This window comes from Podarcis melisellensis, assembly GCF_964234715.1.
Source record: "Podarcis melisellensis genome assembly, chromosome: 8".
Lineage (NCBI taxonomy): Eukaryota > Metazoa > Chordata > Lepidosauria > Squamata > Lacertidae > Podarcis > Podarcis melisellensis.
Window position 1 is genome coordinate 4,145,697 of NC_138540.1, and position 117,717 is coordinate 4,263,413.

General features: G+C 47.2%; 1 protein-coding gene across 2 annotated transcripts; it reads left to right on the plus strand.

Annotated features, from left to right (window-relative positions):
* The first annotated feature begins 19,087 nt into the window (after positions 1–19,087).
* On the plus strand, positions 19,088–76,453 carry LOC309375513 (hexokinase-2). Of its 2 annotated transcripts, none has more exons than XM_081921285.1 (18): positions 19,088–19,236; positions 52,828–52,990; positions 57,036–57,184; positions 57,893–58,012; positions 59,324–59,419; positions 61,685–61,784; positions 62,880–63,063; positions 64,053–64,208; positions 64,569–64,802; positions 65,368–65,672; positions 67,091–67,239; positions 68,279–68,398; positions 68,848–68,943; positions 69,451–69,550; positions 69,690–69,873; positions 70,764–70,919; positions 74,023–74,256; positions 76,153–76,453. In XM_081921285.1, exons 1-18 carry the CDS (start codon positions 19,189–19,191, stop codon positions 76,295–76,297), a joined length of 2,739 nt encoding a protein of 912 aa, XP_081777411.1. In that variant the 5' UTR covers positions 19,088–19,188; the 3' UTR covers positions 76,298–76,453. The 2 variants fall into 2 exon arrangements, with proteins under 2 accessions (XP_081777411.1, XP_081777410.1); XM_081921284.1 differs by lacking the exon at positions 19,088–19,236 and adding an exon at positions 41,998–42,205.
* The last annotated feature ends 41,264 nt before the right edge of the window (positions 76,454–117,717 follow it).

Consider the following 117,717-nt stretch of genomic DNA (forward strand, 5'->3'; position numbering starts at 1 on the left):
ACCAGGACAGGCTAGAAATGCTTCAAGTACTGATCTAGATGGACCCAATGATTTGACTCAGTATAAGACAGCTTCCTCAAACTTCCTAAAGAGTAAGAAGTTTTGTGTGGTGAGGTTCTTATGGTGCTGCAGCCTCGAACCTGGCTTCTGTGTGGAGCTGCAGGATTGTGAAATCATCCACTGACCAAGGGGCAGAACCCTCATTGAGTCTGCAGATGTTACAAAACTAGGAGGGTAGAACAGAAACTGACCAAAACTAACAAAATGTGATTCAACATCAGACCAACAGGACAATCAGGCCAAACAAAATAAACCCAAAGCCCAGGATGGGCTTAGCAGTACATGCAAAAAGGGGCAGCCGGCCATAAGACATCCATGGGGCTGGTCAGAGATGCTTTGGTTTCTCAAATTTCAGCCGTGTCTCCCTGTGTGACACTAAAATTCCATCTCCAGTGTTTTCTGTGGTCCACGTACTCGGCTGCTGATGTTCAAGTGAAGAGCTCATACATGTGCGATCTGGGCTGGTATAACATGTGAGTAGGTGTCCTTGGAAAGGATTGTGTTCAGTGGGTTGTGAGGTGACATGAAGGCACCTTCTGTGAGCTACCGTGGCTCCTTCACACAGGCAAGTCTCCCTTGATGCTGCCGTCCTCTTGTGCCCCACAAGGTGTCCTTGGAAAAGCAGAGTATTAAAAACAACAACTGGATCTTGCACATGGAACATAGGACTTACACAAAGTCAAGCCATTGATCCATCTAGCTCAGCATTGTCTGCAGTGATTGGCTGCAGGATTTCAGGTAGGGTTCTCTCCCAGCCCAAAAGGAGATGCCAGGGAATGAACCTGGGAGCTTCTGCAGGCAAAACAGATGCTCTACCACTAAGCTGCGGCCCTTCCCCACGGTGGGAACAACAGGCTGACAACAAATATAATCCCCAGGGTCCCTTCCAACTCTACAATTCTATGAGATATGCTCATGAAGTCTGAACTGGCCATGACAGATCTGGAATGAGACCTTGAGGTCGTAGTGGATAGCTCAATGAAGATGTCAACCCAGTGTGCAGCGGCCATGAAGAATGAGAACAGGATGCTGGACTAGATGGGCCATTGGCCTGATCCACAAGAGCTCTTCTGATGTTCTTAGGCTGCCTGTGCATTATCAGTGCAACCAGGGCAAGGAGAAGACCTGGGCAGGGATTCCAGCTGGCAACTCCAGGCTGAATGGTCCTCCCCACCAGCCCACCATCTCCCCTTCTCTGGCTTTTTGCTGATGCATGTCATGGACTAGCTGGATGCAGAGGACTGGTGGGAGGCACCAGCCAAGGAACCCCCAAGGGAACCCCCTGGGGAAGAAGGCTCAGAGCCAGGAGACTGGTGGTGGGATGACGATGAGTGGTCAGAGGGAGAAGCGCTGTCAAAATTTGAAGAGGCAACTGGGTGTAGTGAGCAGGAAGAGGCTGCGGCAGAGAGCAGTCCAGAATCAGAGGCAGGAGGCAGAGATAATGCAGGCTGTCTCCCCCTCCTGTTGTGACCAGCTTTTCTCTCCCCTGTTCTCTCAGAACCAGACGAGGTATGAAGAGGGAGGAGCAAAAACAGACAAGCCAACGGAGCCTCAGATTGCTTGGGAAGGGCGAAACCTAAGAGAACTGTGGGAAGGAGGAGACCTTCAGTTCTCACTGCTTCCTTATTGGGGCAAGATCTACTGGAAAGAGTGGCTGTGATCACTAAGCCTGCAATGTTTTGGTTTCTTTGAATAAAGAGTTAACTTCACTGACACCGCTGACTCCAGCTTCTGACAATGCATCCCAGCACAAACAGCACTTGGGGATCTTCTGCATCAGATGATGATGGGGAACTCTTCACACCACCAGCCCTGGCTCCTGGATCATCTCCTTCCTTTCACTCTTTTTGCAGAGTGATCAGTTAATTTCCTTTCCCTTTCTTTGCTGGATGCATGTTTTTCTTGCCCTTGAGACGTGTGTCTAAGCGGAAGATTCTAATTGGGGCAAAGTCAAACTACAGCCATGATGTGCCAGCAGGAAAGGGAGCCGCTCTGGCCTTTGTTTTCAGCATGCAGCTCCTCGTGCTGCCTGGAGCACCCTGAGGTCATCAGCTGGGGCACGTGTCCTGGCGTCCCCCGTCAGGCAGTGAGCTGATTCACCCAGCTGGCAGAGCCAGGCTTGCAAGAAACTTGACTGCTTGCATTAGGCTCATTCACACAAGGCTGCCTTTGGTTTTTATTAACCACAGAGTTTCTGTAAGATTTGGTTGTCAAAATGGGCATTCTCCTTAAAATGTGAACCAGGTCTGTGTCAGGTGTCTTTTGCTGTTATTCTAAAGGTGGGGAGTGGAAACTGCACAGCATGATCTTGACTGAGTCAGTTGGTCCATGAATGAGCTAGAATTTGATTCCATCTTTGGGTATCTGGGACAGCGAAGTAGTTAATACACAAAACTCACATCACTCGCAGTGAAATTGCTGCTTCATGAGTTGAGCAGATCAAGCCAGGCGTTCTCTCCCTCCCCACCCCCAGAGTGCTTGCAATCGGATTGACTTCCTGGATCATCATTATGTAAGATTGTAGAGTGTAATTTGCTAGATTATTCAATTCATTTTTATCTTGCTCAGTGAGAAAGGGGAGGGGAAATGTTACTTTGACCAGCTAGTCAGAACAGATTGCCCAATAGGGATGTGATAGAGTTAGATGTGAGTCAGGGGCCGGCTGCAAATGGTTTGCAAATTGGTGGCTTCTTCCCATTTAGACCTTGTGTGACCTGTCTCCACTGGAGAAAGTGCTGTGAAACTGAAAACTCCTGCATTGCAGGGGTTTGGACTAGATGACATTTTGGGCCCTTCCAACTCTCTAGTTCTATGAATCCAACTAAACATCAGGAGGAACTTTTCTGACAGCAAGAGCTGTTTGACAGTGGAACAGTCTCCCTTGGGAGGTAGCGGACTCTCCTTCCTTGGAGGTTTTTAAGTAGGGGTTGGACAGCCGTCTGCCAATCAATCACCTGCAGACATATGACATCATATTAATGACAGGTGGGTGGCCCCGCCCACCTGCCCAAGGTAGAGGAGGGAGTGATAAGGATCTGGCTCATTAGCCACAAAGGTTCCACATGTTGGCCTTTGGCTTTTGCATCAACTGGGATCTGATAAGAGAGAATCCATTTGTAACAGCTCTTTCCAGCAGCTAGAATGTCACACCCTTCGAATTTTCAGGAAGAGCTACCTACAAGTTGTCCGAAGGAGCAGGGAGAGGTTGTAGTTTTAAACTGAGTTGTAACCTTAGTGGGGGAAATGGGGAAGGAAAAAGGGCTGCAATTGTTTCTCAGCCTAAGTGACAGAGAGGCATGGGCAGGGGGTAGGACTGGGTCAGAGGAAGAGTGGCAGAGTGAGACCAAAGGAGAGGGAGGGAGAGAATAGAGGAAAGGGAGCAAGAAAAAGGGTGTCTCACCTATGTTTTGACTCTGGCCTAACCCACAACTAGAACATGACCCCAAACAGGGAATGAACACAAAGGAATGTAACCCATGACAGAAAAAGGTTGCCCATCCCTGTTATTATGAATGGACACATAATATAATGATCTAAAGGTGTCATAATCCTCCAGTTCTTGCTTGGAAGGACCAACCCTGGGAAAAAGGCTCTCTGGGAATATCCTACCATTCTGGAGATTGCAACACGTCACCTATTGTGTGACAGTATCGAGCACGGAGTCCAGCACCCCTAATGTCCTGGTTGGGTTTTCTAAACCACAGAAGTTCCTTCCTATTATTACTATGCAAGAAAATTTGCAGTGTTGTGAAATCTCGGAAGCCAGGAAGATTTGGAGCCGGAGTCATGAGATCTGAATCTTGCACAGCTCCCATTCATTTCAGTGGCTTCTACTCATGAGAACTTACTTCTGGAAAGCACGTAGAGTCTTTTCTGTGGGCCTGGAGGAATTATACCCTGACACAAAGGAACTTCTACACTTTGAAAAAGTCAGCTGTCAAAAGTGTATCAAAACTGATTTTTTTTTTAAAAAAATAAAGAGCCCACACGCAATGCGATATTTTCACTTCCTTATCCATAATCTTCATTTCCCCCCACACCTTCTCTTTAGAATGATTTCCCCACTTTAAAATGGGCACTCATCCAGTACTGGAGGTGCATTAATGACTGCTCAGATCCATGATCAGAATAAAGGCACAGGAAGGCCTCTTGCAACTGTTATAAGAATTCTAAGACGTCATAAAGAAAATGAATGTTCATAAGTGCAGAAGGTAAACACACATCCATAAGTCTGAAATAGTACAGGAGAGCAATCCTGAAGCCATCTTGACTCTGAACGTCCCCAAATATTTCCTATGCATAAATAAATATATTGGAAAAACCTCTCCCAATAGTTCTTTTCACTTAAAAATCCTTCAAATCCAGTCAAAAGAGCCTATTTTGTGTATGAATAGGGGATGTCTGTGACAATGGTTTCGAAAACTACGGAATTTACCATTTCAAAAAATGGCCCAGACTGGCCAGGATAACGCAGTCAGCTAGCAGTATCTAGTATTTTGACAAACAGGAGACAAACTGCACTCTCAAATTTCCGCGTAGACCACCTCTTTCTGTGATGCTTTTTGGGTGGTCTTTGGCTAAGGGGTTGGGCTGTCACACACCTTTGCTCTGGGCCCTCACCTCCTTGCAAGGTGGGAGACGGGACTTTGTTGTAACAGAGTGCAGTTGACCTCAGAGTGCAGGCAGGACAAAGCAGGATATGATGCTCCTTTAGGTAGATGGGTTCAAGGTGAAAGCTTTGAACCGAGCCCAGTGACAAACTGGCAACCATTGCAAGTGTTTAAGGACTGCTGTTCTAGTGTTGTTTGGCCCGTCAATATATTTATTTTATTTTATTTTATTTTATTTTATTTTATTTTATTTTATTTTATTTTATTTTATTTTATTTTATTTTATTCATTGCAATTATATCCCACCATTTTCCCCAAGGAGCTCAAGGAGGCACATTTAATTCTCACAACAACCCTGTGAGGTAGGCTGGGCCGAGAAGCAGCAACTGGCCCTAGGTCGCCCAGTGAGCTTTATCCTGAGTGGGGATTTGAAGTCTCCCAGGCCCTCTTCCGACACTCTAACCACTACACCACACTGGCTCTGATTGACACATTTTGCACCATTCATATTTCTCGACTGTCTTCAAGGACAGCCCCACCACACAAAGTTGTTTCTTAAAGGCACCACAAAACTATTTGACAGAACTTTGTGATACACCACAGATAACATTGTCCTATTTCAGAAAGCAGGTCAGTGTTGCAATGCGCAGATTTCCTTGTGAGCTTGACTGATTTGTACAAAACATTCAGTTGCTGAAGTGTCTTGACTGGAGGTGGAGAAAGAGCACAGGGAAGTCCATTGTTACCGCACCACAGAATTCCCAAATTGCCCAGTCGAAGCTTGAGGTGAGAAGCAGGAATAGGATATGATTAGATTCAGCAAGAAGCTCCTCCTGGCCTTCCGTCATCATCCAGTGATTGACACCCCATGGCAAGGCTGGGCAACAGTTCAGAACACAGGTGCTGCTGCAGCATTGCTAGCAAGCTGAGGGCAAGTTTGCTCTTGCATTGCATGATTAGCACACCCCTTCCTGTTATGAAATCATTTCCAAGAAGTATGTGCCACCTTTCTAGAGCGTTTACGATTTGCATCGAGCAGGCTGAAAAAAAGAGAATGGAAATAACTGCCTTGACATCTTTTATGTAGAGGGTTGCCTAATGGTGGTTGCCCAAATCCCGAGAGCCTAATTTGCTCCTGCCCACCTAGCAGTTTGAAAGCACGTCAAAGTGCAAGTAGATAAATAGGTACCACTCTGGTGGGAAGGTAAACGGTGTTTTCGTGCGCTGCTCTGGTTCGCCAGAAGCGGCTTAGTTATGCTGGCCACATGACCTGGAAACTGTTCTCCGGCTCCCTCGGCCAATAAAGCAAGATGAGCACCGCAACCCCAGAGTCGGCCACGACTGGACCTAATGGTCAGGGGTCCCTTTACCTTAACCTTTTTAAAGGGTCATTTAGCCCCTCCCCCATGACCTCTCAGGTTACACTTCGTCTACCCATGAAACACAATTTGGAGGATCTTTAATTTGGATTTTGCTGTGTGCCACAGGGGGTTCTTTCTTGCAGTTTAGGCAATAATGCCAATACCATCTTGCTTATTTGCCAAAACCGCAACAGCCAATAAATGTTAAGAGAAATGCAAATAAAATAGGTATTTATTTAGAGTAAATGGTGTCGCTGCTTGAGGCAGCAATTGCAAAGACGCAGGAAATGAGATGGCGAGTGAGTATGACACAACACAGGGGAAACCCAAGCCCACATTGCCTGGACCAATAGTTTAGACTTCAACTCTCCCTATTACACAGAGAGAATCACAGAATCATAGAATTGTCACGTTGGATGGGATTTCAAGTGTCATCTAGACCAATCCCTTGCAAAAATTCTCACTTCAGCAGAGGTATTAAAAGCACTGGAGCTAACTCCTCCTTCTTGTCTGATCACATTTACACAGGGGCTGTTAGGGGGTGGGCACTTTTCCCTTTCTTCCTAAAAAGAACTCTTACTCACCAGGTGCAAAGCACAGTGCTGTTGAAGCCTCATCCACCCACCACCATAATTTGCCCAGAGGTAGATCAACATATGCAAATTTGCACCATAGGCAACCTCCTCAGCCTGATGGCAGCTGGCCCGGTGACACAAATGCTGCCTGTCTCTGACCTCTTGTGAATAACTTAGCAGAGCAGGGGTGCCCTTCCTCCTGGGACTGGGAGAAGAACCAGCAGGAATGTCAGTCGACCCAGAGATCTTTGAGGTCCCTTCCGGACAACTTTGATTGCCTTTGTTGAGCTTGGCCTGCACTCAGGGAAGAGGCACTCTGCAGCGATGAGCCATCTGACCCTCCCAGCTTGGCAGGGGGCAAAGGGAGCTCTGATACAACCAAGGACTGAGCTGAAGGTTGCCTATGGGCCCCGAGTGCCAGGACCAGCCCAATAGATTTTGCTGCCTGTGGCAAAGGACAAGAGATTCCCAATCTCCCCATTCAGTGTGCAAAAGCCAACCAGGTTGCACCTCACATCAACACCATACAGGGGGCAACATCCTCTGCTACACCCAAGAGATGCTGTCTGTGTGACATATGCTCAAATGCCTCCCCATTGCTGGCCACTCTGCAGCATCTGCCGCCTGAGGCGACTACTGCAGTCTGCCTAACGGTAGGGCCAGCACTGCCAGGTGCATCATGTTTGTGGGGCATAAGCAGCAAACAGAAGCAAGCAAGGGACTCTCGTGACACAGGTGACAAAAACCAAAATTTTCCCAGAGGGTGGTGTGTGTGTGTGCTTGGCACCTGCATCTCTTTTTCCTGTTCTTCCCAAACATTGCAGAAGCAGGCCTTCTTCTTTGGCTGCTCCCCACCCACCCAGGGTGCTGTGCTTGGACTCTCCACTTCCATCTGGATCTGGACCATAAATGAATCAAAAATAAACCTGCTGGTCTCATGCTGGTCTCATGATGCCTTTATACAACTCCATGGCTCAACTGCATCTGGAATACTGTGCAGAATTACAGTCACCTCACCCCAAAAATGATATTGCAGAGTCAGAAAAGGTTCAGGAAAAGGCAACCAGAATAATCTGGAGGGTGGAGCAACACCCCTGTGAGGAACAGTTGCAGCATTTGGGACTTTTTAATTTAGAGAAAAGGCAAGCAAGTGGCGACATGATAGAAGTTGGCAAAATAATGCATGGCAGGGAGATAGCAGATAGAGGAAAGGTTTTCTCCATCATAGCGTTAGAACTCTTGGATATCCAAAAAAGCTGAATGGTGGAAGATTCGGGACAGATAAAAAAAAGGATTTCTTCCTGCAGCACATTGTTAAACTATGGAACTCCCTTCCACAGGAGGCGGGGGGGGGCACCAACCTGGATGGCTATAAAAGAAGATTTTTAAAAAAGGTTTTATGTATACTTTTCAAATTCATACATTTCATTAGTTTTACAATCATTTTAACATTACAAAGTTTGACTTCCTTCTCCCTCTTTCTGCAGTTCCTTAAGTTTATTAATATCTTCTGCATATCCAAATTCATTTAATTTGCTCATTTAATTATCTTCTTTAAATATACACTCTTGTGAAACTGCAGGTTATTACAATAATCCTGCCAATGTTTTTATCTGTTTGCAATGCATCTGTAAATATTCAATAAACCATTTCCATTCTTTTATAAAGCGTTTGATTTCTTATTCTTCCATTAAGTTTCTGTACATTCCGTAAGTTTTTGTATCCATTCTTCCTTTACTGGGACTTCTGTTTTCCCCCATTTTGGGCGAGTAACATTCTTGCTGCTGTAGCCACATACATTGAAAAAAATTCTATACAATTTAGGTAGTTCTGTCCCTATAATTCCCCAAAGAAAAGCTTCTGGTATTTTGTACAATGGTTATTTTAAACATCCTTTTCAATTCATTGTATATCATTTCCCAAAAGAAGATTAGACAAATTCATGGAGGACAGGGCTGTCAATGGCTCCTTGCCAGGATGGCTCTGCTCTGCCTCCACAGCTGGAAGGAGCAGTGCTTCTGAATTCTTCTGAATACCAGTTGCTGGAAACTGCTGAAGGAAGGGAGGCTGCTCTTGTGCTTGGGTCCTGTTTGCAGACTTCCCACAGGCATATGGATGGCCACTATGAGAACAGGACACTGGACTGGATGGGCCATTGGCCAGGCATAATAATAATAATAATAATAATAATAATAATAATAATAATATTGTACCGCACCCATCTGACTAGGTTGCCCCAGCCACTCTGGGTGGCTTCCAACATATATTTTGTTGTTGTTTAGTCGTGTCTGACTCTTCGTGACCCCCTGGACCAGAGCACGCCGGGCACTCCTGTCTTCCACTGCCTCCCACAGTTTGGTCAGACTCATGTTTGTAGCTTCGAGAACACTATCCAACCATCTCGTCCTCTGTCATTCGCTTCTCCTTGTGCCCTCCATCTTTCCCAACATCAGGGTTTTTTTCCAGGGAGCCTTCTCTTCTCATGAGGTGGCCAAAGTATTGGAGCCTCAGCTTCAGGATCTGTCCTTCCAGTGAGCACTCAGGGCTGATTTCCCTAAGAATGGATAGGTTTGATCTTCTTGAAGTCCATGGGACTCTGGGACTCCAACAAAACCATAATAAAACATTAAACATTAAAAAGCTTCCCTAGACAGGGCTTCCTTCGGATGTCTTCTAAAGGTGATATAGAAGAGCTTGATCCAGCAGGAGCTGCTTATGTTCTTCAAGTAGGTCCATTGTAACGTCTTTTCCAGTTGCTCTGAGACAGCATCATGTGCCTTGTATAACTCACATTTCCCTGACATGATCTAAATGAAGCCATGCCGGGAGGCAGACTGTGGAGCAGGCAGTGGCCAGGCAGGCACGGGGCTTAGCTGGCTTCCCGCTGCTCTTTCCCTCTCTCATCTGCTTGACAAAACTTGCCTTGCCAGAGGCCACCCTTCCCTGGAATTGCTTGATCTTGGTGGCCATCTTTTCTTTTTCTTGGAGAGCTGGTTTAAGTTAAGGTTACCAGATTGTCAATGAATCCGGGGACACTTTTCAACTTCAATGGATTTTGTATGGGGACTGGTTTGCAAATCCGGGGACTGTCCTTGGGAAATGGGGACGTCTGGTAACCTTAGTTTATGTACAACAGAGGAGAAACAGCAGAAGCTTTGGTTCCCAGTCTGCATGCCACTAATCCTCAAGTTGGGGCAGATGATGCTATTCTGCTTCTTTCCAAGGGTACCCAAAACCGTCCTAATCTCCCCCCCCCCATTTCAAATGCTCATCTCTCATCTCACCTCAGCTAAGAATGCACGAGCTTGCCATGAGGAGCCAATGTTACCTCAATTCCTCTATGTACAGCCTGGAAAATGGGGAGCATTTTAGGCATGTCCCGTTTGGGGAGATGATGCACAGAGGCCCTTGTGTCCTGGAACTGCTCTAAGCCGTCCCTCCAGGGAGACACCACCTGGCCCACCCAGGCTTAAGGGAGCCCCTGTTGCTTCTCTTGAACTTGCACAAGCTTCCTTTCCTTGACTTCTAAACATTTTTCTTCTGAAATGGAAAATCAAAGCTTATCCTAAGCTCAGGTTATTATTTTATTAGTAATATTTATTGCATTTATTACAGGTTGCCATAATTTTTCCCATTTGCTGATTAGATTAGGACTTCCACTCACCCGTAAAGTGATTATGATAAACTGGCTGATATACTACCACAAAGTGATTAAATTGCAATAAAAAGTTTAGTTAAGAGGTTGCCAGGTCCAAATGTTCTGTTTAAAATGCCCATAAACAATCATGTTGTTTTAGAGTTCTGGTCCAGCAGCCTGCAGGTGGTCAGTTTGGGACCTGCACTCCTCAGGCATCCAAGTTTAAAATTGGCCAAGGATGCCATTTGGGAAGGACAATTCCATGGCATGGAAAACGTAGATAAAAACTTTTCTCCCTGTCTCTTAACACTAGAACTCATGGACATCTAATGAAGCTGGATGTTGGAAGATTTAGGAAGGGTAAAATGAAGTACAGTCGTACCTTGGAAGTCAAGTAGCTGAGTTCCCGAACATTTTGGCTCCCGAATGTCGCAACCCTGAAAGTGACAGTTCCGGTTTGCGAACTATTTTTGGAAGTCAAACGTCCGATGGGGCTTCCACGGCTTCTGATTGTGTCCTGGAACACAAAAAGAAGCTGTGCTTTGGTTTTCGAACATTTTGGAAGTCGAACAGACTTCTGGAACAGATTGCATTTGACTTCCAAGGAACGACTGTACTTCTTCACACAGAGCATACAGGGAAGTAGCGCTGTCTGCAGGTGCCTGGGGCGGGCGCATGCATGCGCTCCCTCAGGCGGAGCCGGAGCATGTTACCCCAGGCCATGCTGCTGCTGCCACTAGGTGGGGGCAGGGCGCAGAGGGTGCTCTTCAGGCAGGCAGGAGTGGAGAGAGCATGGAGGGTGAAGAGCACCCTCTGCGCTCTTTGGGTGGTTGCATGTCAGGCACATGTGGGGGGTGCCTGGTTCGTGGCTCCCCAAGATTCTGCACCCAGGTCTACAGCCCCCCCTGGGGCCCCTGCTATGCCACTGAGTGTATAGTTTAACTTCCCTGCTTGCCTCTTCTGCCCTTTGGGGGGTGACTGTGCCGTTGGGGTGGTGATGAGATCACACTGGCCTATCCATTCTGAATGTATTCTGAATGTTGTTATGTGATGCCAATAGAGGTTACTTGACGTGACTTGACTTCCCTGCCCTACTCTAGTCCATAAGAACATAGAAGATCCTGCTGGATCAGCCAATGGCCCATCTAGTCCAGCATCTTGTTCTCACCATGGCCAGCTTCGTGCATGTAGGAAACACAGAAGCAGGATTTGTGCACCAGATCACTCTCCTCTCCTGCCGTTTCTAACAACTGATGCTTAGAAGCCTTGTGGAGGCGGAACAGAGCCATTGGGGCTAGGAGCCATCAAGAGCCCTCCATCCTCCGTGAATTTGTCCAACCCTCTTTGAAAGGCACCCTTAAAAGTGGCTGTCACTGCCTCCTGTAGAAGTGAGTTCCATAGGTTAATTCTGCACTACAGGAAGAAGTCCTTCCTTTTATCCATCCTGAGTCTTGCAGGATTTTGCATCATTGGATTACCACCAGTTCTAATGTTATGATACAGGGAGCAACACTTTTCTCTATCCGCTTTCTCCAGGCCATGCAGAATTTTATACGCCTCTATTATGTTACCACTTAGCCTTTTTTGTCTAAACGAAAAAGTCCCGAACACTGTTCCATATAACCGCTGCATCCTTCTCCAGGGGCCTCTCTGGTCCTTGCAGGCCCCTATAGCCACAGAGGTTCAGCGGCGTCACTTCAGCAGCTGAGACCCACAGGCTACCCAGCTGGTCTGATGCTTGTGCCCTCTATGGGAGGTCGTTTTGGGACAAAGCCCTATTTTCTGTGTTGCTGTTCCTGCTGCTTGCAGTGGTGGCAGTCTATAGATCCTCCGTCTGGCTGAATTAACAGTGCATCATCACCGCTGCTTTAAACCTCTTTTCTTTTCGCTGCCCATTCCATTGCAACACAAGGAGGAAGCCGCCAGGCTTGTGTGTGTGTGTGCCTGGGATCACGTACTTAGCAGAGTGAATGAAAGGCAAATGGACTCAGCTGGGGTGTTGCCAAGAAACCCAGGCAGCATCGCTGCTGCTGCTGCTTGCTCTCTTTCTTCTGTTGGCATTGCTCCCCACCCCCGTCTGCTTCTGCTGATGGTTAAGCCAGGAGAGAGAGAGAGAGAGAGAGAGAGAGAGACTCTGCATAAGCTGTCATGTGAGATCCAGAGCTGATGATCTGCTTTAGAGGGCACCCAGTTAGGGAACCAGCCACATGCCCACACACGTGGGTCAGGCACACACACCCTTCCTACTCCCCCCTGCCACATGCCCACGAGATGGCAAGAGAATCGGAATGGCAGATCAAGGCTTGGCCAAGGGTGCGTATGCGACACAGCTGTGCATGTGTGTGCATGCATGTTAGGTACCGATGGGAAGAGCATGCAGCCAACAAAGGTCCTTAGCCAGCACACTGTAGTGGTGAGATGGGAGTTGTAGTTCAAACGTCTGGAGAGTCCCAGGCTGGGCAAGGCTGGTCTGACACATCTGCAAAAGAAGAGCCATCTATAGAATTACATAAGTGAATATAGGGGCACAGTTAAAAAGCAACAGCAACACATTCATAGCCTTCATTGTTGCCAAAATTCTAGTTATGTCTATTTCAGAGCCCAGTCAGCTGGCTTATCTATTAAAATGTGCCTTATTCAAGGTGGATTCTGATCCTGAAAGAGCCAAGAGCAGACATACAGCATCATACAACATAATTAAAAACATTAACAAAATGCAAAACAAACAAAAACTCATACATATATACACACACATCAGTTTCCAAACTTCTAAAAATACCCCACCCGGCAAGGACTGGACACAGGGGTCAACAGGGAAGCTTTCAGGCTACATCTAAGTGCTAGTGACATAGTGAACAGATGCACTTCATGGGGGGGTGTCCCAAAATTGGAGTGCTGCTGCAGAGAAGCCCTGCTGAAGGTCTCCACTACAGCCCCACCCCCAGATCATTCCCCTCGGTACAACCACGGCAAGGAGAAAGGTGGTGAACACTCCTTCGCTGGAGGTTTTTAAACAGAATTTGGGTGGCCTCATCTCAGGGATTCTTTAGCTGTGGTTCCTGCACTGAAGGGGGTTGGACTAGATGACTCTTGGGGTCCCTTCCAACTCGAAAACACCATGACTCTATGCTTCTTAAGGGCTGGTTAGTAATGGGAGAGACCATCTTTTAAGTACTTGGGCCCCAAATTCTTCAGGGTTTTATGCACTAGTGCCAGCGCCTTAAAGGTCACAGGCCCTGCAGTGCTTTCGGGAGCAGGGACACATGGCCTCACCTTGCTGCCCCCTTTAAGAGCCTGGCAGGCGGCTGCAGCTTCCAGAAAGTATTCAAGGGCAGCCCCAGATAACGAGCATCTCTATTACTGCCTTAAGCTTAGTCGGATCATTAGTCCAGTCCCAGGCAGAGATAGGTTCCTTCCCAGGTCTGCTAGGTGAGACCGTTTTAACTGGAGACACCAGAGATTGAGCCTGAAAACGTCAGCATGCAAGGCAGGTGCTGCAGCAGTGAGCTGTGGACTCAAAACTATCTACTCCTTTTAGTAAGACAGAGATAATAGTATTGGCCTTCCTTATTGCCTAGATGTTGTAAAATGACAGAGATAAGGTTTGTGAAGCCTTCTGATATGCTTATCAAAAGATGGGCAGTTGGAAGGGACAGTCAGCAACTTACTCAAGACTGCCTTTTGTTAGTGAGTAGCATATAAACTTTGGAATTGGACAGATTTTTTAAATTGGGTTTCCACCTTCTGCTGGCAGAAGAGGCAAAGCAAAAGTGTTCTCCTTCCTCCTCTCTTAAACTCTGGAAGCAGTTGCAGATATATAAGCCAATTCCTAGGCCTTCTCTGTGGAATGAGAACTGTTGTGAACAGACACTTATACGCACAGAGAATGGGCATCCACAACACCACTGCTGTGTGCTTTATTTGGGGCTATTTGCACTTAAGAACATCTAGTTCAGCAGTGATTCCTGCACTGGACTAGATGAGCCTCGGGGTCCCTTCCAGCTATAATTCTATGATCTTGTTACCAACTCTGCTGGTCAGTAATGAGGAGCTGCTACCAAGGAAAAAACTAGCAGGCTTCCTCTGTTCTTTGCTACCAGCATCTGCTACTCAGAGGTAAACTGCTTCCTGCAGGGAAGTTCCATCTAGTAACTGACTAATAGCCACTAGAGCAAATCCAGTTCTTCAGAACATAAGACAAGCCTGCTGGCTCCGGCCAATGGACCATCTAGTCCAGGATTCTGATCTCACAGTGCCTGTGGGAAGCCTGCAAGCAGGACAGGAGGACAACAGCACCCTACTCACTGGAGATTACCACCAACTGGTATTCAAAGGCATGCACCTGCTACTAGCCCATGTTGCCAGTAGCCATCGATAGCCCTTTCCTCCATGAATTTGTCTAATCCTCTTTTAAAGCCACCCATGTTGGTGCCTCCTGTCTCAGTGAGTTCCATAGTTTAACTCTGTGCTGTGTGAAGAAGCTTCCAACCTTCAGTTTCACTGGGTGTCCACAAGTTCGAGTGTTAGGAGAGAGAGGGAAGAAAACCTTTCTCTGTCCACTTCCTCCATGCCATGCCTGCATGCGTCATCTTGGAAACTTCCATCATGTACTCACCTTTTCCCTAGGCTAAAAAGTCATAAATGCTGCAACCTCTCTTCATACGTGAACCACTCCATCCCCTTGATCCCAGCTCTTTCTCAACCTTTTCCAACTCTACAATATCCTTTCAGAGCTGAGGCGACCAGACCTTGTACCCAGCATTCAAACTGCAGTTGCACCATAGACTTGTATAACAGAATTTTTGCATTGCATTCATTGCATTTATATCCCAGCTTTTCTCCAACAAGCTCAAGGTGGGGTACATGATTCTCCTCTTCCTCATTTAATCTCCACAACAAGGTTGTCAGGCACTACCTCACTCTATAAGACACACTTTTTCACTCTATAAGACACACTTTTTCCCTCCTAAAAAGTAAGGGGAAATTTGTGTGCGTCTTATGGAGCGAATGCAGGCTGTGCAGCTATCCCAGAAGTCAGAACAGCGAGAGGGATCGCTGCACAGCAATCCCTCTTGCTGTTCTGGCTTCTGGGATTCAGAATATTTTTTTTCTTGTTTTCCTCCTCCAAAAACTAGGTGCGTCTTATGGTCTGGTGCATCTTATATAGTGAAAAAATGGTAGTTTAGGCTGGGAGGCAGTGACTGGCCCAAGGTCACCCAGTGACCTTCATGGCTGAGTAGGGATTTGAACCCTGGTCTCCCAGGTGCTGGTCTGACACTCTAACCACTACACCACACTGATTATGGTACTGGCAAATTCATGTTGCACTGTTATAGTTGATTTGGCTTCCTTGCCCTGTCTACCACCCTGTTCCCCAAAAGACTAGAACTTTTGCAAAATTTGCAAATGCCTTGGGAAGTCTGGGGAAAGCCTTGTTTTGACATGTCATCCACGCTCCCTGCAGACAAATAAAGAGAAATGCTCAGCGTATACTTGGTCTGGAAGCAACTTGACTTTGTTTAACACTGCCCCGAAAAGCTCTTTAGTGCTTCAGCGTGTTTAATTGTAACTATTGAGTCCTTATCTGATAGCACAATGAGGAAAGCCTTCTGGTTTCAGGTCAACTGAGCTTGTTCCGGCTTGGCTCCTGCTCAGGTCAGCCAAGGGGAAATGTAAATGCCAGTCACACTAATTTGTATATTTGCATAGGCAAGGAGTGGTTCATATGACTACAACAATCATCCTTTTCAGGCACTCTATCCTCTCCTGCAGTGAGGGTTCCCTCAGAAGTTGGTAGATTCTCCTTCATTCGTTGTTTTTTTTTAAAGAGAGGTTGGATGGCCATCTGTCAGTGATTCTTAAGCTGTGATTGAAAAGGGGGCTGGACTAGATGACCCTTGGAGATCCCTTCCAGTTCTGCACAGCTCCCCTTCACATGAGGGGAAGGGGAGCATTCTCTTTGCTTGCTTCAAACCCTTAGCCATGCTCTGATCATCCAACCCCACCCTTTCCACCCATGGGGTCCCCTGGGCGCTTCCACAGGGCTCCCGGTGCCATTTAGAACCCAGATTGTGCAGGGTTCCCAATTGTGGGGTGACCCTAATTGTCCAGAGTTGGCTCCCTGCTCCAGACCTTCCACACCTGTGGATGGTGGAGGGCTGACATGACAGCAGGGGTCATTAATGAAATTCTATTTTACGGTGGGTAGCCAGTTACTAGAAACTGTGTTGAAAATCTTTGCCAGTAAAGTGGTCTCCCAGATGCTTCATGGAGTAGCAATATGGGCATGGATCCAAATGCTAAGAAAGCCTTAGAAATAGTGCAGAACAAATTCCTCAGGAAAGTGAAGCGGACGTGACAACAATACGGGCTAGAACTGACTATCTGTGTCTAAACTATGTGAAAAGACTTCAATCTCTCTTGGAGGAGAGATTCCCCACTTATGGCCCACACAGAAGGGGAACAGACCAAATGTTGGAAGGATGGCATCCAACACCTCTTGACCCAATATCAATCACAAGATCTCCAGGTGATCATGAAGATGGATAAGAGGCACTTAAGAGATTGTCTCTTTAGGTCCAGTGCAGAAAGGGATTTAACCATGATTGCCTCTAGCAAATGTTCACCATGGTTCCCACTTATCAAAACAAGAGCACATCCAAGCTAGTTATTTGACAAAACTCCACTTGCCGTACTAAGAATCGCTTTTACAGAATTACGATTCCAATTGATGTCCTCAGCGGTGGTGGATGGTCGGTATGGCAAAGTACAGTACAAGGAGAGACCTTGTCTGTGTGGGCAACCTTGCGTAGAGGACCTGTACCACTATTTATTGCAATGCCCGCTATACATAGAACCAAGAGACCAATATATAAAACCCCTGCTCATGAATGGAACACACTTGAAGAAGGTGGAAAGGAGGAAATGGCTGCTGAGTGATACTGATGACTTTGTAACTGATAAAGGAGCACTATATGTGTTGACAGCTAAGAAGATCAGGAGAAAAGAAATAGATAAAATAGTGGTCAATTGCAAAGGTGATTTAAGCTGGCACATTCTACCTGAGAACCCCTTGCTATTCTATCGTATGCAACAAATAATTTTTGGGAGAAGTGATTGTGGTTCATTGTATCTGCAGTGCCTGATGTTTTTATTTTTTATGATTATGGTTGCTTCTCTCTTTGTTCCCTTTGTGAATGAAGTCATGGCCTTTGGCTAGTGCAATAAAGTTGTTGTTGTTGTTGATGATGACAGCAGGGGTGGGACCAGTGAGCATGGCCTGCTCTTCCAATCACTTGTTCTTATCTAACAGGATGACTCATCATGCCTGAAAAGGGATCTTGTCTCCCAGGCTCATCCACACAATTCATCACACTGCTTTAAACAACCATAAAGTAAAGGTAAAGGGACCCCTGACCATTAGGTTCAGTTGTGACCGACTCTGGGGTTGCGGCGCTCATCTCGCTTTATTGGCTGAGGGAGCCGGTGTACAGCTTCCGGGTCATGTGGCCAGCATGACTAAGCCGCTTCTGGCGAACCAGAGCAGTGCACGGAAACACCATTTGCCTTCCCGCCGGAGTGCTACCTATTTATCAACTTGCACTTTGATGTGCTTTCAAACTGCTAGGTTGGCAGGAGCAGGGACCGAGCAACGGAAGCTCACTCCGTCGCGGGGATTCAAACCGCCGACCTTCTGATCGGCAAGCCCTAGACTCTTTGGTTTAACCCACAGTGCCACCCGCATCCCTAAACAACCATGGCTTTGCCCAAAGAATCCTGGGCTGTAGTTTGTTAAGGGTGCTGAGAACTGTTAGGAGACTCCTCTTCCCCTCCCAGAACTACTATTCCCAGAGTGGCTTAGCGGTCAATTCCTCTTCCCAGGGAACTCCAGGAATTGCAGCCCTGGGAGAACAACTCTCAGCACCTGTAGCAAACTACAGTTCCCAGGATTCTGTGCTGGGAAGCCATGGCTGTTTACAGTGGTTTCATGCTGTGTACAGGGGCCACAGTCTTAATACCAGATAATTTTCTAGTATTCAAACTAGTAATGTTTAAAGGCACCTAAATGGATGAATAAGCAAGCCTCCCTCCCCATCCCCAGTCTGATGTCCTCCAGATGTTTTGAATTATGACCTCCATCAGCACAGCTGTGTCATGCCAGCACTGGTGGGAGCCCAGCTGCTCTGGCTGAGACTGATGGGAGTTGTAGTCAAAACCATCCTGAAGGGACATCGCGGAATGGCAGAAACTCTCCAGGGTCTCAGAGACAGACGCACGCGCGCGCGCGCGCACACACACACACACACACACAGAGAGAGAGAGAGAGAGAGAGAGAGAGAGAGAGAGAGAGACCTTTTCTAACAGAATGAGTTCTTGAGAGAACCTTAAGAAAATCTGGAGGTGTCAGAGATTGAACTTGGCTGGGACCCCCCCACCTCTGCACACAAAAAGGGGGTTCAGTGACTGAGCTGCTGCCCCCACCTGCCCCCATGTTTTCAGCGCAGTTGCAGAAATGTCCCTCAGCTGCTTTGTGAAATCAAAATGAATAAGTTGCATTGAACCTCCGGCGTTACTCCCTCCTGCCGGCCACGTGCCAGTTTTACCCTGGAGCAGAGCAGGGCTGCAAGCAAAACTCCCAGCGCCCCAAAGATTCTGGCTTTTTACATCCACAGACAAGCCTTTTGACAGCAGAGGGGTGAATTATTTATTTATTTGGCTGCTCATCATCGCTCAGCTCTGGGATTAAACTGCTTCCTGCTACAATCCCGTATTTCTCTGCCTCAAGCCCAGGCAGTGACCTCCCTCCGTGAGTCTCGTAGATGCTAGCGCTCTCTCTTTCTCTCTCTCTCCACCCACTCAGTCCGTGTTGAGCAAGTCTTTAAAGAGGGAACTCCAGAGCAGGCACCACATTATTCTAAGTTGCTTCCACACAACTGAGAGAGAGGATGGCTGGCAGGGACCTTGATGCCATGGACCAGGAAATCTTCAACCAGGTAAGAGCACTCTCTTTTCACCTCTAAGCACCTCTCCTTATCTGTTTTGGTGAGAGGCAGAAGCAAGCCAGGCTTCAGTTTTTACAGCCCACTTCAAAAGAAGGTATCTTTAATAGGAATACACCTTAGGCAGGTGTGTGATTTTCAGCTTCCTCGAGCAAACAGGTAGCTCATCCTTCAGATGAACTTGGTGCAACCCTTTTCACTACAGGTTTAAATACTAGCATTCCAGTCTAGTGTTTCCTAGTCACTTGCAGTGTTTATAATGCTGAAAAGTTCAGGATGAACACAGCTTGCCTTGCTCCGTGGTGAATTTTCAGCTGGTGTGTTTTTCTCTGTGTGTCTTCTCTGTCTCTGATTCCTCCAAAGCCTGATAGGAAGGAAACACTGTATGGAAAACATAGTGATCAGGGAAAGGAGATGTTCAGCAACAGGAAAGATAAAATCTAGATGGACAATGCAAATATCTTGCATTGTCCGGGATGTATGTTGACACCCCGTATGTTGAAACTAGTTTCTTGTTCTGCATGATTCTGTTGACTTTACAGGGCAACATAAACTGATAAACTAGAGTTGTGCAGATAATTGAGACTGGAAGCAGAGAATGGTTTTTAAAGAAAGCAGTGTGATTGGACTATGTGCAAGGATGGGGAAGCTGTCGACCTCCAGAAACTGGAGGTCCATTGACCATGGTGGTCATGACTGATGGGAGTTCATGACTGATGTAAGGTCATGACTGATGGGAGTCCAATGACACCTGCAGGACATCTGGAACTGTATTCCTGGAGTAAATACCGTATATTAAGTGGGCATAAGGCCTCTAGGAAGAAGACTTAGAGAAGCATCTTCTGTTAACAGAACCCAGTGTCAAACTCATTATGTTTTCTGGTTGGATTTTGCTTCCAGTGTAACTGAACTGGCTTGGTTCTGGTTGAAGTTTGCTGCCCTTAGTTTAATTCTACAGAAAGGTGTTTTCCCGAAAATCTTGCTGCTGGTAGTAAGTGATGCAAGGTTCAGAATAGCATTTCCCCCACATATGCTGAGGTTTAAAATAAGCATGTAGCTCTGTCTGGGAAAAGAGAGCACTCAAACAACAGACAAGATTTTATTAAATAAGACCATGGCACACATTTACTGGTTGCTGGTAAAGGAATAACATGTTCCCCCTTTTTTGGGAAAAAAAATGCTTGCAAAAGAAACGGTAAGCAGAAAGATGTATTCGTAATAATTAGCTTTGATTGCAAGATTGATTGGTTAATTGACTAATATGCATGTTAACGGTGGACTTTTAAATTGGAGCTGCCCCCATGAAAGAGGGATCAGGGCTAATTGCATTGTTCTGTTACAAGTCATTCTGCTTCAACTCTTGATTCTAGCCAAGTATTGAAGAGGGTTTGCCAAAGAATGCATTAATTGTCTCTGTGTTAATTAACTAAATCTACATGAAACAGTTTCAGAATCTTTTCTTTACTGAGATACAACAATATTTGTTTTAACTGTGTAATTGAGCATTTAAATAAAAATGAGAAGAGTCAGTCAAGCAAACACATCCGACCTGATGGGCAAATGGAGCTTTCTCTCTGCTCAGTGCAGACTGCTTGGGTTCAGCCAGAGAGTAAATGCCTACAGTTCAACATTGTCCCTCCTATCTGGATGTGTTCAGGTTCAGGCTCAGCCCTGGCATTTGCCTGAGCAAGGCCCCCCGCCCCCAATTCCCCCCCATGAGTCCTGTAACCTGCCCCGCTGCCCTCAGGAATGGGGGTGAATGTTGCTCCATTGCTGCAATTGCAATAGGATTCACCTGCCAAGCTGGTTGGATTCTGTCTGATGGGAGCATCACCTTTTACTTTGCCTTCATTGATTTATTTCATAAAATTTATATACTGCTGGTTTGTAGAAACCCTCAAAGTGGACCAAGTGCCTTGGTCCAGCCGTGTGTGTGTGTGTGTGTGTGTGTGTGTTTCAATTTCAAAGTACATCCAATGTACACTTAAAGCACATGACTTCTGCCAAAGAATCCTGGGAACTGTAGTTTTCCTATAACAGAGTTACAACTCCAAGCATCCTTAGCATACCACAGTTCTCAGATGGACGAAGGGCTTTCCTACTAGGGCTGATGTAGTGACAGCCCAGTCAAGCACAAGCTTTTTCTGCTTAGAGACCTCTTTGCCATAGCTAGTCTTTTGGAATGGCTGAGTTGTGCAGAGATTGACAGAAATGCCTCTGTAGGTTCAAGGAAGGATAATGTGTGAGAGAGCCGGGAGAGAGAGTGTGGTTTTGAAATTTTGAGCAGGTAATGTTAATGGGGCTTGTGGCTGGTGACTTGTTCTGAGGAGGGAGATCCCCAGCTGGGGTGCCACCAGTGAAAAGGCCCTGTCTACAGCCTCCATGCTCATTACCTCCACGAGTGGAGCATTCAGAACAGAGCCTCCATAGGCACATGACAATCAGGCAGATTCCTAAGGGATCAGACCATACCAGGGTGAGTCTAGCACTTTGAGCTAGGCTTGGAAACAAACCTGTACAGGTATTTTAGCATTGGTGAAAATGCTCAATCCTGGCACTTCCGGAGGCGGCGCGAACGGCAATGGCTGCCAGCTCCTGAACGGGAGAGGGTAGCTCCGTTGAAACGGGTCGCCCGCTACGGCGAAGCGGGGACCCATCCAGAAAAACCACAGGCAGCAGAAGCCTGTGGTCCTGAGACCCGGCGGGCGCCAAAAGCAGCCCCTAAAACGACGAAGGGACCCCGTAAGGGGCTCCGGACCGCGGAGGGGGTAGCGGCGCTGTGGGTCGTTGCGCGATCAACGGAGCGAAGCCGCGTCGCTGTTGCCGGTGAGCGCTGACCTTTCTTCTTGAAACTGCTAACTTTGGAAAGCAACAACCCGTGAGTAATTTGGACACTATACTTCTAAAGCCTCTAAAAATTGTGAATTTGGCTGAAAGCGGAGTGACGAAAAACAGGAAGTCCGTCTTCCGCTGACACTGAACTTGAAAGTAAAGAGCAGGAGGAGTGGAGACAAAGAGTAATTTTTTGCATTGACTGATCTGGCATCTATTTAAACTGTTGTTTCTGGCTGATTTAAAGACTTTAAGTGGCTGTTTTTTGGACCTTCATTGAGACAAGGGTACCTGTCTTCTGTTGATCTATTGGATTACAAATAAGAGTAAGAAACCCAGGTACTGGAGCTGCCTGAGTAACTGAGCAGTCAGCCTGCAAGCTTTGGATACTTTGAATCTGAACTTTGGAACATACTGAGTTTGAATTTGTTACTTTGAAACACTTGTGGTCTAAGCACTTTTGGAAACAATGTTTGGCTTTAAGTTTTAACTCTGCTAAAACTTATCTTTGTGAAGATCTTTGGAGATCAATTCAGACTTACTAACTTCAATTGGATTGGACTTCCTCCCCAAAGACATTCTAAGCTCCACCTAGAGGATTTTTGGATTTACAGCAGTGACTTTGTTTTACTTTCTCTTTCCCGGCCTCCTGTTTGAGTGTTACCATCTGGGCTCTTACTTTCTCATGGGAACAATTCAGTTTGACCTTGGCTTTTAGATAACTTTGGAATGAGTGGAACAAGAAAAAGGGGAAGAACCAGACAAACAACGTTAACTTTACCGACAGTCTCACAGCGTAGATCATCTGTGCCTGCCTTGCCTACTACTTTGCCTCCTGAGGCAGAAGCGGCCTCCCTGCTACAATCAGGGGAGGGAGAAACTGAGGAATTACAACTGGAAGATATGGCCTCAGGAGCAAGTGGCACTATTTTGGAGAAAATTTTTGAAAAATTGGAGGCTCTGGACAGAAAGGCTGACCAGCAATCAGCTAAAATTGACTTAAACACAGAAAGTTTAAATAGACTAACTGGACAAGTTGCACAGAATGTTCAATCTATTGGAGAATTGAAGGAGGCTGTAGGTGAAAATCGGAAACTGGCGGAAGACACTAGCCAAAGATTGGGACAGCTTGAAAAAGAAGTAAGACCACTCAGCAAACAAGTAGGAGAACACCAGATCTATTTTTCCATGACAGAACTTCGGAACAGGGAGGCCAATTTAAGGATACGCTCAATTCCAGAAGTGGAAGAAGGTAACTTAACTGAGTTCCTTACCAAGGAATTTTCCAAGTTTTGGAACTTAGAAGAAAAAGACTTTAAAATACTATCTGCTTTTAGGCTTGGAAGACTTATAAAGAAGGAGAAGCCCAGAGACTGTTTGATAATATTGAGATCAAAGGAGGAAAGGGACAAGATTCTAGGCCTGCACTACGGAAAGTCACTGGATATTTTGGACAAAAGAATTGAAATTTATAAGGATATTCCTAAACAGCTGTTGGATCTTCGAGCAGACTACTCGGAATTAGTAAAACTGCTAAGGAGCAACTCAATCATCTTCAGGTGGGAGTTTCCCCAAGGGTTGTCGTTTACTTTCAGAGGGAGGAAGATTAAAATTAGAACGCCGGAGGATAGAGACAAGTTTTTGGTGGCACACGGAGAAGATCTTCATAAGGGACTTGGATTACCCCCAGGGCCTGAACCTCCGGGGGTTCCTGCACCCTCGGACCCCCAAAAATCTGACAATAAGGTACCCCCACAGCAAGAATAACCAGATATATTCAGGATGTCTCTGCAACTTTTGAGCTGGAACATAAATGGCTGTAACATTCCAGGAAAAAGGAGAAAAATCTTTCACATTTTAAAAAAGGAACATTTGGACATTATTTGCTTACAGGAAACACATGTGACCAGGCTCCACAGAAAAGTGTTAATAAATAAAAGACTTGGTCAGGAATTTATATCTTCGGATACAGTTAAAAAGAGAGGTGTGGTAATTTATGCAAAAGAGAGCCTTTCACCTAAATTTCTGTTTAAAGATGAGCATGGAAGAATTTTGGCGATAGAAATACAACATCAAGGGGAAAAAATACTGATATTAGGAATTTATGCTCCAAATGAAGGAAAATCGGAATTCTATAAGAAGTTGCATGAGACCATGCTGGACTATCTGGACTACAACAACATCATTATGATGGGAGATATGAATGGAGTTGTATCAACCAATATGGATAAGTCACAGAGCCAAAAAATTTCTAAAGATGGGAGACTACCAAAGACCTTCTTTGAAATGACAGACAATATGGACTGGATTGACATTTGGAGAGTGAGAAACCCCTTGGGAAGGGAAGGAACATTTTTCTCTGAAGCCCAACTGACTTGGACAAGAATCGACCAGATATGGATAACTAGAGGTCTGGCACCTAAGATCAGAAAGGTGGAAATCTGCCCAAAGACATGCTCCGACCATAACGCACTGAGAATGGACATGACATTGATTCCAACCGGTTCCTTCAGATGGAAGATGAATGATGGCCTGTTTAGAGATCAGGAGATCACTAAGAAGGCCCAAAAAGCCCTAAAGGATTATTTTGAGATCAATATGAACACCACAGTGGAAAAAAGAACTATCTGGGACGCAAGTAAGGCCGTGATGAGGGGGTTCCTGATACAACAGAACACAGTAAAGAAAAGGAAACAAAACGAAAGGAAAGATAAAATTTTGGAAAAAATCAAGGAGTTGGAGAAGAAGTTAAGACTTAATCCGAAGTCCCAGCCGATTCTGAGAGAAATCAAACTTTACCAAGCACAGTATTGTAAACTGATAAATCAGGAAATAGAATGGAAAATCAAACTAATGAAACAAAAAACTTTTGAGTCGGCTAATAAATGTGGAAAACTGCTAGCTTGGCAGTTGAAGAGGAGACAAAAGTTAAACACAGTGACAAACTTAGAGATTGAAGGAAGATGTATCCAGAACCCCGGAGAGATTAGAAAGTGTTTCCAGAGATATTTCAAAAAATTATACACTCAAGGGCCACAAGATGAAGCAGCGATTAAACAATTTCTAAAGACAAATGGACTGGCAAAGTTGTCAGAAGAAAATAGATCAATTCTGAATGGCAAAATAACACGACAAGAGATTGAGCAGGCCATCCAAAATATGAAACAGGGCAAATCACCAGGACCAGATGGGCTGACCTCCAAGTATTATAAGACATTGAAAGACTATTTGATACAACCACTGATGGAGGTCAGCAATGAAATTTTAGAGGGGAAGAAGGCGCCAGAATCGTGGAAAGAAGCTTTCATCACATTGATACCAAAATCGGAAACTGAAAAGACACAGCTTAAGAACTACCGTCCCATCTCCCTTTTAAATGTGGATTACAAAATATTCGCAGACGTTTTGGCAAGTAGATTCAAGAGGGTTTTAAACAAAGTAATCCATAAAGACCAGGCAGGCTTTCTCCCAGGTAGACACATGTCTGCCAATACAAGGAACATTATAGATATATTGGAGCTTTTACAAACAGACATAAATACTAAAGCTGTTTTAATTTTTATAGACGCGGAGAAGGCCTTTGATAACATATCCTGGAAGTTTATGAAAGGGAATCTAAAAGAAATGGGAGTGGGCCGGGGGTTTGAGAATGGGATTGATGCAATATATTCAGAACAAAAGGCTAAACTGATAGTTAACAATGTGGTTACAGAAGAGTTTAAAATTGAAAAAGGAACACGACAAGGCTGTCCGATTTCCCCGTTACTATTTATCTCGGTCCTGGAGGTGCTCTTGAACACGATTAGAGGGGACAGGTTGGTGGAAGGGATACAGGTCGGAGCGAAACAATACAAACTTAAAGCGTTTGCAGATGACTTAGTTCTGACATTACAGGAGCCAGAATCTAGTACGAAAAGAGTACTACAACTAATCCAGGATTTTGGTCGGGTGGCGGGATTTAAACTAAATAAGCAAAAAACCAAGGTGTTGGGAAAAAACTTGACAGATATTGAGTCGGAACGGTTTCAGAGAGAGACAGAGTTAACTGTGGTTAAGAAAGTTAAATACCTAGGGGTAAACATAACAGCAAAGAATTTGAGTCTGTTTAAAGATAATTATGAAAAATGTTGGTCTGAAATTAAGAGAGACTTGGATAGCTGGTCAAAACTGAAACTTTCATTGTTAGGTCGAATAGCTGCTATTAAGATGAATGTATTGCCAAAAATGTTATTTTTGTTTCAGACATTGCAGATTGTAGATAAAACGGAGTGCTTCCGGAAGTGGCAGAAAGATATCTCCAAATTTGTCTGGCAGGGCAAAAAGCCCAGAATTAAGTTTAAGATATTAACGGACGCAAAAGAAAGAGGGGGCTTTGCCCTGCCAGACTTAAAGTTGTACTATGAAGCCGCAGCTTTCTGCTGGCTAAAAGACTGGCTACTTCTGGAGGACACGGATGTGCTGGATTTGGAAGGTTTTAACAATGCATTTGGATGGCATGCATATTTATGGTATGACAAGGTTAAGATCAACAAGGTCTTTAAGAACCATATTGTCAGAAAAGCAATATTTAATGTCTGGACAAGATACAAAGACTTATTAGAAAACAAAACACCGAGGTGGCTGTCACCTTTGGAGGCCAAGGCCCGAAAAAGACCCAATATGGAGGCCAATTGGCCAAAATATTGGGAAATACTAGAAAGGGATGGAGACAATTGGAAACTGCAGAGTTTAGAGAAAATGAAAGATAAAGTGCGAGACTGGTTACACTATGCTCAGATTAAGGAAGTGTTTAAGATTGATAAAAAGTTAGGATTCCAGGTGGAGAAATCGAAACTGGAGACAGAACTGCTAGAACCTAAGACCAAGGTACTTTCAAAAATGTATAACTTGCTGCTGAAATGGAACACACAAGACGAATTGGTTAAATCGGCTATGATAAAGTGGGCCCAGGATATTGGGCACAACATTATGTTTGAGGACTGGGAAAGGTTATGGACTACCGGGCTGAACTTCACAGCATGTAATGCTCTGAAGGAAAATGTAATGAAAATGATATATAGATGGTACATGACCCCAGTGAAATTGGCTAAAATACACCATTCGTCTGATAACAAATGTTGGAAATGTAAGGAAAATGAAGGAACATTCTTTCACCTCTGGTGGACCTGCCCTAAAGTGAAGGCCTTTTGGGAAATGATATATAATGAGTTAAAAAAGGTATTTAAGTATACCTTCACCAAGAAACCAGAGGCCTTCCTTCTGGGCATGGTCGGCCAGAACGTGTTAAAGAAGGATAGAACATTTTTTATGTACGCTACAACGGCGGCAAGGATACTTATTGCTAAGAGCTGGAAAACCCAAGATCTACCAACACTGGAAGAATGGCAGATGCAGCTGATGGACTATATGCAACTGGCCGAGATGACTGGCAGAATCCGCGACCTGGGAGAGGAGAGGGTTGAAGAAGACTGGAAGAAATTTAAGATTTATTTACAAAAGTATTGTAATTTGGTTGAATCCTAACAAGGAAGCCAGAGCAGAAATAACTGTCTACCATTAAAATTATAATTTTTTATTTGAGTTTAACCTAAACATTGCACTTAAGAGTATAAACAAGATGATAATTTGCTTGGAAAAATTCGTTTTTAATGATGAGAGTGGAAGCGGGAGACGTGAGGGAGTCCGCAATAGAATGAAAAGATGTTATGAAACCTATTTTGTTTGTTAAATATGTATCTGTAAAAAATCTTAATAAAAATTTTTATAAAAAAAGAAAAAAGAAAATGCTCAATCCTGCTTGTTTAATGTTTCTCTAGGAAGGGGAGCTGCTGGTGCAACATCTGTCATTGATTCAGGGGGGTATGAACCAGGTGGACATTTATTCAAGGCTGCATTTAGAAATACTCCCAAGCTACAAATCTAGGGTTAAAGAATGGGAAGGTGGCCTTGTAGGCCATTTCATCAAACCTGTTGCTCAGTGCAGGGGATCCAGATCTAACAGCATCCCAAGCAGAGGGCTGCCTAAAGACCTCCATTGAGGGAGGGCCCACCGCTCACCTCCTGCAGCCCCACCAAGAAGCCTCCATCCTGACATGCCAGCTTTTTCTGAACAGCTTTGAACACGGTTTGTCATTAGCACGGAACTCGCTTCCTGATGGTGATGTTGTGTGACGATAACAGACGTGTACATAATTGAAACAACTACCCCAAAATGAAAACGCATTTACTGTGTCGAAGAGAACTATAAATAACTGAGATCTAGTGATTCAGCTAGACCCCACAAAAGTGGGACGTGCTTTTCCCACCTGCTGGGGGAAAACATAGCGCAGATTGCAGAGCACCTGCCTTGCATGCAGAAGTCTCAGGTTCAGCCCCTGCTAACATCTCCAGGTATTGCTGGGAGAGGTACAGCTAGGAGCCACTGCCAGTCAGAGCAAACAATACTGAGCTTGGTGGGTTCATGATCTGACTCAATATGTCACCATTTCCTGCAGTGCACCATTAATATGGCAAGAGAGGAGGAGGAGATAGATATGCTACGTTGACAGCATAGGAAGCTGCCTTATATTGAATCAGACCTTGAATCCAACTAGCTCAGTGTTGTCTGTTCTGACTGGCAGTCGCTCTCCAGCACTTCTTGCAGGAGCTTTTCCCAGTCCTACCTGCAAGCTTTGAGGGTATTGAACCTGGAAACTTCTGCAAGCAAAGCAGGTGCATCAAGGCCATTCCCTGACCTATTCTCCTAAGTGGGGTATGTGGAATGCACATGTGTGGCAGTCTGGGGTCCAGGTTTTGACAGAGCCTTGGGCAAAACACCCTCCCTAGCCCCACACTCAGTGTGCCTACCTCCTCATTGCAGCAGAACCAGGGGACTCTTATCTGACTCCCCCCAGCAGGAGCCCCACCAGGCATCTAGGTGACACAAGACCTGGTGTGCTCTGTTATGTGTGCAACCCAGATTTGCCACCTGACTGTCTTGGGTCCTTTCTCAACATATTTTCATTTTCAAAGAACTGACACAATTTAGCTTCCCTTCTTGCATAGTGTCGGTTTCAACATGCTGCAACAAATCATTTAGAAAGCACCACATATTGCACTAGCCACTGTTCAGGTTGCATCCATTATGCTCTACAGAGGACAGTCCTCTATTTAAAGTGCTTTTCCAGTCCAAGTTTGTTTTGAAGAGGAAGAACCATAAAGGCGAAGATCAGTGGGCCTTGAAGTTGCCCATCAGCAGTGAACAGCTGAGGTCACCTGGTCATTATGATGAGATGCATTTCATTTAAAAATTATAGCAATTATTTCTAAATTTGCACCTGTGCCTATAAACTGCTAGCACATGCAAAGTTTGTCTCTTTTGCCCACTTCCCTTTTGGAGCAATGCATCTCCTCGGTTTCGATAAGGCATAAGTGGTCATTCTGTGGAGCTCTCAGTGTTCAAATGGTACTTCAGAAAGTGTGCATTGGGATGTAAGAGCAGAGGGATAAGGAGAAGGCAGTCATGAATGTTTCTGGAGAGACAGGAGGGGCTGCATCTGGCTACTGACAGGAAGCCTGTACGTCTATGTAGCTCAGGAGAGGCATTGCATGATCAGAGGGATGAGAGAGTTGCAGCAGAGTTCTGGACAGAGACGATGGGGGCTGACATAAGGCTCTGGAAATGGACATTGCATTATCTTTATTTGCTGTTTTCTATTGATCATTTGACATTTGTTTTTGTTTTGCTTTGGTTCTTGTCTTTTTTTTGTAAGTTTTGGCGGGTTTAAATTTGGAGGTTCAAGTACATTATGGTGGTGTGACGGGCCAATGGCCGTAATAAAGATCAATCAATCATTTGACATATGGCTTTGTGGGCTGCTGTTCTGACACTATTGCACTATGCTGTGTGGGGAATATGTGGGTTGCAAATATTAAATGAAATCAAACAAAAACAAGGCAACAACAGGGCACAGAATTGTATGCCGAGGGGGCAGAGAGGAAGGGAGATGTTTTTGCCATGCTGGAATGAGAGATGTAACATGACTCTTGAGGAGGAAGATGATAATTTTGGTCTTGGACCCATTGAGTTTAGATTCCCTAGCCTTCCCTAGCTTGGTGCTCTCCAGATGTTTTGGGCTAACAACTCTAATCAGTCCTAGCCAGTACAGCAATAGACTTGGGAGTCCAGGGTTTGAATTCTGCCACTCAGCCATGAAGCTCACTGGGACACCTTGGGCTAGTCAATGCCTCTCAGTCTAACCTAGCTCACAGGGTTGTTGTGGGGATTAAATTGAGGAGGGGGAGTACCATGTATGCTACCTTGAGCTTCCTGGAGAAAAAGATGGGCTAGAAATGCATAAACAAACAAGTAAGAGGGTTGCTCAGCCTCACAACACTTCAGGCAAAACTCATCATCGGCAACAACAACATTCCAAATCAGAGAGGTTTGTATAGTAAATATGAGCCAAGTACATTTTCCATCCAGGATCCCTTGTAAATCACTGCTATGAATTGCTGGACTGTCACCTTAATCTCCTGGATTCTTCTTGGCAGAAACACAGCTCTATGATATCAGTTTGGAAGACTTTTTTATTTATTTAAAGTAACTGGCAAGAAGCAATCCATGTAAGTAATGTTGACAGATGAATATATGTTATTATGAATGACATTCATATCCTTTGCTCTGTGCTTTATATATCCTGCTTGCAATGCAAACTGCCCTCTGGATGAAGAAGCCAGCTTTTGACAGCTCTGGTTGTGACAAGCACACTTGAGTAGCACTTGAGGAGGAGGAAAGTGGAAAATAAGCAATATAGAGGGGAGGAGAGGCAGTCACTCAAAATCTACATTTCTCCGGATGTTGTGATGCAGTATTCCAACTTGCAAAGGATCCATTGCAATGAGTACATTAGTGTACTTACTCCATCTTTTGACACGTTATGATGCAGCCATGGGTAACATGAACCCAATGACTTCTTTCCCACTGCAATGTGTCCTTAGCACAGCAGAATCTTCAGCAGCAGAATGGTGGTTGTGTGGCATGTATGCGTGCAAAACCCACCCACCCCACTCTCTCTTCTCTTTGAAATCCCTCCCCAGGTTGCTTTTCTGGGACCCCTATTAGTGGTGGGGTAGAAACATGGAGTTGGAAGGGGACCCCAAGGATCATCTAGTTCAACCTCCTGCAAGGCAGAAATCACAGCTGAAGAATCCCAGACAGATGGTCGTCCAAATGTTGTTTAAAGACCTCCATTGAAGGATAGCCCACCACTTTCTGAAAGCATCTGTTCCACTGTCAAAGGGCTCTTGCCATCAGAAAGTTCTTCCTCAGGTTTAGTCAGAATGTCCTTTCTTTTCTTTTTTTAAGAATATTTATTAAAGTTTTCAATAGTAATACAATAAAAATAAAAAATAAAAAATACAAAAAATACAAAAATGAAAATAATTAAAAACACACAGAGTTTCCATTACTTATTTTCCATTAACTTATTTCCCAGACCTCCTCATACCTCCCTTTTTTGCATTCCAATTCAAATTGTTAGTTCAGAAAATCCTTATCAATAAAATTTTTACCTATTTCTAAACCTTTTTTTCCATATTCTCTTAAAGCATTACAGCTGAAAACCACTTAGTTTCTATCCGACATCATTCTAACAATCATTAATTTTGCAATATTTCTGTAAATAGTCTTTAAATTTCTTCCAATCTTCTTCCGCCGACTCTTCTCCCTGGTCTTGGATTCTGCCAGTCATTTCTGCCAATCCCATATAGTCCATCACCTTCATCTGCCATTCTTCCAGAGTGGGTAAATCTTGCGTCTTCCAATACTTTGCCAGAATGTCCTTTCTTGTCATTTGATGAATCCATTGGTTCAGGTCCTCTCCGTGGAGCAGCAGAAAACAAGCTGGCTCCATCTTCCATGTAAACATGGAAGACTCTCTGTCTCTCTTCCTCTCTGTGTAGGGGAAAGACTTTCAGTGGGACAGTGGGACCTTAAGTATCCCCTCCTCCCTTTCAAATTGTTCCTTCCTGAGGAGGTGCTTTGCAGCCGTGCCTGGGCTAAAGTTATGCTTGGCTGGGTCAACCTGGAGCATATGGTTCTGCAAGGCAGGAGCTTAGATGGAAAAAGGCAAGTGGAGGCCACTGGAGGAGTGAAGAGGGTTTGTAGTAGCAGCACCAAGACCCCTGAACCTTCTTCCTTGCAGTGGCAGTGCGGCAGCTGGCACATGGAGGGGAACGGCTGGCCAGAGCCTCCTGCTCCCCTGACATGGCCAGAAACGGGGTCTAAGGATCCAGGAGGGGCCCTTCTGGTCTTATGTGGCTGCTGCACCCCCACCTCTCACCTTCCATTCTACACCATAGTTGTAGCACCCCTGAGGCTCTTTGTTGTGCTCCCCTAAATCTGCCTCTTGCTGCTGCCTCTTGCTTGGCTCTTGTGGACTCTGCATGGAGGGTGGTGCGGAGCTTTGTGCAGTACTTCAGTTGCAAAGCACACAAATCACACTTCTCTCCCATTCAGCCATTATATGCTTTGCAACTGCATCTGCCTTCCTGATAAGCTGGAGCAAAAAGCAAGAAAACAGCTGACCAATATGGACTGCAAAAAGGAATACTCTGAGCACGTGCAGTTTCATACTTATAAAAACTCACAGCACCAACATGACTATGGGAATAAAATGGAGTTTTCTGCTGCTGTCTTGTTTCCTGCTGCCAAACATTTGGGAATAAGTACTAGAAAAGCTTTAATAAAATGAGCATTTGCAACCATGTTCATGCCTCCTTGGCCATATGGTTTTTAAAAAAAGAAGGAAGGAAGAAGCGATGCTGCAGCAACCAGCATCTGACCTGATGGACCATGGTATGTGTAGAACATTGTCAGGCAGAGGCTTGACAACCATATGTCAGGAGTGCTCTGATGGTGTTTCCTGCTTGGCAGGGAGTTGGACTCGATGGCCCTTGTGGTCTCTTCCAACTCTATGATTCTATGATTCTGGTGCTGGTGCTGGGCCTGTCTGCTGGTGCCTCCTCCAATCTCTGCTGCTTTCTTGGTCATTGGGGGCCACAGGACCCTGCACTTTGAGGTCCAACCCAAGCTGGAGCACCGGGGTCTGACCAGTGGTCAGTCTCGGAGGACAAATGTTTTCACACCATTTTGATGGGGCAGCTTGGCAGGCATGTGGCAGCTTCTATTCCAGACCAGCACGCTCAGGTTACAAGGGACAGGGAGGTTTCTGACCTGGCCTTGCAGTTCTTCCCATGTGCTCTTTCAGGGAGGCCTCCTGCACAACAAATTCTTTGTCTGGTGCACAAATCCCAGGTGAATTGCATTATAGGGCATAGGGTGTGAAGGAGCAAGACTGAATGGTTTTTAAAGTCACTCCAGTCCTCTTCTCTCAAATATGAAGCTATTGTGGGCAACCGTGAGTCCTTTTCACACAGCTGAGCCCCTGGAAAGGGGCCTCTACCCACCCACTTGCTCTCAAATGCAAGCACGGCTCTTCTGCTCACCCACATTTGCACCCTCTCACCTGGGTGCAAAAGGGCTGTCACGTGGAAGATGGAGCAGGGTTGCTTTTACTGCTACAGAAAGTTGGACCAAAACCACTGGATTCAAATTACAAGGAAGGCGAATCCCACTAAACCTTTGGACATCCTCAGAAGCTGAATGTTGGAAGATTCAGGGCAGATAAAACAAGGTCTTTCTTCACACAGTGCATATTAAGCTGTGAAACTCCTTGCACAGGAGGCAGTGATGGCCACTGATCTGGATGGCTTTAAAAGAGGTGTAGACAGATTCATGGAGGACAAGGCTGTTGATGGCTACTAGCCATGAAGGCTACATTGTCCACGGCTAGAGACAGCAATGCTTTTGAATACCAGTCTCTGGAAACCACAGAAGGAGAGAGTTCATCTTGCAGCCTGTTTCTGGGGTCTTCCACAGGCATCTGGTTGGCCACTGTGAGAACAGCATACTGGACTAGATGGGCCTTTGGCCTGATCCAGCAAGCTCTTATGTTCTTAGTGGGTACTGCAGTTGGGTTGTGTAGGGGGTGACTCCTGTACTGATAAGTCATGTGTGCTTAGTTTCAGGTCATTCTTGCCCTGATGATTCAAGTGGGCTTTCGTTTTTTTACTGACTTATCCCTTTGCACACACAGACATGCACTTTCGAAAAAACACATTTTGTCTACCACTCTGTGGGAAGGGGGAAGTAACTTTCTGACTGATGCAAAGTCCAGCCAAGTGACACTGTCCACAGCCATCCTCCCAGAAAAGGGAGAGACCTCATGACTGACACAAAGGATAGGCAGTCAGCTGTGTGCAAAGCTGGAAAAACCGGCTCTCTCTGAGCCCTGTATGGGCAAGGAAATGTTGGGTGTGTTTTCACGCCAAGGTTACTGGCATCTGGATTCACGTTTATGTAAGTGCCTCTTGTCTCAGCCTTTCTCCCATCTGCAACAAGGGAGATCATAATATTGGCCTACCCTTCAAGGCTGTTGTAAAATAATTATGGAGACAAATGCCTGTGAAAATGCTTTGGTGTGATAAATGCTAAAATGCAGTAGCAGGAGCCAGTGATGGAAGTTGCCTTGGATCAAGTCAGACTATTTGTTCATCTGGATTCTTGTTGAGTATTCTCTATGGTTCTCCAGGGACTTGGACAGAGAAGCGCCTTCTCCATCACTAGCTGGATGGGCTGGAAATGCCAGAGACTTTTCCTGGGACCTCCTGCATGCAACATATGTGCTCTGCCAGTGAGATGTGATCCCTAGTTTTGTCCCTAGTTGTCAGTATTCTTCATCATGAACCCCTGCAGCAATACTGATCTGTCATATATATGTACACACACACACTGCTGTGTCCTTGCTCACTCTACTCACCGATCCCCCACCATTCTTCCTACATTAACCCTCTAGAACTTCCCCTTCCCACCCCATGCAACTACTAAGTGCCCCTTTCATTTTCCCAACACCATTTCCAAGATTGTGATGTGACACTGCAAATCCTCCAATGGGGGCTGTGTGTGGTGACAGCATTACACTTTTATGTATATAGGCAGATACCTATATATTGAAATGCTGCCCTCAGATATGAGGGTGATAGGATCGCTTGTGTTCCTGGAGCCTAGAGCTCTGTCTTCCTGAGCAGCCAAGCAGCAGGAATTCTTTGCTTTGCCCACATCCCGCCCCACGTGCTCTGCTTCTTCTCTACCCTTTGGAAACTGGCCTGACAAACATTGTTTCTATTTCAAGAAACTGTAAAATGACCAGGACACATTCTGTTTCACTGCCTGAGGCGAAATGGGAAGGTGCTGACCTCTCATGGCCGCTGCAGTCCTGCTTACTGGAGTCACACAGCTTCGTCTTCCAGTGAGATCTTGTCAGAACACAGAAGCCACTTCTTATTGCTTCTCTAGTGGCAGCAGCGATGGGCGGTTCATTGCCATGGGAAAAGTGAGGTGAAGCTGTAGCAGCAGCTGCAGCGAAATCTCACAAGAGTTCAGTTGCCGCTGCTTCTTTCTGCTTCTCTGGCAGTGGTGTGTGGTGCCACACTCGCAGGATTCTACCACCTGAGGCACCTTCAAAGGTTTCTCTGAAGGGATTCTGGGAATTGTGGTCAGTCTCTTTTAGTAAAAGCATCTCACTTTCTAACCACAGAACCACAAGTCCCACAGATCCTCAGGTAGAAGCCACAATGAGGCTGCTTTTTATCAAGGGCACGGCAGCCAGAGCTGCCACTGAGATCAGCCGTGGGCTGCTGCTCTTACCCATGGCCAGAATCTGCAAAGGCAAAGCTGTCACTCTGAGGTTGCTTCCCCTCTTCCCAACCCTCCCCTTTCCCTCCTGCATCATGTCTTTCGAATGTGAGCCTGAGAGGAGGAACTATCTCAGTGCTGGCAAAGCAAAAGGTTGGGCAGCTGGCTTGCTTCGTTAACAGTAACACATCCAGATTTGGGACGGATAAAAGAAAGTACGTCTTCATATTATGCATAGCTAAGCTAACTCACTCCCACCATCCTAGGCTTTAAGAGAAGATGAGACAAATTGATGGAGGAGAAGGCTACCAGTGGCTACTAGCCAGGACAGCTCTTCTCTGCCTTCATGCTCAGAGGCAGCAATACCCCTGAATCCCAGTTGCTGGAAACCAGAGGAAGGGAGAGTTGCTCTTGTGCTCATCTCCTGCTTGTGGGCCTCCCATTTGGGCATCTGGTTGGCCAAGGTGAGAACTGGATTCTGGGCTAGATGGACTGGGAGTGAGAGTGCCGTTCATATTTTATCTGTGCAGACCTACCAAGATGCTTGAGGAAAGGGCTTAGCTATCCACTGTTTGCTTGTATCTTATTTGAAATGGGTTTTTAAAAAGTCATTTACAAGCAAAGGGCAGATGTTCTCCATTCTATTGAGCCTGAGTCACGCATTCATTTTGCCTGGGGTTTAGCAGGAGTCAGTGAATGACGTAGTGTCATGCTGAAAAGATTAAACAGCACCAGCATCTGTGACAGTAGCAGGCTTGACTTCCAATGATCTTTCCCTATTTAAGGGCTAGATCAGTGTCTGGATCATCTAAGAACAGGATGCTGAACTGAATGGACCACTGTCTGGTGCTCTTCTGGTGATGAATCTCCGCTTGGATTTGGACCACATTAGATTCTGAGGAACTTCACATAAGAACATGCCTCTTTCCACATCAAAAAGGGTTCCAGCCTAGAACCTTTTTATTTAAAAAATGTGGGAATAACTCCCACTCCCAACTCTTCTCCTAAACAGTTTTCTTTGGGCAGGGGTCTTGTTTTTTCGTGGAGTGGCTTCCAGCTGTATCAGCCCACCCCTGTACCTGTGTGGTTCAGACACACCTCTAATGTCCTCTGGGAGAACAAAGTCTCCCTCTCGGTTCTGTGCTAAATGACTTGCCTTAGAGAGTGATTGCGAGGGATTGTAAAACCCAGTCAAGGTGCTGCTGTACAGAAGGCTCCCCAGGAAGTATTAATTCTTCCGTGCCCTTTACAGCATTCAATAAAACTACATTGAGGCTATATTTAGACAGGACAGATGCCCTGGGAGGGACTTTTAGATTCGCAGGGCACAGTTCAAGGGAGAGGAAGACAGCCCTTTAAAAGGGGAGAGCTATAAAATTACAAAGTGAATCACCATGAAGAAACTAAATATTTATTTCTCTGAAAGCAATCAGGGTGGAAAATGTATGCTTTTTAAAGCACAAAACACAATTTAACATTTGTAGAAAGAGGCACTTGAACCTTCCAGTGCACACTTTCCAATTTACAGTGGATCAGGTGTTGCAGAACTTCCTGCCCATGGCCCAAAATTGGTTCAGAAGGCCATTTTGTCCAAATCAATGGAAAGTGGCAGCAGTAACGGCCGTGGCCTATGAAGCCTTGCGGCAGTGATAGAGAGTTCTGGCAGTAGCGGCGGTGGATTGTGAGGACTTGCAGAAGTAGTTGCCAGGACATTGTCCTGTTTGCCTCTGTGTAGTTCCTTCCTTATTTCATGATATATATCATATCATGATATATCAAAATATTTAGCTGATGATATACAGTGGTACCTCGCAAAATGAAATTAATTCGTTCTGCAATTTTTTTGTCTTGCGAATTTTTCGTCTTGCGAAGCACGGATTCCCATAGGAATACATTGAACGTTTTCGTCTTGGGAAGCAAGCCCATAGGGAAATTCGTATTGCAAAGCAACTCAAAAAACAAAAAACACTTTAGTCTTGTGAGTTTTTCGTCTTATGAGGCATTCGTCTTGCAAGGTACCACTGTATCGTGATATTGAAAACCAGTTATCGCCCAGACCTACTTTAGAAGTTGTGTGTGTGTGTGTGTGTGTCATCCTGGAGGCAGAAGAGTCGCTGTCACCCTCCTATGTAAAAGAGGTCCTGAACTTCCCAATTTTAAGATGCTGCTTCTTGCCAGCTGCACTTTCCATAGGCACTTGTCTTACTAATAAGCTCTGAGACATTTGCTATCCAATTAATCAGACCAGTTATATAAGGTAATTCTACGAAGGTTTATTCTGAAACCAGCTCCATTGAGTTCAATGGGGCTTACTCCCATGCAGCGGTGTACGGAACGACAGCCTTAATCAACTAATTAACTGGTTAAACATTGTGGCCCTAGGATATAGTGAAACCAGCCTCGAGCTCCACCTTCCATGGTATTTTTAACATCTTAAATTGCTGCTAACTTCTTGTTCCCTAATTGAATGCATCCATCTTTGTAGATTATTTCCATAGATCAAAACCCCATCGCTGGCCATCAAAATTGGGTAATCATTTCAAAGTACTGCAGCTGCTGATTTAGCTGGGCTGGTTTCATCCTCTTCAATCCCTCCCCCCCCAAAAAAAACCATCCTAACACATTTTATTTATTTATTGCACTTCTACCCCAGCTCTTCCTCCGAGGAGCTCAAAGTGACGCATGTGGTTGCCCCCCCCTTGTTTTAAGGCTGTGACTGGTCCAGGGTGACACCCAGTGAGCTTCATGGCTGAGTGTGGGATTTGAACCCCAGTCTCCCAGGACCTGGCCCAACACTCTAACCACTAGCTCTCTTGCCCAAGAGTGGTAGGATGTTACACAGATGAGCAGAGCAGGTTTATGCTCAGAATTTCAGTCTTGCGGCTACACCACCTGTACCTATTCAGCTTTGCGGGGAAGGAAGAAAACACAGTGACTGGCCACAGTGGCTGGCACCCATCTGGACTCACGGGGCAGAAGCCGAAACAGTAATTAGAGCCAGTCAGTGCCAAGAGGACAGGCAGAACCAACTAGTTTTGTCCCCATCTCCCCCCTCCCTGCTGACATTCCAAGGGCAACCCCAGGAGCAGGAGGAAGCGGACAACCTTAGCCAGTGCCACCCCCTAGGCTGCTTGAGGCAAGAAGGCAGGCAGATAGGTGGGGGCTGGATGAGGGCGACTGAGGTAGCTCTACATGCTGCAGTGGACCAGCCACCACGGCGAGCAATGCTTTAGATCAGATTCTTTGTTTTAAAATTAATAGCACATAGTTAGAATTATGGATCTCGCTCCCACAAGAGGTAATGTGGCCACCAACCACAAAGATGACTTTAAAAGAGTATTAGCTCCCTCCTCCAAGAATTTGTCTATCGATGGCTGCTAGCCATGATGGCTAAGCTGTGACTTGACAGTCGCAGGCAGAAATGCTTCTGAATATCAGTCGCTGGAAACTGCAAAAGCACTCCTGTGATCGAATCCTGCTTGTGGGTTCTCCACAGGGCTCTGGGTGGCCTGATCCAGCACGCTCCCTTCATGTTCATAATATTGTATGGTGTTATTGGGGGTTCAGTGTCATAAAGCACTTTGTGAAGCATGTTATTTAAGAAGCAATTTCATAATATTTTAAATGGATATATGCACACAAATAAGAAACGACGTGAAAACAGCAGGGGTGTCCCTGGCATTACTTGAATCTATGCCATGGTCTCCCAGTCAGGGACCACACTGTCCACAAACACTGCGTGTGGAGGCAGCCAATGACATTGCCATGATCAACTTCATGAGGAGCCACCAGCTGCAGATCCACTGTAAAGAGCCACTGTTATTGCTGGCATGCTGCTGGTATGATAGAGATTAGAGGGGGGCAAAACTAGGCTGTGCCCACTCTCTGCCCTGTGGGTGCAACTTGCCAGCATAAATCTACACTGGGGGAGTTTAGCACCAGCATGGGGCAGAGTGTCCAGTTGCGCAGATGGAGTTATTTTGGTAGAATGACACACGGCTTTTTAATGCTACTCAGCTAGTAGATCTTCAGTTTCCTCCTTCATTTCATTGGAGGAGAGACCACAGGTAATGCAGTACAATCACTTCCGGACAACTTGTTTGTTCAGCATTCACTCTGACTTAATTGTACAAAGAATGCAGGGTGGGAGGTTCTACAATGTTGTGTGTCTAAAGAGCATTGATTCTGATTTGTTAGTTTAGAAGCTAAGGTGGCATACATACTTCTCCGCCACAATAACTCTACGGGGGGAGGTTAGGCTCAGAGGCAGCGACTGGCAGTCACACCCAGTGGGCTAAGTGGGGGATTTGAACCCTGGTCTCCCAGGTACTAGTCCAGCATGCTAACCACTACACCGTACTTGTTCTCAATTATACAACTGTGACTATACAATAAGGTTATATGATGTTAGTTCAAGCAATCATCATTTCAGATATTCAATGCATCTTCCCCTTCATGGTCCTTATTGCAAACTCTCTGGAGTGGTGGGGGTGGAGGGGTTTTTTGGATATAGGTTTTGTTGCACAAGAAGGCCAAATATGCTATTGTTGTTGCTATTATTAAGATTTGTATACCACCCTTCATCTGTAGATCTCAGGGTGGTTCGCAACATAAAAACACAATATTAAGAAATACAAAATATATGATAAAAATAAAAATTACACAACCTGGATTTGACAGCATGTGAATGAATCCACCCTGGAATGTATTGGTGGTGTGGAAGTCTTCTGTGTCTCTGAATGAATTTGCCAGGTAAGTGGTTCAATCCCACTTGCAAAATAACTGACAGCCTGATTGACAGCTCTGTTTGAGTGGATTGCTTGCCCATCCTGTAGAAGAGGAGTGGGAAATTTGTGGGGGTCCCCAAATACTATGCTTAATTGCATGCAAGCTCCTCTGGGCTTGAAGGACAGGGCACAAATGTCCTAATCACCAGCCATGCTGTTGGAGTCCAACAATCTCTGCAGGGCCACAGGTCCCCATCTTTGCCAAAGAACGTGACAGCACCATAAAGCTTTCTATTCGGAAGTCTTTTCTCAAAGGGCACCAAAAGCACTTTTAGCTTTCCTTATGTAAGCCATATTTAATGGAGAATCCATCACGACCCTCAGGGTGCATACTGGAATTTAAAATGGCTTTCTGTCCCGATAAGAACTATTTCGCTCCTCCGCCTTTTGGGCTCCGCGGGGGAGTAAGCTTCGCGTCCCCTTCAGCGTTCCGGCCGCCAACTCCGAAGCAGCGCGTCTAGCTCCGGCGCCGCACTCCGCACGCGCTCAGGAACCCGACGCTGCAGCGCGTCTCCGGCAGGCGGCGATCCTTGCGCCAGCCCCTCCCGGCTCAGGCGAGCGTCGTGCGGTTCTGCACGCTCGCCAGCCCCCGGCGGAGTGACGACGCCGGCGGAGGCGGGGCAGCGCAGGGCTGCGCGTCGAGTCCTCAGCTCAACCTGGGAGCCGGAGCGCCATGTGCGCGGCGGGTCAGAGCGGGATGCGGTGCCTGGAGGGGCGCTGACTCCATGCGCAACGGGGGCGCAGCTAGTTTCCGATGTTGTACTTGCAGGACAATAAAGAGCCCCAATCTCCAAACTGGCCTCTCTGCTGCCGCGCCTTCAGGGCTCCTTTTGCTCAGCCGCCCCAAGCAAGATGCCCAGGGCGAGAAAGCGCCCTCGTGGCCAGGGAGGTGCAAAGGGAAGGGCCGGATGGGGCATTGGACCCATTCGGATACCCGAGGCTATGCCTGGGCACGGATCCCGGGACTTGTGTCCGAGTAGAAGCGCCTCGCGTGGGGCGTGGGTGGGCGGGTGACCAACGGAGCCACAACCTCCCGGGCGCGTTTTTCCTTGGGGAGCTTGGGCTGTGGGCGGGGCGGGCGCTGCACTCTGCACTCGCTCCGGAGCCTGCTGCCGCCTGGGTGGGCCGCTGAGATTTCCGAGCAGCCGCCTTCCTCCCAGTGGCGTAGCGTGGGTTGTCAGCACCTGGGGCAAGGCAAGTAATTTGCGCCCCCTAACCCGTGGATTTGCGCCCCCTAACCCGTGGATTTGTGCCCCCCTAACCCTAACCCCCAGATGTTGCGCCCTGCACCCCCCACGCTACGCCACTGCTTCCTCCTCCTCCTCCTCCTCCTCCTCGGTTGAGGCGCTACACACCCTCCGGCCGGGGCCAATGGGAGGCGCCGGGCAGGGCGCGTCACGCGGGAGCCGGCAGGGGAGGATGGCATCGCTGGCGAGCCTCAAGAAGCCACTTTGTTCCGGCGCCGGGTAGCCAGGCAGGGCCGCCTCCGCCTCGTCCTCGCCGCCCTCTCCCGGCTCCGGGGCTCCGGGCCCCGTCTCGCCGCGCCATGATCGCCTCCCACTTGCTGGCGTACTTCTTCACCGAGCTCAACCACAACCAAGTGCAGCGGGTGAGGGCGCGCGGGGCCCCGCCGAGGGAGGGGGCGAGCACGTGGGGGCAGCTCGGGGGCCCTTTCGGGAAACGGCGGCGCGATTATGGGGGGGGGGGGCGCCGCCGCTCTGCGCGCGCTCAGAGGGACGCGCAAGGAACGTCGGCTTGCTTTTTAAGTTGGAGCGTAAAAGCGGGGAATTCCCGTCTGCGCGGGAGACGCGGAGATCTCGTGAAAGGGAACCCAGGGACCCTCTCGTCTTGGGTGGGTTGGACGGCTCTGGGCGCCCCGTGTCCCGGGACAGGGGGAAGGGGCGGCGGCGGCTACGATCTGACCACTGCGCGGGGAGAAATAGGATTACATTGGTGGGGTCTTTGAGCTGCAGCAGGAGATGCAAGGCGCTCTTTCCGGCTTCCACGTGGAATGCAGATGGGACATTTTCTCCCCTTCCGTTGGTGGGAGGCTGGACTATGCCCCCCCCTCCAATACTCAAGTCTGTTCCGTTCTCCAAACTTTCATGCATTGCAGAGGAGAGCGCCGCCCCCTCCACGACTACTGTATCTGGAAGAAATGGGGTCCCAATCCTGCTTTTTCCTTCTCGATAGTTGCTCCCTTCAATGGTTCAGGATGGAGGGGGGGAAGTCCATGCCGTGATACGATTGGAAGAAAGCCGCCCCTCCCCCCCCCCAGCATTTTGGGGCTACTCCTTCCCCGGCCTCTTCCAGCCTTTATGATGCCGGGAGCGGGTACTGGCGATGGAGGGATCCCGGGTGATCTCCCCCCCTCCGCAGACAACAAAGGAATCGTGTTTTCACTTAAAAATTACGCCCCGCCTCCTTGTGGCATCCGCTTCCGTGGACCTCAGCCTCCAGGCAGTGACTTTTAAAACCTACCTTTTTAGAAGCTTGCTTAGTTCTGAGAACTTTAGGCATTGGGAAAACTTTTTTTAGCCTAGCAACTCTGTGGGAGAGACTGGTGTGTGTGGTTGGAGCCTCAGGAGCAAGATTAATTGTATTTAAATACAGATGACTTGAGTTTGCAGTAGCTTAAAATAATAGCATGCCACATGAAGATTTATAGATGTGGGCATGCTTCTGCAGAGCTTATACTGAGGCAAAGCTTTTGTGTGGTATTTCTTGAGTAAACCTGCAGAGGATTGGCACTTGGTTCCGTGCTGGCTTTTCATTTCCAATGCCCAGGCTTAATCTTGGCAAGGGGCATGTGCAGAGTGGAGTGGAGCTGCCTGTAATGATGCAATATGCATTCATTTAGGGTTTTTAGGTGCCTTTAAAGCTCCATGTTAGCCGGATCGTGACCTCTTGGCTATCAAACCTTGCAAATGCCTTTCTGACACTGAGCAGCAGACGGCCACAGAAGGCAACCTCTTTCATTATAGCTTTCTTCAATGTGCCAACACTGTGAGTGCCCACAGCAGCAGCGCTTGGACGTGGGTGACCTGCTTCCAGCAGGACCAGCCCAAACCCTCTGATCCTCAAGGCAGAACATCCAAATGGCTGCTTTGACCAAGCAGCGTCAGGGACAGGCCGCAGAGGGACTGCTGTGCATGCAGAAGGTGCCAGGTACAATCTCTGGCATCTCCCAGTCTGAAGCCCTGAATAGTCACTGCCAATCAGTGTCAAGAGTGATCTGATTGCTATTTTGCAGGGAGACATTTTCCTCAGCCTCTTCCCCATGACAGTGAGTGGGGGGACTTGTAGGCAGGAGGATGTCCCGTGGGGGTTGTGCATCCTGGCTCAGATCTGCCTGCCCCCTCACGACTCTACTTCCCAGTGTCCCAGATGTGCTGCCTGCAGATGCCACTTTGTCCTGCCTGCTGGCAAGCCTTGTTGGCTTGTGTGCAAACAGAGCAGCTGTTGCCTCCCAACAGGAACTGATGCAAGTGGGACACTTCTGCTTTTGGATGGCTTACTATCTAGATCAGGGCAGTCTTAACTTTTCATACCAAGTGAGAGTACTTGGATACAAAACCTACGGCCGCACTCTGCCTTGTTACATGGTGGTGGTGGTGGGGGGGAAGCAAGGCCAGAATTTGACGCCTGCAGGCTGCCTTCCCAAAGCTGGGAAAGCACTAACTAAGCTTTGGGAAGGTGGCCTGAGGGCTAGGAGGGGCATAAGATGTTGCTGAGGACTGCCAAAAAAAGGCCTCAGCTGCATGGACCACCGCGATCGAGATGATCCCTCAGCCAGACATACAAACAGCCTGTCAAACTCACACAGGGAAAGGGCTGCCTCTGCTGCGCTTTTGATCTCTGGAAAACTTTTTCCACTCCTCTCTGCTCCTTTCCCTTCATTCCAGCTATTGGACTGTTCCAGCTTTCCTCCTTCCTGTGACTCCAGAGTTGCCGAGGGAAAAAGAGCTGCTGGCATCTCCCTTTTCCTCTTGTGGCCCAGGGCTGACTTAAGTTAGGAAATCTTAGTGAGAATTACAGTGGTACCTCTGGTTACGTACTTAATTCGTTCCAGAGGTCCGTTCTTAACCTGAAACTGTTCTTAACCTGAAACTTTTCTTGACCTGAGACACCGCTTTAGCTAATGGGGCCTCCCGCTGCTGCTGCGCGCCGCTGCACAATTTCTGTTCTCATCCTGAAGCAAAGTTCTTAACCCGAGGCACTATTTCTGGGTTAGCGGAGTCTGTAACCTGAAGCGTCTGTAACCTGAGGTACCATTGTATCAGGGTTTCTGAGGAGGAAAAGATCCTTTTTGCAAAGCAGGGGGCAGGGCAGAGAAGGTTTGCCCTCTGTGCCAGGGACTTCCGAAGGGCTATTTTGATATTTTCTTCCCTCTCCTCTAGGTTTGGGGTGTGGGAACGCCCTGCCGTGATGGGAGGGGAAGCACCATCCCTCCTCATGTGCAGAAGGTTATTTGACACCAGGCTAAAGGGGTTCCTCTGCTTCCTTTCATTTGCTCTAATTCTTACTCTCCTCCCTTTTCTTGTGCAAGTCTCTAAAATGCTACACTGGTTTTAATTTCTGTCTCTGGAGGAATGTGACTGCAAATATGCCAACACTGCATAACTCGTGTCTCCTTTTCTGACCTTGGGTCGAGAAATAACAAATGGAGAGCTCATGTGATCTCTTTCTATTGCTACGAAAGTCGTTATGACAAAGATCACAGATAGCATCAGAGTTGGCTCCCTCTGCTTAGAGCGCCCTTTGCCCACCTGCTGACCTCCAGATGTTTCAGACTGCAACTTGAATCAGCACCAGGGGACACATCAACATCATACAACCATGTTGACTGGTGGGAATTGTATTCTCACCATGAGGTTGGGGAACCCTCAAACCTTATGAAGAGAGGATGCCTTCTGCCTTGGTTGAGTGCTCATTGACTCACTCCTCCATCCTCATCTGCCTATCCAAACCTGCAAATAAGCCCTACATGTGGATGAGGTTGATGGGAATTATAGTCCAAGAGCATCTGGAGGTCACCAGTTGGTGAAGGATGTTCTGTGCAGATGAAGATGTAACAGAGGGAATGTAGCACAATTGGCATTCTTCTTTTTGATGGTTTACTAAGTTGCAACCTGGGAACAGCCTGTATGCCACAGCCTGGCCATTCCTTTGATCTTGTTAATTGCTGCTCCCTGTGAAATAATAGTTTGTCCCTCCTTGTTGAGGAGAGAAGGGTCTGAGCTTTTAACTATTTTCTGTCCAAAGTGGGTCACTTTTGGAAGTGATTCTTCCACTTAAAATGGAACATGCCTGCAGCAACCAGGTCTCATTTGGATATGTGTAGTTTGGGACCCAGAAAATAAGGAGGCAGAAAAGAATTGGGGGGGGGGGGTTGAGGGAAGGAACCCCCCTTCTTTTTGTTCAGGACACACCCTGGCAAACAAAACTGCTTGAACCTCAATGGTGTTGCCTACCTTCCATGCAGCACATGGGGTGGAAGAAACTTTGGAAAAGTATTGCATGCAATCTGTAGAGCCCTTAGTGCAGTCAGAGACATAGAACCCCCAACGGGCATCCTTTTGAGTAGCCCCTGCATCCTTGTTGGTGCATTAGAAAAAGTTGGAGCGTGCTTGATGGCATCAAGTGAGTAACTGCTCTTATGTAATGTGGGACAAAAAATCCCAGATTCTTACAATTCTAATCCATTGGGTTAGGGATGTGGGTGGCACTGTGATCTAAACCACTGAGCCTCTTGGGCTTGCTGATCAGAAGGTAGCCAGTTCGAATCCCTGCGATGGGGTGAGCTCCAGTTGCTCTGTCCCAGCTCCTCCCAGCCTAGCAGTTCGAAAGCACACCAGTGCAAGTAGATAAATAGGTACCACTGTGGCAGGAAGGTAAACAGTGTTTCTGTGCGCTCTGCTTTCCGTCATGGTGTTCTGTTGTGCCAGAAGCAGTTTAGTCATTCTGGCCACATGACCCGGAAAGCTGTCTGTGGACAAACGCCGGCTCCCTTGGCCTGAAAGTGAGATGAGCGCTGCACCTCGTAGTCGCCATTGACTGGACTTAGCTGTCCAGGGGTCCTTTACCTTACCTTTTACCTTAATCCGTTGAGTTATTCACACTTGACCTAGAAGCATCTTGGAAGTACCAGAAATCGTAAGGCTATTCCAGACGGACCTGATTGACCAATTGCAGTTTTATTGTGGTTGGTGGAAACCAGCAATGTGCTGCTTCCAAAGAAAGAGGTGGGCAGGTAAAAATCTCCAGAGGGTTCCATAGCTGTAACCACAAATCTCAGCTCAATTGGTAGAACATGAGACTCTTAATCCCAGGGTCATGAGTTCAAGCTCCAGGTTGGGTGAAAATGCCTTTCATTGCAGGGGGTTGGACTAGATGACCCTTGTGGCATCTTCCAATTCTACAGTTCTATGATTCTATTTTCCAGCTTTCCCCAGGTTCTTTCCAGTTCAGGATCCCAGTTCCTCATGAACTGCCCTTGGGATGTGCCTGTTGAAACACTGCAGCCATGTTATATAAGTCACTGACTTTTGTTGTTGAGCTATAAACTCGGTCTTTCTGTAATCAAGGGATTCTGTAATGTTTTCCCTCTTTTCTTAATTAATAATTGCCTGCGTTTAGGGAAAAGGAACTTCCCCAGCCCTTACTTATGAATGTGACTCATGGACATTCATGCTCTTGCAGAAGTTGCACTGTAAACTGATGCAATTTGAGGTGGAGGAGATGCAAAGGAAAGACAGTGGGAGAGCTCTTTTGGCTTATAATTTCTAGCAATTCAGGGCATCCATTTGTGTTTACGTTGCTGGGATATTCCCAAAGAGGGCACCTGCATTGGCATACCTTGATCACTCTCAAAGTCGAGTTTCATTGCCAAGAAGTTTAGCATCATTGAGCAGAGTCTGCGGAAAGGGCCTGTTAATGAAGTCATCCATCCACAGAATAGTTTCTGTAATTAGAAAGTCACTTACTAGTGAGTAAACCCCTGAACTTTGTGAGAATTTGAGGGTAAATGTGCATAGGGTTGTGCAGTGAAGCAGCAATCATATGCAGACTTAGCTTTGGAGCAAGCCCAATTGAACTCAGTGATATTTACTTCTGAGTAAACGTGCATAGAGGTGGACTATAATAGATCCTTGCTGTGCCTCAATCTTTGCCTCTTCTCTCTAAAGCTAGTGATTTTGGTTGAGGGAATCAAGGAAGCCAGCAAGTTGAGACAGGATTGGAATCCAAGCCTTTCAAAATCTAAACCCCTCCTGGCAGAACCCAACCAAAACCTACAAAGATGCTGACTAAGAAGATGTTTGTGGGTCTATAGCAGGTTGATTAGTTTGTCAGGGTAGTTCTTAAGTTCAAATCTGCTACAGTGGTACCTCGGGTTAAGTACTTAATTCGTTCTGGAGGTCCGTACTTAACCTGAAACTGTTCTTAACCTGAAGCACCACTTTAGCTAATGGGGCCTCCTGCTGCTGCTGTGCCGCCACCGGAGCATGATTTCTGTTCTCATCCTGAAGCAAAGTTCTTAACTATTTCTGGGTTAGCGGAGTCTGTAACCTGAAGCATATGTAACCTGAGGTACCATTGTACTTAACTTGGTAAGTCTATCTACGTTTGATAAAGAAGCACATAAACTATTTTTGGAAAACCAAATAATTTTAATTGTACCTTCTGGAAATATTAAGTAATGCTAAACAGCAACAACAACAACTGCATGTAATTCACAATCATTTTTAATGATTTCTAGGCAATTGTACACACATTGTACTTACCAAGCAAAACTAAATTATATTAATTGAACCAAAATATCTTTTGAATTCCCAAGTCATGTTACAACTTTTTAGCACCCCTCATTTTTGGAAGCTGAAAAATTCAACATGCCCTATTCATGCAGGGTTCTCTCCTGGGCCGACCTGGAGATGATGGGGACCTGCATGCAAAGCAGTTGCTCTGCTGCTAAGCTACAGCCCTTCCCCTTGCATTATTGGCAGTGGCTGCTCTCCCTGCCGAAGGTGTGTCTGAATGCCATGAGGCTGCAGCAGGAGGGCCCAGGCTTCTGCTTGGTAATTGGTTGCTAACTCTCTGTCCCAGCTAAGAGTTCAGACACAGGCTGTGGTGCTAACTGAGGGTGGAGATGAACCAGGGAGGGAGGAACCCGACAAGCAGGAAAGTGACTCATGTTCTGCTGTGAAAGGGCTTTGGGTAACTGTCCTGCTTCATTCATGAAGCCACAAGCAGGCCCAGTTTCTTCAGCCCTTGCTGCAGTGGGAAGTGATCTAAAGGCCCGTGGCTCCCCCTCCAAGGCTCTCTGTGCTTCTTGGGATTGATCCTAAATCTTAGCTTGCTCACCTATGCTTAACGTTTGGACCGTGGTGGGGCATCCACCAGGAAAGTACCGAAACTGTCAGAGTTCCTCCTCTTTAGCATTTTAAGGATAGTGCGGAACATTAATATGCCAGGATATATTGGTTGTTTGGGGCCACTTTATCTTTCAGAGAGGGGCAGAGGATGATGATGATGATGATGATGATGAAATGAGGCTCCAGAGAGCTCAACTTAACCTGAAGCCGAAGAGCTGTGTGGCTCTCCAAGCAACAGCAGTTCTCAGATGGGGTTTTAGCTGTGACTACAACTGTGCCAGCCCCACTTTTACCGGCCCACAATATCAAATATTGATTGGGCAGCAGTCAGCTTTCAGCCATCAGGGGGACTTGTGTTGAGACACATGGCTCTGGGATCCAGTTGTTCTCAGGGTGCGGATGTGCAATGTGTTTCTCCACGTGGTTTCCCTAATTGATGCCCACTGACTTCTGTGGGACAGTGGGTTGGTGGCTGCATCCGAAGGACCGGGCGAGTGACGCATGGCTTGTTTTGCCGGCTTTCTCCATACTTTTCCCATGAGCATTTCTGCGGCATTTCCAAATGGGTATTCTTACATAAGGGCTTGGGGTGGTTGCTCCACAAACCTGGGATGCATTTGAGAGGCAGCAGCACAGAGTTAACAAGCACACTATTGTTCATCTTTGGCGTTCCATAGCAGAGCAGAGCCACAAGCACCACATGTGATTCCTGTGTTTTTAAGTTTGGCAATGTTCCTTGATTTTGCACAGAACAGCAAAAGGCCAGATTTACAAGAAGAAGATGACACACTTCTTCCCCCTTGAGCTGGCACCGTGCTTGACAGGGGGTTGGACTCGATGGCCCTTGTGGTCTCTTCCAACTCTATGATTCTATGAAATACTCTATAACTCCTAGCATGGGACAGGCTGGTTGCCTGGAAAGATATGTGAAATGGGAGGAGGCAAGACTTACAGGAAGCAGCCTGCCTTCCAACAAGTGTACAACCCCTTCATACTCAAACCGGCAGAGGATTGTGAAAGCCACGCCCAAAGTTCCTGTTCTGTGTCATTTTTGCTCCTACATGTGTAGAGAAATGTGGTTTGTTCTGCAAGCATGTCTTGCCCTGCCCCTCGGTGGTTTGCGTCATCTCTGAGATGGGGCGGCAGCAGCAGTGCTGGCTCACTTGCCTGCGTAACACAAGGAGGCATTTGGAATTTTTGCATTGTATTGCATAGAGAAAGTAGAGGAAAGTTTTTCTCTCTCTCATAACAGTAGCATCTGACTAGCCCCTCCAGCTTTCTTAGGTAGTTAAGCAGAAGAATTTGTTTATTGCATTTATAGCCCTCCTTTTTCACCCCTTCCTCATTTAATCCCTACAACAACCCATTGAGGTAGGTTAAGAGGCTGTGACTGGCTCAGGGTCACCCAGTGAGTTTCATGACTGAGTGGGGATTTGAACCCTGATCTCCCAGGTCCTAGTCCAACACTCTAACCACCACTCCACACTGGCTTCCTGGAGTACCTCTGCTATGGGGCAGCTATATGAATTAAGTAAATAAATAAATATCAGAAAAGCAAAATGTAACTTAGAAAAGGATCTGAAATATTTTCCTTGAAGCTTGAATTTGTTTTATTCTGGATTGCTTTGTTGGTGTTTCAATGTGTTGTAAACCACTTTGAGATTCTTTTTTTAAAACATAAAGCAGTATAGAAACGAAATGAATAATAACAACAATAATAAATCTCACGGGGGGGGGGGGGAATGGTGCCTTGAGATTCCTTTGTGGCAATCTGGGTTTAAGGTGCTATTTGGCAACTAGATTATATATCTGCATTTCTAACACTGCTTATGTTCTTGTGGAAGCCTCAGGTGCTGGTGGGCTGCTCTTCCAGCTCACACCAGTGTGACGCCCTCTCACTGCTTCCACTTGTGCGCTATGACACACACTTGTGGCCGAGAAGGCTCTCTAAGAGGCAGCAATTGCACAGGCTGCACCTGTTGGAATTCCTTCCCTGGGAGAGGGAAAGGGAGAAAGGGAGACTTTCTGCTCCCTGGTGTCAATTGACCATTCATGTCTCCCTTTTCCTCCTGCGCAGGGCAGCTTTTTCTAAGCCTTGCCTTGTGTTTGCTTAACCTGGCAGGCTCCGGGGTTTTTCTGTGTTCAATAATTTCCTCCTTGGAAGTTGCCCAGACTAAGCCGCAGCAAGGACAGAGTTTCCCCTTTCATTGACATATATTGTGTCTCTGTGGGGTTGCAGCATATGGAATTTGAGATCCGGATGACCTCAACCTCTAGCTTAGCTTTGAGCTCTTCCAGTGCTTGGGATCTTTTCTGTAAAACTAAACATTGCTACCTCGTGTCGTGAGGGAAGAATTCAGAAGCCGAGGCCTGGGCAAGATCTGGCATTCCTTGACCTGCCTTCCCTGTGAGCCCTGCTTTCTGGACTGCCTTGTAGCCCTCCAACGTCCACGCTCTCGCCCTCATCTTCTGCCCTGGCTCGTGATCCCCGATGGCTCTCTTTTGTGGAAACCCGGATCTGTGAGGCAGAATGCAAGGTGCAATATTAAGTAAATATTTGCACGGCTGTTTAATAACTAGCCCTGATATGAAATCAGACAAGCAAGCTGGATCAGTTCCTCTGTGAACCACATGCAGTGGTGCAGTCATTAATTTCTGTGGATCTGTACTGAATAGACCCTAGCTGTATGCAATGAGGGCACTCTGCACCTGCCTTCTGCAACCTGGTGCCCTCCAGATACTTTGAACTACAACTCTCATCAGCCCTAGTGCTATATGGCCATGCTAACTTGTAGTGGCTTTCTGGGATTTCAGGCCATAGGACAGGGGTAGGCAACCTGGTGCCCTCCGGATGCTGTTTGTTACTTCCCATCAACCTTGAGCACTGGCCATGCTAGATGAGATTGGACCTGGGACCTTCTACATGCAAAGCAGGTGTTCTGCCGCTGAGCTACTGCCCGTCCTCTCATACTTCTGTTCCTTTACCCACTTCTGTTCCCCACTCAACAAGATTTGGCCAATTGTCCACATTGCCCAGTACCTTTTATAAGAAGAACAGTTTGTTTTTCAATGTTTTGTTGTTAGAACAGGAAAAATTCTCAGTGCTCAACAGGCTCGATACTTTTGCTAATTGTAGAGACAAAAGGATCAACACTTGCCCCGAATGCTGAGACTTCAGATGGTGCAAATAGACATGGTTTTATTCTGAGGGCTCACTTTAAAAACACAAGCCTGTCTAGTGCAGCACCCTGCCGTTGCAGTGTGCAACCACTTGTTGATTCTGGGAAGCCAGAGCCAAGCCCCACAGCAGCTTTTGCCCCTGCTGTGCTTGTCAGCAGCTGGTCTTCCAAGACATGCTGCCTCCTCCAGTAGGGGAGGCAGAATGTAGTTGTGTAAAACATTGGCCACTTTCCTAGAGGCATAGAGATCCCATGATCAGCTTTCCAGCTTTCACTATCTTTTGATGAGGGTAATAAAATGCATCGTGCCCTTTTCTCCTCAGGCAAGACGGCCCCTGGCAGGCCCAGAGGCTCCCAACCAGATTCCAACCAAGGAGCGGGTTCTTGCAGAGCTTATGGGCGGCTCTAGGTTTCGTCAGTCTCTGAAAAGTTCCATCTTTATAGCGTAGCGCATAAAAGGATGAGCTCATAGGAAACACAGGTCCATATATAATAGCAGACCTGTTGCAACAAGCTTTCCTTGGACTCGGGGAAAAGGGTTAGACTTGCCTTGTGGCTCTCTCACGACATCTCTGAGGGGTCTGTGGTGGACTGAGATCACCAAAGACTCAAGGATTAGCGCTGTTGAGATGGCTCTTTCAAATGTCAAATTGACTTCGCTTTCCCCTCTCCTCCCCCAGATTGACAAATACCTCTACCACATGCGGCTTTCAGATGAAACCCTGCAGGAGATCTCAAATCGGTTCCGGAAAGACATGGAGAAGGGCCTTGGGGCGGATACCAACCCTACAGCCTCCGTGAAAATGCTGCCGACGTTTGTGAGGTCCACCCCAGATGGAACAGGTAAACAGCCACCACCCAGGAAAGGGTTAAATTCCTGAGCTCTGGGACCCGTCTTGATTGACAGTGCTCAGCTTTGAAAGATCATAGAACCATGGACTTGGAAAGGACCCACAGGGTCATCTAGTCCAACCCCCTGCAATGCAATGGGAGGTGACGATTAAACAGGGAGAGTGTCCCTGAGCACGTGCCAAGTGTTTTTTCCTCCATGTAACTGAGACTGTTGGCAGACATGCTTCTCTGCAACCACTGGCCGCTTTCTAAAGAGACAGGCCTGACCGTCAGCCTCTGAAGCCTGCTGTCCACAAAGGGTGGCGTGAGCTTCCACATAACTCTGTTCCTTTCTGGCCTCCACTGCTGGTCTCTTGGCTCTCGTCCACTTAATAGTTTCAAGTTCAAGAGAGAAAATAGTTTTTAGGGAGCTAAAAGTAATTTAGGAGGTTTTTATTTATGTGTTTGTTTTATGCCCCACCTCTCCTCAAGTTCAAGGTGGCAGACACGGTTTCCCCCTCCCCATTTTATCCTCACAACAATCCTGGGAGGTAGGTTAGGGTAAGAGAAGGGGACTGGCCCAGGGTCAGCTGGTGAGTGGTGGAATTCCCAAACCATGGTGTCTCCCAAGTCTTAGCCTAGCACTCTAACCACTACACTATGTCTTCTGCCTATGTGTGTGTGTTTGTGTACACATGCACACATATATTATACACAGACACACTGGATTTGCTCACTGTTGCCTCTGGTCTGACAAGTTTTGTAAGTTTTTGAAACGATGGGGAAATGTGCGGAGCCTCTTCACCTAGAGGCGAGAGGGCAGTGAGCCTGTGCACTTTGAGCAGATGTCCTGCTACTCTGTGTCCCCTTCAGCCCTGCAGAAAAGCCCCCAGCCTCCCACCCATGGTCTCTTGTGGACTGCACCTCTGGGATGTTAGGTCTGAATTACTCTCAGGCAACAGGGGAACAGAAAGCCTTTCAGTCAGCACCAAAACTGACTTCAGTCAGGGAAGTCTGGGTTGTTTGATGGTTAGCAGCCAAACTGACCCCCTGAAGTTCAGGAAGTCATGGGCTGGAGGCCTCCAGCTTCTCTGCCAGCTCTTTAGTGGGACGTTTCCTGTAAACATCCTTTCTTGGCTTTCTGCTGTTTCCTCAATCTGGTGTCTTCCCAATGCTTTGGGCTTCCATTCCCATCAGCCCCGGCAGTGTTGCTGTGCTTCCCAAGTCATTGGATTGCAGAGTCGGAAGGGACCTCCAAGGTCATGTAATCGAACCCCCTGCTATGCAGGAATCACAGCTGGTCACTCCTTGTTTTCATGGCTGGGGTGGGAGAGATTTTTCACTCAATACCTCAAAGGTTTGCACATGCGCTTAGGTCCAGTAAAGAGACCATTAGGGACCTTTGCCCGTCTCACAAGGACAGAGATTTAAATACTGTTAAAGCAGCTTGAAGGTGGCATGAGGCAGGGCGCTATCACTGAACTTGTTAGAATCAAAGAATTGTTGAGTTGGAAGGACAAACCAATTTCTGGCTTGTCTGGCTTGTATGTATTCTTTTGTAGTAAGTTAGCCTAATCATTGTTACTGTGGACCAGATATACAGTGGACATTTGGGTTGCGAATGTGATCCATGCAGGAAGCATTTTTTCAACCCGCAGCACTGCATCTGCGCACGCGCAGGTTGCGATTCAGCACTTCTGCGCATGCGCAAAGCTTGATTTAGTGCTTCTGTGCATGCGCAAGCGCCAAACCCCGGAAGTAACCCGTTCCAGTACTTCCGGGTTCGGTGCTGTGGTCAATCCAAAATCATGCAACCCGAAGCGTCTGTAATCCAAGGTATGACTATAATAGGAGATATGTGCCACTCCCCCCCCCAATTTTTAGCTATTATAATATTAGCAGCAGTCATAAGGTTAGACACTGTTTCATAACCATTTCCCAGAATAACATCTTTTTGATAACCAAGCAGAAATATTTCAGGTGCCAAGGGTATATGGGCTCCTAAGGTGCTGGAGATATTGGCCTGAGCCGATTTCCATAATATTTCTATTTGAGAACAATTCCAAGAGATGGGTATATAATCTGCATTATTCAATTCACGTCTCCCACCCTAACTTTGATATTAAATTCAGTTTATAAGGTGTTGAATACCATTGATGAAGGGCTGCAAAGTAGTTTTCCTTTAGGTCTGCTGGAGTTAGAATAGATGTGGGGCAGGGGCATTTTGCAAGTGTGAGAAGGTGAGCTGAGCATCCCGAGGAAAGCGGGAGAATTACAAGGCTTGGGGCTGAAGAGCAGGCTGGGATAGTCTCGTCTTGCCGACTTGGCACCAGGATCTTGACTTGGCACTGGGCTCTTGTGTTCTCGGAAAGGGGTTGGCAGCTGGTCAGAAACGTCCCCTGCATTTGACCCCTCCACATGTTTCTGCTGCCACCCTCCCCCCTCAAAAGCAAGGCCCGGGGAGCCTGGGTTTGGGGCCAGCTGGCTTCTAAGAATTGCCTGGATGAGAACCCTGAGGAGAGGCAGCTCCCTGTCCGGCTGGAGGAGCAGGCTGCCCACATGAACTGTTGCAACACTGGAACCTCCTCTTGAGTTGGCAGAGAGCCAGGCCCAGAAATGGGGAAGGGTCATCTGGAGGTGGATGGGGGCCAAGGAATGTGCTGCTTCTGCAAGGAGCTCTAGATGGTTATCTAAGCTTGCAAAGCAAGAAGGGAGAATTTCCCCTCGGGAAACCAAGCTGGGAAGCCTTTGTAAATGGGGTGGGGTGTGGGACGGTGGAACAGGCCGATGACCACCACCCAGAAGAGGGCTCACTGAGCCAGGTCTGAGCTCCACAACCTGTGTGGATCACCAAAGCTCAGCTTTGAAAGATCATAGAATTGTTGAACTGACGAGTCAGAAGGCTTGGACATTGTCATAGGAGATCCTGCCAACATGATGAGGGTGATCCCCGTAGGAAGCTGAACGTATCTACGGCAGGAATCCCTTGCCATGAGAAGGGCTGTTTTGATGCTCTCCTTGCCAGCTGGCCTGCAACTCTGAAGCAGGCAGGCAGTGGGAGAACTCTGCATGGATTCGGCCCAGGCTTGGGGTCAACAGGGTTCTTCCTCTCCCCTCCCTGATCTGGGGTGGGTTGCCGAGGCCCCTGGTCAGAGAGTATTAATTTCGTATCTCCTGCTTGCCCTCTTCTCTACTGGCTTCCTTCCATAACTTGCACGCTGTTGTCGAAATGCAGAGTGACTCTCTGGTGTATCGGTTTCTGGGCCCCCACATTGATTCCTGGGAGCGAGGTGCTTTGTAGGGTTTCTTAAATTGAGGATTGCAGAAAAGAGATGTTGTTACGTGCATCAGATGGGTTTCTAAGCTCTAGCAGGGTGCAGTCCACTGGGAAGCTTCTGTACATGTCATAGAATCATAGAATTGTAGGGGTGGAAGGGGAATCATCTAGTCCAGCCCCCCACATGGCAGCAATAACAGGTAAAGAGCCCCTGACAGTCCCATTTCTCATGGATGTAAGCCCCCCCCCATGTACAGTGGATTGATGTCAGTGAGGAATGGTGTCATGGCAGCCTCTAATTCATGTCTGATTGGTTGATTGTCTGCATGAACCCCATATGGCTAGAGCCCTCTCCGCAAGACCTGGAACTGCAGAATCACAGAGTTCCTGGCCTTGCCAACTTCCCTTTTGTGGAAGGAGAATTGGATGTTGAGAGAGGCTCCTGAGAAGCCAAAATGAGCCTGCGGGATCAGACCAGTGGCACACCTAGTCCACCACCCTGTTCTCACAGTTGCCAATCAGATGCCTGTGAGAAACCCACGAGCAGGATTCAAGCAAGAGCCCTCTCCTCTCTGGTTTACAGCAACTGCTATTCAGAAGCTCTGCAGCCTCTGTGCCTGTGGAGGCACAGCATGGTCATCATGGCTGGTGACCATGGCTGGTAGCTTCTCAATCAATGTCTTCCAGCAGCTGCCCAGGCAAATCTAGCTCACCATCCAGGGCTTCTTACGTCCGTGAGTGAAACAATCCCCATCTTTTCTTTTTTCTTTTCCCCTGCAGAGGAAGGCAACTTCTTGGCCTTGGATCTCGGTGGCACAAACTTCCGGGTCCTGAGAGTCAAGGTGGCTGATAATGGCAGCAAGAAAGTAGAGATGGAGAACCAGATCTATGCTATCCCCGAGGATCTTATGCGGGGCAGTGGAGTGCAGGTGAGTTGAGCTGCCTTCTCTTGGCCATCTCAGGAACCTTTTAGCACCATTGCTCTTTCCCGTTGAAAAAGGAAGCTAAATCAGGGGCTGTCATATTTCCAACGATGGGGAAGCAGTGACGAAGGACTGCAGAGAAAGGACCTGTTTAGATCTCCTGGGCCCAGGACAATTCGGCTTTAAATGGCAAAAGCAGCACCTTGACTTGAGCTAGGAAACAAGCTTGTCATTTGAGGGTACAAAATTGTCACCTGCTCCGAGACTTTGCTTGTCTTCTCTTAATTTCACTCGATTTGTGATGGCTTCTTGGTCATTTGTGCAAATTCTCAACTCTTAGGGAAGCTGTTTAGAAACAGAGGGAGTTCTTAAATCACACTGTTTCCTTGTGATGAAATGTTTTTGGGGAAGCTGATAGGATCCAGATTCATTTTCGAATCCTTTGACAAACGATTTCCAAGTCATTCAGGTTAAGCGGCAAGACAAAAAACAAAACAAAAATAGTGTTTGCAAATTTTCTGCTCCAAAAAAGGGTTCAGAATTCTGCAGTTTAGAATGAATGTTTCATCGTTAGACTCCAACTGCCAAGTTCTGGTTTCAATGGATGTATATACTGTGTATATAGTATAGAAATAAATAAGGTGGGTCCTGATGCCACCGTTGTCTGACCACAGCCGGCCTTCCTAAGTGCGTGTCTCCTTCTCCGCCCCGCAGCTCTTTGACCACATTGCTGAATGTTTAGCTAACTTCATGGACCAACTGGAAATCAAGGACCAGAAACTCCCTCTGGGCTTCACTTTCTCCTTCCCTTGCTCCCAGACCAAACTGGATGAGGTAAGCTTGCGACTCAAGTTCTCCTGGGATTCATGAGAGAGATGGTAAAGGCTCCAGGAATTCTGGAAGATTTCCTGCTTTAAACTTTGCCTCCTCCATGAATTCAGTTAGGAGGCTTTGGAGAAGCTAATTTCTTGGTACCTGATTTGCAACATATGCAGGTAATAATTCTGGTCTGCCGCGTAGGGCCATTGTAAGAACTTACAAAGATGATGTACATGGAATACTTTCAACATTCATGATATTATGAAAAGTTAACCCCTGAGGAGGGTGTGTCAGGCACTTTTTGGAGCTCAGGACTTTTGTATAGAGGAGAAATGGCTGTTTTGGGTGATAGAAACTGGGCTGGCTTCCAGTTAGTGGCAGCACAAATGGAAATGTTACAATGATTATTTTATTTATTTCATAGAATTTAGTACATTGCTTGATTGTAAAAAAACCCAACCAACCCTCAAAGCAATTTACAAAGAAAATAAAACAATACAGCTATCAGTAAAAATAACTTTTAAACATATTTAAAAGATAAAAATGGTAATAAAATAAAAACAGATTAAAACCTACATTAAGCAAAAATGTTTTTAGCAAGTGCTGTAAAGAGTGCACTGAAGGTGCCTGCTTGATGTCAAGAGGCAGAGAGTTCCAGAGGACAGGTTTTTGAGTTCTTACAAATGCAGAAGTGGTATTAGGTGGCACCTAGAGCACCCCCAGCTCTGCCAGTCGAAGTGGCTGGGTGGGCATGTGCGGAGCAAGGTGATCTCACAGGTTTTTATTGTGATCTTTACCCACTCTTCCCAGGGCTGGTCCCAGGGCAGGTTTGAAATTCAGTATTCAAAAATTGAAACAAATTACAGTCCCAGGAGTTGGGTGGTCCAGGTAAGTCACATCTTGCTTGGGGATTAGGTTCCAGGGAAGGCGCATGTACACAGAAACGTGTATACTCAAACCATTCCCTTGGAACTGCCCCTGCCTGAGCAGTCTTACCTTCTGGAACTGACGCCTCAAACAGGTCTTACTCCCCCTGAGCAAGACAGAGAGCTTTTAAGGCAAGGCAGAGAGCTTAAAAGCTCCTTCTTTACACGGAAAAAGCGCTTTAAGTGCCTTCCATGCATTTGATCTGAGCTATTTCAACCAGCCAGCCTTCAACTGTGTAAAGCTGAAATGGCACACATTAAAGGTGCATTAAGTTGTGAGGTACCTGTGTTACAAATATGATGTGGGAAAGTTCTCTCTGCTTTGGAGGCTGAACCTCTGTTTGTCTCCTCTGGCTGGCAGGCAGTTCCTTATTTCCTTTCCTCTCTTTTTCTCAAACAGAGCGTCCTCGTGACGTGGACCAAGGGATTCAAATCCAGTGGTGTGGAAGGCCGGGACGTTGTGGGCCTCTTACGGGAAGCCATAAGAAGACGAGGGGTAATCTAAGCCTGTTGCTGTCTCTAAGATAGTTTTTGTGTGTTGTTGTTGTTGTTACATTTACCGTATATACTCTAGTATAAGCCAACTCGAATATAAGCCGAGGCACCTAATTTTACCACAAAAAACTGGGAAAACTTACTAACTCGAGTATAAGCTGGTTCACCACACCACAAATCTCCTAGTGGGCCGGAGTGCGTGTGTGTGTGTGTGTGTGTGTGTGCGCATGTGCACACAGCAGAGGGGGCTTCTCTCTCCCCCCCAAACCCCTCCCGTCCCCCTGCCCCTCTGCTGCTGAGAGGCAGAGGCTGGTGGCAGCAAAGGCGGCGGCGGAGGAAGGAGCAGCCCAAAAGGGACCCTCACTCGAGTATAAGCTGAGGGGGGCTTTTTCAGCATAAAAAATGTGCTGAAACAGTTGGCTTATACTTGAGTATATATGGTATACCCCCCATTTTCCTCCAAAGAGCTAAAAGGTGGCATACAGTGTCCTGCCCCTCCTCATTTAATCCACACGACAACCCTGAAAGGTAGGTTAGGCTGAGAAACTGTGACTGGCCCAGGGTCACCCAGTGAGCTTCAGGGTTAAGTGGGGATTTGAACCCTGATCTCCCGGGTCTTAGTCCAGCACTATGACCACCTCACTCTGCCCGTTCTAGAGCCAGGCAGCCGAATTCCTTTCATTTCCCCCAGTGTGTTGGAGGTGGCAGGGTGCATGCCTGTGGAATCGATTGGCATGAGATGGTCGCTGGATGAACAGGAGCGATATGCCCAGTTCTTTGGCCATGCCCAGTCCTTGGTCCTCTCTGGCATCTCCAGGGAGGGCTTGACTTGCAACCTAGAGAGCCACTGTGGGTCAGTGTTGAAACTCGCTCAGCTAGATGGGCCATTTCCACAGGAAGCTGCCTTCTCCAGAGTCTGAGCATTGGTCCCTCAAGGTCAGTGTTCTCCTCACTGGCTCTGCAGGATTTCACACAGGAGTCTGTCCCTGTACCACCTGGAGATGCCAGGTGGACACAGACAGTGAACTGGAGCATGCCATAACAGATGCCAACATGGCGGCTACTCCATACGCCTCTCATATCAGGCAGCTGCCACTGAATACCAGTTTCTGGGGGGCACAATTGGGCAACTGCCTCTGCCCTCCAGTCCTGCTTATGAGCTTCCCAGCGGACTAAGAGGGCCTCTGGCCTGATCCAGCTGCAAAGCTCTTCTTGCCTCCTTCTGAGCTTGTCAGCTTGGTGGAGTTCCAGTTTCCCCTGGGGTGGGGTGGGGTGGAGGGCCTGTGTGTCAGGGCCCCCGGCCCCCATTCCCTTCCAGATGCCACATTTTCTGCTTACTTTTTTGGAGTCAGGACATCGCTAGATGTTCATGGTGCCTCGGCCTCCCTTGGGCAAAGTGCCTTGGGGGTTGGGGGCTGTGGTGCGGGGTGAGCAGGGCCTGGGACTGACCCATCCAGACAACCAACTCTTTCCCCACCCAGTTTCTGGAGCCTCATCCTGGAGGGGTAAAGTGGGAGGGTGTTTCTGTTTGGGTGTCTGTGAATGAAGTGAAAAGCAGCACAGTATATGCAGAAGAGATTTAAATAAGAAAGAAGAAAACCTGAGACACTTAGGAAAACCAAATCACACATTTACAGATAGGTAGCCGTGTTGGTCTGCCATAGTCAAAACAAAAAAATTTCCTTCCAGTAGCACCTTAAAGACCAACTAAGTTAGTTCTTGGTATGAGCTTTCGTGTGCATGCGCATCGGTATGAGCTTTCGGGTGCAGATACATTTCGTGTATCTGAAGAAGTGTGCATGCACACGAAAGCTCATACCGAGAACTAACTTAGTTGGTCTTTAAGGTGCTACTGGAAGGAATTTTTTTTGTTTTGGCAAATCACACATTGTACTGTGGAGAGGGGGTCTATGCGCCTGTATCTGTGATATATAAGTTAAAATCCCACCAAAGAACATATAATTCTTTGGGATCCTCTGAGTCTTTGAGTTAATTTATGAGTTAATTTTTGTCAGCTAATGCCAAACTCCACATATTTTTATACCAAAGCAAAAGTTGCATATCCTGTAAGGTTTTCCATTTCGGGGCAGCTGAGGTTCTGGCAGCCACCAGCCTCCAGGTCAGGAGTTCTTGAGAACTGAAATATTTCAGTTGATCACACACACCCAAGCTGGAATAGAATATTTGAGTATTTTGGTCATTTCTTGACAAACAATTGTTCAGAATTTGAATCAAGGGTGGCCTTTTCCAACTTCCTGCTCTGTAGGACTTTGAGATTGATGTTGTGGCTGTGGTGAATGACACCGTTGGGACAATGATGACCTGCGGCTACGACGATCACAACTGTGAAATCGGGCTGATTGTTGGTAAGAAGTCTGCGGGGAGTGGAGGGCAGGGATATTTCCCTCACCTTTGGAAAGCACCTGAATTTCCTGCGTACCTGAGGCCAGCCTGCTTCTTGCGTTATTTTGTAATATTTGTACACTACTTGTCTGTAAAACAAAACAAAACAAATCTTGAAGTGGTTTACAATTAAGATAAAACAATAAAATTAACATTCAGAAGAATTAACAACAATAATTTAAGACTTTCCGAAAATAACAATAGACTGAAAACAGGTTAAAATGCAAATCAACTTTCTAAACATCTCAATAGGCTTGTCTGAACAAAAATGTTTTTAGGACGCACTGAAAATAGTACAGTGAAGGTGCCTATCTGGTATCAATAGGCAGGGAGTTCCAAAGTGTAACTACTGTCAGACTAAAAGATTGAGTTTTACAAATGCAGAATGGGCATTTTGTGGCACCTGTTGCATTGCCAGTTCCAATGATCAAAGCAGTCGAGGGGGCACATGTGAGGTAAGGTGATCTCATTGGTCAAGTGGCCCCAAGTTGTTAAGGGCTTTATATACTAATTGTAACACCTTGGACTTGATCCAGAAGCAAACCAGCAACCAGTGCTGATCTCTGAGCGCATGGGTTCGATGCTGACACAGCCACACTCCTGTCAGCAATCGTGTTGCAGCATTCTGCATTAACTGCAGCTTCCAGATCAAGTGCGAGGGAGGCCCCACATTGCATTGTAGCAATCCAGATAGTTTGATTCCTCCATCTCACACGCTGTCTTTTCACCTGCCAACAATATGTCTTAGAAAGTAGTGGTGGCTTTTATTTAGTCTCTTCTGATACTTTGCTTGCGGTCGCAGAGCCCCATGAGTGTTCTGGGCCAGAAAGGTCAGGAAATAAAGGAGGGGCAGGGGAACATGACACCGCCCAGCCTCCAGAAGCCAACCTGGCCAATAGCCAGGGATGATGTGGGCTGTCACTCAGCGGCATCTGGAGAGCACTGTAGTGGCTGCCCTTGAAAGTAGGGAAAGGGTGGGAGGCTCCAGCTGCAGGTTTTTCACTTTCATGGACTCTCCTAATCTCTCTCTCTCTCTCTCTCTCCCTCCCTCCCTTTAGGTACAGGTAGCAATGCTTGCTACATGGAGGACATGCAGCACATTGACCTTGTGGAGGGTGACGAGGGGCGCATGTGCATCAACATGGAGTGGGGAGCTTTTGGCGACGATGGGGCCCTGAATGACATCAGGACCGAGTTTGACCGGGAAATTGACATGGGCTCCCTGAACCCGGGAAAGCAGCTGTAAGTCCTGTGCCTCAGCTGCGGTTTTTTAAAAAAAATATTAACCCTGGGTAGCATCAGAAGGGCCTGCTGGGTCAGGCGGAAAGGGCCCCTTTTGCCCAGCGTCCTCTTCCCACAAATGCCTATTGCAGGAAACCAGCAAGCAGGCTTTGAGCACAAGAGTCCTCTCCCCTCCTGTGGTTTCTGGCAACTGCAGTGGGGCAGGAGAGCTGAAAAATAATCCACATCTGGCAACCAAAATGTCCCTTGGTTTTCAGCTAGAATGTGGGTAGACAAGTCTAAAAAGCAGGGACACAAATTTTCATGGTGGCTCATTTATCAGAAGTAATGTATCTCGCATTGACCCTGGAAGTGTACACTCCATTCTGATGTGTATTTAGCTCTAGGAAGGCTTGCCTAAATAAAAAGGTTTTCAACATGCACTGAAAAGGGTACAGTGAAGGCACCTACCTGGTATCAATAGGCAGGGAGTTCCGAAGTGTAGTGCTGCCACATGAAAATATTGCTTGCTTGCAGGTGTGGAATGAGTCTTATGTGGTAGCTGTAACAGTGCCAATTCCACAAATCAAAGCAGTTGAGAGGGCATGTCTGAAGTAAGGCAATCGCGCAAGTAAACTAGTCCCAATTTGATCCTGGGAATATGCTTGCTGGCTTAAAGCAGGATATTTCGCTGGTACCAAACAAGAACCTGGGAAGTGCAATGAAAGCTCTGCAGGGGGTTACATGGTTGTTGAGCGTTTCCCCTGCCCAAGTGCTCCATTTTCCTTGCGGGGGGAGAGGCATGGGATGTATGGAGGGGCTGTCATTTTCACAACTCCCTCTGTCACCTTTGTGGGCTGAGCTGCCCTACACATTCTTGCCATGATGGAGTCATACACAACCCAAACTATCCATCAAACTCCTTTTCAAGTTTATGGTGTGTTGGAGCTTCAGTTTCTGCTGCTGCCCAAACTCAGTCTCTCGCTCTCTCCCCTTGGGGTGTATCACAGGTTCGAGAAGATGATCAGTGGGATGTACATGGGTGAGCTGGTCAGGCTCATCCTGGTGAAGATGGCCAAGGAAGACCTCCTCTTCGATGGGAGACTCACCTCGGACTTACTGACGACGGGACACTTTGAGACCAGATACGTCTCTGCAATTGAAAAGTGAGTGAATGGGCCTTGCCTTGTGTTTTCCGTGCTCCTAAATCTGTAGCTTTAGAATAGCCAGAACAAATCCTCCATGCGCCTTCTCCGGAGGGATCCTAGGAGCCCATCCTCAGTGGCCGACTCACCTCCTTTTTCTCTGATCGACTGCAGTCAGCACAAGGGCTGAGACAGGCATCTCAGTGGCTGAAAAGCTCCCCTTTCACGCTGGCTGGGTGGCCCTGGGATGCTGGGGACAGGGAGCCTGTTTCAGAAATAGTAAAGACCTTTGACTCCCCACGACCCCAGAGCACCCCCCTCTGCCGTGCAGGAACTGCTGCCTCTTACAGACCCCCTTTGCTTGCCATCCTGGATTTGCAGGGAAAAGGAAGGCCTCCTGAAAGCCCAGGAGATCCTCACCAAGCTGGGCCTGGAACCGTCCCATGAAGACTGTGTCGCCACCCAGCGCATCTGCGAGATTGTCTCCACGCGCTCGGCCAACCTCTGTGGCGCTGCCCTGGTGGCTGTGCTCCGGCGCATCAAGGAGAACAAGCGCGTTGACCGCCTGCGCTCCACAGTTGGAGTGGACGGGACGGTGTACAAGAAGCATCCTCAGTAAGTGGAGCAAACAAAGCAGCCTTCGTAGCAACGGGGTGTGGGCCATTTGGGGTTATTCGAAAGCAAGCCTCTTGCGTGCCAGTCCTAGAAGGGGATGCTATCCCAGAATGCTCCCTCAAACATTCCTCGCAAAGTGCTTGGTTTGCAGCAGGGGCAGACTTTTGGTCTTTCAGATTTCAGCAGCACCCTGTGCAAGGCCAAAATTCAGCTGCCCCCACCTCTCACCTTTCTTTCTGCATGTGCGCAACATGATAGTTGTTGCACCCTGTGGCACCCGCCTCTACTTGGCACCCAGTGCTGGGGAACTGGTCTCACTGCCCTAAATGTGCCTCTGTTTCCACACCCTTGATCACCTTGGCCCCCGTCCTCTTCACACCCCCCAGCTTATCAAGATGCTCCTTCAACTGGGGTCTTCGCTATCTGTGCTCAGGGAGTTCATCCTTTGGGGACGGAATCCATGGTCCTCCAGATGATGCTTTCCCTGTTGGTCAACACCAGTGATTTCTGGATGTGCCATGGATGTGTTTGTAATGGTCCTGTTCTCTCTCCTTGCCTTGCACAGCTTTGCCCGCCGCCTTCAGAAGATGGTGCGCCGCTTCCTGCCCGATTGCGACATCCGATTCATCCGCTCAGAGGACGGGAGCGGGAAAGGCGCGGCCATGGTCACTGCGGTGGCTTACCGGCTGGCAGCCCAACACAAAGCGCGCCAGAAGATCTTGGATCCTCTGAGACTCAGCCGGGAGCAGCTCCTGGAGATAAAGAAGAGGATGAAGGAGGAGATGGAGCGGGGCCTGGGCCACGAGACGCACGACGAGGCCACCGTGAAGATGCTGCCCTCTTATGTCTGCTCCATCCCAGACGGAACAGGTAACATGGGTTGAAGATAGTGGACAGTGTCCTTGGCCAAATCCGGTTGGCCACTTGTGTGCATCACTTGTATTGGAGCAGGACTTGGGAGACACGGTTTCAAATCCCCACTGAGGCGTGAGCAAGTCACAGGGCCACATTGGTCTCCTTGGAGGAAAGGTGGAATCTAGGAATAAAAGTAATTAATAGTAATATTTGACCTCGTTTGGCTTATGGCATCTAACCGTGGGTGTGTCAATATGTGGCACAGTGGTTGTGGTGGCGGCAATTCTGGCCTCTTTTAATGGGGTGGGAAATGATGCTGTTTTTCCAGAGTGCCATTAATTTACCGCCTCCTTTAAAAAGAGGAGTGGAGGATTCATGGAGGACAAGGCTATCAAAGGCTGCTAGGGGCTCTACACTGCCACTGCAGTTGGAGGTAGCTGCTGAATACCAGTTGCTGGAAGCCACAGGAGAGGAAAGGGATGTTGTGCTGGAATCCTGCTTGCAAGAGTTCGAAAAAGTCTCTGTCAGACACCTTTAGGGAGCAGTACTAAGTCTTGTGTCTGAATTTGCTGGTGTCAGAAAGCTTTCTGTTCTGTCGACCTATTTCCCTCCCTCTTCCCTCTCCTCCTCAGCAAACCCTTTTTCTATGGACCTCGTGAAACTGTTGGAATAAGAGACATGACTTTGCATGGGGCAAATCTGGAGCACAATAACATTTTGCTTTAGAAGCTCTTGTTCTTAAGAATGTAAAAGTAGCCTACTGGATCAGGTCGATGACCCACGCAGTCCAGTATCCTGTTCTCAGAGTGAGCAGCCAGATGATTCCTATGGGAAGCCAGCAAGCAGGGGCCAAGCCCAGAGCGCTCTCTCCTCCTGTGGTTTCCAGCGACTGATATTCAGAAGAGTTGCTGCCTCCAAGACATGGCCATCCTGGCTAGTAGCATTGTCCTCCATGAGGTTGTCTAATCCTCTTAAAGCCATCCTGGTTGGTGGCCATCACAGTCTTTCCAGTGGGAGGGAGTTCCATAGTTTAACTCTGCAGTGTGTGAAGACATACTTTCTTCTGTCTGTCCTGAATCTTCCAACATTCAGCTTCATTAGAAGCCCACAAGTTCTAATGTTATGAGAGACGAAAACCGTTTCTCTCTCCACTTGCATAATTTTATAAATTTCTACCAAGTCATCTCTTACTTGCCTTTTCTCTAAACTAACAAATCACAAACGCTGCAACCTATCATTTCACTTTTCTCCACTGCCCTTTCTGGAGTCAGAAAGGAATTTTCACTTGTGCCAGGTTAGTTAGAGCAGCCTCTGCCAACCTGTATCTCAACACCCAACTTAAAGAGACCACAAATAGTCCTCTGGGTTCAAGTGTCCTTGGAAGATGGAGGGGAGAGGAGTGCTGATGGCAAGTATGTCTGTTTTTGGTTCAGAAAAGGGGGAGTTCCTGGCCTTGGATCTCGGGGGCACAAACTTCCGGGTGCTGCTTGTGCGCGTGCGGAACGGCATGCGGCGAAGTGTGGAGATGCACAACAAGATCTATTCAATCCCTCAGGACATCATGCAGGGGACAGGAGATGAGGTGAGCAACTCAGTGCAACACTGTGAGAGGGATCAAAATGGGGGCTTTGACTTCTGAGAGGGTCAGAGAAAACTGTAGCTGAGCAGGAGAGCTCTTGGTTTGCATGCAGAAGGTCCCCGTCAACCACAAGATCTTGTTCCACACCGCTGGGAACACCCACAGCAGTCAGAAGAGATGGTGCAATGATAGATGTCCGACCTGGTAGACCAGGGATGGGGATCCTTTTCTGGCCAAAGATCTGCCTTCAGGGTCTGTTATATCAGAACTCCTTTTTGCAGAGTCCCTTTTCTTCCGATAGTAAAGGCCCTGAGTGGTGTTTTTACAGACAACCATTCAAGCTCAGTGCTTGCAATCTATGTGTTATTATTTGAGACATTATTTGTTACATTGGATTTGCACTGTGACAAAGGCTGGGTCCCTTAGGCTGGGTCCAGTTTCCCTGGAACGTCTCTCTTCTCCACCAAGAAAAAACGACATTTCTGCCTGAAATGTTTCCTTGAGCACTTTGGGCAATGAACCTCGTGCTAAGCCCTTGCTGCAATGGGGTTGTGCAGGCCGAATTAACTATGACATAAAATATGGTTTATTCAGAGAAGGGCCTCAGCCACACCCTGGAGCCTGTGCCTTAGTGCAGCGATGTGCATGCACTCTGTGGAGACCGAGGCCATCCTGGCCTTTGCAAACCTGGTGTCCTCCAGGTGTTTTGGACTACAAGTTCCATCAGACAGCACAACTAATGGGAGTCGTAGTCCAAAAGCACCTGGAGGGCATCAGGTTGCTGGAGACTGGCTTATCCTGTTCCCTCCGCTGACCTCCCTCAAGAGCCCCCCACTGCCCTGTCCAGAATGCAGCCCTTATCCCACGATGAGGACGTTAGTGGCTGCATTCCCAAGATTGCTTTAAATGATGTTGGTAGTTTGGTCCAGGATAGAGAGCAGCTCAGTCCTGCTCACTTTGTGATGCCAGCAAGACCCACCTGAGCTGCTCAGCTGCTCTGAGCCGTCTTCTCCTGACTCCATTTTGCACTCCTGCCTTTCAGCTCTTTGATCACATTGTCCACTGCATTGCTGACTTCTTGGAGTACATGGGGATGAAAGGCGTGTCGCTGCCTCTCGGATTCACCTTCTCTTTCCCTTGTCACCAGAACAGCTTGGATGAGGTGAGCTTCGTTTGTCTTCTCCCTCCACCGTAAGTCATTCCTGCAAGCACAACATGCTAGCCAGCTGCAAAAAGGACAAGGCAATGTGTTTTACAACAAAGCTGGGTTGTCAGGCTAAGTGGAGCTATCAAGTGCAATCTCTGGCAGAGATTTGGGGGAAAGGAAACTAAATGCTGGCAAAGTTTTCCTGCTAGCACACATCACGCTAAATCAGCCTTCCTCAATCTGGTGCCTCCCAGATGTTTTGCACTATTGTCACATTGGTCCCTGCATTGTACAGGCTTGGGTTGATGGAAGCTGTAACCCAATCAGGAGGGCACCAAGATGATCCTAGGATACAGTTCTTGAATTGCATCCTTTTGCTTCACTGTACCCTTGACAATTTTGTGTTTGCATAACTTCTTTCTTCTCCTTCTTCTTCCTCCTCCTCTTCCTCTTCTTGTCTTAAGGCAATTCTCCTGAAATGGACCAAAGGTTTCAATGCTTCTGGTTGTGAAGGGGAAGATGTGGTTAGCCTGCTGAAGGAGGCCATTCACCGGAGAGAGGTGCGTTCCTGTCAGACAGGTGTGACAAAATATGCAACTTGTGCCTCAGATCAGCCTCCATACCTGTGGATGGGGAAGTAGCCAATGTAACACTGATTTTAAAAAGAGATCCTGAAAGTATCAGGCTGGTTAGCTTAACATCTGCCCTGGGAAAACTGGTGGAAAGTATTGTTAAGGATAAAATAACTAGGCATATAGAAGAACAAGCCCTACAGAAGCAGAGCCATCATGGCTTCTGCAAAGGCAAGGCCTGTCTCACAAACCTATCAGAGTCCCTAAAAATCTAATAAAATAACTTATTGGTTGTGATCAGAGGAGTACTGACCCAACAAGCAGTGACTGTGCCATTGGAATGGCCTCTGCAGATCGATGCATGCCTAGTTTATTTTGTGTACTTGATCCTTGTTTTTGTGTTGGTGGCGGTCACCCCCCCCCCCCGCTGAATTTTGGAAAGATTCTGGCTTTCATTCAGCAGCTGAGGCCAAACCTTTGCTCCCTCTTTCTCAGGAGTTTGACCTGGATGTGGTGGCCGTGGTGAATGACACAGTGGGCACCATGATGGCCTGTGCGTACGAAGACCCCTTTTGTGAAGTTGGGCTCATTGTCGGTAAGGTTTTGTTTATTCATTTACTTAATGAAATGTATAAGTATGCATCAGAAATGTATAAGAAACACACAAATATGCTCTGGTCCCTGTCCCCCCCTCCCCCCCGTGTGTGATGCTGACCTGTGTTGTGGCTTCCCAGGCACAGGCAGCAACGCCTGCTACATGGAGGAGATGAAGAACGTGGAGCTGGTGGACGGGGACGAGGGCCGGATGTGCATTAACATGGAGTGGGGGGCCTTTGGCGACAGCGGCTGCTTGGATGACTTCCGGACGGAGTTTGATGCCGCCGTGGATGAAAACTCTCTCAATCCTGGGAAGCAAAGGTGGGTGGGAGGTTTTCCCTCCTCCTCCTCCTCCTCCTCCTCCTCCTCCTCCTCCTCCTCCTCTGTGTTTAATACATACCAGCCTCCCATCAAGGACTCTCTGTAGGGGATGTATCAGTTTCGCTGAAGTCCTTGTTCTCTGTTACGGTAAAATCTGGGTGCGAGGCTGCTCTGCCACCCAGCTCGTCGGACTAAGTCCGCGGGTCCCTGCGGAGGAAAAATGAGCTCAGCCGGAGACAGGAGCAAGCTGCAGTTTATTGCGCAACAGGTTCAAGGCGAGATTGAACAGCGAGAAAGGGGTGACGTAAACTTTTGAAACTTCCCTCCATGCCCCAGAATACAGTGCAAAACACATCCCAGTTACCTCACGAATACATTAAGAAGAGGTTGGGTTACACAGGATTAATAAATGGAGGAGGGAGGGGGGAATATGCAGAGCTGGAGATATGTGCAGATAAGCACATCCTGATGAGAAGACAATGGTCCATGTACTGGCATTTCCTGGAGGAAAGGCTTGGCAGAGTGATTTGACAGGATTAGGGTCTTGACACCTTGCTTGAGGGATTATGGAGGACAGGGGAGGGGTGATGGAGTCCTAGAGAAATTGAGCAAATTGGCACGTTGATTTTCTATGAATTTTATAGATTTTAGTCCCTTTTGACATTGACAATTGGAAATAAATTGATATATTGTAGCAAAGAAGAAGGTGAAGAAGACATGCCCCCCCTTCAGTATCATTCGCTAAGCTCCTCCCGATTTTCATATGGAGGGAGGGTATCTTCCCTTGGATGTTTGTCTCTCCATGCTGATCATGTTTACCTCTAAACTGAATTTCCCTCGCAGCAAAAAATAAAAATGAAATAAAAACCCCTTCCCCTTTACTGTCTTAGGTTCGAGAAAATGATCAGCGGGATGTACTTGGGTGAAATTGTCCGAAACATCCTGATTGATTTCACCAAGCGAGGCCTGTTGTTCCGTGGGCGGATCTCCGAGCGGCTGAAGACGAGGGGAATCTTTGAGACAAAGTTCTTGTCTCAGATTGAGAGGTAGGTTGGGGGCAAAATGGTGGGCTGGGTGGGAACAACCTAAAGGCAAGAGCAGTTTGGAAGTGGAGCCAATTGCCTCTCCCACCCTCTGGAGGTATTTAAGCGGAGGGTGGGCAGGCTGTCTGCTGGGGTTGTGGCCATTTCATCCTGTATCGCAGGACTAGAGGACCTCTACTCCTGCAAACCCTTTGTCTCCTGAGGCCACGTTCACACGATACGTGTAAAGTGCTGTGATACCACTTTAAACCGTTACGGCTTCCCCAAAAGAGCTTGGGGAGCTGCTGTTTGTTACGGTGGGTGAGAGTCATGAGGGAGCCCCTATTCCCCTCCCCAAGCTACAATTCCTGGAGTGGTTTAACAATTAGTCCCTCTTCCCAAGGAACTCTGGGAATTGTGGTTCTGGGAGGAGAATAGGGGCCTCCTAGCACTTATCTGTACCCTTAAGAAACTACAGTGTCCAGAATTCTTTGTGGGAGGTTGTGACTGTTTAAAGTGGTATCATAGTGCTTTAAATGTATTGTGTAAATGTGGTCTGAGTATTGTAGGAACTTTTCTGTGGAAGAGGTTACTTATGAGTGACTCCCAGTCTTCTGGGTGCTGGACATCAGCACTGGCCAAAGTGTGGGTGGGAATGACAAGACTCTGCAGGGCAAGGCAGAAGAGGAAGCGATGTGTGAGGTGATCCTTTGGGGAGCCTGCCGGGGCCATTGTAGAGCTGCCTAGTCGGGACTGCATGGCTTTTTGGCGTAGCCAGAGAATCAAACATTGAATCATAGAATCATAGAGTTGGAAGAGACCACAAGGGCCATTGAGTCCAACCCCCTGCCAAGCAGGAAACACCATCAGAGCACTCCTGACATATGGTTGTCAAGCCTCTGCTTAAAGACCTCCAAAGAAGGAGACTCCACCACACTCCTTGGCAGCAAATTCCACTGTCAAACAGCTCTTACTGTCAGGAAGTTCTTCCTAATGTTTAGGTGGAATCTTCTTTCTTGTAGTTTGGATCCATTGCTCCGTGTCCGCTTCTCTGGAGCAGCAGAAAACAACCTTTCTCCCTCCTCTATGTGACATCCTTTTATATATTTGAACATGGCTATCGTATCACCCCTTAACCTCCTCTTCTCCAGGCTAAATATGCCCAGCTCCCTTAGCCGTTCCTCATAAGGCATCGTTTCCAGGCCTTTGACCATTTTGGTTGCCCTCCTCTGGACACGTTCCAGTTTGTCAGTGTCCTTCTTGAACTGTGGTGCCCAGAACTGGACACAGTACTCCAGGTGAGGTCTGACCAGAGCAGAATACAGTGGCCCTATTACTTCCCTTGATCTAGATGCTATACTCCGATTGATGCAGCCCAGAATTGCATTGGCTTTTTTAGCTGTCGCGTCACACTGTTGGCTCATGTCAAGCTTGTGGTCAACCAAGACTCCTAGATCCTTTTCACATGTACTGCTCTCAAGCCAGGTGTCACCCATCTTGTATTTGTGCCTCTCATTTTTTTGCCCAAGTGCAATACTTAACATTTCTCCCTGTTAAAATTCATCTTGTTTGTTTTGGCCCAGTTTTCTAATCTGCACTGCACCATTACCAGCGTTCATATGTTTGTTTATATTTATTTCACAAGATTTATGCATACTTGATTGTTAAAAACACACACCTCCAAACAGTTTGTGAAAAAGATAAAACAGCAAAATTATCAATGAGAAAAATGAACAAAAATAAATTTAAACTTTTAAAAAGTTGAAATCAGATTAAAACTTTCTGAACGTCCAGGCGGGCTTGTCTAAACACAAATGTTTTTAGCAGACACCTGCCTGATGTCCAGAGGCAGGGAGTCCCAAAGTGTAGCTAAGAGACCTAGTCCTTACAAATGCAGAATGGGAATTTTGAAGCACCTGAAACAGTACCAATTGTACAGATTGAAGAGGTCAGGAGGGCCTATGTTGGCTCAGGTTATCTTGCTGATAAACAGATCCCAAATTGCCAAGGGCTTTGTATACTAATAATAACACCTTGAACTTGGCATAGGAGCAAGTCAGCATTAAGGGAAGATCTCTGAGCACAGGTGTTCTGCGCAGACAGGGTCTCCCTCCGGCCGGCAATTGTGCTGCATCATTCTGCACTGACTGCAGCTTCCCACCTATGTGGCTCTCGGTGTGAGATTTGCTGCCACCTGGTGGCTAGTCAACCTACTGCATAGCATTCTCTCACTGGCACTTGAATTCCAGTGGTATCTCCCTTTGGGCACAACTGGGCAAGACCTTGACCCCGGGACCAAAGCCTCTTCCCACAAACATTAGCAAAGGAAATATGTGATACGATGTCTTCGTGATGTTTTCTCTCAATTAGCAGCAAGGCTGGAAAAGAGGCAGGGTGATACAGTGGGACTAGGAATGCCGGACGAGGGACTGGGAGACCAGGGTTCAAATTGCCATGAAGCTCACTGGGTGACCTTGCACCTTGGGTCACTCACTCTCAGCCAAACCTACCTTGCAGGGTTGTTGTGGCAATTAAGTGAAGAGGGGGCGAACCCTGTACGCCACCCTGAGCTCCTTGGAGAAAAAGGAATGTGTGAATGCAATGACACTGCAAAGCATAGTGATATCATCACAGGGCCCTCTTTTCTGAAGGGATGTGATGGGCAGAACTGGACTGGCATGCTCAGCATTGCAGGGTCTGTTGCTGCGTCTCACTAAATATTTGAAATATTTGAATGAGGGGCTAGCAGGATTCTGCAATGTGTATTCCTTTGGAAGCAACTCTCCAGGAGTCTGCAAGTTTTGGCCAACCAAAGTGCAAGTTCTTCCTGACCTTGCCCCATACCTCCAAAATGCAGACGAGGTCTGGGACAGCCCCCAGCTCTGAGCACGGAGGGAGGAGGGGGACCCTGCATGCTCTTGGGTGGTCCAGGAAGAAAAGCCTCTGTTATTATCTGGTTTGGTGCTTTTGCAGTGCCTCCTAGCTTCAGGTGCCTGAAACTGCGGTGCCCCTTACTGCTCTACAGTTGGCGCAACTGGACCGCCTTCTGTCCATCCTGGCGTAGCTGTCAAGAAGCGCCTGCCTCTGCCCCTCCCAACTTTCTCTCTCTCTCTCTTGACCCCTCCAGCGACCGCCTCGCCCTCCTCCAGGTCCGCTCCATCCTCCAGCATCTTGGACTAGAGAGCACCTGTGATGACAGCATCATCGTGAAGGAAGTGTGCACAGTGATTGCCCGGCGTGCCGCCCAGCTGTGTGGGGCAGGGATGGCTGCGGTGGTGGACAAGATCCGAGAGAACCGTGGGCTAGACTCCCTGAAAATCACTGTCGGCGTGGATGGGACCCTGTACAAGCTCCATCCTCAGTAAGTCTCTCTCCTTTCGGCAAGACCTTGCCTCTGGGAGGGCTCGAGGGATAGCATTGGATCTGCACAGAATTGGGAGGGGCGCGCGTGTGTGTTAATCAGGCTTTCTCTGGTTCTAGGACTTTAACCCATTCACCCAGAGTTGAGTGTATGCTTTTTGCAATAATATTCCTGCACCACAGTCACCCCATCCTGCGACCTGATTCTGTGCAATGTTTTGTGCTCTGAGCTCCTGGCATCTCCTGATCCCGGTGTGGCTTTGCTTCAGCCTCCTGCTCTCGTTTGCAAGCAGACCTGCAGCAAAAATAACTTCCAAACTCTCGTATGATTTTAACCAGCCTTCCTTCCTCTGTGTACAGTTGAAATTGTGCAAGTTAAATGTGCGTAAGAGGTGGCGCTGTGGGTTAAAGCCTCAGCGCCTAGGACTTGCCGATCGAAAGGTCGGCGGTTCGAATCCCTGCGGCGGGGTGCGCTCCCGCTGCTCGGTCCCAGCGCCTGCCAACCTAGCAGTTCGAAAGCACTTCCGGGTGCAAGTAGATAAATAGGGACCGCTTACCAGCGGGAAGGTAAACGGCGTTTCCGTGTGCGGCTCTGGCTCGCCAGATGCAGCTTTGTCACGCTGGCCACGTGACCCGGAAGTGTCTTCGGACAGCGCTGGCCCCTGGCCTCTTAAGTGAGATGGGCGCACAACCCCAGAGTCTGTCAAGACTGGCCCGTACGGGCAGGGGTACCTTTACCTTTACCTTTAAGATGTGGTCTAACTGTACAGTGTTTTGCACGAAATTAAGTGAGGGGGGAGAGGGGGAGAAGATCAAAACTCCTTTACTTCCCATGTCTGCAAATACTTAAGATTAGAATTGATGGTACTTCTATTATTAATGGTAGGGCAAAGAAAATTAAGCCATAAGCAGCTTAAAATATAAAAGGGAGGGAGGAATGGGTGGGGTGACCAGGATAAGAGAGGAGCGAGGTGCTTAGCTATAAGCTCTGCCTGCAATGGAGTGTTTGACTGGCTGGTCCGGCAAATTCATAGAGAAGAGAGCTATTGGTAGCTACCAGACACATTGGCTATACTCTGCCAAATTGAATTAAATATTGGGCGGGGGGGGGGAGGTAAGCCCCACCCTGCATAATTGATCACAAGAAACGACACACACATGCCATTTGAATGGCAATTCCCATCAGCTTTTTTTTTGGGGGGGGTGGCCCCCTCAAATATTTTATGGGGGGGGACCTTGTCCCCTAGGGCTGACTCCTATGCCAGAGACAGCACTGCTTCTGAATGCCAGATGCTGGAGGCCACAGGAGGGGAGAAGGAGGCTCTTGTGATCAAATACTGTTTTGGGCATCTCCTCGGCGACTGAGAAAAACAAACCCCTGTGTTGCAGTGAGAACCAATCACAGAAATAAAGACACAACACGTGGGCTAATAACTCTTAGAGCATATGTAATAGAATAAGGATATCATTCAAAAAGTAGAAATAAATCCATATTAGAGTTCATATATGCAATGTAACAGACTAGTGGCGCAGAACGTTGAGCCGTGTGTTCAAGATAGGCGTCAAAGGTCAGTCTCACAATGGTTAGTCAAAGGTTTCAACAGAAGACGTCTCAAAAGTCTAAAAAGCAAAGTATTCTCAATCTTTTTCAAAAGTTTCATGTTCTGCGCCAATAGTCTGTTACACTGCATATATGAGCTCTAATAGATTTATTTCTACTTTTTGAATGATATCATTATTCTATTATATATGCTCTGACACGTTATTAGCCTACGTGTTGTGTCTTTATTTCTGTGATTGGCCACTGTGAGAGCAGGATCCAGAAGAGCTCTCCTCCTGTTCTTACGGCTAGCTTCCTCCCGGCCCCAACTTATTCTACTCTCCCTTTTCCCGGCAGCTTCTCTACCGTCATGCGCGAAACCGTGAAGCAGCTCTCACCTAAGTGCGAGGTGACCTTCCTCCAGTCGGAAGACGGCAGCGGCAAGGGTGCAGCGCTCATCACTGCTGTGGCGTGCAGGATCCGGGAGGCGGGCCAGCACTAGGCCCCCAGGTCAGGAGAGCTGGGCCCAGCGGATCCCTAGCTGCGCCCGCCCCTCACTCCGCTCAAGCCCTTGATCACCGCTGGCCGGATCCTCGCTTTACTTCTTCTCCAAAGATGCACTCCTGTGACCCAAGGCCCTACATTCCCCATGCAAAAAGTGTCCCCTTTGCCCCTCTGCATGCCGTACGAGCACATATCGAGTCAAGCATCCCGTGGTGTCTGCGTGTCTCCCTCACACCACTGCTGGTTCAAACCCAAAATCTATCTATCTATCTCTGTCTCTCTCTCTGTCTCTCTCTCTCTCTCTTGCATACACAGTGTTGGTGTTAGATCTCACCTGTTAACCTCCTCACAACCTGTGTCTTCCGTAAAAAAAAGTGGGCAACCGGGACACCCGCGTTGCCACTTTGCAACCTGTGGTCTCTGTCTGTGTCTGTTTCCAAACTGCAGGATCAGTCCTAGCAGAAGAATACAAAAGAAGGGTAAACCTGGCTTGAATATTGGGCTTGAAGGATCAAGGTGTTGCTGTTTCAATGAAAGCCACGGCATCTCATTGTTATTAGTAGTGTTGTTATTTTTAAAAGCACAGGGTATACCATTTCAAGAGTAGAATGTCCGTGGAAGGGTGCTGAGTCCGGGAACGTGGGAGCATTCTGCTGTCAAAAACGCCTGTTTGCATTGCATTTCAAAGTGCTTCATTGATCTGAAGACGCAAGCATGTGCCTGGAAGTGTTTCAGGGCTCCTGGGGTGGTCCTGTCTTCCAGCCTGCTCTTCCTCCATTGGCACTGCAGCTTGGTGGATAGCGTGTGTGGAGGGGCTTGCCTGCACAACTTGGGGTTTGGTGACTGGGATGGCATTGTCCCTGCTTTCTGCTGCTACTCCTGTAAATAGAGCAGTCGCCAAACAGAAGCTTGTTTACCCCCCTCCCTCAAAAGTTTTGCATTGCACTATCTTTTTACCTGGGTTTGGGGAATAACTTATTATATTTTGTCTGTGAAAATAGCACCTTCACCTTACCTCACAACTGGCTTGACACTTTGAAACAAATGTCTTGCGAGCTGTACCTCTCTTTCTGTATATAGTTGGGGGCCGGGTGGGGGGCAGGGATTCTTGTGTGAATAATAGTGTTGGCAGGAGTGCAGGGCTGAAGAGCATTTCAGGGGTTCTGACAAGCAAAAATGTTTCTGAGGGTGGGGTTGGTGGGAGGAGGGGTGGGCAGGAGCAGTGGATCAAGACAGGGAGGAAAAAAACAGGAGGAGAATACTTGAGACAGTTCAGGGCTGATCAGAGGAATATGAAAATGTGAAGCCTATCCGTTAGCAGTAGGCGAAAACTGGCCACGTTCTCATCACCACTACTGGAACTTCAATCTCTCTCTCTCTTTTTCTTTGGGCTCAGTCCTGCAAACACGTTTTCTGGAGCCTCTGTTCCTTTCGGAGGCACACGGGTTTGTTGCAATGAATCAAGGCTGTGCAGCTGTGGGGCAAACTTGGGCTGTCTCTTTCACCTGCTACTCGGTTAGCGTTGGTGGAGCAGGATAAGGGCTTAGCCTGTTTGGGAAGGGCAACGTTCTGCATCTCTTAAGCATGCCATAAATCCACTAGTGGCCAAGTTTAGCCCTGAGGCCACGAGAGATACAGTGGGAAATGAATGGTTGAATGTAGAATGTGCTCCAAACTTTTTTGGATTCTCATTTTAACTGGCAAAGGCCATCCCTGAGCCCTTCTTATTGACTTCACCAGTTTGTTTGTTACTGAAAGGAGGAAATAGATGGTTTGCTAGTGGGAAATTGCTACTCTGGGAGAAACCGCCAAGCAGTGTGTTTGTACTACAATAAAGAAAAGAATATTTTTGGTATCTATTTAATGCAAGACAATGCCTGCCTGTGATGTACACAAGAAATCCTTGGTGAGGCTGTGAGTTTGAAGATAGATTTCCCCCTCTATTTTTTTATCTTTATATCTGTATCTATATATTTATATGGTTTGGAATAACTAGTACCAAAAGAGCATCTCCACTGGTGAGATCCTGAGGCAGATGAAAAGCACATTACTTTCTCCTCTTTTTTTTAAATGTTAAATGTTTGCATATTTTATAAAAGTTTCAAAGTTGCAATGATGAAAATTCTGAAAATAACCTCTGGGTAGAAATGGCAGGCTGGGAATCTGAGGAATGTCCCAACATCAAGATACATCAAGAGTATTTTTGTAATAAAAGAAAAAGAATTGACCAATGCAATACCAAACAGCTTTACGTAACAGTTTTACTGGAAATAGTTATCCCATACTGCTGAAAGAATTGAAACGCAAGTCTTTGATCTATTGTATAATGGGGAAATTGATCATAATGTATATTTTTTTAACTTGAATATTACGTGGTTGCTGGATTGTACCTCCTCTGGAAAAAAATGTATTTCACTAGTAGTGAACTTTCTTTGGTGAACAGCAGGTTTTTATTTGATGGTGTTTGTTTTATGAAAAGGGGAAAGCGTAGCAATAAAATTATGTTTTGTGTGACAATTTGGGTCCAGACTCTCTGCCACAGTTCCATGAGGTGAAATGCAAAGGTCCCTAAATCACTTGGCCGGATTTTGAGAACATAAAAACAATTCTGCCGGTTCAGAGCAGTCGTGGTTCCACCTGGCCCAGTGTCCTGTTCCCAACAGTGGTCAGCCTCTGGGAAGCCCACAGTAGCTGCACCCTGGAGGTCCTGGCTAGCTCTTAAGACTAGCAGCCATCAATAGGCTTCTCTATTGATTTGGCCTAATTTTCCTTAGCTGTGCAAAGGGTCTCCTGCACTCTGCACCTACCAGCTGTTTGGCTCTACCATGAGAGTTTCCGCAAGGAGCAGAATCTCCTTCAAGGCAGCCTCTGGAGAGTTTTTCCAGCAGGCTGGTGGAAGCTGTTATATAGACTATTTTTAATTCAGAGACAGCTCCTCTGGGGGCTGGGACGGTCCCATCCCTATTCTGTATCAGCCACAAGAGCAAAAACTCCAAAAAATAAAATTAAGGGCAGTGATTGGTACAGAAAACTAGAAATGTTGGTGCGGGGTAGTGAATTGGAAAAAAGCTCCAAAATACTTTCCCTTTCAGAATTATCGGCGAAATGATGTCAATTGCAATCTAGCAATGTTCATTCTGAAGTCTGAATCTGTTCTGTTTTGGTAGGATGATACTGAAGTCTTGAACATTATTTGTAAGGTAAATAATAGCCCTTTTGGGTTGGAGTCATAGGATTGTAAAGTTGGAAGGGACTAGGCCAACCCCCCTGCAATGCAGGAGTCACTGCAAAAGAATCTCCCCAACAGATGGTCATCTGACCTCTGTTTAAAGTCTTGGAGTCTTGGTTGACCACAAACTTGACATGAGCCAACAGTGTGACGCGGCAGCTAAAAAAGCCAATGCAATTCTGGGCTGCATCAATAGGAGTATAGCATCTAGATCAAGGAAAGTAATAGGGCCACTGTATTCTGCTCTGGTCAGACCTCACCTGGAGTACTGTGTCCAGTTCTGGGCACCACAGTTCAAGAAGGACACTGACAAACTGGAACGTGTCCAGAGGAGGGCAACCAAAATGGTCAAAGGCCTGGAAACGATGCCTTATGAGGAACGGCTAAGGGAGCTGGGCATGTTTAGCCTGGAGAAGAGGAGGTGAAGGGGTGATATGATAGCCATGTTCAAATATATCAAAGGATGTCACATAGAGGAGGGAGAAAGGTTGTTTTCTGCTGCTCCAGAGAAGCGGACACGGAGCAATGGATCCAAACTACAAGAAAGAAGATTCCACCTAAACGTTAGGAAGAACTTCCTGACAGTAAGAGCTGTTGGACAGTGGAATTTGCTGCCAAGGAGTGTGGTGGAGTCTCCTTCTTTGGAGGTCTTGAAGCAGAGGCTTGACAACCATATGTCAGGAGTGCTCTGATGGTGTTTCCTGCTTGGCAGGGGGTTGGACTCGATGGCCCTTGTGGTCTCTTCCAACTCTATGATTCTAAAAACCTCCAGGGATGGGGACACTGCCACCTCAGTATTGATGGCATCCGGTTTTAATTCTTTTCCCACCCTCAACTTAAGAAAAATGCATGTTAGTGTTTGGAGGAATCTAATGAATTGGCTATACAGTGGTACCTTGGGTTACGAACTTAATTCGTTCTGGAGGTCCGTTCTTAACCTGAAACCGTTCTTAGCCTGTGGCACGCTTTCACTAATGGGGCCTCCTGCTGCCGCCGCCGCCACGCGATTTCCATTCTCATCCTGGGGCAAAGTTCTCAACCCAAGGTACTGCTTCCGGGTTAGCGGAGTTTGTAACCCGAAGTGTTTGTAACCTGAAGCGTTTGTAACCCAAGGTACCACTGTATTTGCATCTTACTAGTTGCATATAATAGACATTAAACTTTTCAAATTTAGAAACATAACCAATTTTGTTATTTTACAATGACCTATGGCACTTCATTTCCATGAAAGCAGTACAATTTAGGCTTGGCTATGCTAGTGTTTGGAGGGACGCTGGTGACGCTGTGGGTTAAACCACAGAGCCTAGGACTTGCCGATCAGAAGGTCGGCGGTTCGAATCCCCGTGACGGGGTGAGCTCCCGTTGCTCGGTCCCTGCTCCTGCCAACCTAGCAGTTCAAAAGCACATTAAGTGCAAGTAGATAAATAGGTACTGCTCCAAGGGGAAGGTAAACGGCGTTTCCGTGTGCTGCTCTGGTTTGCCAGAAGCGGCTCAGTCATGCTGGCCACATGACCCGGAAGCTGTACGCCGGCTCCCTCAGCCAATAAAGCGAGATGAGTGCCGCAACCCCAGAGTCAGTCACGACTGGACCCTTTACCTTTTAATGCTAGTGTTAAGTATGTTAATTCCACCCGCGCCAGAAATGTCTACAAATGCTAACTAATGAATTGTCACTGGTAACAACCAGAGTCATTGAAATGTGGGAGGACAACTTCCTTGGTGACGCCACGTACACCCCAGGCCTCTGTTCCCCCAAATGCTGAGTTAGCTGTTCAGCCAGGGTACCATTTCCGATTGCAGGTGATGGATTATTGCATGCTGTGATGTCCCCTATGTAGAAGATTCCTACGCACACAGGGAGCAAGTATCTCATTGGCTAAGCCATTGTTTCCCAACTGTGGGTCATGGTTTTAAGAAGTAAAATTCAAAATTATAACTTGTAATCCCTAACTGGAATGTTGAATACCTCTTGCAGCTTGGGTCTTCAGTGTGTTATAAAGCCTGCTATTCCCCTCACAGTGCTACGATTTCCAGAGTTCTCTGGGAAGGAGGGTTGTTAAACCACTCCGACTCTCCCAACAACTCTCAAAACCCTTGACAAATGACACACTTATGTAACCCGCATGTTTTTGGAATAACTTTTTATAGCTCATGAAGCAATATTCTGCAGCCAGATGCCTGGTGCCCTTGCATTTCCTTAAGCAAAACTGGAAATAACATTCCAAGTGCCACAAATACGTCAACAAATTCCACATCAGTAGGTTGAGTAAGCTTTTGCCTGGATGGCTCAGGTATTGGTTATGTAACAGGCAAGCTTACCATTAAAACTCAGGAAGCAGACGGCTGCCAAAGACCCACAGTCCAAAATTCATGTGACAAAATATCTATGGGTCACCATACCAAGCACATTCGGACTTCTGGGTTGCTGTACTGAAAATGGTGGAAGCCAGTGGGCTAGACTACAGTCCTCCTCCCCCCACCTGCATCTAATTTTCTACATGGAGGTTAAGCACAGGTCCCCAGTTGCAATCCAAACTTTTGCAGCGCAGTGACAGGTTTCCCTCTCCAGCCCCTACTTGTGGAAATGTGGCTTGAACTTCTCTGTAGAAGTGACATATGAAACAAGATCTTCCAGGAGACTTCTTGGCTGCTACACTATGAGCAAGTACGGAGGGGAGAGTACTACTCTTGTGCTCAAATCCTGCTTGTGGGTTTCCAGGAAGGGGCACCTGGTTGGCAGCCATGAGAACAGGATACTGGCCGAGAGGCAGGCTCTTCCTGTGTTCTAATGTTCTATATGGAAACCCATATTTTCAAAACATCCCAGCCATTTCTGTAGCTGAAAAGGTTTGGCTGCCACAAGGATTAAAGTGTATTCATAGGGAACATTTCTCCTGGCTGTGGCAGTGCATCCCTTCTGGAGTTGAGGAATGCAGCACTGGAAATCCCTTCCCAATTGCAAAAAGTCCAAACCATTAACCAAGATGGCTACTGAAGGCTCTGTGGAAATGGCCAGTTTGTGGCCAAGCTGCAGAAGGGGGTTTGGAGTGGGAGGCCCCGTCACTAACACAGCTGGGAAGCCTCAGCTGGCTGTGTTTCTTCTTCCAGGGCCATTTAATGAACGGTCTTGAGGACTGATTCGCACAAACACACATTGCCTGAAGACCTATATGACCACTGAGAAGTAGGACTGAGGGGAAGTTTCAGAAATGCTTCTTTACGCAGCATGTAGCTGAACTATGGAATTGGCTACCACAAGATGCAACAATGGCCACAGAAGGATAGCTTTAAAGGGGGATTTGATAAATTCATGAATGGAAGGCACCATAAGAACATAAGAAGAGCTTCCAATGGCCTTTCTAGTCCAGCACTCTGTTCTCACAGTGGCCAACCAGATACCTGTGGGAAACCCACAAACACAAGAGCCCTGTCTCCACCTGTGGATTCCAGCAACTGGGATTTGGGACCTACTGTGGAGGCAGAGCATAACCGCTGACAGCCCTCTCCTCCATGAATTTGTCTAATCCTCTTTCAAATCCATCTAGGTTGGTGGCTTCCCATCAGAGGAAGTTAAACTACGGAACTCCCTCCGATGGGAAGCCACCAACCTAGATGGATTTGAAAGAGGATCCATCTATGTGCTTCCCAGGTTGGGGAAGGCTGATACTTACTAATAGCAAACCAATTCTAATTTCTGATCCTTATGTAGTCAAACCACACACCAGTCAGCAGGTTTGGTTTGCAGAAATGCAATGTTTACGGATGTACCATTTTTTAAAGGGAAAAAACCCTAAAGTGGGAAAACACAAAAATGTTGCACGAGGACTGAGCATGCTCAGTGGATAAAGCATAGCGACTGACTGTTGGGAAGGGAAATGGAAGATGTTATCCTGACGGAGGACATGGACTGATGGATGGAACTATGAACAGGAGCCCTCCACGCTACTCAGAGTTGACCCACCAAAATTATTGCACTTCAAGTTTTGCACATGCATTTATTTCAATGGGGCTGCTCTGAGGAGAACTTAGTTGGATACAACCATAACATGTTCTTGCAGATTGCACTTGTAATGGCAATGAATAATGGCATGGAAATAGAGTCTAAGGGTCTGCGGAGCCCCAAGGTCAGAACCTCCCATTCTGCACAGACTCTCACTTCCAACACTCCAGCTCAACCAACAGCAGAGCTCTGGTATCAGAAGGGTCCGAAAGCAGGATGTTGTGGGCATTCCAGGGGTGATGGCAGAAGCTTGAACCCAGAGCCCATTTGGGGGCATGTTTCTAATGGGGAAGAAAAAATATACTGGTATCAGTTTCGGGGGAGACGGGAGTCAGTCTGGATGATTCCCTGAGTCCCTTCCAGTTCTTGGAGTTCAGTACCCAGGGAAGGTTAGAATCTAACAGAGGAGGTTGCTGAACTAGTCCAGTAAGCTTCTGAGTAACCTTAAATGGCCACCTAAGTGTCCTCATTAGCATCCCAAAAGAATGGGCTAGGTTGCAAGAACTACAACAAATGATGGGGGCCCTTTCTTCCACCTGCTCACCTAGCTGCTAGGTAGGAGAATAGCAGCCAGTGTGTGTGAGAGAGAGAGGTGGGCTGAAAGCAGGCTGGAAGATGGAGAAACAGAGACCTGCTTACTCTCTGCTGGATCCAAAGTTGTGACACATGGAGAGGCAAGATCTGTTGGGGTCTTAATGCTGCGAGCCCCTCCATCTTATGTTCAGGTTGTATAGATGTGTAAATAAACCACATATCCTAAAGACACCACAGTCTCCACTGACCTTCATTCCAAGGAAACCTGGAACCACTGGATTCTCTCCCACCTACGAGATTGGGTGGGTGTTAAACTGTGGTCCCTGAACTCCAAGACCCTCAGCGTTTTTCAAGCAGTCTGAGGGAGGGGGGAGCGTGAGAATCACTCTGCTAAAGAAACACATTTTAAAAAAGCAAGCTGGGAACAACAGGGGAACATAGAACATTCCTTTGCTTCCAATTTGATCCTGCCAGGATTGCAACATAAAAAAAAAAACACTCCACAAAGTCCCGGCAGGTAATAAAAATCTCAGACATTCCTATATGTCAGAAGGACACTGAGACTCTTTTCAAGACATGGTGGACTGAACTTGTACATTTGAAACCTTCCCACAGATCCAGAATGCAGGCGCCAGGATGTTTGCTGGAGCAGGCAGGTTGCATTATAACACGCCAACCCCGTACCATCACCACTGCTTACCAATTTGTTTCTGGGTTTGGTTCAAGGAGCAGGTTTGCACCTCTGGGAGGTCACTTCGTTGCTACAAACGCAGGAAAAACCACACAGGAGGCAGCAGCTACAAGTTACCGGTCTCTGCAGGCACAGCAGACGCTGTGATTCTCCAGTGGTTTGACTTCACACCCAGACACAGCGCACTCCATTGTCTCTCGAGGCAGACGGATGCCAGCAACAAGCCCTGAACAACTCTACTCAGTTCTCAAATAGAAACGCAAGTACTTGGCCAGGCAGCAGGTGGCGATATTGTGCTTTCAGTCAAGGTAGAAGAGTCCGTGATGCAGCTGCATAAGTCTGCTCAAAGTAGGTAGATTACCGTAGTTTAGAGCTCACCCCCCACTTCCTCTTGTGATGCTGCTTTCTGGGAGGGGATCGCTCTTTAGTGCTCAGGCGGAGCAAATGGCAATTCAGGTTTTCTCCAGATAGACGTTTGCGCTGATTTAGAGCAAAAGAGCAGGTTTTCCCTGGGAAAGGTCTGGGGCAAGGGGGAAACTGCTTGGACTCCTGCTTTCTAGGCTTGGACAAGCAGAAGCATGAATGAGCCCTTAGTTCTCATCGCAGTCGCTTTAGAGAACACCCAGTATTTTCGGGAAGGGGGTGTGTACCTGAGGATTCTTGGCTGTAACTTCTCTGCCCCTTCCTTAAATAACATTGAAAATATTCAGGAGTTAAGCCCCGAATGCAGGTAGAGATGTGGCTCAATGCTTTGTTAGGATGATTATGATGTTTATATTTATTTATATTCCATGTTTTTCCCAGACAGGGACTCAGGGTGGCTTACAGGTAAAAACAGCCATAGGCAAACCTGGCCCTCCAGAGGTTTTGGGACTACAACTCCCATCATCCCTAGCTAACAGGACCAGCGGTCAGGGATGATGGGAATTGTAGTCTCAAAACATCTGGAGGGCCAAGCTGGCCTATGCCTGGATAAAAAGAAGCAGCTAAAAACATAGAAGAAACAATCATTAAAAAGCAGGTAAACAGTAATAGAATTGTGTGTGCATTTAGATACCACTGTGGTGCCCAGAGGTGGACACAGGACTCCAGGTGGGGTCTAACCAAGGCAGGACAGAGTGGGACTATTACATGAGGTGGGCTGAAGCAGCTGCCCTGGGGGGGGGGCAGAAGCCCAAGAGGCACAGCCCCTGTGGGCACTCTGCCCGCTCTGCCACCTCCGCTACTGGCACAGAAGCAGCAGTGGCTTCCGGTGAGATCTTATGAGATCTCACAAGATCGCCTCAAAATCTCATGAGAGCTCACCAGAACCTGCCACCATCATTGCCGCTTTGCAGTTGCCGCTACGTAACCCAGGTAAGGGAGGCCTTGGTGGCAGGGCGGCACCTCAGGAGGCAAAACAGGCTGGGCTGCCCCTGGCCAGTCTCCACCAGCCAGTGTGCACTCCTGGGGGAGCAATGGCTGTGGATTCAAAACAGTGACCAGAGGGGGAATTAGGAGGTGGAAGAACCAGCAGACTCCGGGGCTAAGGCCCAGAGAACGTCAGGGTGCCAGGATGCTGCAGACAGAGAATCGTGCCCAGTGCTGGGTTTATGTATAAGCTAAACAAGCTATAGCTTAGGGCCCCACTCTCTTGGGGGCCCCCAAAAAAAATTAAAGGAAAAAAAACTGGATGTACATTTCACAAATATAAGATAAAAAACAAATAAAATAAAACCTACATACAGCAAGCTGAGGCTCCAATACTTTGGCCACCTCATGAGAAGAGAAGACTCCCTGGAAAAGACCCTGATGTTGGGAAAGATGGAGGGCACAAGGAGAAGGGGACGATAGAGGACGAGATGGTTGGACAGTGTTCTCGAAGCTACCAGCGTGAGTTTGACCAAACTGTGGGAGGCAGTGGAAGACAGAAGTGCCTGGCGTGCTCTGGTCCAGGGGGTCACGAAGAGTCGGACACGACTAAATGACTAAACAACAACAACAACAACAACAAAGCAAATGGCTTTAGATACCTATTAGGTCCATAACTTACGATATAGCATATATTCAACACAAAAAGCAGTCACAATTTGTTGTTGACAAAGGACAGCTGGACATATAAACGGCCCCATTACCTTCAGTAGCTTAGGGCCTCATCAAACCTAAATCTGGCCCTGATCGTGCCTGCCTGCAGTTGTTGACTGGCTAGCTCAACAACCACACACTAATCACACAACTAACCTGCTTTCTCCATTGCCATCTCCTGATACTTCTTCATAAGGGCAGGAATCTCCTTCCTCTCTCAAGGGCAGAAAGCAGTTTCTACTGGTGACCTGATTTACCAGCCACAGCAGCCTTAAAACATGCATTCGCTCTCCTGACTTTGCACACCGGCTCCCTTTCAGTGTTGTGTTTCAGACACGGCCGTATTAACCATTAAGCAAAAAAGGCATCAAGAGAAGCCCCCCCCCCCCCACAGAAGTTCTCCATTGCTGAATTTACCATGGGCCATATGGTGCAGCTGAACCAGATTCCACAAAAAAGGCTCTCACAATAAATGAAGAAATTGCACACAAACACTAAAAAATAATAAAAAATATTAATAGTAGAGATTAATTATATACATCAATCTTGGGAATACAACAAAATTGGCCTGCCACTCCGTCCACTGAGGCTCACATGATTGTCAGCTGCCCCATTCAGTCTTCCACTGAGAGCGAGAGCCTTCATTTCCCATCTGACTGTAGGTTTTGCTTCATTTCGATAAATAAAATTATATTTTATGGTTTATTATTGATTATGTGTTGAATTGGATATATATGGGGCAATTCTGTAGCTATGTGGGGGTGGGGGACTAGGTAAAGGTAAAGGGACCCTTGACCATTAGGTCCAGTCGTGGCTGGCTCTGGGGTTGTGGTGCTCATCTCGCTTTATTGGCCAAGGGAGCCGGCGTGACTAAGCTGCTTCTGGCAAACCAGAGCAGTGCACAGAAACGCTGTTTACCTTCCCGCCAGATTGGTACCTATTTATCTACTTGCACTTTGATGTGCTTTCGAATGGCTAGGTTGGCAGGAGCAGGGACCGAGCAACGGGAGCTCACCCCGTCGCGGGGATTCGAACCGCCAACCTTCTGATCGGCAAGTCCTAGGCTCTGTGGTTTAACCCACAGTGCCACCCGCATCCCCGTGGGGGACTAGCCGGGAGTTTTTTTTGTCCCTGGTGAAGCCTCCAGAGGGATGCCATTGAGGCCCCTAGTCTGTGTGAGAATGTACAGAAATGCGTGCGCCGGGGGGGGGGCACACAACCAAACTGGTCTTTGACCTGGGTGAAATAAAGCTTAGTTTTGCCCCTGATATGGGGGCACCAAAATCTTTCAAGTGCTTAGGGCCTCTAAAGGTCCTAATCCAGCCCTGACTTTGGAAGAGCTGAGCCTTCGGTTTCGCATTAGATTCGTCTCTCCTTGCGTGGGCTACAGTCAACCATCTCTTAATTTTTCATTTTGCTAACAAGGGAAAACATTCACTTCTGTGAGTGGGAGTCTTGCCACAACATTGGCAGCAAGTGATTTGAGAAGCTTCTCTGGCAAACAGGCTGCCTTTCTTGTGTGGCTTCCTCGGGGCTGCAAAATGCCTCAGGGGATGGAGGTACAGGCAGGGGTGGAGAAGGGACAAATTAATGGAGGATATCAATGGTGACATTTTGGAAAGGGCAAGAGGCAGGTGGAGGTGCTCTGGAAGCAAGTCTAGGACTGCTCAGCAGAACCTTCTCCAGCCAGTTCCCCGCCCCCCCATGTAGTTTTCTTTCTTTTTTTTAAGAATATTTATTAAAGTTTCCAATAGTAATACAATAAAAAGCAAAGAGAAAAAAAAGAAAAAGTAACATACATACAAAAATAAAAATGATTAAAAACACATAAAATTTCCATTACTTATTTTTCATTAACTTATTTTTCAGACCTCCTCATACCTCCCTTTTTTGTATTCTGATTCAAATTGTTGGTTCAGCAAATCCTTATCCAATTCCTTTCTCAAACATCTTATCAACAAAAACCTTAATTTTACCATATTTTTAACCCCCCCTGTAGTTTTCAACTACAATTGTCATCAGCCCCACTGAGCACAGCCAAATGACAATACACTCATAGAGCTGTAGAACTGTAAGGGACCCCTAGGGTCATCGAGTCCAACCCCCTGCAAAGGAGGGATCTTCTGTCCAACATGGAACTCGAACCCACAACCCTGAAATCAAGAGTCATAGAACTGTAGAATTGTAAGGGACCCCGAGGGGCTGATGGGAGTTGTAGTCCAAGACAGCTGGAGGGATTCAAAAGACAAGAGATTCCAACTAAATATTAGGAAGAACTTTCTGACAGTAAGAACTGTTTGGCAGTGGAACGGGCTCCCTTGGAAAAAGGTGGCAGACTCTCCTTTGGAGGTCTTTAAACAGAGGTTGGGTTCTTTAGCTGTCATTGCTGGGGGTTGGGGTAGATGGCCTTTGGGTACTCCATGAGGGCGCTTGGTTGGGGAAGGGTGGTGTGGGAAGCAATCCAAACTTCTGGTTGGGAGCATCAAAGCCAGTTCAGGCATTGCCAGGCAACTTAGGATTCAAGGTGGACTGGCATGGCCAGGCCTGCCCCCTGCCAGACCCATTCCAGAGGGTTCCACTGGCTCATGCTGGCAAGAATGCCACCCACGGTAGCTTCTGCTTCCTGAGTGGGCATGGCAGGGAGCTTGGTGGGGGAGCCTGGCACAGGCAAACGAAGGGACACCTCTGCCACACTCAAACCTCCTTCAAGCATGTAGGAGAAAAGGCTCCCAGAGATGCTTACAGACAGTCAGAAAAAGACAGTCCCTGCCTGTAGGATTACAATATAAAAATACACAACACACAAGGGGGGAGAGACAAGCAGGGAAGAGGAAAATCAAAGCCAAACTCAGGCACTGGCTGGCACAGTCATGGGGCAGGAGGTGCCTGAGCTGTCATGAAATGAGCCCCATTCACCTTTTTTAAAAAAGGAAGGCAAAAGGGAACAGATGACTATTTTCCTACCATCTGGAAAGGTTCTTTTAAACATTGTTTTTAGCTGTAAGCTATCATTTCATTATTATTCAAAAGGGGGTAAAAGTCAGAAGAAGAGGTGGGAAAGGTTGCATTTCAGGATTCTCTCAGTTCTAGTTTCTTGGAGTTACAAAGACTTCTTTAAAAATCCCCAGCAGATAATCGTTCCTGGCATTTCATTACCATATCATTAGCTGCTCCCGACTGTGCCGGCCCTTTGTTTAAGCTGCAGACCTGCTTTGTGCTGTGTGTGTCGGGGAGGGAGCAGGAATCAGACACATCTTCTTCCAAATCAGATTTCATTAAAATTGTTTACTGTTCATTGTTCTTTGGGAGAAGAGGAATCGAGCAAAAGCCATTGGAATTCCAGGCACACTGACAGGGCTCGTCTCTTCTCTGCGTCAGATAATCCATTAAAGTTAGACATTGCAAGCAGCCCACAATGCCATGGGATGTTAACCAAGGCTTTAAAAAGACCCACTCAGCCAATGCCCCAATTCAGGAGAAGTATGAGCCCAACCCCTGCATTGTAGGGGGGTTGGATTAGATGATCCTTGGGTGACCCATCCATCCCTAAAATTCTGCGATTCACTTTTTGAAATGCTGAGAATTCTGCCTGGCATCCTGCCTTCCTGCTCCCACGCTGGCGGCAACAGGTCTCTCAATCAATTTCATAAGGAAAAAACATCAATTTCATTTAGGAAGTTCTGGGGCACAGGAGAGAAATCCCTCTGAGCAGACCTTGGGGTTTGTTTTTCCTGTTCCCGCTTGTGAGTCTCTGTGTTTTTGCTCCCACGCTGAAACAGAAAGTGTTGATAGGGGTAGGGGTGTTGAATGCTTCTCCCCAACCCAAGGGCGGCATTCCCCGGGGGCAAGTCACTTGCACAGACGGAGGCAATGCAGGAGTCCCATGCCTGGGGGGCTGGTGGGGAGACAGAGAGGCACAAGGAGACCCCCCCCCCAGCACACTAGAGCCTTCCAGGATCCTCAGCCCCAAGTGGCCAAGACTTGGACACAGCCAGTTTCACCTCCCTGTCAACTTCAGCCAGCCCCACACTCAGGACTCGTCACAGCCAACTGCAGCAACTTGCTTGTGCAATGGGCTTCCACAACACAAACACAACTTTCTCGCTTTCTCTCCTACTCCCTACAGACCTGCTGTGTCCCTCCCACGCCCAAATTGGGGCTGCATAGGGGAGGGGGCAAAGGAGAAGCCCCATTGCACCCCTTGGCGGTATGTTGAGATTTTGCTCATTGCTAGGAATGTTTTAGGGATGCGGGTAGCGCTGTGGGTTAAACCATAGAGCCTAGGACTTGCCGATCAGAAGGTCGGCGGTTCTAATCCCCGCTACGGGGTGAGCTCCTGTTGCTTGGTCCCTGCTCCTGCCAACCTAGCAGTTCAAAAGCACGTCAAAGTGCAAGTAGATAAATAGGTATCGCTCTGGTGGGAAGGTAAACAGCGTTTCCGTGCGCTGCTCTGGTTCGCCAGAAGCGGCTTAGTCCTGCTGGCCACATGACCCGGAAGCTGTAAGCCGGCTCCCTCGGCCAGTAAAGCGAGATGAGCGCCGCAACCCCAGAGTCGGCCACGACTGGAACTAATGGTCAGGGGTCCCTTTACCTTTACTAGGAATGTTTTGCCTTCTGACTTAGGTGCAGCCCATCAAAACTTTGAAGGGAGGCCTTAAGAAGCGAAGAACTTCTCTGTACAACTAGGGGTTCCTTACACATGGGCTGGGGAAAGAAGCTCCATCTCAGGCAGATCCTCTTTTTCCTTTTCTTCCTTCCTCTGAATGCAGCACACAGAAGGTGCCAGCACACAGCGCAGTCAGAGGGGAGATCAAACAGCATGGGCGATGGGAAGAGAATAGCGGAGCAGAGAATGCCGACAGCCTTCAGAAACAAAAACACTTCAGAGTCCAAGATCCTGTCAGGAGCGATCGCTCTGAAACCTAGCGGCAGTTTTGAGTCTTAAGTGAAGCCAACCAGCTTGTGGAATGCATGCAATATTTAATAATGATGGATGACTCCAAGAGAGATTCACGTTCCGAGAACCCGGGGGTGGAGAGAGAGCCCTCTAGCAAAGGTTTGGATGGGCTGAGGATGCACTCAGCAATTCAGAATTCCAAGGCCAATGGGAACCAGGGCAGCATGGTCTTCTCACCGCCAGCTTCCCCACAAAAGCTGGCAACTGGATTCCTGTTTCCCCTCCTCCTCCTCCACCGTCTCTCTGCTGCTTCCCTTACAGGGAAACATGTGCTTGGAATGTGCCTTGAAGGTATACTGTGTTATCATGGAATTATAGAATAGTAGAGTTGGAAGGGACCCCAAGGGACATCTAGTCTAACTCCCTGAATGTACAGCTCATGGATCCCTGACAGATGGTCACGCAACCTCTGCTTACAAACCTCCAAGGAAGGAGAGACCACCCCTTTAAAGGGGAGTCCGTTCCACTGCCCAAGAGCTCTTGCCATCAGAAAGCTATTTCAAAGTTTAGTCGGAATCTCCTTTCTTGCCATTGGAATCCATTGGTTTGGATCCCATTCTCTGGAGCAGCAGGAAACAGCCTGGCTCCATCTTCCATGCGACAGCCCTTTAGGGATTTGGAGATGGCTCTCATATCACCTTTCAGCCTTCTCTTGTGTAGGGGAACGTTTTTGTGGAGGGTGCAGATGGGAAGGGGAAGGTTCATGCTCCCTTGCCTAGCAGTCCTCCTCACGAAGATCACCCCCATCTAACAATTAAGCAGTGATGGGAATTTGTGGCAGTGATTCTGTCAGGAGTGTGTGCAGGAGCCAGGCCCTATGACCAGTAGGGCTTTGCAAGGACTGGGGCCTTCCTAAGTTTGTTCTGGAGAGGCAAGGTGTGGCCGCACAGGTGAAGCCACTTGGTAACTCACAGCACCTGGTGGCAAGAGCCGGGAAGGGATATAAGGTCAGCATTTCCCTTCGGCTTTTTGCCACAGCAACAGGTTTCCTGCCTTGCTGCATTGCTTTCTGATCCTTGCTTCTCGACTCTCGGACCCTTGACTTCATGACTCTTTGCTTCCTGACCCCCAGGACCCCTGACTTCTGGACTCTCGTTCCTGCTCCCATCCCGCCATCCTCAGCCGGGACTTCAATCGCCTGTAGACTGGACCGTGACAGATTCCTGCATTGCAGGGGGTTGTACCAGGTGGCCCCTTGAGTCCCTTCCAACTCTGATTTTATGATTGCCAAGGGGAGAATGAGAGTCTCTCAGAGTGTGCTGTGTGTGTGTGTGTGTGTGCGCGCGCGTGCATTTGCATGTGTGTGTGTGTGCGTGCCAAGTCTGCCCTTGCCCATTCTCTCCACTCACCTTTGGTCGGGCACCACCCACTATGTGATCCTCTGGCTGGAAAAGGTGTCCCTACCTCTTGTCATGTCCTTTGGGTGACACTTGGGCAGAAAGGAAGAGGCTTGCTCTTGCCACTGATTGCTTTGAGGGTTGACTCGGAAACTACAACTAATCCAGAATGCGGCAGCTAGACTGGTGACTGGGAGCAGCCGCCAAGACCATATAACACCGGTCTTGAAAGACCTACATTGGCTCCCAGTACGTTTCCGAGCACAATTCAAAGTGTTGGTGCTGACCTTTAAAGCCCTAAACGACCTCGGTACAGTATACCTGAAGGAGCGTCTCCACCCCCATCGTTCTGCCCGGACGCTGAGGTCCAGCGCCGAGAGCCTTCTGGCGGTTCCCTCACTGCAAGAGGCCAAGTTACAGGGAACCAGGCAGAGGGCCTTCTCAGTAGTGGCGCCCGCCCTGTGGAACGCCCTCCCATCAGATGTCAAAGCGATAAACAACTACCTGACATTCAGAAGACATCTTAAGGGATGTTTTTAACGTTCAGGGAAGTTTTTAACGTGTGATATTTTAGTGTATTTTTGGTTTCTGGGGAGGCCCAGCCAGATGGGTGGGGTATAAATAATAATAATAATAATAATAATAATAATAATAATAATAATAATAATAAAATAATTTAATTGGAAATGTTAATATTAAGTAGTTATTTTTGCGACAAATATTCAAATGATTATACTTCTGCACACAACTGAACATGAACAGCTTGCTTTCCATTAAGCATTGTTGAGATGCTTGAAGCTTGAGTTGCTGTTCTGAAGGTGCTGTGAGCTCAACTTTGTTGCTGGGAAATCAGCTTGCAAAATCTAACTGAGAGGGAAACAAGTTCCTGCCAAGCTCTTCTCCTTCTTGCAAGGGGAAGGGAGAGAGAGAATTCTGAAAATCATTGCTTTGCAGAGGCCAGCCTTTCCCAACTAGGTGCCCTCCAAAGGCTTTGGATTAACAGTTCTGTGTACAATCATGTCAGCTGGAATTGATGGGTGTTGTGGTTCAAAACATCTGGAGGGAGCCAGGTTAAGGAAAGCTTCCAGGACTGGCCCAGGGCATTTTGGGCATCTGTAGGTCAAAATCTTACTCCACCACTAGTGTTGGAGGGAGGATGCCGGATTAGGGGGGCTCAGGATAGGCCATGTGGCAAAGAGAGGAGCAGCTGGGACCTCTGGAGCAACAGCCGGGGGTTGCTGTCCCCCAGCATTTGCCATCTGAGATGTTTGTCTCCCTTTACCCAACAATAGGGCTGGTCTTGAAAGATGCCACAGCTGAATTTTCAGACATGAAGGCTGCAGTTCTGTGAACCACCTTTGCCAATAACATCAGAAGTGTTTGTGTTTAGCACAGACATCCCTTGGAACTTGATTGTTAACAGTGAGCAGAGAGATGGGATTGTTTTAGCTACAAACTGTAAACAATATTGCTGCTGTCAGTTCTGGGAATATACATCTGTGCTGGTCCCGTGGGTAATCCGAGAGGTGAGGTCCAAGTCTGGTCTGTGGTCAAAGGTGCAATGTGGAGGCAGTCCGTAGTAGCGGAATCAGGGTGCAGGGCAGGGAGTCGGGTGAAGTCAGGAACAGGCATGCAAGCCGGGAGCCATGGCGGGTCAGGAGCTCAGGCAGGAAAGCAGGACAGAGTTCAGGCAGGAACTAGCAACCAACAATGTTGCTCCCGCAACTTGGGACTGGGGCTGGCCAGCTTTTATCTGCCCCGAGGCATAGGGCGGCCCCGATCCTCTGGTAACTCACCTCTCCTGGCCTGGAGGCGAGCACGCCTCCTGCGGGAACCTAGTTCCCTCCGCCTCTCTGCCCTGAGCCTCTGCAGCTCACGAGAGGTTGGAGGGTTACCAGACCCAGAGGCAACCTCAGCTTCCTCTGATGGGGCTGAGGGTGGAGCACCTGAAGGCAATGGGTCCTCCATCACCTCAGGAGCCAGAGCAGACTCAGCTGATGCCTGCACCTGAGGACCCAGCACAGGATGAGGACCCTTCAGGCTCAGGCCCCAGCCCCGGCTCAGCTGGTTCTGGAGGCGGAGAATCCTGTGCAGGCTGGGATCCCTCAGGTTCAGCATCCGAGGCCGAATCCCAGGCCATCACACCATCTATATTTAAGGCAAGGTCAAAGATGATGGCAACCTCTCTCTCTCTCTCACCCGGAGCCCCTTTTAAAGGACTTAACAGATCAGAGATCTCCCAGCTTTGCTTAGGATCACATTCCAGCCCCTGCAATGAAAGCTTAGGCATCGGAAGGTGCTGCTTGCTTGCAGCGTGACTCCTGCACAGTAATCGAACATGGGAGGAAGGGGGGGGCATGCTCAACGACCCACCAGTCAGAGTCCAGTTCCCAGTGTCTTGAGGGCAGTTCTGTGACTAAAACGTCAGGCATGCTAGCTGCTGACAGGCGTTGAGACATTGCCTTAATTTTCAGTTAAACAACAGGCATTAATATTTTACTCTCTTCCAACAATGTTTAATGGCTTAGGAGGAATGAGGGGGAGAACAACACGCGTCACAGCTTCTGAGCCAGGAGGACGGGGCCATTAGTTCGGAGATCGAAGAGCACGCTGGCTGCTCAAAGCCTTGTGCTCTGGGGAGCTGTTTGTCTTCAGGAATCCTCGGATCTCCAGCTTTGGCTCCCCTGCAAAAAGGAGGAGGCAGCCAGGGAAACAGCCACGGTCTTCTGCCATTATAGCTTAGCTCATCTACACAGACACCACTCTCCTGTTCTCCTTTTTTTTGGTCTAACCTGCAGCCTCGAGGTGGGTCAGAAGAAGAAGGAGCTGAAAAGCCCCACATGCGCTGTAAAAAGGCAGGGTTGCCATGGCCCTTTTCTGGCTCTGCTCTTGTGCCTTTAAAGAGTAGGGCTGGCGCAGAGCAAGCAGAGGCAACTTTCTACCACCAATTTTTCATCCTTTAGTCCTCATGAAGCTGAACAATGCAAGATTCAGGACAGGTAAGAGAAAGGACTTATTTATGCCATGCATGGTCAAACGATGGAACTCGCTCCCACCTTCATGGCTTTAAAATAGGATTAGACAAATTCATGGAGAAGGCTATTGACTACTATAAGCCCTGGGGTCTATGGTCTGGCACCACAGATGGAGGCAGCAATGCTTCTGAATACCACTTTCTGGAAACCACAGGAGGGGCAAGTTGCTCTCGTGCTCAAATCCCGCTTGCAGGCTTCCCACAGGCCACTGTGAGAACAGGAGGTGGACTAGACGGGCCACTGGCTTCATCCAGCAGGCTCTCCTGATCATCTTCTGCTCAAAGGCAGCAGAACAGGCCCCAGTGGGGGTGCGTTTTAGAAAGAGGGGAGGGCAGCTTCTGTCCTCATTCACGTCACACTGCCCCCCAAACTGCCACCCCCCACCAAGGATGCCCTGGGAGTTACTCAAGGAAGGTTCTGGGTTCAACTGTTGCCTTAGTCACTAGCTCAGGAGGTGCCTTTAGGCCAGCTGCTCTTCCTCTGCAACCCACCATCCGATATATGGAAACAATGCTAGTGTTCTACCGCACAGGGTTGCTCTGAGGATTCCTGCAATAGAGAAGCATTGATTGGCCTATCCTCAATAAACCTGTGCTTTAAAAAAAGATTCCCCCCTTTTAAAAAGTGAGCCACTGCCCATCACATTTTATGGCAGTTCCATAAGTTAATTCCGGTTTATAGCCTCATAGAATTGTAGAGTTGGAAGGAACCCCAGGGGTCATTTAATCGCACATTGCAGAAATCACAGCTAAAGAATCCCTGGCAGAATCTTATTTCTGGATGGCCACTATCAAATGCAGGTGCCTCCCTGCCACCAATCCATGCCCAGTATGCCCACCCCCTCCTGAAACATCACCAGTCCTATGCCCCTCATTCCTCACTTTAAAGGAATCCTGGTGATAGGTTCTCAGAGAGCTCACCCAACCAGACACTTTTAAAAAACCTACTTTATTATGAACACCCACAAACACTTCAAGCCGTTAACAAGACAACAGGGGTTCCCCCAGCAAAGCAATCTCCCAAAGTAACATTTTTTGAGCAATTTATCAGGCTGTCTGGTGTGTCGTGCAGAGGGCTCAGCAGCAGGAACCCGGAGGTGGTGGTAAATGTGCAAAAGGCTCTTAAGGAAATGTTTATTCATGGAGGGTTGTGCAGAAGAATGTGCTGGGTGATTTATTCTGTGCATCGCGCCACACCTGATCTGGGTGGCAAGATGCAGTTCAGTGAGGAAGGCTCCTTAGGAAGCATAAGGAGGAGAGATGGGGGGGTCAGATGTGAGTCCTCTACCCCTCCCCTCTGAACTGTATTTAAACCAGACTCCTTCAAGTGCAGCAATACCAGCACCAGAAACTTCATTGTCAGTTGACTCTTGTTTTGCTGTGCATTTATGTACCTAAGCCAAGCTGTTTTCTTTTTATTTTTGTAATGCTGAATTTATTCCACTGTTGCCAAATTGTTGGTTTTTCTCATTTTTGAACATGTTTTCTATTTTGTATGTTTGCGTTTCCAATGGTCTGCATTTTGATGTTTAGAATGCTTGCTGTAAGCCTCTTTGGACACAGCTCATTGTGGGGAAAGCGGCATATAAGTAAACACAGCCAACCCAGATGGGCTGACCTTTTGGCCAATAGGACAGCAGTTGGCCAGCATGGGGTCAACAGGCTTTAAATGCATAGTGCAGGTGGACCAACAGATGTTCCAAACAGTAACATCGCATCTCCCTTTTTGTATGGAGCATATGTATCTGCATATCAAGCAGTGCGCTCCATGAATGTGAAACTGTTCTCTCCCCAAGTGGCACAAGCTTTATTAGAGACTCTGGATGCTTGTGAAGCAATCAGATTATACAGCTGCAGGAATCGCCATCACCACCAGCGGGCATGGAGCTTTACAGAGTCAAAGAAGGTTTTTACAATCTCGATATTGATAGGAAAGAGACAACTGAGTAACAGATGGAGATGGCAATAAAATGAGGAAGCATATCCTTTTAATTCCATTGTATGTATTGAGGGCAGCCTTCCCCAACTTGGTGCCCTCCAGATGTTATTGGACCACAACTGCCATGGTCCCTAGCCAGCTTGGCTGTGTCGGGGGCTGATGCACGTTGCAGTCCAAAACATCTGGAGGGCACCAGGTTGGGAAAGGCTTCTGTAGACTTGCTTTCAGGGGGTTGTGGGAATTAAGGCTTTGCAGGAAAGGCTGATTGGGAAGGAAGGTGGCATCAAACAGATCTTACCTTTCCAGACCCCAGTAGATTGTGCCCCATAGATCAAATCTCTTTCTGAGTCAGCCCCTCTTTAATGCTACCCAAAATCCTGCTGCTTGAGGCAACCCCTTCACTTGGCCTGGCGGTTGAGCCAGATCTACATTTGCTGTGCTCAAACGGACCCTGAGCACTTTCTTCCTCATGTCCCTGGACTGGTAGGTGCAGTATAGTGTAGTGGTTAAAGCAGGACGGCAAAGATTCTGCTTCAAATCCTTGCTCAGCCACAAAGCTCACTTGGGCTCAGCCAATATCTCACAGCTCAGCCAACCTCCCAAAGCTGTTGCTGTGAGGATAAGAGGTGGAGAGCAGAAACATGCATGCGCTTGAGCTCCTTGAAGGAAAGGCAGAATGACCACTCCCCACATTAAATGGGGGGGAGGCGCCCTCTGCGTGGTCATGTGCAGCCCCCTGGACTCTATGTGGCTTTGCCTTCCCCAGGTGGGATATCTGGAGGTCTCTGCCTACCTCAGCCAGTTGCTCAATCCCACCTGTGGTGGCGTTGCCAAGGTGATCAGGACAGGTAGGGGGAGAGACCACTTGCTGAAACAATAGGGGGAGGATCTTACCTGGGAATCATCAGTTGGCTCCAGAGCTTCTCCCACCCTACCCACTCTTTTGCAGGTTAACCTTTTCTCCACAGGTACGCGGGCACTGCTACGTCAAAGTCTCTGTTGAAGGGCCGGAAATGAATTCTCCTGCATTGGCAGGTTTGCCTTTCCCATAGCAAAACATCACAACTTTGGCGGTATCAGGCCTTGGGCGGAATCCTTTAGTCTATCTTCCCTAAATTGGGGGGGGCATGTAGTGGTGACTCATGCCCCCCTTCTCTTTGCAGCAGCAATACCAGGGTTCCCCGTTAAAGGGGTTGTTTTGAGGGGAGGCTTTGGCCGTACGCCGAGAGGTTGTCATTGCTCTCCCCTGCGAAGGCGGCATAACGGAGAAAATATGTTCTCCAGAGCTGCTCCATCCCCCCCCCCCCCACTCTGGATAACCCTGATGTTCCCCAGATCCCTGGCGGAGGGCTGGGAGGGATAAACACCCAGTGCCTGAGCCAAGGTCTATCCACATCTGAAACATAAAAAAGTTGTGGCCAATTTTAATCCCATAGCAATTTGTCTTGAGTCGTTATTCCACACGGGGGCCGCCCAGGGTTTGGGGGACTTCACCTGTCCATGCAATATTAATTACGCCTGGACTTAGGGCTGATTCGGCCTTAACTGTAGCACAGTGGCAGCTGTTTTTCTGTGGTGCAGATGTGTGTGCATTCCCTTTGTAGCCAAGAAGCTCTGGGCAGGATGGGAATGAGCATCCTTTTACCACCTTTTCACAAGGTGCTTCCGTAACCCACAGTCCCTGCTAATGGCAGCGAGACCTCACTGCGGGTCACCTCATTAGGAATGTTTCCATCTGCTGCAGCCCTGCTGAAAGCACTCCAGGTGAGATTGTATATTTAGCACAGACGCCACGCATGGAGAGCAAGATGAGGAACACACAGCCAATCTTCTTATTTGCGTCGAATGCTGGACTCCGCATTAGACTGTAATTTTGTGGTGGAAGCAAGAGTCACGGGAACCAGTCTCTTTAATCCTCCAAACCGTACCACTAAGTTTTGAGTCATAAGAGTGGGGGGGGGGGAGGCCAATCGACTCAGTTTTATGCAATAAAACTATATGGTTATCACAATATAAAATAAAAAGGGGGAGTGGAATTAATAAAACGAAAGCCCTTAACAACTTGGGACCAATTTACCTGCGAGATTGCCTTACATTTTCCACACTCACTCGACCATGTTGATCAGCGGAACTGGCACTCTTACAGTGCCACATCGTACCCATTCCACATTTGTAAGAACTCAATATTTTAGGGTGGCTGCACCTTCACTTTGGAACTCACTTGCTATTGATATCAGGCAAGCGGCTTTTCTCTGCTTTTTTCAGTGCCTGCTAAAAACATTTGTGTTGAGACAATCAGTGTAGATGTTTAGAAAGCTGATGCAAGTTTTGATCTGTCTTTAGTCTATTGTTATTTTAACTTTTTGAAAGTCTTAAATTGTTATTTTTTCATATTGATACATTCATTGTTTTATCTTCTTTGTAAGCCCCATTGAGGCAGGGCTTTTTTTCAGCTGGAACTCGCCAGAACTCAATTCCAGCACCTCTCAGGTGGCCATTCTAAGAGAACGAGGGAGGTGCTGATGGTGAGTTCCAGCACCCCTTTTTCTAGAAAAATAGCACTGCTTTGAGGTTTGTGTGTGTGGTAATTTATTTTTTTATTTTTAATACAATCAAGCAGTTTAAGCGTCTTATGATTTTTTAAACAGCCAGTATAAACTTTTTATGAAAGGGGGCAGAGTCTGCTCCCCACTCTGCCCCGAGATTAGGGGCTTCTGAAATTTAGTTTTCCATTCCCTCTCACTCTCTCCCTGCCTCTCACTCTGCTTGCTTCCTGACCTGACTCCCTTCTCCACACATTTGGATATTATATATATATGAATGAATTCATTTAGTGCATATATAAACCAGGCACTGCATAGCCAACAAAAGACATGGATCTATAACCAGCAGGCCTCTTAGCTTCTGTCTTCCAATTGCGCACCATAAATTACACATAATCTTAGTAGCTTGGATCCTAGTAACAAAGACCCACGTGGGAAGGAGATGAAAGGCTGCGGTTTGGAATGGGCGCTGGCCTTCAAGGTTTCCTGCTGAGCTTCTTCAAGGACAGTGGAAGCACCCTAGAGCTAAATCATTTTTATTATTTTTATTACTTATTAAAGATTTTGTTGATTTACAAAAGCGTGTGCAATGTCTTTCTCTTGTATCCCCCCCCCATGTAACATTTTTACAAATCAGTTTCATTTGTTGAGACATTAGGAAGAAAAGGGGGAAAGAGGTGGAGGGGGGGAAGATGGGTGGGGGTGGGGTCGGGTGGAGATGTTTCTGTTTTACTTACTATATGTAGGGTTTGGTGTCAGCGTTGCTTGTGCAGGTTTTTTTCTGTTCACTTGTGGTCCTTTGGTGGTGAGAGAAGTTGGGGTTGGCCTAGGGTGTGGTTATTCATTTGAGCTAAATCATTTATACCATATATTTTACCCCTTTTCTCCAGGTTGAGAACAGTATGAGCTGGAGGGTTTTTTATTTACCGGTACTTCTTTATACATTTTCTTAAAGCTTTTGCCATGCAGATTCTTTGGAACGTCAAAGAGGAAGTCTTGCACATAAGCTCAGCTGGTTAGAGCGTGGCTCTGATAATGCCAAGGTTGCAGGATTGATCCCTGCAAATTCCTGCATTGCGGGGTTTTCCCTTCCAACTCTAGGATTCCATTGTCTCGTCCTTCAGCACATGTCCTTGAGCCCAGTTCTGGAGGAAGGATGGCTGGACTAGTGGGGTTCCTGCATGGAATCTGGACTCCCAATAGTGTGCAAAAAGAATGCAGGTGTGTGTGTATCCTGGCAGATAAACGTCTATATATTACATACCAGGTAACCAAGAAGCTCCGTTCCAGCTGTGTGAATGCGCTCCAATCTCAAGTCTTAATGTTGTAAATTTCTTTTTAAGTTGTAAACTGCTACAGGTTATGTGTATGATTTTGGATGAAAGTTTCCTTTTATTCTCTGTTGTCCATTGTAAAGGCCTTTGGCTATATACAAAAATTGATTGATTGTGGTGTGTGTATAGCTATATCTCTTTCTCACGTTGAAATTTATTTAAGAAATAAACAGATTTAAAATAAGCATTTGACTATTTTAAAATTTAAATAACAAAACAGATAAAACCAATACAAACAATATTTAAACAGATAGCATCTGGTATTGTTGTTGTTGTTGTTATTACACAGAGTAGGATTTGAACCAATGGATTCAAATTACAGGAAAAGATTCTGACTCAACACCAGGAAGAACTTGCTGAGTTTTAAGAACTGTTTGGCGGTGGAATGGACTCCCTTGGAAGGTGGTGGACTCTCCTTCAACGGAGGCTTTTAAGCAGAGGTTGGGAGGTCATCTGTCATGGATTCTTGAGCTGTGATTCCTGCATTCCAGGGGGCTGGACTAGATTTCTGTTTTGGACGCTTCCAACCCTACAGCTCTATGATTCTGCCATGGAATGGCATCATAAATCCCTGAGAAAATAGCCCAGTCTTAACCAGGTGCTGAAACTGAGCTGATGTTGACACCAGATGGACCTCCAAATGGAACCACTGTTGGCTCTATAAGGATCAGCAGAACTGACTCTTGAATGTTGGAAGCAGAGGGAAGGTGCCCTTGTGATAACCCGAGACTGGCTCAAGAGTTTCCTGGGAGAGAAATTATATAACCCACTGTCTCCTCATCTCAATACTATTTAGGAAGTCGGCTTCCTTGTCTTCTTCTAGATTATTCTCTCATGCAAGCCACACTTTTGATATCTTTGTTCCTTACTCAGCAAAACAGCTCTCCAGTTGCCAGCCCAATCAAAGCAATCTTTTAAACTCAGTAAGGCAGATAATTTTTTTGAGTCATCTTTCTCAGCTGGGGCCATTCACTGCTTTAAACCATTACGGCTCCCAGCAGATACTTTTATTCTTTCTTAGATGTGGGCAAATGAATATCAATAGCTAAAACTGCAGAGCCAGTAGCCGATGAAAACAGTAGCGATTTGCCCTTGTAGGTTTTGATCACAGCAAGGCGCTCAGGGGCTTTTGGCTCATTAACGCCTGATTGAAAAAGGAAGCCCATCTTAGGGAAAGCGTAGGATGCATGGGGGGGGGGGAGAGCAGGAGAGAGGAGGCAGGCCACTGTGATAATCACAAACCTAACTATCTGAAAGCACTGGCAATGCAAATTTAGTCAGTGTCCTGAGAGGAAATACAAGATTATATAAGAAGGCAAAGACACAGACACATGGACAAGAGGAAATGTAAGGTAAAGGTAAAGGTACCCCTGCCCGTACGGGCCAGTCTTGCCAGACTCTGGGGTTGTGCGCCCATCTCACTCAAGAGGCCAGGGGCCAGTGCTGTCCGAAGACACTTCCGGGTCACGTGGCCAGCGTGACATAGCTGCTCTGGCGAGCCAGAGCTGCACACGGAAACGCCGTTTACCTTCCCGCTAGAAAGCGGTCCCTATTTATCTACTTGCACTTTGACGTGCTTTCGAACTGCTAGGTTGGCAGGCGCTGGGACCGAGCAGCGGGAGCGCACCCCGCCGCGGGGATTCGAACCGCCGACCTTTCGATCGGCAAGCCCTAGGCGCTGAGGCTTTAACCCACAGCGCCACCCGCGGAAATGTGGATAAGCCCTAAGTCCACACACCAGTTTCCAGCCCCTCAGTTTCACACTTCCTCACACAGTACATAAACTATCGAATTCACTCCCACAGGAGACAGCGATGGTCTTTAAAAACAGGATTAGACAAATTCATGGAGTGGTTCTTCGGTGGCTCTGCTCTTCCTCCACAGCTGGTCTGGGAACTTTAAGAACTTTCATCAGCCTAATGTAAACCATGGACGGCAAAAAGCTGGGTCAGCACCATTCTCATGAACAGGCCTTCTAGAAAGTAATGCAAATTAGCCGTCTGTTGTTTGTGTAGGATATTTAGAAGCATGGCAAAAGGAAGTTGCTGCAGGCAGGAGTGGAATGAATTATTGCAAGTGCCGGTAGCTGGATTAATTTCCTCCTTTTGTGGATGACAAAGTCAGATCGTTGTGAATGTTGCAGAAGATGATGTAATCTGGCTTCAAGGAGACAAGAGAAGGGGGGAGAAGGTGAGCAGCCCCCCCCCCGAAACTGCTGCAGTGCCAACTCAAGGCACTTGCAGATGACACAGTTATTGAGCATTCACCATGCTTTGTTTGAAAGTCGCTACCAATTATCATACTAGACACAACCTCTTAAACATTTTTTGGTCTTTTTTGGCTTCTTGCTTTTAAAAGCACTGCTGTAGAGCTCGGTGTGACTTACAGCCCAATCTTATGAATTGGTAGCTGCAAGTCCTACTGAGTTCAAAGGGAGTGCAGCCCGAATCCTATGCATGTTTACTCAGAAGCATAGGATTTCAGCCCAGGGATGCTCTTCTGTGTTTCTTCCTTCCACCACTGCCTCCGCCTTCCCCCCTTCCAGACTCTGCCTGACTGTGTGTGCCTCCTATTTCAGATAGATAGCTCTGGGACCATGATCTGCTGTCCCTCTGAAATCTGCCACTGAACTGCCCCATCTCAGCCAGCCTCATGCTAGAGCAGGCTCTGAGCCAACCCATTGGTCCTAGACAGAGATGCAGATAAACAGCAGCATGAATTATGGTTCCAGGTAAGCGAAGTCTGCGCCCTGGGATGGATTAATGCAGCAGGGAGGAAGAGCTTGGTGAGTTTGCGCATACAAGTCTACAAGTGTGATAAAAGTTCCACAGGTGCCTTTGAGAAGTTTGGTGGTGCTTTTTTAAAAAGCTACATTACTGGGGGAGATGAAACATTTATTTCCAGCAAAAATGGAAGCATTTCACACCTGCTGGGGCTCATTAAACATTTCCTGCACCTGAGTTAGCCTTTGGCACTCTCCCAGCGATGCCACAAATGATCCAGAGCAAGCACGAAGTTTGACTAACTGGAGCACACGTCTTGGATGCCTGCCAAGGGAAGCCTTTCATCCTCAAAGGAGAAATGTCTCCAAGGATGAGTCAGTAAAGACAGCAACTAAGCAACACAGACGAAAGAGAGAGAGAGAGAGAGAGAGAGAAAACCTACCAGCTTTGAACTGCTCTGAAGTCTGGGGGATAAGAAGTCACAAAAATGACATAAGTGGGTTATTCATGATTCTGAACTTGAAAGATGGAGTTTGATGTGTTATTTAGGACTGATGAAAAGGGGAGGACTGGAGCTCACTGGAAGAGACCCAGTTTGCACACAGAAGTTCGCAGGCTCAACCCCCCAGAAATCTCTTGGGTAGTGTCTGGGAATATCCCCTGCCTTAAACCCCAGAGAGCCACTGCCAGCCAGTGTAGACAAAACTGACCTATATGGACCAAGGGCCTGATTCAGTGGCAGCTTCCTGAATTCCTAATTTGGGATGCTGGCATTATGTCCAAATGAGCCCAGCAGAGACACTGCAAAGGGACCATCATCGCCAACTGTTAAACAACTGGGAGAGGAGAGCTCAGAAAATGCCCTCTTATGACATTAGGGACTTAAAACCAAAGACCCTGAAGTCTGAGCTGGCACTGACGTTTCCCTTCAGATTATTTTATTTTATTTTATTTTAATCTCATGCTTTCCTCCAAAGAGCTCGAGGTGGTGTGAACAGTTCTCCTCATTTAATCCCCACAATGTGAGAGAGATGTGGCTGAGATGCAGTGACTTGCACCCAAGAGCACTCAGTGAGCTTCATAGCCAAGTGGGGATTTGAACCCGGGTCTCCCAAGTCCTAGTCTGACACTCTAACTGCTATACCACACTGCCTTGCCCTTGAAGAGAAGACTGGGGCTGAAAAACCAAGGTAGAGTGTGTGCATGGAGGCTTGAGTTTTTAAAAGAGCACAATACCTGAGACTGCAGAATATCACTGCTTACATTTACATATCCATGTATGTTTCTTCTTCTTCTTCCTCTTCTTCTTCTTTGGCAATCACTCGTAGCTGAGTAAGATATTCTCCCATAAACATGGTTTTAACAATGAGTCTGCAAGTGACTGTGGAGGCCAATTTTGGATCCACACGTCCTTCCACAGTGGGGACATTGGTTTCTGGGTGAGAGCTGATCACAGTGGATTTGCCAAGCAAGCCTTCCTCTTAGCACGTTTCTCCATTGCATCCTGAGTTTGTGTCTGCAAAGCCCATGACATCTTTGGTAAAGGCTGCTCTCTAATTGGAGCCCTTGCAGGCAAGTGTTTCCCAATTGTTGCAGTTTATACTACATTTTTCAAAATTTGCCTTGAGACAGTCTTTAAATCTCTTTTGTTGACCACCAGCATTATGCTTTCCATTTTTAAGTTCGGAAGATGATAATCTGCACAACATGACCAGTCCAACAAAGTTGATGTTGAAGAATCATTGCTTCAGCACTGGTGATCTTTGCTTCTTCCAGTGCACTGATATTAGTTTGCCTGTCTTCCCAAGTGATGTGTAAAATTGAGTGTATGTTTTATTTAATAAATGTACCACTTCATATTTCAACAAAAATCTTTCATCAGTTTATGCATCCCATTATATTGCAAGTTCGAAAGCAGTTCGAAAGCACCTCCGGGTGCAAGTAGATAAATAGGGACCGCTTACCTGCGGGAAGTTAAACAGCGTTCCGTGTGCTGAGCTGGCTCGCCAGATGCATCTTGTCACGCTGGCCACGTGACCCGGAAGTGTCTGCGGACAGTGCTGGCTCCCGGCCTATAGAGTGAGATGAGTGCACAACCCTAGAGTCTGGCAAGACTGGCCTGTACGGGCAGGGGTACCTTTACCTTTTTATATTGCAAGCAATATAAAAAATGCAATGCAAGTTCTGCTTTCAAAGCCAAACAAGGAAGGAGCAACAAAGAAACGGATGTGGAACAACTGAGGTTTCCTACTTCTATGTGGGATCATGAAAGACCACATGAAGAAGACTGTTGGGTCTCCTTGTGTTTGCATGGAGAAGAGTGGTCTGCTCATTTCCCCTCTGCCACAGGACACTTTGTTAATATGTGTTGTGTCATTAAACCCACTTTGTTTTCAGGAGGAGGAAGAGGCAGATTTCCACATTGCAATGGGATTTTAACGCACACACGCCACCGTGAGCAGGTCTTTGCCAGTGGTCAGTCTGCACAAAAAGGTGAGAGGCTCACAGTATTAATCTGAGTTTGATCAGTCCTCAGTGGGAGCCCCAGATTTAGGCTACTCTGAGCTTCCAAAAGGAAAGGAAGAAGGAAATATAAGTGAACACACAATGCACCTTCTTTTACTGAACAACTGCAACACTCTTGGGTGATGACTTCCAAGTGTGTATTGGCTGCTGCAGGTAGAATGGCCACATCCCTCCCCCCCAATGCTTTTCAGTGGGGCCAGGTCACATCTGGAAGGCCTGCGTCCTCATTGGTGGGTGCTAAGTGACAGCTTGCAAGATTGAAGAAACCATCACAGATTGAATGAGCACACAGAGGTTGTGTGCACACGTGAGTGTATATGACATTGCAAGCAGCAACTCTGACTGACTTGTATGCTTATCAGAATGAAGAATGCACAGCCCTTAGAAAACTTGGTACTGAAATGTCTTTGCATCTGCCTCAAATGATGTGTAGCCTTTCGATTTTCACCTCCTAGAGCTAATAATTGATTGTTTGAGTCCCTGAATAATTTCCTTTCCCTGTTCCATTATTCTTTAAATCACTCTTCCTAATTTCTCAAAATGCCTCTCATATTCCTTTTGGCTATAAATTACTCACCAACAAATTGAAACATGATTCTCTTTTGCCGTCACCTTGCTTCAAGAAATGTCGCTGGCACGTTTAAAGACAGGAACTTTCTCAAGAGCATGGGCATAGCCACAATTTTTGTTAGGGGGGCGGCAGAACCTCAGATTTGTATTGATTTGTAATGATATGTATTGATTTAAGGGGGCAGCTGCCTCCTGCCCCCTGGCTACGCCCATGCTCAAGAGTTGGCTCTGCTGATGATTCACGAAATCCCTCTTTATCAGCATCCTCACGGCCACTTGTAATTATTCCCGCTCATTCAAAGAACATGGTCAAAGCCATGAAGTGCAAAGGTGGCCTTAACCCCTTAGCAACGCCTGGTAACAGAAAGCACTTGCTTCTTCATTTGCAAGCAGAACTGAACTGCCCTCTTCCTTCAGAACGATAGCTAGTTGGTGCGGAGTCTGTCCAGCACCTCAATCCTACCCTGTAAGTTTGAGACTGAGAGGAATCTCAATCCTTTCTCAGTCCTTACTCAATTTTACCCACTGAGACTGAGAGGAATTTCACTCTAGTTTACCCATTGCCATGCCAACACTGCCTGCCTTGCGCTGCTCAACATGGGGCTTTGTGTACTCTGAATGAGACAGTGGGAGAAAAGCAAAAATCCTGTAGATGCGTATAAATTATGTACATTGGGCACAGTTGCACAATTCCTCTTCATTTGCATAATTAATTCACCCTTCACAAATTTGCATAATTTTGGACTTTGCTGGTCCACGGTAAATGGGCAAGGAGGTGTACAGGCCACCAAAGGCCCTTTCTGCTGCCATAAGGATTTCAACGTTCAGAAAAGGGCAACCAAAATGGTTGAAGGGGTGGGGTGACGTCCCTATGAAGAAAGGTTGCAGCATTTAGGACTTTTTAGTGTAGATAAAAACCGTGTATGGGGTGACATGATAGAGGCTTATAAAATTATGCATGGCAGGGGGAAAGTGGAGAGAGAAAAGGTTCTCTCTCTTTCTCATAACGCTAGAACTCATGGGCATCCAATGAAGCTGAACATGAGAAGATTCAGGACAGGAAAAAGGAAGTCCTTCTCCACACAGAGCTAGTTAAACTATGGAACTCAGGAGGCAGTGATGCCCACCAACCTAGATGGCTTTGAAAGAGGATTAGACAAGTTCATGGAGGAAAGGGCTATCAAAGGCCAGTAGCCATGATGGCTGTGTTTTGCCTCCAGAGTTGGAGGCTGTCATGGTCCGGTTCAAGGGCTGGGGACGTCGGGACCGGGGGCAAGATGGCAGGGTGGGAGCAGGAACGGGAATCCAGAAGCCAGGAGTCAGGAAGCCAAGGGTCCGAGGGTCAGAGAGCCAGGAGTCAAGAAGCCAAGGGTCCGAGGGTCATAAAATCAAGGGTCCGAGGATCAAGAAGCAAGGAGTCAAACGCAGAAGGCAGGGAACATGTTGCTGTGGTAAAAAGCTGAAGGGAAAAGCTGACCTTATATCCCTTCCCAGCTCTTGCCACCAGGTGCTGTGAGTTACCAATCGGCCTCACCTGTGAGGCCGCGTCTTGCCTCTTCAGAACAAACTTAGGAAGGCCCCAGTCCTGCAAAGTCCTCTTGGTCACAGGGCCTGCCTCCTGCACACACACCTGACAGAGGCTGCAATGTGTCTGAAAGCCAGGTGCTGGAAACTGCAGGAGGTGGGAGAGCTCTCATGCTCAGGTCCTGCTTGTGGGGTTTTTCCACAGGACATTGTGAGACCAGGATGCTAGACTAGATGAGCCATTGGTTCCAGAAGGTTCCTCTTACGTTCTTATGAAATGCAACTTCTAATACCAAAGGGATGGTCAATATCGTGCCTGCAGATGCCCCTGCCAATATATCATTTTTGCCCAAGAAATATCTCAGTACCTATTCTGAGCACCTCCCCTATGAGGAAATTACAATATCTGGCACTTTTGAGTTAAGGAAGAAGCAAGCAGGTGGAGACATGCTGCTTCCCAGTGGCAACAGAGCTGGATTCATTGGGGTGTGGATGGGGCAGAGTGAGGCTGTGGTGGCGTGACTCTTGCATTGCAGGAGGTTGGACTAGATGGCCCTTGGGTTCACACCCAATTCTACGGTTCTGTGATTCTGTAATGAAGATGGGGGGACTCTGGGCTGTTGGCAGCAGCAGTGTGCCTGGAGATATGCGGACTCTTGTGGCTCCGCTGCTGACACCAGCCTTGCCCTCCCAAAAGTCTCGCCCTGCCATCCCTGCATCCTGATGAGTGAAACCGCCATAAAGATGCCCCGTCTGCTACTGTTGCTCCTCCCTTGTGCTGCAGGCTGCTGTTGTTGTTTAGTCGTTTAGTCATGTCTGACTCTTCGTGACCCCCTGGACCAGAGCACGCCAGGCACTCCTGTCTTCCACTGCCTCCCGCAAACTCATGCTGGTAGCTTCAAGAACACTGTCCCACCATCTCGTCCTCTGTCGTCCCCGTCTCCTTGTGCCCTCCCTCTTTCCCAACATCAGGGTCTTTTCCAGGGAGTCTCCTCTTCTCATGAGGTGGCCAAAGTCTTGGAGCCTCAGCTTCAGGATCTGTCCTTCCAGTGAGCACTCAGGGCTGATTTCCTTCAGAATGGAGAGGTTTGATCTTCTTGCAGTCCATGGGACTCTCAAGAATCTCCTCCAGCACCGTAATTAAAAACAACATCAATTCTTCGGCGATCAGCCTTCTTTATGGTCCAGCTCTCACTTCCATACATCACTACTGGGAAAACCATAGCTTTAACTATACGGACCTTTGTTGGCAAGGTGATGTCTCTGCTTTTTAAGATGCTGTCTGGGTTTGCCATTGCTTTTCCCCCAAGAAGCAGGCATCTTTTAATTTCGTGGCTGCTGTCACCATCTGCAGTGATCATGGAGCCCAAGAAAGTAAAATCTCTAGAAGAGCAAAGAAAGGTGTGTTTGTATCATGAAAGGTCAAGACAAGAGGCTTCCACGGGGGAATGCACCCTCTGCTCCTGGCCGCCCACATCCCAGCGCTGAGAAGAGACTCAAGATGCTGCTGCCTCCAAGTACTTGGCCTCCCTTTCATTTTTGTGATGCAGGAGGGGGTGGGACCCCCTGCCAAACGGAAGATGGGAAGGAGTCTCAGGGTCATTTGTCGCTCTCTGGTTGGTGATGAGGAAGCCTCCCCTGTTGTGAAGCAAAGATGTTTGTTTCCTCTTGAAGAAAGAAAGAGAAGCTGCTTAGAGACGGCTTTGTTTTTCTCTTAGCTGAGTTGAGCATTGACTCCCTTCAGCCTTCAGCACAGAGATAACTTTGGCCTTTGGCTAATGAATAATAAATAATAATAATAATAATAATAATAATTTATTTTAACCCTCCCCGGCCAGAGCCGGGCTCCGGGCGGCTAACACCAATAAAAACACAGTAAAAACATAATAGGGGAAAAAGAGAGGGGGGAACCCCAATTTAAAATACAAGTTAAAATGCAATTTAAAATGCAGCCTCGTTTTACAGTAGCTGATAAATCAAGACCATAAGGAGAGGGAAACACAAGGGTCAGACCGAGTCCAAACCAAAGGCCAGGCGGACCAGCTCTGTCTTGCAGGCCCTGCGGAAAGATGAAACAATCGACGGCCTTTTAAACTGGGGGTTGGGGTCATTGTGCTTTTGTGCTTTCATATTGTAAGTCACCCTGTGATCTTCAGAGGAAGGGTGGTACAGAAATTCAATTAATTAATTAATTGTAACGACTTCAGTGTACAGTATGTGCGTTTATTTCCATGTCTTGTTTCCCCAGGCTTAAGAGGAATCTGTAGCGGCTGCAGAAACCCTGCATTTGCTGGCATGGAGGAAGGCAAGGTGTCAGTATTAAAGCAGCACCAAGCAATATTGAAATCTTATCCATCGCTCAGTCATTGCCAGGACTTCATTCATTGCCTGAAACCACTGAATGGTGGATGCAGGATAGTCTCTCAGAAAGCAAATCAGCAAAACAGTAATTTCCCCACCTATTTGCCCGGGGCAGTAGATCCCAATGTCAACCTTTATTTCCCCCTCCATTTTTCCTGATGTAGATGTTCCCGGACCCCTTCCTTCCTGGTGAGAAGGGGGTGCATTTAGGGGTCTGCCTCAGGGGCAGAAATGTATTGGGTTGGCCCTGCCCCTTAGAGGAGGAAGGCTATACTGCAACATTTTGTTGCAGACGAGTGTTTTATACCTCTGACTCCCATCAGGAATATGTGTAGAATACCTCGGTCACTGAAGCCTGTGCGTGTGTCCAGAGTGGGCTTCACATGGGAAGTGAGTCGTTTTTGCTCTTGTTCTTGGAAATGGGTGATCTCGCAGCAAAAGGGAATTCCAACTTAGACAACAGCAAAGAATTTGCCCATTGCTAGCTTACCTACAGTCTTCTTAGCTGTGATTCTGACATTGCAGGAGGTTGAAATAGAAGACACTTTGGGATCTGTGAAACTCCAGTCCTTAGCATTTAATTTCTTGATCTGTGTTTCATTCCACTTGCAGATGTTTTGATCCTTTTCAGAGAAGATTTATTCTGTCCACAATTAAATCTCTTCCACTGACAGGATGGCTTATTCTGATAATTGGCTACAGCATACAGCAAATGACATGTCAGCCTTGGAAGGCAGGGTGTGGGGGGAATCAAATCTTGTGTTCTGATGTGTTAAATTAATTCTAATATTTTCCTGAATGTCAGTTTGCTCTCGGGAGAGCTCACAAAGTCTATTCATGATTATAATGTTTAACTGAATTGCACATTTCCATTCTCTGAGACTACAAAGGACCACCATGACCCGCATTCTAACTAGCATACTTGATTTAACTTGCATGATCTTGGGTTGCTATTTCATTTTGAAATCCTTTCCAGAAGGCATATTTCAATAATCCTACTCCTTGGGTGGAAATATTCTTTAGTAACAGACAAAGGTGGGTGGGTGGTTTTTATTTTTTGCTGTTTTTAATGGACAAACAAGCAATGAATTCTGAAACCTTTTGCGATGAATGTTGGATGGATTTGACATTTGTTACAAACCTGTAGTAGACACTTGCTAAGCATCTTTGAAATGTTTCTCAAAATATGAATGCTCAGTATATCTTTAGCATTGCACCATAAGTACCGGTACTTGTTGTCCATTATAGCTGTATTTCTTACAACAACCCGATTATGCAGAGGCAGGCAATGTGGACAGGAATTCCCATCATTCTTGGCTGGGGCAGAAAGGAGTTGTATTTAATTATTTATTCATTGCATTTATATCCCACCTATTGCTCCAATGAGCTCAAAGTGGTTCTCCTCCCCCTCTTCCTCATTTAACCCTCACAACAACCCTGTGTGGTAGGTTAGGCTAAGAGACAGTGATTGGCTCATGATCACCCAGTGAGCTTCATGGCTGAGTGGGGATTTGAACCCTGGTCTCCCAGGTCCTAGTCTGACACTCTAACCACTACTCCACACTGGCTGAGCAACAACATTTGGAGGACACCCTGTTGGCTACCCCAATTGTAATTTGGGCATCATCATTAGGGAAGTACCTGTGCTTCAGGCCCTTACTGTCACTGACTTACACTTGTGTGCATGAAAGAGTTAACCTGAGCCCAGAGTTCAGGTACAAGTGGGTGTACCTTGACAGGTTCTCCAGCAGGCTTTGCTCCCCCCTCCTTTCTCTTCTCTATTTGTGCCATGCAGCTTTGGCTCCCAGCTCAGCTGATTCTGCAGCTGAACTGAATCTTAGCTAACTCAAAGATTTCATTACCTTTTTTGTAAGAAAACAAAGTCCTTGTCTAGTCATTTAGAACCTTTTTCATCTTTGTCTTATGGCCAGCAGGTGAAGACCTGTTGGATGTAACTTCTGGAAACACTGCAAGTAAAATTTTCACTTATTTGGAAAGCTAAGTGCCTGTGATTTATTCTAGCCTAAGTATTTGGGGGGAATTTTGTTTAAAGGTGGATGCGGGCTGGTGTAAATCTAAGTTTTAATGTGTTTGGAGCAATTGCCGAGTAAGAATCTCTTCCAACTCTCTCTCTTACGTAATAGGAAACCATCCTTCAGTTCCTAGCTAGGATTGGTGGTTTTAAACTGCAGAATTTCTGGGTTTTGTGCAAAGAAATGGCAGCCTTGTATCCTGCTGTGTTTCATTCCCCATAAATAGTTTGTTTCCATTTCAGTATCATTGGTGTGTAAAAAATGCACAGGCTAAGCAGGATCTGATTCTTGTTTCCTAGTGCCTTATTCTCACTGCCCTTCCTGGCTTGCCACTCGTCTATCCACATGGCTCCTTCACTGAGGGCGGCCGGAGAGTGAAGCATGAAAGAGACTTGGTCACAGAGACTTGGCTTGCTAGGTGGTCCATGGTGCAGCCTACTTCACGGGGGTGTTAGGGGCAATTTTATGTGCTGGTGAGAACCCTGATGTCCTTGGAGGAAGGGCAGCATAAAAACCCAGCAAGCAGTAATAACAGACAGTTTAATAAGTAAAAGTTACCTTGCACTCCCCTCGGTAAATAAAAAAGCACCTACACTGAGGGCATGACACTATGCGCATGTACTGAAATGAAGTTCGTTCAGCACTGAAGGACCACGAGTAAAGACAAGACAAAATGAAACAAATAAAGTAGTGACCTCCTCCTGCTCTTTCTCCAGCTGCAGAGGCAAGGAGGGAAGCTCTTACAGGAAATCTTGAAAAGTAGCCCTTCATATTACAGAGACCTGTTATCAGACAATAATACAGTGGCAAAGATCTCTGTGGAAGCCACGTTATAAAATTAAGTTAAATTAATGGGAGTTCCCATATGGTGGAAGTTATAAAGGGAGATAATTACTATCTATAGTAGTGATGTATTAAAATGCTAATTGCTGTTGTCAGCAAGGTGGGTTTTTTTTAATATAAGGGTCATATTAAAGTCTCCAGTGTGTCTCCTTAATTATATAGAAAGGTAAGCAGTCATACCAAGACGACTGTATTTCTTTGCTATTGTTACATGCATTAGTGGCTGAAATGCTGCAATTCACTGAAAACAAGAACAGGAACGATGAGGGTCTCAGAAATGTTCATTGCAGTTGGATTAGCGGCTCATCAAAGACTCTTATGACAATATCATATTCTAATGGTTTTTAAATGGTGTTTCAACTACAGATCATCGTTATCTGAATTTGGTTATCTTTGCAACAATGACATTTTTATTTTAAAGTTTCAATAAATACTGTAATATTTGTAGTTCCAGTTACAGATAGGTAGCTGTGTTGGTCTGCCATAGTCAAAACAAAAAACATTCCTTCCAGTAGCACCTTAAAGACCAACTAAGTTAGTTCTTGGTATGAGCTTTCGTGTGCATGCACACTTCTTCAAGTTGGTCTTTAAGGTGCTACTGGAAGGATTTTTTTTGTTTTTAATATTTGTGGGTTGTTTATTTTAAGGATGTGTGGATATATTTTTTGGTTTTACACTTGTAAACAGCTTAGAAGTCTTTCTGGCAAGTAAGTGGTATATCAAATTAATAAAATAAAAAATAAATCAGCCTCCATCCTTCAGCTCCAGCTCCAGCGCAAAAATTAGAAATCTTCTTCTGGTAAATTTCTGATCTGAATCCACTGCATCATTGCAGCAGTATCATCTGCCAGGTACTTAGACTGCAACCCTCGGGGAGTAAGTCCCATTGAACTCAATTGTATTTACTTCTCAGTAAACCTCCATAGGAGTACTGCACTGTTAATAAACTGCACAGTGTCTCCCTAGATGGCTTGCAAGGGAAAATGCTCCCAGAAGGATAATTTGCAAGTCAAATTTAGGAATTAACTCCATTTCCTACAAAATAAAATAACAAGCTAAAATAACAAGAAAAATTCTACATGGAGTTCAGAAACCAAAATTAATTTCTAAGTGTTAGCATCTATGCAAAGGGCGATTAATGAGCTTGGGTACTTCAAAGCAGGTAGTATTTTTCTCGATGTAGAATTAATGAAGAGCAGATGGAAACCCAAGCTTCCCTGTGGGTGGCGGGCAGTGGAGAAAAGTGATTCCTCTGTGAGACACGCGGAGTGCATGCTTGACAGCAAATCCTGCCTGCAGTCCAGGGATATGGAAATGAGCCTCCAAATCTGCTGAGCATGCACAAAGTGTTTCCACTCCCCACTGGGCAAAAATGGCCAGCTGCTTAGCATGGGGGGTGTTGGGTTTCACAAGTTCTGTTATTCCACCATGTGCTGCACAATCCTATGCATGTTTCCTCTGAAGGAAAGTCTGTTGAGTCCAATGGATTTAACTTCCAAGTAAGTAAAGCGAGTACAGGATTGCAAGGTTTTATAGGATAAAACTACTGCTTGAGCATTTCTAGATGAGGACAGAGGGAAGGGATGAGCATTAGTCCTTGCACCTCCACAACCTCAACCTAGGTAAGTCCCATCCATCCATCTCCTCCAGCCTGTCAATTTGCTCCAAAACAGTCTGGAAGCTGTTTAGGGGCCCATGGGCTCACCTGGAAAAGCAATGGGGCTTCTAGCAGCATTGCAGTGAGTGTGCTGAAGCTCAACAGAGATCCCAACCCTTAAAAAAAAAAAAAGCTTTGGCAGACCCGTGGTGGCTAATGAAAAGGCTTAATTGATAATCAGCTAGTGAAGATTGCAGGACACTTTGTAGGAGGGGAATAATCTGTTCCTAATTATGACTAAATCCTATCTTTATGCATGAGATAGGACATGTGCCAAAGAGATAAGGTGTTTGCCAGCGTATATTGCCAGGCCAATAAAATATTTCAAGTACTTCTTCACATGAAAGATCCTGGGCTTTCTATTGGGAACCGCCCTGGGATCTTCAGGTGAAGGGCAGTATGCAAATTTAATAAATTCTCTGTGCCTCCTTTCTGTCTCATTTCCCCATATTAAGGTTACCAGATTTTTTTCAATGAATCCAGGGACACTTTAAATACCTACCTACCTACCTACTACAAGTTTGGGACGTTGATGCTGCAGCAGTGGCGGTGGCAGAGGGACAGCTGCCGTCTTGACCACAACCGCCACGTTTCCCCTTCCTTCGAGGCTTCTATCTCTTCTCTCCATGAGCCTAGGCAGCCCGAGTTGTTGGTTCTTTGGTGGTGGTGGGGAAGCGGTGTGCAGTGGGTCAGGTGTGGAGGAGGGCTGAGAGCATTGGTGGCGAGGCTTAGGCAGCACTATGCCTCCCTTCCCATTGGAGCAGCCCCAATCCCATTCCTATTTGCGTACAAGCAGGAGGAGGCGGGGATCCCTCAGCTGGGAAGGGAGGCTTCCTATTGCCTAACTGAGAGATCCCTGCCCCCTCCTGCTTGCACGCAAGCTCTGTTAGGCAGCGTGAAGCCTCCCTTCACAGCTGAGTTGCTGGGGTCAGGGAAGGTGGAGGCAGCCCAGAAGCTGCATCTTGGAGCCCCTGCATCACTATCATATGGGGACTTCCGAGCAGCTCCGGAAGCCAGCCAGAGCCAACTGCTCCGGGCTGCTGAGACTGCGTTTCCCAGGGATGTTAGATGAAATCCGGAGACATTCCGGGGATGGAATTTGTCCAGGAACTTATTCGCAAATCCGGGGACTGTCCCCAGGAAACGGGGACGTCTGATAACTCTACCCCATATCCCTTTTCAACTCTGATTATGCTCAGCCACTTTCTACCTTCTTCCGTATCCCACTGAAAGCTACCAACATGTCCAGTGTCTCTGAGCCCCCGATGCTTCCCAAACATGCCTTTTCTCCTCCCCCTCCATTATAATGTTCTTGGAATAACTCGATCAACACTTGTCTAATATCTATATTAGCTGAGGGGGTGCCTTTCTGGGCTGGTGGGCACATTTGGAATCCTGAGAAAGTGCCACAGGCACCAATCGCAAAATGGCTGTAATGGGCCCCGTGGCATAAGAAAAAATGGCTGCCACATCTCACAGAGCAGAAAGAGGGACAGAAACACAAAATGGCAAAAGCCTA

Coding starts and splice junctions, on each gene's coding strand:
- LOC309375513 (XM_081921284.1), top strand. CDS start 42,143: ATGATCGCCTCCCACTTGCTGGCGTACTTCTTCACCGAGCTCAACCAC. Junction 42,206..52,827: donor ACCACAACCAAGTGCAGCGG/GTGAGGGCGCGC, acceptor CTCCTCCCCCAG/ATTGACAAATACCTCTACCA. Junction 69,874..70,763: donor CTCAATCCTGGGAAGCAAAG/GTGGGTGGGAGG, acceptor TTACTGTCTTAG/GTTCGAGAAAATGATCAGCG.